The following is a 101,532-nucleotide window of genomic DNA, read 5'->3' as shown; positions in this document are numbered from 1 at the left end:
CACTTATTGTGTTGGTGGGGAAAAGCACAGGTGAGAATCAGCCCCACAGTGAGGAGAGCCCAGATGCAGAGTGCCTGCACTGGGATCTGGGCCTTCCTTCAGGACAAATCTGCCTCCTAGCCAGGCTGGGGCAGCAGGGGAATCCAGCTGGGGGGGCTCATCTAGGATTTAATGAAAAGGTTATCCCTGTTAATAAACCAGGATTCCGCGGAGGATGGAGATTTCCTGTCCAGATCAGGTAGTGTATCAGTTTGCATGGATTTTACCCATCTTCACTTTTCAATTTCATGAGTAAACAAACCCACAAAAGACACACTTGCTAAACAAGGTCATGGATTCCCAGCACTTCTTTCATCATCAGAACAACCAGGGGAAAAACACTATATAAAAAGCATTGAATTACATTTGTGACCTTGTCCTATGCCTATGCTTCAAAATTAGGTGTTTTTCATTTTTTTGACCAACACTGTAGGAATAATTTGAAACATAAAGGGAGTATCATTTTACAACATTCCAAAACAATATTTCATCTGGAAAATGAATGGTACCCGTAGATGCTGGAGTAAAGACAGGCAACACAGCTAGGAAAGTGCTCCTCATTTCCTATCCCAGACAGCTGAAACAAAACAGATGTCACACACACACACACAAAAAAGGGGAAAAAATTAATCAAAATCTAAAACATGTCACCAAAGAAAGAATTCAGGCAACAGTGATACAGGGTCACACACTCATATGAACTCCTTGTTAAAGACTCGTGTTTTTTCTACCTCTTGCAAAGATATGATGAAGGAAATGGAGATAGGCCAATTGTACCAGAAGCATGGGAACTTTGTTAAATATTGGGAGAACTCCAATAAATACAGGATTGCCTTTAGGCAGTTAATTGTGGTCCCTAAGACAAATCTGGTGGTGTTGCTGCTTTCAACTCCTTGCAATTTCTAGATGTGCATTATTTATGCTGTCCTAATCAGATCTTATATTAGCATCATTTAGACAAAGAGAAGGATGCAGGTTATTTAAAGAGAGAGAGATAAATGCTGAAGGGACAGAACTCAACTGTTTGGAAAAGGTCTACTTTGCAATATCTTAACATTTAGGCAAAATAATTAGAAAAAGAGTAGCCTGGGGAGGTAAAAACAATTCTGAACAATCTCATGTAGCATTGAAAAGGAAATTGAAAAAGCAATAATATTGCTACTGAACTACAAGTACATATATTCTCTTAGGTTCTGAATATAATTTCATCAATAATGTCATATATTAATTAATTAGCATTAATATTAAAATTAGGACAAAGGGAACCTTAGCTAAGATTGTGTTCCTCTGTTTTAAACATGGCATAAATACTACTAAAAAAACATGGTATCTTCAAAAGGCCTAAAGTACCTGAGGGATCTTAGAAAACAGGATGAGACCCTGTTCTTATTCACTTCTTGGTAGAAATAATAAGACCAATGACCAGAAGAGCTGTGGATGGTACAGGGTTACCCTGATTGTTCCCTCTCCTCCAAGTAGAACCAAGTATCTTTGCTTATACCTAACTCCTTTGAAAACCTTCATAATTTCACTGTAGAAATGAACGGTAAAAGCAAAATTATTACAAGCAATAGCTGTAGTGGTTTTGTTGAAATAAGCCTAAAATTAGGATTTTTAAAGTGAAGTCAGAAATTATTCTGCATGGGAAGATACCTCCCCTTGTGTTCTACCCCTTCAAATTCCCAAGATGTAAAGTAAACTACTGAAGAGAAGGATGTACCAGAGGAAATAACCAAAAGAACAACTCGTGTGGCCATTTTATCAAGTCTTTCTCACTATGTTGACGGTTCCAAGAATTAAAAATGTGAAAAAACTCCCACCAACTCTTGTGAGAAAGGCTCTAAGTGTTAAACATTTATATGTATTATATATTATAATATAGAAGTTTATGATATACAGTTTGACACATATTCTGAGAATTTTTCTTGACTCTGGATTTTTTTAGCAATGTTTTAATATTTATATTCTGAGATTTTCCCATAAAGCATAAGTGGAAGAACCAGGACTTTCTCCCCTATGTTTGCAGTTTTTACTAGTGAAAACTGCATGTCTAAAGCAATCACATAATGCTGGGAACCAGGTCTTTGGGGAAAAAACTGACATCATTTAGCAAGAAGTGTTAGCGTTGCCCACAGTAATCCCCATAATTTGCTATCAGAATGAAATTTTTAATGTTTTTAAAAGGTTTTAATGTGCACATTTTTTTTAATACCAGCCAGTCCAGGTCTAGGCCTGTGAATGATGATGCCACATTTTGTTAAACTCCTGAGCATGAAAGCCTAGATCAAGCTGACGTTGAAGCCAACAGCATCCCACAGGAGTTTCCATCAAAGATGGATTGTGCTTTATGAGGGCCATGCAACTGGCTCAAATCTCCAGCAAGAAATTGCCAGTAAGTTAAGAACAGATGTACCTAATTTTGTTCTTATGGGCAAAAAAATCCTGGCCATTACATTAACTAATGAGGTATTGCACATGTGCAGGTTATAGCTGTTTGTCCTCCAGTTCTTATGTTTTTAACAACAGACTTTTATGTAGGTTTCTTGTTATCTCTGGATGTGATATCACCCAAATTTCCCATTTGCCACAGCTGTTTCTAAAAAAATGGTAGCAGGGAAAGAGTACTACATAACCTTTACACAATATTACTTTTTATTTTATTCTCTTGGGAAAATATCTACCTATTTAGCTAGCTCTAAAAGTGCTTTGCAACCCTATCATCCTCAGAAGCTACCATTTTAGGGCTTGAATTTTATTATGTCCTACTTAATGGATGAGTTGCCGTCACCTCCACAACTGTCAGTCTCAGTGCAGGCTTGCCTTTACTACAGTGACTGCCACTAACTAAAGTGAAGAAAACCCCCTCTGTTAGCAAGTGCAAGCTTGTACTGTAACCATTGAAAGCTGAACTAAGCCACCAGAGTCTTGGGAAAAACACCTATAAAGAACTCTCAGTAATGGTGTTTCTGAAGATGTTTGATAATTATTTGTCAATATTATTTTCTCAGTGTTCCTTCTTTTGCTGTGATTTCACTCAGATTTGTAATCAAGGATTTAGCTGTCTTTTCTGAAGGAGAACTCTTATCATTTGATTGTGCATAAAAAAAAAACTTGTTAAAACCACTTATATTTGTCTTTAAATGTGAAGTTTAGCATCATTATAATTACACAGGTGAACTCTTTACAAACTGACAAATCAGAAGGCAAGAGAACATTCTGGTAAGTGGAATTTCTTCTTTGTTCATACATTCAGGGGCTCAGAGTTGTGCTGGTTGCACCATATTGTGGATGCAAAGGGTGTTGTGATGGTTGCTCCCAAAACACTACCAATTCACTTTAAAGGGAATATAGAAAGAAATTTTTTTTTTATTATATAGACACAATTGGATTGCAAGCTAGTGATTATGTATTTCAAAATGTGGTTGCTAGAGTTTTAACTGGAAAATGCTGTGTGTCATGATTTAGCTCATAGGGAAAGGATCAGAATACTTCTAATTTTCTAATCACTTTCCTGCTATAGAGTTAGAGCCTCTAATCTGTTATTGCTAGCTTGGCAGAGAGTAAAATTGACCATTTCAGTCCAGTGCCCAGGGCAAAGCTATTTAGTACTGTGTCTGATACTAGCTGATTGCCTTAATGAAGCATCAAGGACTGATTTGGTGGAATTATAAATGCTATCTTCTCTACTTCTAGAGCTAGTCCTTTCATAGAATATTTAGGCATGTGGCTATAGTGCCTTGTGAAGAAAAAAAAAAGGTGCTAGCAAATCAGGTTCTTCCTAGGAGAAATTGAAAGGGAAATTTGCATTCTAATTGTAGAGTAATTGTCTGCCATAAGTTTGAAATCAATTAAAAATGTCAATTTTATTGGTTCATTCTCAAAGGAAAAACATGTTGTTTCTGCATTTTGCTTTGGTTTTACAATGCATAGTGAAAAACCCCCAGAAAACAGAATAGAAGTGGTAGCTGTTGTTCAGCCCTTCATAATAAAATGCCATTCTCTTTTGGTTTAAACTTGTCCTTAAACTGCAAAACTAGAATGAAATGAACATGTTTGTTTATGGAAAAAAAAAAAGGTGATCATGTACTTAAAGCATTTTTTTTCATCATAGCTAAGGTATTTTATTTTTAATGCAGTAGACTTCAAATCCTGGATATGTAGGACTTCCATTCCCAGGACTGCCAGCACAAACAAAAGAAGAAAGTGGTGAGAGAAGCCAACATATGAAGAGCAGCCTTTTAAATGCTGGGGATCTGCAAAGGCCTGCTGTGTTGCATTATATTTGTGGATTTCAAACTGCAGCATGCAGATGTATGCACATGAATAATTTTGAGCAGAAGAGCTTTAATCCCCTTGTAGAAAATAGAGTCAGTCAAATGTGCAAAGTTACGACATGTATTCATGGTTTGGTGACTGAAGCTTAAGATCAAGTTCTGGGCCACTGACTTTGTTTTCAAATATCTTAAGTTTTTAGCATATGTGCATGAAAGAATAACTCTTCTGGGTTCATGCTCTTGCCGTCGTCTTCCACATGCCTCTGGGAAATCTGATTTTTTATACTCTGGATTACTTTAATGTTAGAGAGTAAGGTATGAATTATTATTTCTGAACTCCATGGATTTTTCTACTCCAATTATAAGATTGATAGTCTCTGTGATGATAGTGTGCAGGCTTGAAATGAAAGATAGAGTGAGAGGGTACACAGCTCAGAAGTAGTTGATTTCAATCCTCAATGCATTCACTAAATAATTCAGTATCCCTAATGGAAATCTGATCTGAGCACAGCAGTCGGGATGCAGGGCACTCAGTTGCCAGGGCTTGGCAGCTCAATAGCTTGGGAACAACAATGGAGCAAAAGGTGAAAAAACCTTTAAACTGTTGTGTGGTTCTCCTCTCTGCTTTCCTGGAATCATGTTACATTTTCCTGGTGCTGCTGTTGCTGATGGCTGGGGAGAGCGGGGAAAGAAATTGATATTTACAGTGGAGCTGAAACAAACAAGGCAAGCTCAGCTCCAGCTGACCTTCTAACCTGCTCAGCAGAGGGACCAAAAACAGGGAAGCTCTTCTTGAGAGAAAACTGCATAAAGCCTTGTCCTCTGACTTGCTCTCTGAACTTTAGAGTCAGAATTTTTAAGGCCATCTTTGGAAAAAAATGTGCAAACTGCTGTTAGAAGTTCCAACTGTCTCCCTCAGGTGGGTTGTGAAATGATTACCTAAGAGTAATAAAAAACCCAAGCTCCAAAGAGAAAATTTGGTGTTAATCCTTTTTTCAAAGGGAAAAACACACCTAATTAAAGGGAGCTTATTATGGGGTGCTATTTGTATTTTGGCAAAAACTGTATCTAAAGTTGGGAGCTTCTTTCCCCAATATTGTCATAAACTTTTACTGATTGGATTGGGATTCTAATGAGGATCTAATAGTCTTGGATTGCTTATGAGACCATTTGCCTATGGCATCAATCAAAGGTCCTTTTACAGCTTGTTTTGGCCCTAACCTTCAGTTTTCCTTTTTAAGAGATATTTCAGCTCTGTCTCACTCATTAGGTTGTACATTTTTGCTTCAGGTAGCAAACAGGATATGTGAAAATAGAAACTGGACTTCTACAACTGCCAGTCCATTTCTCACCACTGTTTTTTGAGTGGAACCAGCAGCTGTAAACTAATGTTAAGGATTTTAAAGAGAAGTATCCCTGACAATCTTTGTGAGCAAAGTCTCTTTTCTCAGTTATCTTTGTGTTCTGAGTAGAAAAGTAATAGTTGAAAAGTATATTTCAGTAGGGATTTTCCTACATGTCACAAGAAATGTTGACTAGTCTGCAGTTCCAGAGATCATGCAGCAATTATATCATTGTCTAAGAAAAAACTCAGGATAGACAAAACAGCAGAGATTTGGAGATAAGCTTCTCCAACCTTAATATCCTTTTATTAAAGCAAACATCTCTGTGAAAGTAAATGGTCATAGCTTATCTTCCATTCATCCCTTTTCTCCATGCTGTACTGCTGCTCTACACTGGGAACCAGTGCCACAGGCACATTTGAGGTTGTGAATAACATAGTTGGTGACCTTTTTCTTGGCAAAAGAAGTTACATTTGTCCTCTCAAGACTGCTGTATTCACTGTCTCATTGTCTTCTCTGTCTTAACAGGTTCTGTCTCAATAGCAAAAGTTCAGTCAAGAAATTCAAGGGTTATGCTCCATTAATATCAAATGTATCCAACAGAGTGAGCAATTTGGAGCAAAGAATATTTTTCCTGTATTTGTACAGTGCTTGTTGCAATGGAAACCTCAGTTAAGCCTCAAGGTTCCATTGAAACAAATAATATAAACATTAAAAACCTTTTGATTTTTTTGGCAATCAAAAAGTGAGACACTCCCTTTTTCAGTCATGGGTGCTTCGAACAATGATCTGTCCCCTGAGAAACTCTGCTAACCTTGCTAGCAGTTTCATTTTGGAGATTCTGAGTCAAATAACACACAAAACTAGTTTCCGTGCATGTAAACTCAGTTTCAGGAAAATAACATTGGAGCCATGAAAAGCTAGGTATGGAGAAAATCTGGGAGCAAATTTGGTCGAAGATTAACTCTTGACATTGCTTCCAAATTTGGAGGCCAAATGAGGCTTCTAACATCATGCACATCTTTGTGAAAAGCAGTTCCTTTCTGCAAAGTTTCCACTGTTTTATGAAAATGCTAAGCTTGCAGAGCTTTGGCTAACAGATTTCTGTGAAACCTCTTGGCCCATTCTGATGCAATCTGATGTTTTGGTTTCAATCAAGGTGAACTTAGAGCCATTGTTCCCTTGCCTACTTTGTTACTCAGAAAGGATTGATCATCTGAAACGTGTTACAGTGGTTGTATGGAGAATTTCTTGGGTCTGCAAAGTGTCAACCACTACCAGGTGTTTTTTGATGGAAAGTTTCTTTCTCGAGGTGCTTGCCGTGCTTCGCACCGTGCTGCCAGGATTTCACTGAGAAGACCTCAGGAAGGTGCAAGCTGGCTAGCAAGCATTCATTCAGCCTTGCCTGCTCTGAAACACAAATGCCATTGAGTGCTCCTTTCCACTCATCCAGCTGCTGGGAAGGATATTCTCTCCACCTCAAGCCATCACTTTACACTGCAAATCAAAATTGTTGTTTTAAATTACATCACTGTCATTAAACGTGCTGGCGGTGCAAATCCCGAACAGCCATGCCAGGACTGAGCACATAACTGTGTGATGAAAAGAAGATGTCAAGGTGTGGATGGAAAGGGTTAGTTTACTTTACTAAGAAGGACTCCAGGTGAGTGCAATTGCCCGCTCTGGGACTGGCTGTACAGTGCTTTTCATTGTCACAGATGGTAGGTGTTAGATGATGCAATGTGCACGGTGCCAGACAAATTACTTTTTTAGCTCATTCCTCTGGAAACAGGAGGGGAATCTGAACTGGATTTCTGTGCAAACCTGGAGCAGGAGCTGCAAGCTGCAAACCCAGCTGAGACCTAAGCAGTGAATGGGCCCAGTCTTTCAAGTGAAGGCAGAGACTTGCTCTGGGGAGAGGGCATTACACAGAAATTGCCTGGAGTTTGGAACAAGTCCATGTAGTTTTAAATTAAGCTGTGGATTGGGGAACACTCTTATTCAGTGGATGTAATGAACCTAAAAGTTGGAAAAGCCTGCTCCTAAATGAAAGCCCTGATACAGCTCCAGCAACCACTGCGACCCAAAGTGTTGAAATGGCATGGCAAAAGTTGTTCTCATCGTGCTTTTAGGCCAAGCTGAAATTAAAAGCTGGGGGTGGGGGGGGGGGGCTGGCAGAGAGAAGGGGTCGGCTGTGGGTTTTCATTTATTTATTTATTTATTTATTTATTTATTTTCTTTCTTTTTAAATTTATTTATTTTCTATTCATTTATTTATTTCCCGAGCAGTATTTCCAGCCTATCACTCCCGTGGTCAAAATGGCAAGCTGGAAGCCAGCGAGGCCGAAGTCAGAGCTCTCCAAACTCTGACAGCCAAAGGCGATCGGGGCAAAAAGCTGTGGGGGACGTTTGTACCTGCCAGAGCAGCTGAGGGCGGGCTGTAGGGCGAGGTGCCTCTCCCTCTCCCTGGGTGATGAAGAGGAGGGCAAGCCGCCCGGGCTAACAAGGGACCCTCGGGCGAGCCCCGCTGCAGCAGCTCCCGGGGGAGCCGCGGAGGAGCGGAGAGGAAGGGAAAGGAGCGGAGCTGAGCGGAGCTGAGCGGTTCGGTCCCGCCCCCGCTCCCGCCCAGCCCGGCCCGGCCCGGCCCGGCCCAGCCCCGGGCGGGGGCGAGGCTGCCCCGCGGGTGACCCGCCCGGCGGGCGCGGCCCCTGCGCATCACACGAGGGGGCAGCGCGGCCGCTCGCTCTGCCCCGGCGCCCGCGTGCCTCCCCTCCTCTCGCCGCCTCACCGCAGCCCGGGCTCCGCCGAGTCAAGGCGCGGATCAGGTTCCCTGCCTCCAGTATAAAAATCTCGGCGAGAAAGCTCCGGCGGGAGAGCGAGCGGAGCCGGGCGCGAGGCGGCGGAGCTCCGTGAGGAGCGCAGGGACGCGCGGCGGCAGAAGCGGCCGTTGCTCACCGGGGACGGTCGCGGCTCGCCCCTTTCCGCTGCGGGAGAAGAGCTTTTTGCCGCCCCAAGTAAGTCCGAGGCAGCGGCGGGGACTCCCGAGGGATGGTTCCTCCAGCGCTTGTTCCCCCGGGGCGCGGTGGGAAGCGCTTCCCTCGTCCCCGCCCCGGCTCCGGAACACTCCGGGGTGCACCTGAGGGGACACCTGAGCTGAGGTGGTGGGTGAGGTCTGGGAGTGCCCAGGAGCAGGGACGGGGCCGCGCTGTGCCGGGCGGGGAGCGCTCCCGCCGCGCTTCGCTCCCTGGGAGCGTTTAAATGGCAGCGCAGGGTGCGAGGGACAGCGGTGGCCGTGGGTGACGGGAGCCGGCGGGGAAGGGCGGCAGGGGGGTTCGGGCAGGTCCCTTTCGGGAGGACAAAAGGGCAGCGGAGCGCAAACCCCCTGCGGGTCCCAGTTACCCTGTGCCAGGAACGTCCCGGCTGCGACTCGGGAGTTTAAATTGTGCCGTCAGACCGAGCGCTTCGGCTGATATTTTTCTTGGGACTTTGCCTTCTTATCACTAATTTACTCCTGGTGAAACAACTAAATCTAGCAAGTGGTCATAGATCTATCTAAAAGTGCCGTCGTTAGTTTGTGTCTTCTCCTTCCTCGGGAGGGATAGGCTGGGGGAAAATCTGAGTTAACAATGGTGAAAACACAGTTTCCTCTTTGTTGAACGTTTATGTTATTCTGCAAGTGTTTCATGGTCTGCAGCCTCGGTGCTTCTAACTCCTTACCCTCTTTTCTTCTCTCCTTTTTAAAAAGTACAACTTTTCCTAGGGGAGAGGTAGTTTTCATCCTGCGGGAGCTTATCTGCTCCTTTCACCTCTTCCACTTGGCTCTCGCACCTCTCTTCCACGCTGCCAGTGGCTTTGCCGTGCTGGTCAATGGCCACCGCACTTTAACTTGGTGGCACCCTCGGGAGCTGGCTCCTCGGATGTACACCTGAGAGACTGGCTGGCTCTTGGGAGCCCTGGGGAAGCGTCTCTGACAGGAGTTAAATCTTTCTCTGCCTCATCACCCTGCCGCTATGGGAGGTGGTGTTTTAACTAGATCCTGTTTGCTTGCAGTGACTTGTATTGTAGCAGAGGAACATTTTACCTGTGGCTCATCAGCTCTTGAGTTGGTGTCCTTTCCTTGTTTTCCCTCTGGGCACTGATTTTCTTGAGCTTTTAGCAAAGCTCAACTTTTTGAACAAGAAATAAACGATGTGTGTAAGTGACTATATTAGGGAGAGGAGGGAAGGGATGGAGAGAGAGAAAGAGAGAAGGAAAGTAAAAGTTGTTACAGAGAAATACCTGGGGCTTTATGTGTTCTGAGCAGTGTTCTTGAGCTGATTACAAAACAAAGTTAATGCTTCTGTTTGTTTTGCTTTCTTTGTTTCAGTTTCCTCCCTGAAAAAGAAAAAGAATTAAGAAAAAAAAATCTAAACTTTTGATAATGAGACATAGTTTGAAGGGAAAAAAGAACCAGTGTATTTGTGACAAAATTGTTAATTTGCTGTAGGAAAGAAAATTTGGAAGTGCATGGAGAGGGTACTTCATCAAACTAAAAAAAAAACCCCAAACCCCCATAACTGACCCGTAAAAGCAGCAAAGCCAATTCCTGCTGCATAATTTAGCAACTTTTGCTAAAGAGAAGGAAAGTGGAGATTTAATAAACTCCTGTCTCCAGGCTGAGCTAAACTCTTCAGTGATTTTTTATGTATGAAGCTTTGGGTGAAACTGAAGGACAGAAACTCACTGACTTTACTCGAGTCAGCTCTTGGGTGGGGAAAAAGAGAAGCCAGCAACAAACCTTTCTTTTACAAATGGTAAATATTTGTTTATAGTGTAGAAGTGGCCGAAGAGAAACAGGTTTTTTGCAGTTATCCAGATGTCTATCCCCAGTTCTTTGAGATGCAGTCTGGCTGATGCATCCTTGCCAGCAGAAGGTTTGTCTCACTATAGGATTACAAAACATAGTGCTGCTATCCCGGTACCATATGCCTGACACTGGGGACACTTTGGAGGCTTATCTTCTTCCTGACACAGCTGTACTGGTGGATGTTTTGCGTAGATTAATCTTTCTGCCACGAATGTGAATATTACTACTTAGTGAACTTCCAGCGGTCATGGCTTTGGCAAGGTACTTCCTTGACATGTCCTCTATTTCTTCTTGATCATTCTGGGAATGCTTATTCCTGACTCCTTAGATAACAATTAGAAATAATTCTTTACAGGAGCTCTGCAAATGCACTCATTTAACTCATACTATTTTTTTTTTTTCTGTATGTGTGCTTGTGTGTGTTGGGTTTTTTTGTCAAGGAAAATACAATTTATCTAGTGTTATGGTATAACAAGTGTTTTAGTGTAAGACCAGGGCATTAGGGATGGAGCTGGCATGGCTCATTGCTTCTGCTCTGTTCAGGCCCCCTCATTACCTACATTCCCAACTGTGGCGTTTTCTGTGGGAATTGCTCTTTAACAATGTATGCTTTGCTTGGATATTTACAACCTCTTGCTGGTCAGTGTATCAAAAGCATTTTCATTTAGAGGATGCATTTCAGGACTTTAATTGAGGAAATCTCTTTGTTCCAGGGCTCCATAATAAACCATACAAAATGCTGTCTTTGAACGAAGTAGGTCACTGTAACGCGTGCACACACAGAGTGATTCTCATCTGCTTAGGGGAGCCACACTCGCTTGAGCCATATCCCTGGTGAGCTTGTCCCTGATTTATCCTTCTTGGACTGCCTTGTTCACAGGGAGCTTATGCTGAAAATTCACTGCTGGAGGTCATTCTCCATTCTTGGCATCTCTGGCAGCCTTAAGCTTAAATTGCAGCCTCGTTTTCTATCCAATCAATACCACTCTTATGTCACTGAGTTTCCATGGTGCCCTCAATCTTCTGTCTACATATTGATGTCTGACAGCAGGAATAGCATTCTGTGTCGCTATATATACTTACCAAACCTGTCAAAACTACTTAGGGTCTGTCGCACTAATTTATATCCATATCCTGATATTATTTGTATCTGTTGAGCTTTGACTGATGGAACTTGCTGCACTAAGGAATCGGCCCCAACAATGCACTCCAGGGATGGCTCAAGGGATGGATGTTTTGAGAAAGGGGAAAAAGACTCTCTTCTAGAGTAGCTGGGGTAGTCTAGAATCCTTTGAGCACAATAGAGTCGTTTTGAAAACATCCAAGCCTCAATGGCTCCAAGTTAATGCTTTGGAAATCATTCTTCATTGTGCTGCTCTGAATGCACAGAGGGTCCTCTCCAGTGGAGCCGTGGGGAGGAAAGTAGAAAAGTGGGCATTGTCAAGTGCTCAATGTGTGTTTGAGGGGAGTTCGGGGAAATTTGAGTTACTTGTCTGACATCAATTTCTTCAGCAGAAGCACTGTGGAAAAATGGAATTAGAGGAGCCAGCAATGTCTTCTGTAGTGTGGATGTTTTTGTTTTACTACAATAACCCACAGAGCAGAGTTGTTGCATAAGAAATGGTATGGCAGTGTCTCTGTGGACTGACAGAGCAGCAGGGAAACCAGATGAGAAAAGACACATCTTCTGTATATCACTAAATTTCAGAGTGCTGACTACTTGTTACTTGTGTCAGCAGTATTTAGGCTCTAAATAAAGACCGTATCAATTTTTTAAAAATTCAAATATGCTTTGCAAACTGTTGATTTTGGATTGAACAGAAGTGGTCATCAGCTGAAGATCTCTTTAATCCCACTGCCTTTAACATGAGCTTGATCCAACCCATTAAATAAGAGTTGGCAGTCAGTATGGAATCTGCTTCTTAATATTTTTCTTGTTCTGAGTTGCCAGAAAAACTGATCTTGTGATGCCAAGTTCATCAATACTTTTCAGACTCTCCTCAGGCTCCTACAGTTTTTGCAAGTGAAAAATAAGGACCTTGAAGATTTAAAAGGACCTGTTGCAGGTGGTGGTATTAAAGTAGTTCAGTTTGTTTTCAGCAATGGTTCACCTTACCATGGTAGAAAGGGTCTTCACCTAACTCTTGGCAAATATGTCTCACCTTCTTTTATTCCAAGGAACAGAACCACTGTGCCATTTCAAAATATCTGGCTCTACCTTCTGCAATGGCACTGTGATGATTTTCTTATTTTTTAACTTTATTTGCTTCCTTGTCTGTATGTGTGGGAGTGACTTTTGCAAAACTGCAGTCGTCTTGCAGGCTGCTTTTTCATGTCTTTCAGGCTGAAGATTGAGAGAACACAGCTGTAGGCAGTTTGGTGGGAGATGAAAAGGGGGAGTGGGAATGTAATAAAAGAGAGCTGTATTACTGATAAAGCCAGGGGATTTTCACCCTCACCATCCCTCCACTCCAAAGAGCCCTTCCTGGCCTTCCCAGAATGGCACATTCTGGTTTCAATGGGGATGACCTCTGGAGGTGAGGAGATGAGCTAACTATATCTGAGGCAAAATCCAGTTCCATTACATTAAGAAAAATGTATTAATGTGTTATTTTGGGCCTTAGGAGCACATTGCTTGGCAAGTGCCACTGATTGCATGGCAGCTGCAACAGAGGGGCAAAGACCTTTAGAGCAGAAGAGGGTTACAGGAGTTGGGTATTTTCAGATAAAAATAGTCTTTGAAAATAAATAGTGCTTGGGGCTCCTGCACACTGCCATTTAGTGAACTGCAAAGTTTTAAACTGGGCCTTTCTCCTTTGAGGCCTGCCAGCACTGTTTCAGAGCTCATTAAATGTTTCACAAGAGCATTATAAAAATCTTCCTTCCTCATTAGTTTCTACACAGTTTCAGCATAGCTTGGACCTTGTAAACATCCCCTATTTAGTTGTGGATGAAACCATCATCAAATGGCTGTGGGGAGGGAAGAGAAAGAGGAGGAATTCTCTAATACCCCAGTCTAAATCTGTATTTTGACACTGGTCGACAGGCAGCTAACCACATAAATGAAACACAATTTTTGCCATCTTCAAGCAATATTTTTGGAGGAATTCCCTATCTGTACAAAACCTCTCCTCTCAAGAGTAAAACCAGACAGAACAATTGGGAAGGAAGACAAAATTGGATGGGCTCTGCTGTCCTTCCAAAAGCCTCATCTGCACAGCTGGCCTGATGCTCAGATATTTTAGGGAGGCTGGTCCAGCTGAGTGGAGACGGGCACAGGACTATGAGGCGGAGCTAGGCTGTTTCTTGGGCTGGAGCTCAAAGTTGGTCTTCATCTTCTGAGCTCTTTAAGACACAGAGACAGCTCTGCTGTTGTCTTCATCATCTGACTTTGCTAATTGCATCTACCTGTTGCCTTTTCTGTCCCTAAGGATTAAAAAGGCAAAAAAACCCAGATAATTTGACTCCATGGGTACGTTGGAATTGAATTCCTTGGGCATTGACACAACCAGTAAATATATATGGATCTGTGGAAGCCAGAGTGTCCCTGCACAGAAATAACTGAATTAACTTCTCAGATTCAGTTCCAGTGGATATCAGGCACAGAACTTGTTTTGTTCTTGTTTTTTTTTTTTTCCCTCAGAGCCATGCAAACAGTGGCATTAGTTTCATAACCATTTAAAGATGATATGGCTCCTGCATTTAAGGCTTCCTTGTTTCTACTGGATCACTAGAACAACAGATTCATTTATGCATGTGTTTATTTTTTTAGCTCTACTCCTCACACATCATGTATCTCGAAGTGCAAAGGAGCCTTAGTAGTGCAATGCAAATGTATGCACCCATCTGTAGCCAACAACAGAAGGCTCACAGTCTGTAGCATCTTTTCTTCTGTGATAGGAGCATCCAAAATGTGCTTAATACATTGTGTAAAGGTATTTCTTGTATCAAAAACTTTAGTTTTAAAGATAACTATTTTAGGTGTTCTTTTTTTAGCAGGTTTACAGCATGTGAGCAGCAGTGGGAAGAGTGACATTGTCTCAAAATGCCCATTTTAACATTTCTGTAATGCTTATTTAGGCACTTTGTCAGATGGTAAGGGATAGATCTTGTAAGGAAGGTTTGTTGTCTTTCAAAGCATGATAGGAATTGATTTAGAAATAGCCTTGGTAGAAAAATGGCAGTTCTGATATGGTGGTGTCTGTGCAATGGTGCTACAAAGTCACATCTTGCTTTCAGACAACCAAACTTCTTTCATTTCAATATTTAGTTCTTTTTCAGCTCACTAGAAATCATATTCTTCCTGTCTAGAAGAGATTAATATTTAACCAGGCACACATACACATCCTCCAAACATAATTCAGGCAAAGTTGATGCTTCAGCAAGAGCTTCATCAGAATAAGGAATATATAATTCAGTCTAAGATTTAGAAAGAGTACCTCCTCCTTTGTTTTGGCAACAAATTCTTCAAAATAAGACACAAATGCACTATTATGCTGCTAAATGGTTGTGACTCTTCTTGTGCTTCTTGAAACAAAATCTCATTACTTTCATTGAAAGTACATTTGAAGTGAAGCATCTTTTAGTAAATTAGAGATAATAGATTGTTCTGGTATTTTGCCTTAAATCTGGTATAAAGACACTCTGTTTCTTTAGTTTGCACAATAAAAATTCCAAGTTTAAAAGTAGCCTCCCTCCACCCCCCCATCACATTGAACAGAATAATTTGAAGTTCTTTTCCTGCCTAGGATGGTTTCACCTGGAAAACCTGTAGGGTTTTTTTACTGTAGGGATTTAGCTTGCTTTTTGGTGCTGAAAAGCCCCTGAGATGCCGTGGTTGCTTCCCAACAGCCTGTGCCACCTGAGTGCCTGGTTGTTTGCTTGGATTGCTGCCTTCCCAGAGGCCAGAAAGATATTTTCCTTTGTGCAAGAGTCACTTGCTTTTATTAGCAGCCTGTCTGGCTGCAGCTGATACGCAGTAGGGACGGCTGGATGGAAAAAAAAATCTACTAGCCAACAGATAGGATTTTCAGCAGTCTTCCAAAAATGCTGCAAGCTTTGATTCAGGAACTTGATGTCATTTCACTTAGTAAATCCTCACTTTGCTAAGCTGTCCCTTCAGCCCGTGTTTCTTGTCCGATTTGCGCGTTGTCAGACGCTTTTGCTAATCTCTGTAGTTGATGTTTGCTGAAGTGATTATTTGGCAGGAGCGTGTGAGCAGGCGTGTGTGTGTGTGTGTGATTGCTGTTGGCATGGCAGTTGGCATTAGCATACTTGTTCTGTGCTCTGGGCCTCCTCCTCTTCTAGACTTTTTTATGCAGCAGAAGGGACAAAAAAAACCCCCACAAACCAAATCAGAAACCCATGTGGGAGCTGGTTATGGTACAATGATCCACTGGCCAGTTTGACCAGAGATCTGCAGAGTTCAGGGGAGCCTGAAGGTTGCTCTCATTTTCCTTCTAGAACTAATTCCAAATAGGCCATCCACCAGCAGAGGATTTGTAAAGAGCTGACAGGGATTATGGGCTGCCTAAGAAGGGGTATCTGCATTGAATTTGGTCCTTGCTGTGCTTGCAAATACCATGGGAAACTGTATTTATGGGGTGGTAAAGAAGAAAAGGCAAGCTCCTCTCCCTTTATATTTGTTTAGCTCAAGAGTCTGTCATTAAATGGGACGTGGGTTTTAGTTTGTATTTTGGGCTCATTAATATTGAGTGGTCATTGGGATTATAGGTGTATGTGTTTTAAGAGGTGCCATTGTCTTCTTTCCATCACTTCCAGTTTGAGCTGTAGTCTGTGTGTGTCTTGTGCATTGCTGGAGCATCTTTATGGCTCTGAGTTACCTCACTGAGAACAGTGGGATTTACTTAGACAAAGTAAGTGTAAAAGTGCATGTGAAATCTTTGTTTGATCGTGCAAACTTCATTTAAAAGTTTAACATAATTAGTGGAAATAAAACTCTTTGATGACACCGTATGTGTTCAGTCCATGGCCTTTGTGAGTGGGTGGGATGAAAGCTCTTGTGAAAAGTTTTCTAGCAATGCATTTACCGTGGGCCTTTGACAGCTTCACTTGGTATATTTCTGGAGACCTATTTAAGCATGAGCTGCTATTCTATTAATTTATTTTTTTTTTGGTAGAGCCAAGCGAATGATGATCTGGGTTTCTCCTCCACTTCCCAAGATAAACTGCTTCTATCAGTCTATCAGTCCATGCTGATAACCATACCCTTCCAAGGCAGGGTCTGGGCCATATGGGTGCATAACCCCTGGCCAGACCTGTCCCTGAAGGACAGCCTAGTGCTGTGAGGCTTCTGTGCTTGTCTTGATGAGAGATGGAGGCTTCCATCTTCCCATTGTGATCAGCCCTTGGGTTTGTCTCTGAAGGGAGAAATCTGCTGGGCTTAACATCTGAAATGTTTTGTAAAGTTGGCTGAGATCAGAAATTCAGGAGAGAGGGGAACATTTTCTCTCTCTGTTTGTAACTACCTGGAACATTTGCCACGCTTTCATGATAGGAAAAAAAAAAATCAGAAGTTCAAAAAGGGATAGGAAAGTGAACTTCCTGTTCTTACTCATAATATTGATCCAGAAAAGTTATTTTGAAGCTGCTTTCAAAACCATTTATAGGCACTTCCAGTATTTTGCAACAGAGTTAACATTTACAAGCACCCCTTCATTTGTGGTGGAACGTGTGGTGTCCTACATGTTCCTGGCCTTTCTTTGGCTGCTTCTCTGTGCCCAAATTCAGCATCTCTGTACCGGCTTTCCCAAAGGGTGAGAGCTTTAGAAAGCAGTGGTAGGTTGAATACTGCCACACAAGAAAAGGGCCTAAAAAATAAAGGTGTCATCTTACAGCATCTACTTTGTTCATTTAGTTGCTATGTACTATATTTTAGTTTGAATTATTTATGACTCTGTCTGCAAGTCCCTTAAATAAGAGCCCCTCTTTCCTGTGCTAACCACAACCGTAGGATGGGTGGGTATGGCAGGAGTGTGTTTTTATAGAGGAACACAGAGAGATGTGTAGAGACTTTGCCCTGACATCATGTTTTACACACACCCCAGAAGCAAGTCTCTGCTGGGAGAAACTTGAAAAAATGTAGGGATGCATAGCAAAAAATGTGTTAGATAACTTTAGAGTTACCAATTGTGCAACATGTACTGTAAATGACAAGTTCACATCTTTATGCATTGACACTTTCAGCATGTGCAGTAAGGCTCTGATTCCAGTTGGGATTTTACCAACTGAGATTTCTCAAGTAATTGTGGGTGGGAATTTCTTGTCTTATTTAAACTGCAACAAACAAAAAACTCAGAGCAGGAGAAATCTGTGAAGTGTAAATTATCTGTCTTGAGTCAAGAAAAATTGAGGTTGAAATATTTAATCTAAGGCTCATCGAAATGGAAATTTTTGTGTTACTGAATCTGTGATTTCAGGTCAGTGGAATTCCAGTTTGTAACTGAACACTTCCAGCACTTAAAGGGCATTGAGAGAATGGAACCAAGAACTTAGCCTACATATGAGACAGGCACATTAGCTACAGTAAGCTCTTCATGATGCCTTGTGATGTCCATGCTCATCATTAGGGCATTTTTATGGTCATGGTGTCTCAGAAATAAGTGCTGTAGAATACAGCAGTGGGCAACAAGGAGCATTTTCTCAAGTTTATCCTTTCCTGATCCATTTAAAATTTTCTTCAAAGCATACCTTTGAGAATTAGAATCTAAGTGTAGTATTTGTAAACATTTTAAACAGTTGCAATAATTATAAGTTATTATAAAATTGTCTATTTATAAAATAATTGGAAGTAGTTGAAATAATTTGTAATTGTTATTTGCAATTATTCCTACTATTATTGTAGAATGGAACAAAAATAGAAGTTTTATTTTATTTTCCCCCCAAAACTTGTCCATGTCCTTTTCAATTCCTTCACAGGACAGGGTGTTTTGATATTTTTTTCTTTTTTCTTTCTTTTTATTCTCTCTTTACAATCACAACTTCTGTTGCAAAAACATTTCAGCCTTTGATCAGTGCCCTTAGCGGAGAATAAGCTTGGTTTTCACTACCTGATGCAAAGTGTGATTGGTATGAAATGAAAGGGATATTTTTTTAATCTCGTTTATATCTGTCTTCTATTCCTTCACGTTTAAAAGATATATTCTAGGTCTAAATACTTTTTGGAGTAGCAGAACTTCCAAGCTGCAGCTGCTGATCCCAAGTGAACTCTGGTTTCCTTGCTGAGATTCCTGTGCAACACTCCCGGCTTTGCTGCCTTGCAGAGCTGAACCACTGAAGGCAGAAAGTGCTTCTGTGGCAGCAGCTGGGTCAGTCTGTGAGCTAGGCCTGGCTTTTCCCTGGGCATGGACCCCTCTCTTCAGTCCAATTGTAAAAGATGGGAAAGAGGAGGGGTTGAGTTCTGTAAAACCAGTCTTATGTGGATTTCTTAAAAACCAGATTGTGAATTTCTCAGAACTCTTTGCAAGTAGTGTTCATCTTCCTTGGCTTTAAATGTGGACGGATCTGGAAGGGGTTTTCCCCTAGGCAGATAAGCCACAAGCAATCTGTTTAGGTTTTGAAGATGAATTTTCATTCCTCTGAATAGCTGAGGTTTCCTGAATCTTAATTTTGAATTCATGTGTCTATAATGTCCTTATTTTCATAACCTCAACTTGTCTCTTCTTTAATCTCTCTTCTATTTAAATAGTGCAGTAGGTCACCTTTCATAAATATTACACATTCTCTCATGTTTCTCATTTTCAGTAGCCTTTTACAGCCCCATGCCTAGTTCTAAATCAACAGAATATTTCAGTTTCTTTATTTCTAAGCTCACAATTCATGCCCTTATTTTAGCAATCACACTTAGTTGAAATTTAACCCTGCATTCTATAATTTTAATTTCCACATTCAAACATTTTTTTCATTTTACAGCTTACAATTTTAGAAGTGCAATTCCAAAATTTTGTCAGCTCTGAAATGACTCTTTTGCTAAGCACAGGGATGTGACATCATCTGTCTTCAGAAGTTTTTCTTTTTGATGTCTAGAAGGTAGTTCAGTAGTGTATAGTGGAAGCAGATAAATAAATAACTACATATATATATATATATATATAGTTTGTTTGTAGGTTTTTTTTTTCCCCATTAGACTTCAATATGTCTGTGGTGAATTTTATCTGGTGTTTTGTTGTCCAGTTGCCTGGATTGTGAGAACAAGGACCTCCATACCGTTGGTTAACACCACATTACACTGGCAGTGTGTTTTGTGGCCTTGTTTTCCATTCTTTCTATCAGATACTTCACAAATGCCTTCTACAACACTGATCCTAGGCAGGACTTTAGGTGCTAAAACATCTCCCTTTTGTATGAAAAATTTATTATTGTTATCCTGGGAGTCTCTGTTCCTTGGCTAATATTGAAAATGTGACAGTTACCTCTTGTTCCAAGATGACAAAGTTCTCCTAACAGTTTCAAAGTCTTTGAAAATCGGAACAATTTACATCTGGTAAAAAATAGCCAGGATATGTTTTTGAAACCCTTTTTTTGGTTAGTGGGTTGTCATTTGTAGGTTATGATTTATCATTGTGGAAAATGTGCTTTTTTAGACTTCTCCAGTTTGTGGGGTTCCCACTTCAGGCTAGCTGGTTTACACTTGCCTTTTACTGACTTTTCTCAGCTCTGGAAATGCAGTTTAGTGGAATCAAATTTCTCCAGTAGTTTCTTTTTTCCATTTTCTTTATTTTATTTCCCCTAACTCTGTCTGGCAGTTCTGCACTTGTATAACCCTGGGGCATGCATCTCCCTTCCCTGCTCTGTAGTGAAAACAGGGGAAGCCGTTTAACTTCTGTGCAATCTCTCTTTCTGCCCTCTCTGACTTTGCATCAGGAGAGTCTGCAGGACCCACTGGCTCTTCTGGAGTTCCAGTCTCCCGTGTGCTTAAGGAATTCCTTATTACTTGTCACTACGCATTTGCTTCCTTGTTCTTCAGCCTTGCTCTCGGACCCGTTAATCTCCATTTTATATCTCACCTGCCAAAGTTGTTCTCTCCTATTAGTTTCACTTGGGCTGCATTTCCATTTTCTTTCTCTTAAAGATATTCTGTGAGTGAATAAATTCTTAAACTACATTTGCGAAGTAACTTTGTTTGCTTTTTCTTTTTTTATCTGACTGACCAGAAATATCCCCAGTGATTGCACTTTGGCATCATTTCAGAATATCTATGTCATTCTTGGCATGCTTTTTAAAAGGATGGCTCTCAGGGAACAGAGAGAAGCGACTCCCAGATTCTGTGATTTTTAAAACCTGGTTCTCTTAGCACTGATAATGACCTCCCAGTCATACACCAGAATCAGGCAGTAACTGTGGTGTGAAGATTTCAAATGACTGTGAGAGAATTCTATGTTTACATCCTATGCAAATGTATCTGAACTGTTGCTGTCCTCACTTTAGAAATAAGTCTAGAAACAGCCCTAATTCCTTAATCAATTCTTTTTTATTGCTTGGGGCTTATTCATTGTAGATTTTCCTTCTGCAGTCTTCAAACTAACTGCCATCATGTGAGTTGGTTACACTGACAAGAAATCATTTATAAAAATTATGGCACTTTCACCTTTATGGAAAATGGTGATGCCATCATTTGATCACCAACTATTTCACATTGATCAGCCCTGGTCTCAATTGGAAGCTTGTATATTATCACCCTCAAAACCGTAGCTCAACATTTCCAGTTGGAAACTCTCCCCTCCTGTACCACCCTGCCAGGAAAGCCTGAAAAGTCCTATTTGTCCTTCTGACTTCTTCCTCCTTAGCTGGTATGTGAGCAATATTGTATGTTTTTGCCTTTTCAGAAGAATTTCCTCTAAGCATTTTAACTAAAAGCCTGATCCGAAGTATCTGAAGGTCCACCAAAGTAACTAAATATATATGCAAAAGTAAATGTATATTTTTATATAGGCTCATTGTAATTTAGATTAGCTGTATAATCTAACAATTTTTGTGCTCCTGCCTTGTTGGGGGGGTGGAGGGGGGGGGTGTTTTTTGTTTTTTAAAATTAACAGCTAGGCAAACTGTGCTCCAGGAAGCCATTTGTGATATTAGAAATGTGAGCTAATTGCACCCATATACATCTAATTTGTTGCCCTGATGCTTTTCAGCTGTGGCAAATGGATAACTATTTGAAAACAAACATGTTGTCAGAAGTGAAATGTCCTGTGCAAACTACCCATTTTCCCTCGAGTCTGTGTTCAGTTTATCTGATGCTGACTTAGTCTCCATGCATCTCACAGAAAATTATTTTAATATTAACTTCTCATAGTAATGCTTATACTTCTAAAATGTCTTTCATTTAACTCCTGGAATTATTTATATTATTTTCAAAATTGATGTTTATTCTCTTCTCTTTTCCCCTTTCTCATTCCTATTATGGAAAATCAAATCTTAGTAAGTTGAGGTTGTGGTCACTTTAATGTTATTACCTTTTAACTGTGTAATCCCAAAGCAACTCTTTTTTGAAAGAGAGGAAGCTTTTGTTTTAGCCTTCATTTTGGAGCTATCCTGCATGCTCAGCAGTGGTGGGGAGGGCAGGGCTTGGACATCTGCCACTGTGCTTGCTCCTCAGCAGAAGGTCATGTGCAACCCTTTCCCCAGGTTGCATTCCTGTGCACAGATGGAATGAGAGATGGGACAGTAGTGTCTTATCACTAGCTGATGTCACAACAAGCAGTCTCAAAACATCTCTGTGCATTTTTTTTTTCTATTTTGATGCATGCCAGCATCTTTTTAGCAGAAGAAAATCAACTTATGCAAGCATATGCCAAGAGCAGGAAGAAAAAGGCTATTTGATCAGGAAGTGGGCTTGTCTTTAGCAGTTGTTTTTCTTTCTTTGTGCTACTGGAACAAGATTTACAACAGTGATTAGTAATCACAAAGATCACCCAAGCAATTTTAAATTCATATCTTTAGAGAAAAACATCTGCAAAGGAGTATATGAAGAGGAAAGAGGCAATTGTGAGCCTGAGCTGGGCAGCACCAACACGTTCTTCCTTTTTAGCAAACTGGGGTTTGCAAGTTGGGTGCACTGCCACTTGTCAGCCCTGTCTCTCAGCATTTCCATATAAGCCTGTTAACTGGATTGGGCTGGACTTAAGAAAGAGCTCCTTCCTAATCTTGATGAGCTCAAGTGGTTTTTATGGAGGGTGCTGTGCATGGGCACAAGGGCTTAGTGTTCCTTGTCATCATGTGAGTCACTAAATGCCTTACAGGTTTTGCTGTGACACACACAGCACCAGGAGTGACAGAAGCCAGCTGAGGTTGCAGATAACCTCCTGCTTCTAAAGGTGGAGCTTTTGTAACATTTGCCCGCTGTGCCTCTGAGCGTGGCAAATGAAGGAGTGACAACAAATAGCTTTTATTTAAAGTCAATCATTGTTTAGGTGGAACTTGAGGAAAAATGGTTTAAATGGTGCTCCACTGTGCAAAGGCTTTGGAAATGAAATAACTTGGCCTTTCTGAATAGCACACCTGTAAATAAAGCACACCTTTATTTGACATCCAGCTGCTGATACCACTGCACTGAACTGCATGGTTAGAGGATCTGTGGGGGAGGGAAGAATTTAGGTGTGCTGATGAGAGTTCAGTGGGAATGTTGTTGTCATATGACAGAGGAACAAGGACTGCCACCCTCCTGGGACTGGAGTGAGCCTTCACCTTGGTCTGGTGGGATTGGTCCATGGGATTTGGTGGCCCTGTTAGCACAGCAGTGCTGACTCTGGTGTTCACCACAGCTCATGCAGCATCCATGATGTTGTCTTATGGTGTGCTTTCCCATCTGTGTGCTTTGCAAGTTTCCAGCAGCTCTGTGAGGTCCCAGAGAAACGTACCAGTGATCCCATTCTCCTCTCTCCCTCTCAGTGTGGTGAAGCACACAGCATGTGTGTATAAGAGGCAAATCAGAGCAGCCGAGGTCAGGAGAAGTCAAAAGGGTCTGGACAACTCAGTTTCTCTGCAACTGAGAGAGTTTTTCACTGTTACATGGAACACACTGTCCTTTGGGGTAAATAAAATGTGCACATACAAAATTTGGAAATGTATGGTAGCAGGAGACTGTCTGAGAGCAGTTTCTATTTGCTGCCAAGAATGCTGAGTGTTCATCTTTTAACCCAGTCACTCCAGGACAGCTGAGCTCTAGCTGTGGTTTGTGTGAGTTGTTTGGTGCACAGGGACTGACCTAGTTCCTGTGTGCTTTCAGTTATGGCATGTTTTGGTGTGAGAATTTCCTAGTGGGAGCTGGGTGTAGTGGCTAAAATGTGCTTGACCCCATTTGGTGCAACTTCAGCATCTGCCTCTTTGGAGGCTGGCTTGGTTTGGAGCTGGGGAGGCTCCTGAAGAGGCAGAGACCTCTCAAAACATTTGGCTTTGTGATTCCTGGGACATCTACCATAGCTAGAAAGGCAGATGAAGATGGTGTCCAAGAAAGGACCAAAGAGGATTGATTGCAAGGTGCTCTGAACCTGAGGAGAGCACTTTGATGTGCTATGACAAACCTAGACAGGACATCCTGGGAAGCTCCCAGCCTAACATTGATTGGAAAACAAGCTGCATTGTCATGCTCTTAGACCCTTTTTTCCAGGGCCATTCTTGGACAGCTATTGGGATGGTGGAACTGGGAAAAATGGCTCTCCCTCTGTGGGGAGCAGTGGATGCTGCAGGTAGTGATTAAAAAATGGTGTGAGTGAAGGGGACACCAAGGACTGCAGTAACAATGCATCGTTTTTTTTTTTTAATCCTTGTGGCTAGAGCAGGACTGTGAATACAGAGGAAGTGCTGTAGGATTAGACATGTTTTGATGGAAGACCAGGGCAAGAGAAATGAAATGATGCCCTGTGAAAGGCTTTGGCAGAGTTGTGTGTAGGAAGATTACATTTTGCTTGTGTGCAGCAAACTTGATGTAGTTAATAGTATTTAATGCTATTATTTTGTTTTTTGAAGTTTTCCTTTCTTTTAAGCAATGTATTTACCACATAAAGGGAAACAAAATATTATTCATATGTGCAATACCTTCCAGGGAATTGGGAGGAGTGCAGTTTGCAGTTGACATAGATTTATTTATCCCTGGCTGAAAAATCAGTTCCTGGGATGCTGAGGGTCAACCCCCAAGCAGGCATGTGATTGGGCTTTAAAAAATTTCCAGCTTCTTGTGTCATACTGTCCATTCAAAACATTTCAGGACATTTTTAAAAGCTGGTCATGATTTGGGCCCATGTATGATTGTTCTCTCCCATTCTCTTTGCTATCCTAATTACTTTTACTGAGCCTTGAGGAGAAATCCCATCACAAATTGTGTGGAGTCTCTGGATCTTTTACTGGATATAGAGTTCAGGCTTTCTCTTGCTCTTCATTGGGAAAAAGGAGAAAAAAAATCTATTGCTGAAAACATATTGGGTTAAGAAGGCAAGAGATTAAATAATGACGCCTTATGGCCCCTGGAATGTAAGGATAAGTGGGTGTAGTATCAGATTGCAGGGGAAATCAGAGGCAGAGCTTCTTCAGAGACTTCCCTGGGCGTGAGCTGGCTAGTGTGATGGCAGAGGAGGTTGATGTTCTGGTCTCCTCAGAAGCCTGGGTGTTCAATAGCACCCCTTCCCCATTTCCCAGTGGCAGGGGCTGCATGAGATAAAAGCTCCGAGGAGCTCCGGGACCTTGGATCGGTCTGGCGAAACGCAGCCAGCCATTGTGAGTGTGGTTAATTCACACCGTGGCCACAGAGGACAAAATGGATCTTTGAAACAAATGTGGTGGTGGGGGTAAACCCATCAATCATGTGAATGCTGCCTTACAGTAATTCACAACTGCAGCTTTTCTCTGCAGCGAGGGCTGACCCAGGCCGATCAATCCCTTGGCTCCCAAATGGGTCTCAGCAGGCAGTAGCTTGCTCCTTGTGGGTTTGTATGTACATGAAAGCCCACTTTATATTAACTCTGTGGAATAGTATTTTTCCCTCTCTCTCTAAACCCCTTAGCACTAATTCAGTGTAATTATACTCACTGAATACAGTACTGACAGCCCCACTCCTCCCCCTTTCCTGTCGGGATATTTGCCTAAAAATCTCTAGATGAAGAAAATCCAAAACAACGATGGGATTCTTTGTTCTGGCCTTCTGCAGAGGTTTTTATTATTTTAATGTAACCCGATGGTCATGCTTTCAAGAATTTCCTTTAAAGCTGAAGACTGAAAACACGTTTTAATTTTTTTCTTTTAAAAATTAATGAAGAATTAGACTTTAGTCTATAAGGAAAATGTTAAATATTGCAAAAGTCATTACTAACTGAGCGTTGGAGTAATTATTAACAGTCTGAGGCTGCTGAGGACCTCTTTCTACCTTTCTGGAAACAGGGAAAGATGTCAGGAAAAGGCAGGGAGCCTCTTTCCACCTGTTCCTTTTTGTGTCTTAAGTCTGTGTCATAGGGTTGGGTGACATTTTCCCTGTCGTGTTTCAATGCTGAAAATAATGATGCAAGTGGCTTAGCACAGCATGTTCTAGTTCTTTCTATCTCTGTATGTATGAATGAAACCTATGTAGTGGAAATTTCTGGAAAGCAGTGATTAAAAAGGATTTTAGGGGGTCACAGGAAGCAGGAATTGGCAGATGAGCTCTGAATGTAGTACTGTGGAGAAAAGTCTAAAACCAAATATGCCTGAGAGGATCAGACCATGGTAATGATGGGGATACCAGGATAAGGCATCCTGTGTTGGTGTCAACGTTTTCTAAAGATGCAAAAAAAAAAAAAATGAAAGGAAAGAAAAAACTCTTCAGCAAACTGGTGCCTGGAGAAAGTTTGCTCTGCAGCTTAAAGAGCTTAGTCTGCCTGACAAACTCAAGAAGAACAGATAACCACATTATAAATATTTCCTAGGGAAGAAAAATTACAAGTACTGAAGGCCTCTCTTAACTTGCTGGGGAAAGCTATGATAAGAAAAATTCAATTACAAACTAATTTACTATATTACAGTGTTGATGGTGCAAGGCAGGGTGATAATTTCACAAAAGCTTTCCTTAGAAGGCAGTGGATCTCTCATCTTAAAAAGTGTAAATGGCAAATGTGGAGTTGTGGATAGCAGAAGATTGGTACAAGGAACTAACTTGGGGCTTTTGCATAAGGACATCCATTTTGTCTTGACAGAAGAGTTTTTCTCAGCTTCTCAGGGGTGAAATGTGGGCAGGTCAAGGAAGCAGAAGTTGTGTTTTGAAAGATAGCAAATGTGTCCTGCTTTAGCAAGTAATTGAGTTCTCTTTTTAACTGTAATATGCAAATACTGTAATTTAGGTGCCAATTTGCTTCCTACAAAGGCTGTGACATGTTGCAAGTCACACCTCTTGTGTTGCCCTTTATCATATCAATTTGTAGCTTGGCTCCTGCAAAGCTAGAGAAATAGAGTCAAACCTCATGTGAAAAGCAGAGAAACATGCATCATAGAAACTAAAAGGGCCATGATGGGAGGGCAGCAAAGGAGAGAGTTGCTTACTCTTTCCTTTCTAGACATATTTTGGTTGTTGGTAGTTTTTTCTGTTTTCTTTCTGTTTTTTCTCCTGCTTACCTTGTCTTTTTGGAGTGCTAGCTAAGTGCATGCTTTCCTTTCCAATCAAGAGATATTTTCTTGACAGCAGACAGGCAGGCCACAGCCCTCACTCCTGAAACCCAGGTCCCTGGGCACAGCAGGTCTCCATCCAAGCATTATCTTCCTCTCTTCAAATGTCACCCACATGAAGCCTCTTAGAAAGGTGAATCTGAATGAGGAAAAACATGCATTTTTGAGATAGGTGGATTGTGTTTTGTTGGGGTGGAGGAGGTGTCAGCTTCGTAGGCTTCCTTTGCTCATGGGAGCACCACATGCTTTTCTGGTCATGTGGATAAGCCAGTTCTGTTTCCAGAATCAAGGGAAATGCTGATTTTCCTCTCATTGAGAAGAACGAAGAAGCTTAGCAGCTTTGAACTCTAGTTCAATCTGAGCACTGGCTATAGCTATAATAAATTGCTGGCTTTATTTAAGAAGATTCTGAAACATCAAATACCAAGCAGGATTTTCCCAAATGGGAAAATTTGTTTGTTCCTCTCTCTGAGAATATGGAACTGTGCCAGTCCTTAAATTGTGTAGTACAGCTTGGGTGGGGAGGACAGGGGGCAAGAGAGCAGAAGTTGTCAGCATGTGATGTGGAAGGTGGTTATACATCAGTTCCACAGACCTCAGAGCAGCCCCTGTTCTCTTTGTTTTCCTTTGTTTTACACAAGGATCATTCTTCCCAGTGAACATTAAGACCCATTAGGATCCTTTTGTTTTCTCTATGTGATTAATTTTGCCTGTTTTGATGGTTGTGTTGATCTAGTGGAACTATATGGTGATTCAGCTCCAAGAGGCTGAAGCTTAAGGCTGAAAACTTTGGATAGAAGTGCCATTATTGGGCCAGCCTGGGTTCTGTGGGGGAAAGTAATTTGGATTTCTAGAGGTGGTGAGATATTTATTCTCCAGCTTTATGCAGGTAGCTCCTCCTGCTGCTACAGAAAGTGTTTTCAACAAATTGTGTTGTTTAGGCCAAGGGATCTTAATTTTGAACTTTCTTCTGTGAGCAGTTGCCTCGGTAGGGAACTTCCTAGCACAGGAGAGGACACTTGTTCAAACAACACACACAATAGTGTTACCTGAGCCAGATAACTACAGATAAACAGGCAGCTTGATGAGATTAGAAGGGCAGCAGTAGGTAGCCCAAACAGAGGCATAATACACTATGAGCTATTCAGATTAGCTCCTAAAATCCTTAAACAGACTTTACTGAGCTGTGCCTGGTTGAATTGTTCCCTCGTGGGGCACTGTGTTTTGATTTGTGCTGCTGACACAGAAGAACCATCCACGTTACCTTTTGAGTAATTGTGAGCTGCCAAGGCTGAGAGTTCAAAGCCTGGAGCGCACTGAACTGGGGAGAGGCAGCCAGGAGCTGGTGCTCTTGATGAACAGATGGTGACCCAGAAAGCTGTCTGCTCAGCAGTAAGCACTTAATGACATGCAGGTGTCCTTCATGTTTGGTGCACTCAAGTTTTTAAATTTACTGTAGGAAGTTTCTTTGAAGACCAAATGAGGCTTCCCACCTCTGTGGAGCCATTTGTGGCACAATTTGCTGCTTCCAAAATCTGTCTGTTTATGTTAAACAGATGTGCAGCACAGAGCTGACCTGAGCTGCCCTGCAGCAGGAATCAACCAGAGACATCTTCATTCAGGACAATTCAGAGCCTTAGCCTGAGGCCACCAGAGAGAAGAACCATTTAGAGGGTAACTCTAAAATATTACTGATATCTGTTCTTAACAGTAACACGAGTTTGTTATGCCAGAGCTGTGTGTTTGCTCTGTGTGGAATAGCATCATCCATCATCAACTTTTGCCATGCCCTGGATAAACAGTGATTTATGTTTTTTTTAGAACTAGCAAAAACCTTTCCTAAGTGATCTCTTTCTGCTTGCAAGCCAGCTTTGAATAGGCAAAGCTACATGGAGGTGGGGAGAGAGGAAGAGGTCTGCAGGTCAGGGGCCTGGGGAAGATGAGGCAAGGATTTGAGGAACTTCACTGTTGGGTTTCTTGGTCTCTTTCCTTTCCCCCTCAGCTGTGTTGCAGGGCTCTCTCCCTTCTGTCATCAGCCTATGGGTCTGTAGCATTGCTTGCAGCTTTTCCACCTTAGCAGAGCTGTTTCTCAAGAAGGACAAGGCACAGAGGGGTAGCAGCAATTCTGCATTGTGCCTTCAGTGCTGGCATCCCTCTGTAGTGGGATGTGCCTCACCAGCTTTAATGGACAATACCTGGTGTCTTAGCAAACCTTTGTGTGTTTGGAGGGATTGAATCTCCAATGACAGGGCATGAAAGTAAAAGCACACCTCAACAGTGGGCATTCTGCAGGTGAAAAGGAGTGGTACCTGTGCCTACTTCTGTTTTTGATAGATGTATTTTGATAGCTTTGGAAGAGAGATTTGGAAGCAATGGAGAATGCCAGCTTTAGTTGCAGTTAATTTGTATACAAGCTGCCAATTCTGTTTTTCTTTATTCAAAAAGCTTTGTGAAGATACTGGCTCCCTCTCACTGTGCTTCCCAGGCTGTATATTGTATATTCACTGAAGGGAGTGTTAATGCTTGTGTGCCTGAATTTCCCTGCCTGAGAAATCCTCAGGGTAGTTCAGGCTGGGGCAGGGTATGAGCCACCATGGAGGGTAATACAGATTAACCAAAAGCTGAAGCTTGAGTGTGAGCTCTGGGTCTGAGCTCTGTGGCCAGCAGAGGTGCTAACATCATTCCCAGGAAGCTTGGCTTGGCATCCAGTTCCCTGAATTAACACTGAATCAAGTTTAATGATTCCTGCCTCTTGGGTGATACCTTTTCACTCGAATGTTAAAAAAAAGGAATTAAATAGTGGCAAAAGGATTGGAGGAATGAAAGAGAATCATGCCTGATTAGCTTTAGGAAGGAGGAAAAAGAATCTCACGGTTTAGAATGGTAATCACTCTGCAAGGGGCAGCTATCTCCTGGAGTTATCACTTAATCTCTAGGTAGGCTCTCTTCTGAGTTGTGCTTAATGGGTAAGCTTTGGACTGGCCTTCACTGAAAGGGAGAACTGCATTATTATTTCTCTGATGGGATAAGGCTGGAAGGCAGTCTTAGGTAAGAATTTGCCTCTTTGAGACCTGCCCTTTACAGCTTTTCTCCCATAACCATCCCCGAGGACCTGCTGGCTTCTGCCTAAGTTTTGGTATGCTTGAGATGAATTTTGACTGGTTATTCTGGGAAGTCATCAATTATATAAATATCCTACTATAATCTATGGCACTCTTATCTAATACCTTTGCAAAAGATTCTGGGTTTAGGGAGTCACTTGTCACAGCTTGTTGCCTTCCTTCTGTCCTGCTTATCTCTTTTTCAAGTGGTGCAGGCAAATTAAGCTCTTTGGAGCTGCTGCATTTCAGACTTTCCTTTCTGTCCCTCTCCCTTTCTCTCTGTCACTGGCATCAGCAAACTCCCTTGGCTCTGTAAGCCAGCATGCAGTAGCACATTTTCCTTCATCTGACGTTGGGATACGTGGTGTCCTTTGGCTGTGCTTTTAATTATTATTGTTTCACTGTGCATCTGATTCAGGTGCTCTGAAAAGAAGGAGCTCTTTGCAGTTGTAGTGAGGTTGTAAGAAATGGGGAAGTTGGAGGAACGCGCTGGAAAATCGGTGCTGTGTCTGATTGAATTAAGCTATTGCCTCTAGAGTGCTTTACTCCCTAGTGCTACAAATGGCTTTGGAATTTGATTGATAGCACACATGAAGACAAATCAATGTGATATGTGATGCAGAGGTGATGGGGATGAAAGGCAGGTGTATGCATCAGGAGAATGATGACTTCTCTCTAAAGTAGAAGATTTGCTGGACTGAATTTAAACACAAAAACACAGCTTTGTTTGTAATTATACTTTTTCCTTTCCATGAGTGGTCCATCCTTCAGACTTTCAAAGAGATTTCTTTTCTGGAATTTCTCCCTTCTCCCCTCAAATTTCTATGTTTTCTTGGTAACCCTGTGTTAAGAAATTCTATCTTGGGAAGGGGCTGAGGAAAGCACCCCTGCTCCCCAAACCAGCATCTTTCTTGGTGGAATCTGTAGCTTTTGCAAGTGAACTATGTTCCCTCACACCTCCTGTGCTTTTCTTTTTCAAAGCACATAACTTCCTGCATGAGGTAACCTTTTCTATCTCAGGCTGTCTCTCTCCCTTGCCTGCTCTGCCTCTGGCTTGCTCTCTGGGTCCCTTGCTCAGTGATGAATGAGTTTCATTCATCTTTCTTTTGGGGGCTCTGTGAAAAGCTTTAGACTTTGCCTGCTCCCATTTTTTCGCTCAGCTATTCATTTCCATGGCAATGGAGAAAGGAGGGGGGTGGCAGAGTGGGTGGCAGTGGGGCCAGAGGTCAAGAGTGGCCACTTTCTGAATTAAAGCTTTGAATTCCATTAAAGGTGACACGTTGTAACCTGGAGTAACTCTCCAAGAACTTGGCTGTCAAAGTCATCAAAGCAAAGAGAGAGGGAGGCAGCAGAAAGAGAGAGATCAGAGGAGGAGGAGGAAACCAAGAGCTTGGAGCTGCTGTCAGGATTACATCTGGTGACTTAATATAGGGGTAGTTCATTTGTGTTGCCATACACTGTGCTTCAGTGAGGCCGTGCTCCAAAATCTGCATGTGGATGGGGTGTGTGAGCTGGGGAGGATTCCCCTCTTCCTTTGATCAACAAATGTAATCTGCTGATTAAGTAAACAGCCCTTCTCCTCTGAGAAATGGGAGGGGAAATTGAGTGGAGATAAGAATCCCAGCTACTTCGGCATTTCACTAGGTTGTTTTTTAATCTCTTTCAAAGATGTTCCAGGAGGACTTGGCCCACAAAGATGAGGGATGTTTTCTTGGCATTACACAAACAGTCCTTGAGTGAAAATCTGTGTCCCAGAAGACAGCATGTGAAACAGCAAAGTGTATCAAGATATTTCTGAACGTCCAAAGTTCAGGTGTTTTAAACACATTGATTTAGGAAACTCCTAAATGCCTATATTAAATAAAAGCCAGCATAAAACAACGAAAGAGCAAAACCAAAATGAAACCTGCTGAATTTTGACATTTGCGGATGTTTTTTCTGTGAAGGTTGGTTATGCAGGGGAGGAATTGGAAGGAGGCACCAGCACCTCATGCCGTGTGTGTTGCATTCTGAATTCACATCCCCTCTTTGATTGGTCTCATCATGGTGGTAATCAGGTCTGTGCTGAGATTTCCCTTTTCACACCTCTGTCTGATGAGCCAGTGGTTCAAAGCAGAATTCCCTGTTAGTTGCCAAGTGTTGTGGGATCTTGCTTCTGATACTATTGAGTTTCAGAACCTGTTATCCCTCCATCTCCAAGCTTTCCATTTCTTCCTGTATGATGACCTGAGGCTATGATGAACTAGCAGGAAAGCCTGCTGATTGTAGAGTGAAAAAAAAATTGACATGCTTGGTTTCTTGAGTTTTCTGTAATAAATGAAAATGCAGATGTTTGCTGCTAAACTCCTTGAGGAACCCGCTTGGAAACCTTGCCCCCCCAGCATTGTGTTTCTCAGCTTGCTAAACCTGCCTAGATCCCAGACTGAGCAATGCTGTTCTTTCCAGCCCTGAGTATGCTGCTGTTGAAAACTGTGCTGAGTGATCAGCAACAAAAGTTTATAAAAGTCTCTCTGTGCCCTGAATCATGCATGATAAGAAGCCTTCAGCATCCAGGTCAAGTTGGAATGTCTGGAAAGACTCAGTTCCTTCTCGTTCAGGGTACTTGACACTTTGTGGAAAGGTTTTCCTTGTAATTATGCTTTCTCTGCTTATTTTGCTGCTCACTAGCATCCCTGAGCTTCCCTGTGGGCTGTAATGAACAGCTTAACCTGTTAAAGGTAGAGGAGGATGCTGAGGTTTTTATTTTGCTAGCAAGGAGGATTTATTTTGCTGGAGGCTGTTAGGGTTCTTGGCTAAAAGTCAACTGTGGCAGACTCTTGCTGTTGTGTTTTTTTTATTATTATGCATTCCTTCCTATATAAAAATGAATTCTGGAATCCTGTAAAATAATAATCTTAATGATTCTTTTTTATTTTCCAAGCCTGTATTTTCATGGAGTTTTTCTACTGATGTGTGATACATAAGACAGTAGTAGCCAGTAATTGGTCTAGTAATACAGCATATTATTTTTTAACCTTAGGCATTTCTTCACTTGTTTAAAAAGCAATAATGAAGGACTTGTAGAAAAAGAAGCACAGGATTTTTCAGACTAATTTGCACAAACCCTGCATCTTTGCAATGGAGTAAAAGTAAGAATTGAGGCTTTATATAGTAACTACAGGAGGTAAAAATGAGGTGCTGGGAAAGTTATTAGAAAAGTGTGACATTCATGTGCATTTTTTGCTTGTTTGTTTTGGGGGCTAGGGAAGATAGGGAAGGAATAGCTTGATTTGGCAGAAATACTCTAAACTGACAAGCAAAGGCAGAATGGAGGCCTACATTACTGAATGAGTGAGAGTCCTACCAGTCAAAGGTAACTCTAGAAATGTTAAAACTCCTTTGATGAGGAAGAAAATCAGCTGTAATATTCATTATTCCCTACTAAAGGAAAGACTGCTGAGAGAAAGAGCTCTAACTTTGGAGAAATGCTGCAGCTAATAAAGGCAGCTAAACCAGGCAGGGAAAGAAAGGATCAAAACTTCAACAGCAGCCACTGGTTCAGAGGTATGCAAACTCAGGCCAGGGGGACCCCAGAAATAGGCCAGAGACAAAGTGAATGGAGAATAAAGGCATAGGAGGTCTTTTTACATGAGAGGTAGAAGGAGGGAGTGAGAGTGTAGAGTTTCTTTGTTAATAAGGAAGATATTGGCCTAGTTTAGCACACTCAGACTCTGTTTGGCAGCACATGAATAGGAGGGGAGCTGCTATTGTGTTTGTAATTGTGGCATTTGATGGGAGGTGTCCCTGCACCTGCAGGATGGTGAGTTTGGTGCAGCATCACCTCAGAGAAAGGCTGCTGTGAGCTGCCTCAGGTGCTCCACTTGTACCAAGTGTACCGGCCAGTGAAGCAGGGCTATTCTCTTTTTCCTCTTAAGAGATTTGTGTCCTATTTTAATCTGCTTTTGTTGGTGAGATGTTTGTTTGGAACAAATCTGCTCCAGCAGGGTTTTAGGTTCTGTTATTCCTCTATTCCACTCACCTGAAACAAACAAAAAACCAAGACAATGGACAAAAAGCATAGAAATTTGATTTGCTGCAGAGACTGGATTTATCTATTCTGCTATCTTTGATCCTCCTTTTCCAGGTACACTTTCCTTCATGTGACAGTCTCATAGTTTCACCCTCAAGGGTGTTGCCTTGCTCAGTCTTATTAAATTTCTTTGTATTTTTGTATCTGCCTGGAATATATTCTTCCCCTCTCTGTAGCAAACCCACTTGTTAATGTTGGCTCTGCCTTGAGAAGCTAGTGCTAAGAGGATGCTGACTTAATTGTGTGCTGTCTGAGGAGTGAGAGTACACTGCCTTGCAGAAGCTGTACTAGGACTGATTGGGTAAAGCACAAGCAGTTTTCTTTCCTGTCAAGCCATTTTGAGGATCAAAATGCAGGAATACAGCATTTGCAAGCTGTAGTAATCATGCCTTTATTTAGAGGTGTGTCTTGCTGAAGAGCAGACATGGCAGAACATGAAATCATAGGACTTTTGCCTCCCTACCTGGCTGGGTGCTGATTGTAAAACTTGTTAGCATGGATGAGATGAGGAGAAGGGCATGTACTGTGTGTTATCTTAAAAGAGAGAGGGACAAGTGGTACTGAAGCAGCTTTTTGTTTGTAGGAACTAAGAGTAGCGACGTCGCCACTTCAGCTGCTGTCTCAGTCATGTGCAGCCTCTGACATCCTGATAAAGTCCTGTGTCTGAAGGAACAATGTTCTTGCTCCTTCAAAGAGACCTAATTGCTGTGGAAGACAGCCTGGAACTGCAGGGAAATTGCTCCTCTGCTGGTGGTTTGTACCAAAGTAATACTTTAGACTGCAAAGATTTTTAGGCATCCTGTGTGTCTTCTTTGGTAATGGAGCCAGGAAGCCAAAGTAGGCTAAATTTGGTTGGAAGCCACCTAAATCAGAATTGTCTTTGCTTTGGAGGCAAGTCCAAACCTCCAGTAAATGCAGAGGAATGGTTCAATGATTTGTGCAGTCTGGATGGTGCGAAGAGGTCCTGATCACATGAACTGTTTAAATACAGCTTCCCTGATACCTGTGAGGATGAATTGCTCCCAGGAAAACTGGTAGGAGTGCCTTGGAATGGTCTGCTGCTGTCAACTGGCCTCTGAAATGGCTTGAACTCCTGGGATGGTTTTGTTCCTTCCTGCCTTCAGTCTCCAGGCTTTTTCACTAAGAGTCCTGCTTTTTATTTCTAAGGTTATTTCTGGGTCAGTGAAGATGAAGATATAATCCTTGAGCCTTGTGAGGTAGTTACCTTAATCATCCAACCTTCTTCTGGCAGAAAGCTGCTTACAACAAGCCTGTGCTGTGGCAGGGAGAGAGGTGGAGTGAGAGGAAAGAGGGTGGCCTGGGTCACAGATCTGGAAATAGATGCTGGAAATCCCACTCTTCTGACGTAGAACTCCCATGGTTAAATCCCCTGACAGCCTCTGGCTTATGTAAATGTTTATATGAGGGGAAATCAAATTACTCCAATCTTCCAGCGGTTGAAAGTCTGACATCTACGGGTAATTGCTTTTCACTTAAATTCTATAAGGTTTAGTAGTAACAGTTATTAAATTCTGTGTTTCCATCCTTTGAAATCTTACAGGGTGCTTTTTTTTAAAGCCTAAAACTTAGTAAGTTCCAGTATGATTAAGCTGTCATCATCTTGGCTTGAGAAGACAATCTTCGGGAGGATTTATTTTTTCTCCATTTTCTTTGTTGAGTTTCAGGGCACACAAACTAATTGCCTGCTCTCAGGTGAGCTACAACCTCAGTTCCAGTGTCCTCATCCTAGCTGGCTGGGCTGAGCTTCATATTCAGAGACTTTCTGTATCAGCCTTCCTCCCCAATTCACAGCCTGCTTGTCCCTGTGTCTCCTGGCCCATCCCATTCCTGGCTGTCATTTGCTTCCAAGTCCTTTCTTGTACCATCTGTTTTAGGCCTTTGCCATCTGTGTGACACAGTCCTCTACCCTGAAAGGGTTCAGAGTCTTTTCCTTGAGTGACAGAGTTGGGACTGATTCCTGTGCTCAGTGTATCTACCATACAGCTTTTGTGCCATCCCTGTCGGCTTTTGGGAACTTCTCATAAGGTTTCTGATAAGGTGGAATATGCAATATCTGTGTGCTAGGACTTGACTCTCTACCTTCAGGAATGAGTAAGACCTCAGGTCATGTGAAAATGCAGTGAAGTGGTATATTTGCTTTTTAAATATATATTTAGAAGAATTAGTAGACAAGGGATACAGACAAATGTAAGTCCAAGTCCTTGTCCACTTCTCACTGGATTTCTTGTGACAGAATGGTGACTTTTCTCTTTTTCTGGAAAACTGCAAAACAGGCAAATGTTGACTCTGAAAAGATGGAGCAAATGATTACTGCTCTTCTTTGGTTTGTGCTGTTGTAGTGGGGGGGGCAGATCAACGGGGTGAATCAGGAGCTGGCTATCTGCCCTGACCCATAAGGAAACATGGTCCTAGGGGTAGAGCAGGGCTGGGGGGTAGAAGAGGCACTGGCTGTATTCCATCCTTTCCAAGGGCAGGCTGCAGTTACAGCCAGTACAGTCCTGTCCGTGTGGTACTGAGGATGTATTGCAGGTTGCTGTGCATCAGAGCATCACAGTAACCAGCAGTGCTGCTCTGGGAATCTAGGAAGAGCATCAGACTAATTTTCTCATCACTTTTGGCTGATGTGATTAGCAGTCAGGGCTAATTACCTGCGGGAACGCTCCCTCTTGCCTCCCTGAATCCATACATGAGAAAGCTGGTGTTTTGATCCTTGGTAGTATAAACTGTTCTTCCTCCTTTCTGTCATAGATGAACATATAAATATTAATGAATTTAAAACAGGGTAATGCTTCATCCTCTTTCCTCAACTTGTCTTCTTTCTGTGTTCTGTGTCATTTTGTTTCTCCTATTGCTAGAACAAGGAAAGACTGGAATGTTCTCAGAAGCAATTTCATATGCATACATCCATTATGCAAACAGATACAGGTTCTCTTTTTGTAGCAAAATATAAAAGCAGAAAAGAGCCGGTAGGTCTCAGTGTCACAAACTACCCAGAAGGGAAAACCTGAGATGGCAGGGCTGGATTTTGGTGTTTGAACCCTTGCCTCCTGTGCTGGCACGCATCACTGAAGGTGCCTTCAGCCTTAGTGAGCTAATTGCTCAGGAGTGGGATTGAGAATCGAGATTGATGATGTCCAGGGAGAATGAAGGGTGTATGGCTGAGATCCTTAAAGGCCTGCTGACTGAGTGGTAGCTTGGCTGCTGAGGATTGTGTGGCTACAGTAATGCAAAAAGTTAATGAGACAAGTTAGCTCCGAATGAGCCCTGTGAAGCCAGAGATTTCCAATATTCCAGGTACTCAGGATGGAGCTGAGCTGCAGTGATGTTTAGCTGTATTTAAACTTCACTGCCATCTGAGAAGTTATCAGCCCTTGCTGAGCACTGAGCAGAGGTATAAAAGATGCACATTTTGTGAATCTAGGTGTCTCACACACCAGTCCCTTAGGACTGAATATGCAAGCACTTTCCTGGTTAACCCTATCAGCAGAGTAAATTGCCAGAAAAAAATAATGGATTTTGTGAGATCCACACATTCATTAAAGGCAGCAAGTTCACTTAATGTGGGTTTTTACTTTCTAAAGCATGCAGCCTTACAGAGTGATCTTGCAGTTTTAAATATGAGGAAAGATCCAGTGCAGGGTCTATTGAATGTTTTGGGCTTTGTTTTGGCATGATTTTTTGAAAGATTATTATTATTTTTATTTTTGTAGAAACTGAGGTGGGAAGGGATGATGAATGCATGAAATTTTCCAGTACTTTAAGCTTTGTCTGTAAATGAAACAGGTTTTGGCTCTGCTTTCTCTTGGCATGTGATGAACAGTAACAAATAGCATAATTTTCAGAAAGTTTTGACAGTGGAAGGTTGTTCCTTGCCCTTCTGTCAGCATTACTCTTTCATTTTCCGAATTTCATAAGGATTTATGGTGCCACGAGGTCTGAGTTGAATGTAAGTCTTTCTGTTTCTGCTTGGGCTGTGCTACCTTACTCATGCCTTATTGCAGTTGTAACTTGAACTCAATCCTCATAGGTATTTTCTCTGATAGGGACTAAAAGTCAGTCTCAGGAAAGCTTAAATATGCTGCTTCTTTCAGGCAAGATATTTTGAAAACTACACTTTTTCTACCTTCTTGTTGGCAATAATGTCCAAATGAAATCATTGGGTATAATTATAAAGAGAACAAACTATTTTTTCCCCCTTTTCCTATTGGCAACATTTAACTCAAAAGGAGGCTGCATGTTGCCAGAGTCCTCCCACTCCAGTCCTGTCCTGCAGGGACTCTGCATATTGCTTTGGAATGTGCCTAGACCTGTTGGGACACCCACACCCTGGGAGAGAAAGGAAGATCAGCCATTTGATAGTTTTCCTGCATTCATTTTCTGACATTGCTATGAAGAGTGTCAGGGATGTACTTTCACTATTATATTTGTGGCCGTCTAAAACCTTGAAAATTCTTTTTTTTCCTCCATGGTTGTTCAGGACAGGGCAGTGGTCACATGAAGTTTTTTTGCATTCTGATATATCATCACCACCAAGCATTTTCCAATATAAAGCATGAATGGCTACTGTTGTGGAAAAAAAGGCCAATTTAATCAGTTAATCAAAAATACAATCAGTCATGATCCCCAAGATCAACAACAGTCTTAAGTAAAGTTTGTCTTTGTAACTTATGTTTTAAGCAGCAATGTGTTTGGGTTTGTTTTTCAGTTGTTTGTTTTTTTCATTTGAATGGATGTGCTTTAGAATGTAAAGTAGGAAATGCACCTGAGTGTGACACTGAGAATTTTATATACATTGCCTTGCACCTTGTATCACTTTGCTGAAATACTTGCCTTGTGGTTTACTCCCTCAGTCTTAAACTGGAGCAATCATCTGCATCACTGGCAGTAGTGACCACTGAGTTCCAAAACAATTGGTAATGACTGGTACTGTTTTGGGATTGTTGCATGTTTAGGTGTCTCCCATCATTACAAGAATGATTTTATGGTTTGGCATGTTGCCCAGTCATTGGTTCAAGGTGAGTATAAAACATTAATGGATCATTTTCCTATTCATTTGAATGAGGATAGATAATTAAAAAAAAACCAAACACACAAAGCAGTGAAAAATTGGGCTGATGCTGTGAATTGTGTTCTTTAATGTCTTCCTGGTCCATAAAAGTCAGTTTTGGCATCTAGGTAGACTTTGTAGTTAAGAATTGATTTCTAGATAATGTGAACCTTATCACCTTTCTTTTTTACTGTGTATATAATTCTTATCTTCCATCTGTCACCCTTTCAGTACATTCTTAGCAACTTCACTTAATGCTTTGATGTGTACCAATGAAGACCTTTAATCAATGTTAAATTTTCTACTTTGCACAGTTTGTAAGCTGAAATCACCAGATAATCAAACCTTGACCTGTGTTGCTAACTTATTTCTAGAGATCAAACAATGTAGGCTTTGTTTTTTTTTATTTCATGTGGCTGGGGTTGAAAATTTTTAAATTAAACCCCAGCCATTGCTCTTGGCATGGCAGTACAGGGAGAAAAAAAGAAGCAGGAAAAGGCCAAAGTGCAGTTTGATACTTTGGAAATGCAGCACAATGAAAAGGTGAAATGTTATGGTGGCAAAATTTAATTAGCTGCAAGATAAGAGAAAACAAATCATGACATTTATTTTTGGGAAGAAGCCTCCCACAGAGAACTGTGAATACCTTGCAGGGAGAAACAGGCTGAAAGGGGCTGTTTAGAGTGCAGATATTCTCATTAAGCAATGAAGCAAGAAAGTATCTTTAGAAACTGAAGTTTTTATTGTTGTTGTTGTTATCACTATTAACTATACCACCCATGAAGAAAAGTGGGTTTCTACCGCAGCCACTAGTGACATAACAGAGTTGGAATCCTAAGAAAACTGGGGATATTAGGGAATCTTAAAAAAACAGTCAGCTGCTTTTGCAGACTAGGTATTCCAGAGAGAATAAACTGCCTGTATTTTTGGTGAAAGAGGAAAAATGAGTCAAATGGTAAATTGAGATTGAAATGAGAGAATAAGGTAGAGTGAAAAGGGGAAAGAATGGTGGGAAAAGCAAAGTAAGAAGAAACCAAATAAAGGACCACTTAAGAAGTGCAAGGGTAGACTCTGGAAATTAGTATAAATGGAAAAGAGCTTTCTTTTTGCACTTCCTTTTTATCTGAAACAGCATTTTGCTAACTCTTAGCTTCCTGTATATTAGTCTGAATTAGCAGATGTCCTGATTCTCTGGATGGGGTCCCATTCTGTACAGCATCAAGCTACAGGATGCAGAAGGCCCTGCTGTGTCTTTTAGATGATCAGCAAGAATAATAGCTGAGGAAATACAGAAATGGGATTTGTTGTCTTTATCTAGGTCATATGAGTACAATTAACCCATTGCAGGCAGCTGTGTTCAAATAAGTATTTTCATATACAAGTGTGCCTATATACTTGTATATGTGTGTGCATTTGGTTGGGTATACCAAAAAGTCAGTTAGACAGGGAATAGTCAGAAAACTATAGATGATGAAAAGCAGGAACTGACAAAAAAATTTGCTTTCTATCATTGTGTTGCATCCAGTTTGCTCTTTGTCATGGTTTAACCCCAGCTGGCAATTAAGTACCATGCAGCCAGCAGCTCACCTTTTTCTCTAGTTGGAAGGGGAGGATAATTGGGAAGAGGGTAAGACCCATGGGTTGAGATAAAAACAGTTTAAGAACTGAAACAGAATATAATACTTATAACAATAATAATAATTGTAATGAAAAGGGAGACAGCACAAAAGAGAGAAATAAAAAAAGAAATAAAACCCCAAGTCATGCACAAAGCAATAGTTCACCACCCACTGACTGATGCCCAGACAGTCCCTGAGCAGGGATGGGCTCCTCCTGGCCAATTTCTCCCAATTTTATATACTGGGCATGATATTCTGTGGTATGGGATAGCTCTTCAGTCAGCTGGGGTCAGCTGTCCTGGTTGTGTCCCCTCACAACTTCTTGTGCACCTCCAGCCTGCTGGCTGGCAGGGAAGGAGAAGCTGAGAAGTCCTTGACTTAGCATAAACACTACTTTGCAACAAGTAAGCATTAGTGTGTTATCAACATTACTTGCATACTAAACACAAAAAGCAGCACTGTACCAGCTACTAGGAAGAAAACTATCCCAGTCAAAAGCAGGAGATCCTTCCTCATTCTTGACAGACTCATCCTCCATCAGTCCATGGACTCTGTATTCGTAACTATGAAGAGACTGGAAATAGCCCTTGAATTTTTATCAGGAGATGCCCAGAAAAGTTGGTAGAAGTTGCATATAGCAGGAATGCTGTGTGTTGGGTAACACCCCGTTGGATGTGACAGTCACGTGTGACTGACCACTCTTGTAGGTACCAGAATTCAGCCAGAGTTCACCTACTATTCAGTTTTGGCTTGTTTAGATGTTGTGTATCTGTGTGCAAGTCACTCTGCAGTACTTGGGCTCTGGGGGATGCATAATAGTCTGTGACTGTTGCTGTGCTGGGGAAGGGCTGGATAAGCCAACACAGCCCCTTGTCTGAAGCACTGCTAGCCCAGTGGGGAAAAAGATGCTTAGGAGGAAGCATTCATTCACTATTTCATTCTTTATTTGGTGGCAGGATATTCCCCTATGGTAATTAGTACAGTGTTGGTTTAAAAATCATCCTCTCTGGCTCAGCCAGAGGCACCTTTTGCATGAGTAGACAGCTTAAAATCCAGCAGAGGGCAATGCTGTATTGCACCTATACAGCAGCTGCAGATGAATCTACCTCGAGGACCCTTGAGTTATCTTCTCTAATGAGAAATCATGCGTTTAATTTGTGGCAGATTATACCAGCCTTGTGGTTGGGATTTTGCAGTAAAGTCCTGAGGCATTTCTGGAAAAATCACTCCCATTGGAGGTAGGTGTGTTGGCAGTATAAGGATGGACTGATTACATTGCAGGTTTGAGCTGTGCAGAAATAAACTGGTAAAGACTTGTCATAACTTTTCACTAAAGCTATCAAGAGTTAACATCCCTCACCTTTTCTTCTTTCCCTCCTCAGTACCTGCCCATTAACTTCAGCTATTGCAGTTTTATTAGGGCCTTTTGCCTCCATTGGTATTTCTTGCAAATTCGCAAAAATGAAAAATGGCAAAACTCAGTAGTTAAAATAGACTGTGTTCTTGGGAGACTCATTGAAATGGAATTCCTTTTTTTACAGAAATTGTAAAAACCATGCATACCACAACACTTTTCTGCTTATTAAACCTCTGGGAAGAAATTAGAAACAAAAGATCAATGGAAAGTACCATTTAGAGTTACAAATATATTCAGCTCTCTAATCCCTCATGAAGAGTATAAAGAGCAGTGGAAAGCTTACAAGGTCTGGTGCATTTCTAGACAGCTTCAATTTCAGAGGTTTATATGACACTGATTTCATTTGAGGTGGATGGCACTGCTGTTGTTTCAGGATTCTTGTGTGTGTAATTCTGCTCTAGCTGAAGAATCCAGAGCCTTTGGGAGCTCTTTGCTCTGACAAGGGTCCCTGGGCCCAGAGAGGAGCCCATGAAATTGGTCCTTCAGTCACACACTAACTTGTCTTTATTGCCACTCTGGAGGCTCACAGTAGTAGCACAGTCCCTGGAAAGCTGCTTTTGCCATGCTAGTCTCCAAATTCCTCAGTCAGCAGTAGCAGTAAGGAGTTTCAGTTAAGTTTATGGGAACAGAAACAAAAAGCGTTCACAAGGGATTCTGTCTTGAGTAAAGCATCTCTTTGAGAAGCCTTGTGTACTTTTCCTATCCTCCCAGATAAGACAATTCTCTGGAGTAACCTGCAGAGAGGCTTGAAGCACCAATGGAGAAGGATTTCACTTTAGATGTCCAAAATGTGTATGTGTTTTTATCACACTTTGTATTTTTATCCTGTTGCTAACTCCAAAACAAGTCATCAGTGAATTCCATATCTTGCAAGCCAGTTTGTTCTAGGGCACTAGCCACGCTTATTAGGATGCAGGGCAGAGAATCCATTTTCTGTGGTTTGCATATTTGATTATAATTGCAGAGAGCAAAGGAGAGGAGAGGGTGGAGGGGATGAGGATTTGTTTTGCTGGTGCTTACCCTCTAGGGTGGTAAGGATGGTGTGATATTGAGGGAGGATATATTGGAAGGGAAGGAACACAGTAATGCCTTACTAATTTGAACTGTGGGTGATACACCTTTTTGCATTTAAATATTGGGTCTTGAAGGATCCAACTTGTACAAAGAGAACTTGCTGGAGAGGAGCAGACAGATACTCCCCTTGCTTTGTCTGAGGGATTCATGCTGCTTCTCCTGTCCTGGGCAGGCACCACACAGAGACATCCAGCCTGGGACCAGCAAAACACTGTGATTGATGGTTTATACACCATTATTGTAAAGAACAGAAAATCAAGAATAAATTAAATTTTAAGGGATTTAGGATAGTGGATTACATGAGGGAGGTAGTTGTGAGTTTTTCAGTGACAAACCTTACAGTCTGGGAGTAATAACTAATCTCCAGACAAACTGTTTTTCTTAATTGATCTGTGCAGAAATGAAGATGACCTAAAATTCAAAGTCTGGAGCCAATCCCCTCACAAATTCAGTGTGTGTGTGGTTCCCTGAGTGAGACAGACTGCCTGCTGCTTTCCAGGAGAGCTGGACTTCCTGGATCAGAGGTGTGAATCCCATGCTGTACAGATGAGTGTCTCGAGCTTCCTCCTCAGTAGGCACCAAACCCCTGGAGCAGCCAAGCTGTGTCCCAGGAGGAGGAGCTGTCTCAGGTGCTGTCCCCAGTCTGTTCCTACCCCAATGAGAGCTTCAAAGTGGTTTTAGGTCCTGTCTGTCCCCACCAAATCAAGCCCCAGGAACAGGTGTTAAAAATTGATGAGAAAAAGATCTTTATTTGTGTAGTAAACAACATAGATACAAAGGAGGATGAAGGTGAAAAGACTGCCATGGCATTTCTCTTCAGCGAGAACTAAAGCCTCCAAGTGTTGTTTATAAAACAAGCCTCAATATCCAGCTTTTCTCAAGTCTTTAGGAGTGCAAATATAGCTTGCAGCCAATGAAATTTCATTGTCTGTGCTCTGTGGCCGAGTAAGGGTTTTAATTATATATATTTTTTTAAGGACATTGGGACTGGGTCTCTGAATACCAAGTCCCGGCTGAGCATGAATTCAAATGACTGAGGCCTAAGCCCCTGATAATAAGGGTTTATTAAGGAAGCACTAACAGAGCTGAACTGGAGTGGACTGAATGGCTGAACTGAAATAATGGGATGCTTGTGGCAACCAGAAAATGATTGTTTATTGGCATAATCCCAGGACAAACTTCTGCCAAGAGCACAGGGTCTTTCCTTGCCAAGTTCTTCATATGGGGAAATACAGTACTGAATTTCTGCACGTATTAGCAGTGCAGAAGACTGGGAGGAGAAGTGGCAGTCTGCATGAGGAAGGGAGAAAATTGTACATCCCAAATGGTGTAAACACTGTGATCCCTAGAGCTCCACTCAGCAGCAGGCTCTAAAGAGACCACCTGGGTTTCAGCTTTAGGAACATGGTCTGAAAAACATGGGTTTGGCTATGGAGTTTTACCACTTCAATCTCTTAAGTATCCCCGCATGCATCATGCAGAGAGCAGAAAAATTTGGAACTTTTTCCTAAAAATCCTGCCTCTATGTTTGTTGAAGTGCTTACAAGCAGTTTCTTTCACTCATGACAAAGAGGACTGTTTTGCAACTCTGCTGGGAGATGCATTCTGAGGAAAATTCTGTTGAATAACACTTGGCAAATATTTTATTCACTGAGAAATGTGGTTACACAGTGTAGCTACACATGACTGCAGGTTAAGTTTAAAAGTTTATGGAATATCTGCTGTTCATGCAAGAAAGAAGAGAGGCTGCTGTATATCATACTGCCTTGCCCTTTTCTAGCAGTCTTTTGAATATGATATTTAGTGAGAGAGTCCTGATTCACATTATCTCTCTGTTGGGCTGGGAAATATTTTTCTTTTCAGCCCAAGACTGGCATATATGAATGCCATAAATATTGTCCTATGAGGCACTTTATAGTTGTAGCTTCCCATATCTCCTGTGCAAGCTGAACATGTGGTATAAAATACTTTAATATTCCCTAGGGCATAATAATCTCACCTTCCAGGAAAAAGCCTTGGAGGCCATCAGAAATACCTGTAGTAAAACAAGTTCTCTTTATGAGTGATTGAGGTGCCTGCCTGAAAAATCTTTGAGCTGTAGCTAGGGCTATTTTGAGGAGAAGGAAACAGTAATCAGAACTACAGCTATTAATTACAGAAGACAGATATTCCAAGCTTTAAAATTTTCTTTTTAAATTAAGCATAGCCATAAATGATTTTTCTTTCTTTTACTCTCTGCTCGCAAATTAGCACGAAGTTTGTGTGACTAACTGGTTGTTCAAAGTGCCAAAGGGATGGTTCTCAAAGAGCTTCATCAACAGCCTGGTTGCTGAAAACCAGTCTGGTTTGGAAAGATGTGGAAAATTATATTGTCTGGGGGAAAAAAATCAATCAGTAGATCATCGAGAAATCTGAGCTTTTCTCAGCCTGTAATTTTTTTTTACTTTTAGTTATTACTGCATTTGGATATGTAGCATAGATGCAACTTTAAAAAATTACATTATTTATGTGTTAATAAGAATTTGAATGAAACCTGCCTTTCAGCAGTATTTCAGCATCCTCCAGGCTGTAGCCTCCCTTTGGAGGTTAAAAATGCCAGCTTCTTCCTTCCTAAATGCAACCTTATCATTCTGGCATCTCCTGGCTGATTCTGTAGTACTGTGATGATACACATTAGTATGACTTGTATCACACAAGTCTGTGCAGAATCTGGACATCATTCAAAAAGAAAGATAAAAAGAAACAAAAATGAACTAAAATACCTCTTTGGCCATTGTGGTTTGGAATGACAACTCTGTAGAAAGCTTTTCACGTGTGACCTGTTGCATTTTCATTTATGTGAATTTTGAGCAAACTGAAAAGTAGTTCTCGGGTCATTTTGTTATTCTCAGCTTGCTATTAACTCCACCAAAGATGGTGGTCTTAAGTGTCACTGTTTAATACAGTTTTCTTTCTTTTTAAAGTATCTAGTTCTCCTGTTTGGACTCTCAGTGTAACAATGGGTCTGGTTCTCCCCCTCTTAGCTGCTAAAGTCTCCAGTTGTCTCCCTAAGATTTTCTGTCTCCTACTTGCACATTGAATACTGAGATCTGTGGCAGATGCAAAATGAAGACAATAGGAACAGTGTGAAATGTGTATTTGCCTGCCACATTTTAAGAAGAGTTTCACCTTTGTGCTGCAAATTTTGCATTAGCAAGAAATTTCACTTTTCTGATTATAGTTGTATGATCTTGCCATCAAAGATTTTGTTAAATACATAATAGCATAAATAACTCCTCAATTTTTTTCCCCTTGTGGTGTTCTATGTTCTCCCAATGCTAGAAATTATTCTTAGTATCAGAGACATAGATGGAATAGAATATGTGTCTGGTTTTGGAAGAACATAACTTCCCTTAGGAGCTCTCAACTTCCAGTGGTTTGGTAAATGCTACCTTCCAGTTTAGAGAGAGGACTTTTTATTTTATTTTATTTTATTTGTTTAAAAAGGGTTGTTTTAGTAGTCTTTAGAGAACTTAGCAACCTAAATCAGCCATGAGGTGCAGAATAAGTGATAAGGACATTCTCTTTAAAAATGTGTGTACAGGGGTAAAGGAACAGAGAGGAAGGGAGCATTTTCTGTGATTGGAAAAGATGAGACTTGGAAGGGTAATTTAAAGGACAGAGTGAAATGGTGTCCCTCAATTTAGAGCAGGGATGTCAGATGACAAGAATTTTTCATTTGAATGGAATTTCTTAATTTTTCCACAACCTTCTACCAGATAAGGTAGATAACAGAGAAGACAAATCAGCCATGAAGACGTGTCCCCACCCTGCTTGGGTAGATGAAAATAGACTTTTAAAGAATTGAATGTATTTTGACCTGTTGCATTGCTGGAATGTAGCTGAGGCATAGTGTCCTTTCAATATTAATACAGACTGCAGCTTTACTCTGTAGCTAGCAAAATTTTGCTGCAAGTATGCAGCTCTGTATTGACTTCCAAAATAGAAAGGTTTTTATAGAAAGTAACAAAAAACCTCAAATGTTCAAAAGCCAAAAAGGCTGCACTGAAGTCTCACCTCAGGTAAGTTGCATGCTGTACAACTTCATCCTCTATCATCTGAAATGATATAGCTACAGTTTCATTTGACATTTTTTACCTTGGATAGAAAAATGAAACTTATTCCAATAAGGTAAGAGACTGGACAGGGACAACTCTGTCTTCCTGGGCATATTTAAAAGTGGGATTTTTTGTCTAGGATGTTTCCCTCATTAAGGGAAAGACTATTTTCTCTGAAAAAAGTTCTCTCTGTCACACTCATCTTTTGGATAATTACAAGTAAGTTGATTTATGTTTATAAACTTCAGTTTCTGTTCTGCCAAGTGATGTTGATTGTACTTTCCTTCCACTGGCTTTCTTGTTTCTAGGACACAAGAAATCTCCCATGGATGGAGGCACTGCCTTGTGGTGCTGACACCATCAGTGAACATCCTGAAGCTGCTTCACTGCAGCTGTGAAAAGGTTGTTCCTTTCTAGCCCTGATAAGGTCACAGTGAGCTTTGGCCTGTCTCCAATAACTGAGAAGGAAATGGCAGTGCATCCCAACTCATTTTTGCTACTGTTAAATTATATGATGAATGCTATTGCATGAATTTGAGGGAGGGTCCAACTTAGTTGCTAAAATTGCACTGGGATAAGTGAGGCAGTTCCTGAAGTTCTAGCTAAGTGGGAAGGGCTGTGAGGAACCTGACAGGAGGTTGTGGCAAGGGCAGGGTCAGTCTCTTTTCCCAAGTAGCAGGTGATAGGATGAGCAGAAATGGCCTCAAGTTGCACCAGGGGAGGTTTAGATGGAATATTACAAAATATTTCTTCATTAAGGGGCTGTCAAGCACTGGAACAGACTGCCCAGGGTAGTGGTTGAGTCATCATCCCTGTCACGTGAAGATGTGGCACTGAGAGTCCTGGATTAGTGGTGGTCTTGGCAGTCTAGGTTGATGGTTGAACTTGATGATTTTAAAGGTATTTCCAACCTAAAATATTCAATATTTCTATGAGTCAATTGCAGAACATGAGGTCTGGGCTTTTGGCTCTATTTGCTGACTGGTGTCACACTGGAGGGCATTTGTGCCTAGGAGATGCTGTTTGCTGACTGCAGAGATGAGATAACATGCCACACAGCTGCTGCCCTCTGCTCACTGTTTCTGGAAGAGAAGGATTTAAATGCACATTCTAGCCCTGTGTCACAACAAGGCTGAGACATAGATTTCATTTCACATAGCCTTTGTTTCAGTTTATTTAATTTCCTCCTAATTCATTTTTGCATAGCTGTCCCAATGCCCTGGTGTTTGTCACATGAAGCAAAGAGACAATTTCTCTGAAAAAAAAAGTATAAATAGAGTCCTTTGGAAAGATTAATAGAGAGCATTGGTGAGAGGTTCTGTGCTTTCAGGTTAGATAGTTTTCTGTCTGTACTGCATATTTTGGAATGTCATCTGAAGGGACAAACAACAAAGAAGACAGAGTCGTATTGAATAAATGAAATAAAATGGGTTATTTTCTTTATGGGTATGGCCTATTTCCCAGAGCCTGATTTGAAGATTAAAAGAAACCAACCAAACAAACTCTAGTAAAAATTCTCCAACCTGACAGTCATCTCAGGCAAATCAAACTCAAATATTTGCCAAAATTTGTTTACTTTTGAGGAAAGGTAGTTATCAAAGATAAGGGGGTTCTGCTGAGTCTGGCAGCTTTCCTTTAGCAGCCTGCTGAGCCACTGGGAGTTTCACAGTGTTCCTGCTGCTCTCCTCTGCTTGAGGGAGTCTGGCTACCCTGCTCAAAACCTGGAACCATGGAGGCATGAGATGCAGGAAAGTAGAGCAAGCTGCAGCTGATGCTGGCTAATAAAATTATCCCCTCTTCACATAATCATTTTTATTATGGGTTTCTCAGTGTTCTTTTAAGGGAGGCAAGTGCTATTATCCCTGTTCCATAGATGCAGAAGTGAGGATAGTGACAGATGCTGTGATTTGCCTACTGCCATTGAGCTGAAAATGTCTTCATTGGGGCAGAGGGAGAAAATGAAAATAAAAATACAGTGGAGGCATCTGTTTGGCTTGTACAGTACAGCTGTTCATTATGCAAATCATGTCACAGCTTAAACAGCTCTCAAACCATGATTTATTCACAATGGTGGTGTGACCACTGGGACTGTGGTGATATCAAAGTACATTTGCACATGGTTTGTGTCCTCACAGTATCAGTAATAATCTTTGGTTCTGGACCCAGTTACAAATATTGCTCCTTGATTGCTCCTTTTTTTTTCCCTTCTTGACTGTGATACCCACAGGGCGTTGTTACAACTGCAATGGACAGGAAAATGGGGCTTCATAAGCTTGCTCTGTTCCAATAAATGAATTTATATGAGTAAAGAAAACTTTCTTTTGGATAGACAGGGAGAGTGAGAGAATCTTTTCTACCTTCTGTTCAGCAAGTTAATGGGAATATGCCCCTCCTTTTTCTAACATTTTTCAGAAGGTACCCAAATTAATCTCTGGTAAATGATAACACATTAGGTAGTCAAGGAGGTGTCAGCAATATTCTTTATATCTTTATTACAGAAGGCTCTCTGTAATAGTATTTATTTGCCCTTTTCTGGTCTTGTAGTGTCATGGTAGTGGAGTAGTTGATATCTGGTCACTTACCAGAGTTTGAAAACCCATGAAAAAATTCTTTGCATTTTAAGTCTCAGGCAACCAGAACATCATTAGGAAGAGCAAACCCACTGGTAGTCTGAGGTGTGGAAAGAGGCAGAAAGAATAACTACTAAGAGCCTGTTTTCCTTCTGCTATCATGAAGTAATTGCATCTTTTGCACCTTGGGAGAGCAGAGGTGAAAGGGAATAGAAAGAGAGGATTTACCAGTCACTGTGGTACTCCTGACCACAGCAAGAGGAGAGAAACGGTGATGCACAGCATGCACAGGAGAGTTCAGTCAGAAACTTGGCCTCTCTGTCACTGAAACAAAGACCTGTGGAGGGAATGGAAGTCCTGTGGTCTTCCTGGTGAGCAGATCCAGAAGTGTCTAATCTTTAGTCCTGGAGAAATGAAAGTCTAAGAAACCCACTGAGATTTTGTTGATACTGAGATGACAGCAGTGATTGTTGTGGAAAGAGCAGGGAGGGGAAAAATTACAGTAACAAGTGACTTAAAATGTCTTTTTCAGTTAAGATTTGGAAATATAGTAGAATGAAGTGAAATCTGAGTTGGTTTGGGTTTTTGTTTTGTTTCTCCAGCCTCACAGCTGGAGCAGTAGGAGTGGGAGGTCAACAGAAGAGGAAGTTGCAGAACTGTATTAGTTATCAATTCAGACTTGCTCAGACCCACAAAGAGCAAAAGAGGAAGAAAATGTGTGGGTTGTGGATGAGAACAAAATAAGAGCTCAGGGAATGAGAGGAAACTGATTTCAACAGCAATGTCCATTTCAGAAATCTATTTTCTAAGACAATTTTTGAAGTCCAGGGCTAAGAAAATGATCTCTGTACACTCACAGGGGACCAGCAGAAAAAATAGCAACCATCCCTTTTGCATTAAAGGAATGTAATGCTTTTTGTGAAAGCACAGCATGTTTTTTCATCCCTTTATAGACATGGCTGGTTTCTTAACATCAGTTTATGATACTGAATGGGTCTTTTTTTGTTGTTGCTAGGTTGTTAGTTGGGTATTTTCTCTATTATTACTGTTTGGAAGTATTAGATGTGTTCCCTAGGCTTTCTGAAAAATAAAAGCACTTTTTAAAAATCTGATGTTGGAGGTCTGGAAAGAGAGAAGCATAACATTTTTTAATCCCCTTGAAAGTTTTGACCATTTCCACTCCAGATTTTTAATTCTTTGGCCTTTTAATCAAGGTGCTGCCTGTTGTGTTTGTTTAGCACTGTGTTTCCACTTACTACACTTTTCCTTTGAGGAAGGAACTATTTGCTACCATTATATCTTGTTCACAACTGTACTGCATGAATGCTAAATTTTGACCCCTGAAAATGCCACCTTTTATAAGTGATTCATTATTCTTTGATCAGATAAAAGAGGGGTCCTCTGTATACCTTGTGTAAAATTATTTTCACATTTTTTATTTATTTTTTTAAATGGAAGGGAATGCAGTTGTATAGTAATGAGCTTATAAAAACACACATAAATTTGTTTTAATTAATAAGAATGCTTTCAAAGACTTACTGTCCTGTGGAAACTGATGCTCTCCCATGGAACATTTTGGAAAAATGAAAGAAATGTTCCATCTGTATTTGTTTGTACCGTCCATTTTCTTGAGTCTTGCACCAGTGTAAATTATGCTCAGCATTTAAAGGCAGAACTCATGTACCTACGGGTGTCTGTTATCAAGCTGAACTATTCATTTGTGTCTGGGGAATTAGAAATATAAAATATCCCCAGTATGTGTATTTGCCTTAGCCTGATGTGAGAGACAAATATGCAATCAGCTAAGCAAATATCAAAGACTAGGGGAACTGTTATCCACAAATGAACTAATTAGTTTATTTACTTGAACAAAACTAGATGGGATGTGTTAATAGGTCCTTGTTTTTTGCCTTTTTTTTTGTGTGTGTTTGCATGTTAGTAATTTTCTTCAGGCATGTAACTCTTGGTTCCCTACTTCTTTTTATGGCATTGCCATAATTCCCTGGCCTCATTGCTCATTTTTCTGGCCCTTAATAATGTCCATGTTGAAAAGAGAATATAGAATTGGTTACATGTTGAAAAATGTCATCCCCCACACTGCAATTTTTGAAATGAAGTGTTTGCCTTGGGCTTATCAGAAGGGTCATGCTATGATTTTTTTTTTTTCCTTTTTACCTAACTGTTTAATTCTTGCTTGTTCTTATGGCACTCTGTGCTGTAGCTGAGCATAAATGCTAGTTTAAAAAATACAGAAGGTTTTTCAAATATAATTTCAGCCTTCTAGAGCTTTCTCACATCTCCCTGGCTGATCTGGAGCCACAAACAGATAGTTACACTCAATTTTATGTTTTTCAAATTTGCCACTGTACTGCAAAATAAATTGCTGCTTACCCAACTCTTTCCAGCACTGGCTCACCTTGAAGCAATTGCCTCTTCCCTGCCAGCTGCTGCTTGGCAGCTTTTCCTCTCCTGTGTGGAGGGAGAGCATTGCTGGAGCTGCTTCCATGTGTGATGGTCCCTCTCTCTACCCCCAAGTGGAAGCAAGGTAGAGGAAGGAAAGAGGAAAAGCTGAAAAGTAGCTGCTAGTTGAATTTCTCTAATTAATTCTCTTATCATTTTCCCAGACAGGGTGACCCGTCAGCTGCACTGGGTTGTGTGTTTTGAAACGGGGACCTGAAGGCTGTTGTTGGGGTGCTGGCTCTGCTCCAGGGCTGAAGTGCAGGGAGCTTATTTTCAGTTTCCTGCATAGCTTTGAACTGTCTTGTTAGCACACAGGTTCACAGTACTGGCGTCCAGTGTTTGGAGTAAGCGATGGAGCTGCCAAAAATTCACTGCTATGGGCCAAGGGGATACCAAGCCCTCTCAGAAAAGTCACAGAAGTATGAGAAATGAGCACACAGGTTTTGCTTTGGGCAGAAATGCAGGGGCTGCAGGTCTCGGAATAAATATAGGGAAGTGTTTGATACACTGACCAACCCACTCACCCCTACCTACCCAAGTGCAAAATATAATTTCATTAATTACTTTGTCAAAAGAAGAAAACTCAGTGTTTCATCATTTTCCTAATAGGTTTTCTTTAAAAAAATCATTCTGAAAGATCACTGTTGTTATAAATGAGATTAAGACGTGTTTTTTAGCCAGAGGGAGACCATTTGGCTGAACAGTCAGTTATTATAATTAAAGAGTCTTTCTTTGAATCTTGGTTCAGTCTTGGACTTAGATCACTAAGGCTATAGTAATAGTTTTAAATGAACACAGGATTTCTCTGGTCTGTGAAGGTGTGATAAAATGATGGAGACTCAAGATTTTGAGCTCTGAGAAGAGCTTGGTGAGCTTTACCCTTAAAAATGTATACAGAGAAAGGTATGTGAATCTATGTCCGCTTTTCATACTCAGGAAAGGAAAAGTAAGGTAAATAAAGATTTTGCATTGGATAAAGGAATGACACTACAATGGCAGGGTAGACAAGGCAAAGAACTAAATTAGATTATAAACCACAGTAGAAAGCAGTTAAGGAGAAGTTGCAAACTGAAATACATTTGGGTGAGAACAGAGAGAAATATCAGGTGTGGGTGGCCTGGGAAGTTGGTTGGAGAAGCCGGAAAGAGGTGTAATAGTTGCAAGTGAAAATTATTGGGTTAGCCCCCACACACTCTGTAGTGGTAGTCATGACTGGTTAAGAGAACTCGAAGGTCCAGAAAAGGTTCCAAAAAGAGAGAAACCACAGCAAAGGAAATATAGCTGGAAATTAAAGATATACACTAAATAAATTAATAAAAGCAAGCTATTGGTGTACTTGTTTTGTTCAGCCTGGAGAAGAAACTGAGGGGAGACCTCAATGTGGTCTTCAATGAGGGGAAGTGGAGGGGCAGGCACCAAGACAAGATACTGCATGTATCTTCCCTCTCATGATCAGAGACAGGACTCAACAAAACAGCCTCAAGTTGGTTGGAAGAGGTTTAGGTTGGATAATCAGGACGAAGTTTTTCCCTCGGAGGCTGGTTGGGCACTGAACAGGTTCCCCAGGGAAGCGGTGTCAGCACCAAGCCTGACAGAGCTCAGGAAGTGTTTGGATGATTTTCCTGGGTGTCATTCTTGGGGTGTCCTGTGCAGGGCCAGGTGGACTCGATGGACTTTCCCAAGTCAGTGCACTCTGTGATTCTGTGATCCATAAGGCAGTCAGGTGAATCTTATCTTGGAGGAGGATGGAAAAACATCTGCTAGCTTTGTGTCTCCCAAAGTTGGATGTAGATAACTTGTGTGATTATGCACAGGTAAAATAGAACGAGATCTTTCATAACAGAAAGATTTATCGTTCACAACTTAAATTAGAAGGTAAAAAGTGCTAATAGTAATAGGTGCTAAAATGTATTGATGTGATTTCTTTACCACCTAATATAGAACTCTAAAAAGCTGAGCTATTTTAGAATTTGATTCAGTATGATCTTATATCTCATCTTAAAGTTTATCCCTAAAAATAACCATTTTCATCAAGTGTTAGCAAGCTGATTTGCTTTATGTTGCATAGGAGCATGAATATAGATCTGCTTAAAGTTTTAAATTTTAAAAGTTGGCTTTTGTGAAATTAGGTAAACTGGTGATGTGTGTTGGACTGATGCAAATTTTTTAATAAAGGACTGATTAAGATTTATTTCTATCAAGCTAGAAATAAAATTGATATTTGTTTCCTCAAGAAAAAGAGTGGGGGAGAAAGCTGTAGAGCAGAATTCCATACCTAACTGGGTATCAGCCCACTGAAGTGCTATTGTGAGCTTGCAGAAATTTAAAAAAATGGCAGTGATTATCCTATAAAGTAGTGTCTTAAGAGTCCATACACAGAAGATTGCTGAGACTCCCCAAAAACTAAGCTGGCTTAAATCTTGCAAGGGCAACGAAGAGCAAATCTAGCGTTTTAATTTTATTTCCCTACTAGTGTAAATAAAGACAACAAAGGAAATGTGTACGTGTGTGAAGGAAGAGGGAACATGCTACAGCTGGAAGATTATGGCTCATAAAGGTCTGGCTCCAGAAGCATGCTAGCTTTTGCCTCAGGTGGGAGATCAGGTGGGACATAGGGGCATGCAGCAGGTGGTGAATGAGATAAAGACCTGGAGAAGCAAAAGACTCTTCAAGTGAGATTCTTCAAGTGTTTCTGAGGTAAAACTCCCATGAGCCAACTGCTCTTAATGTCTCTTTTACAGAGAAAACTTGTGTTTCCATCTCTGACCACTGTAAAAAATGGCATGTGACATTTCAGATTCATTAAGACCATTAAACCATGGATCAAATTTTATTTCCTGCTGTTGTACAACTGCAGTTTAGCAAATAAAATATTTACAATTAAGAAGAGGGAAAGAAGTAGATCCAGGTAGCTGCAGACATCTGCCCTCAATGGACTGCAAAGTAGAGCACATTTTGAATAGGAGAATAATTTAAGAACTGGAATTAAATATTAAGTTTCATTAAACACAGCATGTGTTTACTGAAAGGAGATTGATGTCCCAAACTAGCTCATTTAAAAACTGATTTTGTAGATGTGACTAATCTGGCACTAATCAAACTGTAATTTATTAAAGTATTTGTTGTGGGACTTGATGAGAAATTATTCATTCAAGCAGGAAAAAAGAAGGATTAATGCAAAAGTTAGTTCTAAAGTGGACAGGGAGTTTAAAGAGGACTCAAATTGAACAGTGTTTTGAAGAAAAATAATGGGTTGCAGGAACTTCTTATCTGCACCTGGGATGCATTTTTATTCATGGTCATGGGATGAAAATAATAGTGTGTGAAGCTGGGAATCATAGCTCAAAATATTGTTTACTGCAGAAGAGGAGCCATACCTTTTTATATAGTTATATTAAGCCAAACATTTATTGCTAGTATAATTTAAATCTTAATGGTTTGATCCAAGGATTGTTATTAGTGCAGATGTAATTATTGCAGAAAAAGATTATATCTATGCAGGTGTTGTAATAATGTTAACAACGCCACCACCAGTTAAATTGTTAAAAATACACTTAGATTCAACTGCTTTTCCTGATGTTATGCTGACCCTTCCCCTGCTCTTCTTGGCCCTCAGGTTGGTGATTTCATGGTGTGGGTGGTAGAGATTGTTATGGTGACCTGCTATCCTCTGGAGTCCTTGTCCAGGAGGATGTTCATGTTGCTGTTTCCTTGCTCTAGGATCAACCTGGGGTTAAGGTTTTTTTAAGGTTTGCTAGCATGCTTTGATACCTTTCTCTCTCTTTATTGGTCTGCAGTCTTGTTATATCCAAACTTCCTAGAAATTACATCTTTTAGGTATATTGGAAACTATTTCTGCTTTCTCTTTCCTACCCCTATATCCAGTTTTGTCTAGATCCATGTCTGAATTTCTTTATCTGACCTTGGGACAGATGTTTATAGCAAGTGTTAGTGTCTCTGTTGATAAGCTGGTGCCCCATCTCATATCTTCCACGTCTCCATTCCTCTGCACGGTATCCTGTGTCTCCCCTTCTCAAGGCCTTTGCTAACATACCAGCCCTGCAATTCTTTATAAGATATTATCATAATAGAGTCAGAAAACCTGTGTGGCTCCATACAATGACAAAGAAAAGTAAATCAAATCAGCCACAGCTGGTTGGTCAATTAGAAGAAATGCTGTTGCAGCTAAAGCAAACATGACAAAGCTGTGGACAGGCCAAGGAATGCTCAGAAAGGGCAAATCCCATCAAGCCTTGGTCCAGAGCCCTGGGAAACTCACTCCAGAGCCCATGGCCCATCATTAGCAATGGCAATACCTTCAGTCTTGCTATAGATGCAGCTTAACAGTATCATCAACACAGCTGGTGTTTGGCACGTTATACTGGAAAAGCTGGAGGATATGGACAGGTTGTTATAATAATGTGAGAAGACCTGATTGTTCAGAGTGGTAGATTGCACTCATGTGGACTAATAATGAAATATTTGCTTATATAATCTGGGACCTTGCCAGTTGCTTTGTAAAGAACAGATGAAGGGAAGGGTTTGTGCATAAAAGTTATTAACAGCAAAAAAAGCCACCTATAAAAGGCATATATGATCCTGGGATGTGTTGCGTATGCCAGCTTCAGTCAGGCTAAGAAAAATAAACTCTTTCTTACCAATAGAGCTTCATCCAAAGTTTTCTGCTTTGTTCTGAATGCTTGTGTTCAGCAAAGACTTGTTCAGATTCAGGAGTACCTGGGTGTAAGCTAATTGTCTTAAGTGCAGATTGAGTCACTCTGGCAAGCTTGACTGGCTCTAGCAGAGATCCAGAGGTCTAAGAAGAACAGCATGGAAATGCCTGTGCTGCCTTGGGTTACCCACTTCAGTGGAATTGTAAAATCAGGCTGGGGCTATTGTGGCATTCAGATTGGGAGGCTTAAGCTTGGCTCAAAAAGTCCCTTAAACTGCAGCCATGAGTGATTTCTGCCCGATTCTCTTTCTGAGGCTCAACATGTAATTGAAACCTGGATGGATGGTTGATTAAGCCATTAATTCTCTGATTTCTTGCCATTTTAAAATTTTCCTTTCATTTTTTACTCCAAGCAGAGATTGACTATGAAATCAACTGTGAGCCTGAAGTAATTCTTATGCCTTATTGTTGCTGCCAGAAGCTGCTTGCTATGGTGTATGTCAACTGGTCTTCAATTCTCCCTTCATTTTACACTTCATGCTTTTTTAACACTCTCTGGTTTAGTGTTTAACTATCATTAACCACTTCTCTCTCCTCTCTTTCCTGTTTTGGTGCTCTTTATGTGATTGCTCACACTCTTTTCTTCATGTTGTTCCAACTTCCCATTTAAACTGTTCTAAATCTCTTTCTCTCTTCTGAAGTTTCCTGTAGCAGCCCACACCTCAAAAATCTCTTTTCTTTCTTTCACTTTTATCTTTGTCTTTCTGTGGCTGTAAATATCCCTGCTATTTGTTTACATGTTGCCACCTTGCTCTGTTTAGGGGCTGTCATACAGGATTTTAGAGATGCTTTCCTCTCATGGCACATGATTAACTTGTTACCCTTGGTGTAGCCAGAGGGCTCATTACAAAAATTAAAATATCCAGGAGGAGTCCATTTTGTATATAGTGTAACACTTTTTGTGTCATTGCTGTTACCAGTTCTGGCATTTCTTTAAATCAATGGTTGAACAAAAAATGTTATCAAAGAATCTAATAAGAAGGAAGAACTGTCACCTTTGAATTTTGAAAAAGTAAACCAAACAAGACACAGTTATTGTCAGTAGAATATATTGTTTGCAGAAACAAGTCTGGGCTGGTGAGTTTTTATCTTAATCTATCTTTTACCTGCCAACTAAAATATTTGCAAGAAAAACTGAGCATTGGACTCACATACTTGCTGGTAGATGGCATTTTCTAGCCTTTTGGAAAAAAACCCTACTATTTTGTGAGTACTACATATGGGCTGCTTGTAATTTTGTGAGAGCACCCACCTTTGCTGTTTACCATTGCAAAACAGTTAAATGGTTTTCTCTGGTTGTACTGGTTACATCATATTCGAGGTGTTGGTGTGGTGTGAGGCAGTCTCCATTTGTACAACATGGCTTTTCACTTGTGGGGAGAGGAAAGGCACTTCAGGAAGCAGCCTGGGTCTCTGCAGAGAGACAAAATATCTATATCTCTGCAGGTTTAGTGTTTGCATTAGACATTTGGCAAGTGTTTTGGCTGTAGGGGAGTCTTGAGTCTTAGGAAAACATGCTATATTAAGGCTCTGTGGGGTTTTGTTTATAGGGCTTCTGGAATGTTTCAGACTCCAAAACCAAACTATTCTCCCCATCTGTTTTGCTGAAAAGAATGTCAGTCTGATTTAAATTTGAGTCCCTTTCAACTTAATATGAGGCAGCTTCCCTAGTAACAATTATCCATGACTCCCAGTGACTGGGGAGCCTCTGGGGTATGTGTGACCACATCCCAGGTCCCTGGGGTGGGCAGCGCCAAAACTGTGACCATCTCTGGTATTTGGTGGCATCCTGCAGAGTGAAACCACTAGTGCTGCCTTTGCTTCAGCTTCTGACACCCAGCAGACAGTGACTTGAGATATGAGAGTGTTTGTATCTCCTGCTATACGTGCTTCCATGAAATTAACTCTCTCCTTCAACAAAGGATTCTGGGAAGCTGATCGGAAGAGATGAAGTGAGAAGACAAATTATAGTGAAAATGGGGTGCTAGGGGATGTGCAGTGCTACTGGTGGGGAAGCTCCCCCAAAGGAAAGCAACGGAGTGTGGAGTTTGATTTTTAAATAGTACGGCAACTGTGTTTGAATCATCTAATCGTTTGGATTGGAAGGGACCTTGAGGACCATTTAATTCCAACCCCCTTCCATGGGCTGGGACACCTTTTTGCTCAGCACTCCATCCAACTTAGCCTTGCACACTTCCAGGGGTAAGGCTTTCAAAACTTCCTTGGATAACCTGTTCAGTGCCTCACCACAGTCACAGTAAAGATTTTTTCCCTAATATCTAATCTAACCCTACTCTCAAGTTGAATTAATTCCTCTTTGTTCTGTCACTACATGCTCCTCTCTTCATCTTTCTCAGGAGCTCCCTTTAGGTCCTGGAAGTCTGCAATTAGGTCACCCAAGCCTTCTCTTTCTTAGGCTGCACAAACACAATTCTCTCAGTCTTTCCTTGTGAAAGAGGTGCTCATTTGATTATGGAAAGGCAATTTTAAGTAAGCTGAGCTAAAAGGCAGGTTGCATATTTAGTTTTTAATTGCTTTTTTTAATGTATTTTTTTATTTATCTATTTCATTTATTTTATTACTTTTCTGTGAAACATGAGAGGCTCTGAGTGGAAACATGCAGCAGAAGAAAAGGAAAAACAAACCCAAGCTCTCTGGCAACTCACGTGCTCTACTCTGGGCTCTGAGTTTGCTGGAAACAATGGTGGTGCTTTCTTCTTCTTCATGGGAAATGATACTTTCTTTTGAAGTAAATGAAACTGGTCCTAATGACAGCTCTTTCAGACATTTGAATGCCAGGCCTCTTGCAGTCTTCAAATGAACTTTATTTCAACACAGCTATTAAGTTGTCTCATCTGACTTCTAGAATGATATTAAAGCCAGATACTTTAAAGTCTCCATGTTTGGGATTCCTCTCCTGTTTTCCATGTCAGTTACAATTATGTTGCATTTGACCAAGAGGTTGCCAGCAGAGAATACTGAGGAGTGCCAAATTAAATTTCAAATACATTTTGTTCTTTGTTCATGTTGAGAAATATTTCTCCTCCACGGCTGCTGTGCTCAGCAGAATGAGATCAGGCTGCCATTAAACTCTCTGTAAATATCAGTCTAGTTAAAGACTGTCTTAGTGGCACTGTTACCCCTCCTCTGAAGGGTGGTGTAACATGAACATCATGGGTCCTGGTTTGAAGAAAAACAAAACAAAAAAATTGGAGAAACCTTCCTTTCATCCGAGCAATCTCTAGTCCACTATCTTGGTACCTGGCTGCCTACTGGAGAGATGTCTCTAGGAAAGGGGGAGCTTCCTTATTTTTAACATATGTATTGAAGGCCCTGTGTTCTGTTAAACAGTGCCAAAATGAGATAGTGCAAATTATAGAAACGGGAAAGGGAAAGCTCAGAATGACTTTTGGTGACTGATGCTTCAATCCCAAGCAAATGTATTTAATACCTTTTTGTATTTGAATATTTGCTTCCCAAATCCAGATTTGAGGTTTATTAGCATGCTGTGAATAGCCTCTAGCAGTATGTGCAAGTGCTATCTCTGTGCCTACTTTGTGTTTCAAACAATTAGCTTAATTTATATTATGAAGAGACACTAATTGAAGGGGAAGGAAGAAGTATGCAGCAACATGCCAATGACAATTAAGATAATGCATCACATATCACCTATATAAGTTTTTGTGAAAGAAGCTCTTTTCAGATGTCACCTAAGCCTAATAGGAACTTCAACCCTTGCAAGGTAGACAGTAGAGTGTTTCCTACCTCATATGAATTGATAAACTGAAAAATGAAGTGTATGTTTTGCTTATTATTACATAGCCAGAGGTCAGAAAAGAAGAGAGGGGTTCCAGACCTGTCAGGATCCTTGTTTCTCTAACAGGGTTTTAGAAGACAAGCAGTAGTTACAGAACCTCCTGTGGCAAAACTCCTCCAATAAGATCAGTGATGTAGATCAGGGATTTGGTACACAGGCTGGAAAATAGTTAAAAATCTCTGTATTTTCTCTGGAGTGGAGATAATTACCCATTCTGGCAATAGCTAATTATGTCTGACCTGCTTGTATCTTGTGGTCCTGAAGCAGAGCTTCCCAAAAATGCTTTAGTTGGAGTCCCAGTTTTTACAGTCTCACTGACCATTTTTCTTCCTCTCTGTCATTGATCTGCAGAATGAAACAGCAACAGCAGCAACGTCGAATGTTCACAGCTGCCCTCCTGGCACTCGTTTTCCTTCTGGCAGCCGTGAGTACCACTGAGGCTGGCAAGAAAGAGAAACCAGGTAAGGTCCAGTCTGATTCAGAGTTAATCCCCAAGATAGATTGCATGTGTGTGAGAATGTCAAATGCTTCTGGTTTTGTTATGAAATCAGGTTATTTGTTAGCCTTTTGACATCAGGGTAGGATTTTTGGCTGTGACATGCTGTTCTGTGTTAAATAGGGAAGCAGAAAGGAGTTTCCATGTCAAGTGGCAGCTTGACAGCCCCAGAGACTGGAGTCTGTGGTTTATCACACAGTGGATAGTGCAAAGCAGCTTAAAATGTGCTCTGTGAATGGTTTCATGCTTGACTTAGGGGGAACCAAACAGGAGTGATGAAAGAGCAGTTATGTCACTTGCTCAGTGTTATATATGTCAGTGCTACACTAATGCTGTGTGATGTGGAAATCCTCTGACAAAGAATTGTACTAACTCGCTGTTGCACAGACAGGCAGACATCCAGCAGTAGTTGCTTTCTGTCAGTGATGAACTCAGACCTCATTATAAGAGAAACTGGCCCAGGGTGGAAAATTCATATCTGTCAAACTCAGTTTTGACATTTTTTAAAGAACGTGTTTTTCTTAAGGTCTTATTATTTTCAGGCGACTTATATCGACCAGATAGTATGAACTGTGAGTCCATCAGAATTAGTGTTCCCAGTAAAAAAAAGGAGCTTTTTAACCATTTTGGCTTTGTGGAAATATGAGAAAATGATAGCATAAACATGCAAGACCTAAAAGAAAAGAAATTTTATATATTTACAGTTACTTGTGATAATTTAGGGTCCTAAGTAATTAGTTTTGTGAATCCTTGGGTTTGATAACATTGCTATCTTTCCTCATAAGACTTTGTTTAAGGATCTAAATAAAATCATGATCCTTACTTTTTTCCCTGAGCAACAAACCCACCTGAATTAAGAGCACTTCAAGTGTACTTCTCCATGTAGCTCCTTTGCCTATGAAGTATACTGTTATATAAAATGTGACATGGTACAGCAAATCAAAAGTTTGCATCCCACACCTGTTTCCTGGAGGTGTTCAAATCCTCTGATACACAATTTCAGCACATAGATTTCTCATTGTATAGTGTATAGTGCTTCAGCTGGAACTGAGGATATTTGCATGCCACTCTGGAGACAGAGCTGTCTGAGTGAGACCCATTCTACTGTTTTGGTCAGTGATCCCTGTGGGTTTTTAGATTTCTGAAGATGAGAATCCACTTGAGAATATCTGAATGGACTAGTAAACATGGCAGTGGGACTGAGTTTGAATGATCATCCTGCTTTGGACTCAAAGGGGCTGATCTGTCTCTGCAGAATTGTGAAGAGGATGTCAGACCTTTTGCTTTTAAGGCCATTGTGTTACAAATGTCTTCCTTACTCACCCTTCCAGGTGCTGTGACTTTGTTTAAGTTTAGGCAACTTCTCTGCATGCTTTGGGTACTGAGAACTTCTCTTGCTTGGTTTCTTGTCTTCATCCAGAGAAAAAGGCGAAGAAGTCTGACTGTGGGGAATGGCAGTGGAGTGTCTGCGTGCCCACCAGCGGTGACTGCGGCCTGGGGACACGCGAGGGCACCCGCACTGGAGCTGAGTGCAAACAAACCACCAAGACTCAGAAGTGTAAGATTCCCTGCAACTGGAAGAAGCAATTTGGAGGTCAGTATCCCTCTCTTAAGGGATTTACTTTGGTTTTTATTTTGAGTATCGAGCAGCAAGTCTGTTTTTTCTGCTTAGTTCTGCAGATGTCTTGGAGAAGGCGTTAGTCCTGAATTTCTGGTTCATCAGAGCTAGAACGTGCAGGGCATCAGAAGGCAGCTAACTCAGAGTTCCTCTGCAGAGAGTCCCTATAACTTACTTATTACAAACTCTGCCTTCCTGCATGCTGGGATCTGCTCTCTGTGGTGTTCAGCCCTGTTTGGGGCAGCAGTGCAAGTTCACAGCTGTGAACCTCTGCGATGGTTGTCACAGACTTTACAATGTGTGATGTGGAGCATGGGGGGCTGGCTACCCGTGTGGGCAGTGAAAGGAGGGAGTGAAGACCAGTGTATTTTTATCATTCCAAACCAGGGGATTTCATTTTTACCATTCAGTTCAGAAGGTTTTTATGTACCAGTTTTAGAAGATACGTCAGATCTGTCCTGGACAAGATGTCTGTCCAAAACTCAAATTTGATTACTCTTGCAAACTTGGCTTTTTTAACTAGTAAACAGCTTGCATGATTTTGAAATTATTGTGACCTTACCAACACAATCAGTGCTTCAGTTTTAGACTTGAGAAGTTTATGGGTGCACATACATTCTAGAAACTGTTCAAGCTTTATTTGGTAACCTCTGGTGTCACACAAATGGAGAAACAAACATATGGAATGTAAACGACATTTCAAACTGTTGTTCTGCTGTTTCTTTCTTTTTTGTTGTTGTTGTTCTGTTCATATTCATAGCTGAATCGATTTCTCTTTATATGCCAAAAAATGCAATATCCATGCAAAGGCAAGAGGATTAAATTTTAAAGCATTGGGGAGGGGGGGAGACTGCAATTACCACCGCAAATAATCTTTAAAGTTTTCTTGGGATTCTTTTCTTCAGTTACACATCTTTTTGTCTGCAAGCACCAGCTGCCTGTGATGTCCTATTAGACTCACAACATTTTTGTTTTCATGCTCAGTCATTGTGTTTTAAATTTTGCCCTTTTTTTCCCTTGCTGCAGCGGAGTGCAAGTACCAGTTCCAGGCCTGGGGAGAATGTGACTTGAACACGGCCCTGAAGACTCGGACCGGGAACCTAAAGAGAGCCCTTCATAACGCTGACTGCCAGAAGACTGTCACAATCTCAAAACCCTGTGGGAAGCTTACCAAACCCAAACCTCAAGGTAAACTCCATTTGCTGAAAGCTGCATGATAGTTCACTTAAATCACTGGGTTTGTGGTGTCCTGCATGCTTCAGTGGGAGCTCAGTTGTACAGGATATTGCACTCTCATGGCCTTTCCTCAGCTCTGCACTGCTCCTGTCTGTCGATGCTCAGGCAGGGAATGTTCCTGAGCTGCACAGTCAAGGCTGTCTCACACTTGAAAAGTAAACTGAAGATTAGAGCTTCCATTTTAAATTTAGACCACCTGTACTGTTACCAGTTTGCTTACACAATTAGACTTCCAGAGTAAAGATTCTTTTTGTCACTCACTCATCAATGGGAGCAGAATAATAATTATAACATGAAAAAATATCCCTTGATAAAGACATCTTTTATATAGTTTTTCTTTGGTAGTGAATAATGACTAGTTGAAAAAAGGACTGCTTTCCTCTGGACAAGTAACATTGAAAGCATATTCTTCTCAGTGCACACTGAAATATGAAAATATTGTGCACCCTTGGGGCTGTTTATTCTTTATTCAAACATAGCAGGAAGAACAGTACAGAATGTACATATCTTATTTAAATGTGACTGACAGTATAATTCCTGGTACACAGAAAGACATATGCCCTGCATTTGTGTTTCCAGGTGGCCCTTAGAAAAACTTATTTTCTTTCTAATCATTAAAGCCTTTTAATGTACTCTTTTGTTGGAAGAGCAGGTGTTAGGTGTATAGGATGATTTATAGGGGGAGCTAAAACTGTGAGATCTTGTTTGAGATACAAAAGTAATATGTTTTAAGTAGATTATAAAAGCTATGCTACCCTGACATTTGTTTACTTAAAACCAGCAGGGTTTGACACATTCCAGGCTCTGAATACTTGGATAGCAATACAAATAAATGTGATTAAGTGTGACAGGTGCACCTGGGACAAGCAATTTTCAAATTGTGGGCTGTGGTGCACCATGGATCAGAGGAGTACCTGCAGGTGGCCTGCTCTGCTTGAGAAACCAGAGAAGTTGCAGGCACTTTGTGTGTGTGTGTGTCTGTGTGTGTGTGTGCATCCATCCATCCATGTTGCTGGTTTTCCTTGCACACCATCCATGGCGTTATCAGACAAGTCCAGAACCTGTGCAGACAGTGGCTGGCTGTGGAGCAGCAAAGTTACAACTAGATTTTCAGAGACCACCTGAGCTGGTTGAGCTGGTGACAAAAAACATCATTTAGGGATTGAAGTGATTGGACGGGAATGCAGGAAGGGCCTTGAGATGTGTGATTTTATTGTTTAGCAGTTTGGGGGGCAGGATTTTTTTTTCATGTTTTTGCTGTTCTCTTTTTTTCACTAAGTTTCCATGCCTAAGTTGCCCTTGGGAGTTTACTGAATGAGGCTTCCTATTGTGCTGCCAGAAGGTCTCTGCCCCTGGAGCCTCTGCCTTGTCCTGCTGCCATGAGTCATATATCTATATCCTGTCAGTGGCAGTCAGAGCAGGGGGAGAGGGGGACAAAGCAGAGCACTGATGCAGCATTGTTTGGTGAGAGCAGTGCTCTTGGGTGGTACAGGCTCATTTTCAAGTTAGAGTTTTAAAGGCAGAGCTTGAGAAATTGCTGGATTGGAGTCAACTTTAACTGATTCTAGAGTCTAGGAGTGAGTTATAGCTGAGACTGAAAATTGGATTGGGGCTGACTGCAGCAACCAGTTATGGGGTTTGACTTAATTACGAAACCTGGCTTTATTTGATTTGAAGGAATGCAAAAACAAAAATAGGTACAAATGTGGGGTTTTAATCATAATAACTGTGGGCAGTTCTGCTCTCCTGATCTGCATTAGAAATCTTCTGCATGCCACCTGCTCACTCATCTGCTGTTGGCATTAGTAGGAGCAGCAGGCATGGGAGTCACACACACACAGCCTGCCTGGGCTCAGAGCTAAGTCCATATTGCAGATCTGTGGGTATAACTACAAGGGAGCTACACTGGGCAGTGTGTTGGCACCAGGAGAAGGAACTAGAGGAAGAAATTAGGTCAAGCAGATTAGTACTGTGTGAGGAGTTTTGCCCCACTGAACTTTATTTCTGAGTTAAAAATCAGAGTGCTGGCATGTTGGCTGAAATGAGAGCATTTGCTTTCTTCCTGAGGTGAAGGAAATGACAGGTTGGAGGTAAGTCCAAACCCACAACTAAGATAAAGGAAAATATTTAAACTGCATTCAATCTGTAGCTAGAATCCTAATGAATTTCCTTATTTGGAAATGGAAAGAACTGGATTATGGCCTGAGCACTTCAAATGGTCTAAAGTTACATGTTAGGCTCCTTTTTCACCCCTAACTTTGCATCACTGCCTCAAGAGTATAACAAAGAAAGCCCATGATGCATTATTTGGAAGCAGGAGGTCATTTTCTGAAGTGTGAAAGGTCTGTACAGATATCCAGCTAGATCTGTAGGTGCTGATCCAGGGCTGGCCATTCCTGCTGGGATTGCCTGGCCAAGCAGGGCAGGGGCTGCCTGGCATTTGGGTGCTCTGGCAGCAGAGCAGTCAGCAGGGGCTCAGCAGTTCAGGAATCTGGTTTACTGTGAATGATCACCTCTCTGACTGGTCTTTGCTTCCAGAGGTGCACCAATGAATGCCTCTCTGACAGCAACAGGCTGAGAGCACCAAAAGCAGACAGAAAACATTGCACTGAAAAATACCGGTATATTCAGAAAAAAGTGTTGTTTTCCTGATTTTCTTGAATAACTCCATTCCAGTGAGGTGAAATTTTTATTCTATGAGGTTGTATTTGTAACCTCTTCATTATATCCATTTTCCTTTTGGTTTCATACTGTAAATGAGGTCAGTAAAAGCCCCTGTTTAGCTTCTCCAATCAATGGTACTTTTATATATCTTCATTTAATTTTTTGTCACTTGCCGTCTTTTAAAGTGTCTGACTTAAGTATTTCTTGGTGTAAGAATTTATCCACTATAAGAATACTCATTATTGGACTTACCTAAATTCCCTCTATTATTGCAAAAGAGTTTTTGTTATGGAGAGACTGGAATGTAAACAGTATTCCAAGCATGTCCTCTACAGAGGACACCCACTTTATTGTTCATGTTGTTCTTCCACTTATTGTTCATTGTTCTTATTGTGCATTACACACACTAAATTAGCTAAATAGAATTTTAATTTTGATCATTGCTTGCATGGGGAGTATCTGAGACCTTCAAAATTCTCCCTAATTTAAAAACAAATTAATTAATGTGGTTATTTAAGAACTCCAGGAATTGTTTGGGTAAGACAGGTTATCTTGTCTAGGCCTGACCAAGAAAGCATTGTGCATCAAATTTCACCTGACACATTTCCTTCCTTCATGGGATGTGGTGTCTGAAGTTTCTCCTCATCTTCTCTGCTCTTTGAGAAAAATGCCATTTGATGGATCTTAAGTGTAGATGCTGCTCTGCTGTTACTTGTCCACCTTTCCAGCCCATCAACATATGGCAGCTGTGCTGATAGGATGAGCCTCCTTTCACTTAACAATTTCAAAAACTTCTGCTGTTCATAGGAGTTGGATCTATTCTTAACAGAAAGGAAAATCATACCTGCAAAAAAACCCCTCAGGGTTTATAGTTTTACAGATTTATTGATAAAATATAGTTTGGTTTTCTAGGACTTCTATGATCTCTGACAAAACTTGTGCTAAGTTGAAGCAGGAAATGCTTATAAACTTTGGGAATCAATTCCTTCTTCATAATGGCAACCTAAGTGTTTTTATGGATTTCTTTTATCTTTAGTAAGCATCCATAGAAAAGCTTAAAACTTTTTAAGCACTCTTCATTATTTTGGAAACTAAAAAAATAAATATTTTCTTCTTAGCAATTGCTCTATGTCAGTACTTTCTACTTCTTAGCAGCTGCTTTATGGATTACAACTTTTTTTAAGGATGAGAGTAGATGATGAACCAGGAATTTTAATCTTACTTGGTTTCCTGACAAGCTCTTTTCTCCATAGCTTTGCTCACATGTTCTCAGACTTCAAGACAGTGGCTTGGTCCTGGGCTGCTGGGTTAAAGTGTAGGTAAGACAGGATGAAGAACATCTTTCCTTCTTGAATACTGTGCATTTAGGCAGACAGATTGTCAGCAACGTGATAGTGATGTCCCAGGCACCACAGTTTGTGGTGTACTTAGTCCCCAAATGAGGTCATGAGAAAGCCTGTCACGAAGTCTAGAAAGGATGAAAGGATGATTTTCATCAAAAAATCCCAGTGGAGGCAGGCACCTCTTCTCTAGCACACACAATTGCACATTCTAATCAGTGTCTGCAAGGCTGGTGATGTTGAAGGTCTCCCTAAACTGTCCTGACAGATGTGACAGACTCAGGCACTTCTGTCGAGTGGCTGCTCTAATGGCCAACTTGTGCTGAGGAGCACAAAATGCTTCTGACATCCTCCATCTGGCCAGCTCCACACCCACCCAGACTTGACTGGCGCTTGTTCAGGTTCCAGCCAGCCAGAAAGCAGAAGAATGGAGGATTGTCAGGATTCAGGAAACGTTTGGCTTGGACTGCTAAGAGAGGAGGGATTTCTTTTCATTGAGCTGGGTTGCCTGATGGGTTTTATTTCTTCCTACGCTCTTTTGGTCACTCTCATTCTTTCTCTCTCTCTCCCCATAACTGTTGTACTTTCAGATATTTATTCTTCTGATTAAGATAAAATTAAATAGAATAAGTAGTTTGCCTGCCCTTTCTGCAATGTACCCTTCATTTTTTTTGAATTATGCTCCTTTCTAGTAACTTTTTCATCTGGCTGTATGTAGCTCTTTTTAATAAATCTCCCTTCCCAACTCTTTATCAATTTACAGTATATCACAACTTTGAGTTACTTTGTCATGGCTCAGCTCAGTCCTTGCCACACAGGAACAATATGTGCTAAGGTTGGCAAATATTAACACTGCTCACACCACTGTTGTCTTTAGTAATTGGGGTGCCAACCAAAGATAATATCCTCCAACATGCAGTGTTTGGAAAGATTTCCCACATTAAGGCAAGACCTAACTGAGCTGTTACTGGCTGTAATCTCTTCTGTATAATTCAGATCAGGTTTAGCATTTGAGAGCATAGCAAGGTGTCAGTACAGATCCCTGTGTTTGTCACAATGTGCATGCCACTGCATGGAGGAAATGACTGCACTCTGTATTTTTAATAATTTAATATCATTTGAAGAGTTTTACTTCAGAGTTGAGTGAAGTATAAATAATCTGCCCTACCTTGTTTCTTTTATCTGTATATCTTTACAGGCAGCAATTAGCTAATCCTGCTATCACTCCTTAGAGCTCAGGAAGTCTAATTAGAAGAAAAGTAGTAATTGAAAGTCAGAAAGGCTAAATGATTTCCCAGATTGACTAATTATCAATGGCTAGTCCAGGCATGTAGCTAGTAGCTGTTGCTCCCTTTTATCATGCAACTAAAATTATCAGGAGCTGCTGATCATTTTTATCATGTAAATAAAATTATCAGAATGTGACAATTGACTTCAAAATGAGTGTCTGAACTGCAGCCTTTAATCAGGGTCCTTGGTTTTATGTCAGTCATCTCAGTGGACTCCCATCAGTATTTAAACACCCTTTTACCCTGGGTCTTCTTACGAAGCTTCTTGTCAAACCATAGAGATGGACTTGTGTTAATGAGCAGGTGTCCCCCTGTCTTTACTTTGCTGGCAGGAGCAGAAAACAGCCTGTGGTTTCTGAGCACTCCAGTGGCAGATTCCTGCCTGTTGGGGGAACATCTTACTTGCAGTGTGCTGCCAGAACAGACTGACCAGCTTTGGCAGGATGGCTTGGCTGCTGGTTGTTGCAAGGAGCTGACAGTGGTGTATGAGGGACTTGCTCTCCTGAGCCATTTGTTCCTCAGACAAACTGGGGGGTGCACTGATGAAACTGCACCACTTCATTTTGCATGTTGGACAAGTTGCATTTTCTGGGGTGCCCTCCCTCAACTTTGCCTTTGTTCAACAGCACCAAGCAGCAGGAGGAGACGCAGACTTGTTGGGAGGAAATTACTTGTTAGGGCTGTGATTTTGTATTGTTTGAAAGATGCTGGTGTCTCCTGTTTTGGCTTCACAGTCATGCTTTATCTCCCTCTGTAGGTTTTAGAATTCCCCAGCTTTAATGTAACTCATTAGTCGTGCAGGCATGCAGCTAGTGTAATAATTAGTATTACAGGAGGCAGAATAATAGAATCTTCTCAAACTAATTAGTTATAAAAATGAGGGATTTTCTCTTATTAGGAAACAGCTGTCATAGTTAAAAAAAAACCCTGAAAGGTAAAATTGGGAGGTTTTTCTCTTGTTCTAAAGAGTGAGACAGGTTTACTGAAAAATGGCCCCTGGCACTGACCAGGAGCCTGTAGAGGAATACAGTGATCTGAGCTCTGTGGGACAGGACATTGGAGTGTGTGCCCAGTGGGAAAAGCATAGCTGGCTGTTATTATTGTTGCTATCATCATGATTATTTGTATTGCATGAGTGCCCAGAGGCCTCAGCCGAAAAAGGGTGCCATTGTACTAAGCACTGCATAAACATTGTGAGAAGCAGTTTTGCCATGAATAATTTATGCCTTATGGCTCTGGGAAATGTGAAAACCAAGAGAAGAAACAGTGGTCCAGAGGGGAGAGACTGGGCACTAAATGTTTGGTTGTGTTTCCCAGTGCTAGTCTGAGGACAAGGCTCGTGCTCCAAGGTGAACTAGAACTCACTGGAAACTTTAGGCTCTGAGACATGACTCTGTCATTTGACTCCTTGCTGCTGTGACAGGAGGAAATATGATGTTTCTCAATTTCAGTGGGAATGAGAATAAGCTATATGAGAAAAACAAAACACAATGGTGCTTACACTGTGGACCAGCCTCAAGCTGCTTATAAGCTGCCAGTGCAGCCCATGACTAATAAAGTTTGGATGTCTTTTCATGGTTGCTTTTCTGCTTCCATTTCCTTATGTTTCTTGGAGGCTTTGTGCTGTAGTTTCCCTTGAGATTGCTTTTGTACCTGTGAAAAATTTTACTGTTTGGATAAATAATTTGAATGCCTTGTCAGATCATAGCATAATATCAATCTGAATGACACAACCCTAATTCCAGGGAGAAGGAAATGCATGTAGGAGAGGGAGTGAAGAAATATTTTTTTTAAACTAAATATTTTTCAAGTTTTAGTTGTTCTGCAGCTTTCATAGGTGTTTTTGGAAAGAAAAACTCTGGAGTGTTTCATGGAAACCCTAATCTCCATGTTTGTCTGACCCCGTGGTTTGCATTTCAGATAATTTTTTTCTTTTTCTATGCTGCCCCAAAAGATGAAGAACTGAATTTGACAAATTCTCATTTAACACTATTGTACCTGCAGCAGTTCCTTCTAGGTTTTAATGCAGACCTCTGTGGGTGAAAGTTTAAATAGCCTTGTGTGTGTCAATTCTGTTATGTGCTCATTGCCTCGCTTTCTTGGCTTGTAAGAGCAGCCCAGCCTCCTTGGCATTAGGTAGTGCCCTTAAGCCATGAAAATGCCTTAAGCTATGGGATTTGCTGTGATAAAAGATATGCCATCAGCAAATGCTCACCCTCATTACTGTTCCCAGCAGTGACACAGAGAGGAAGTCCTGTTCCTTCCATTCTGTTCTTTTCCTTTTCTATTTCTTCACTTCCTTTCTTTTCAAGCTCTCTTCCCCCCCCATCTTTTTATCCCTCCGTCTCATTTTCCACATTGCCATCAGTCTATATTTCCTTATATCTGTGCTTACTGAAAAACTTTTGCAGGTGACTCTGCAGATTGGGGAGCACTGATCAAAGCCAACCTCGTGTCCTGTGCCCCAAGGGTAGAGCTCATCTGGGGCAGATACAGAAAGCACAGCTGAGAAGGCCGTGTGCCTGGTTTTCAAGAGCTAAATGAATAAAATAGGTTCTCTACTGAGATTCTACCACAAATCACTGTCTGTATAGGTATATAGTAAAGTCCAAATGGATTATTAAAGCTTTCTGTCTCCAGCAGTCTCCTGCAGACATGTGAATGCAGCGAGTAAACCCTTTATGTGTCAGCCTGTGCCTGCACCTGTCTTGCTGGCATTAAGAGGGATCTCGTGTGCAGCATAGACAGGGAGGGGGCTGAAGAGCCAGCTGGGACTGTGTCCCTCTCGTGCTGAGCTCAGAACATGATGAAGAGCACTGAGAAAGTCCCTGCCCTACAGAAGCAGCAGTGTGAATGTACCCGAGGCTGATGAGAAGCCAACTGGAAGAGCAAAGGGAGCTTCTGAAAGTGTTAGCCAGACCCCTGTAGCAGGCTCCAGTTGCAAAAACAGCCTTGGTTTGAAAAGTTTATCCATTGCAATCTTCTGAATACTTGCTCTTAAGATCTAACATCTTAAGGGCTAACATAGATGTAAAGAAAATGAGATGGAACTTTCATGTTCTTTGCCTTCAGGCTATTAGGCCATTGAACAAAGTCAGAAGTTGTGTGTGTCTTTGTGGTCTTTTGAGTGCCTCTGCATAGGCAGCTCTGAAACTTTTTCTCCCAAATCTTTGAAGAAAGAAAATCCTCAAAGCGAAACCTTTCTGATGAAAATCCTTGGTTTCAGCAAATTATCTCTTAAATAAAAGCCCCCTGTAATTCCTGACTAGTTTAAGTTGGGATGTTAAAGGAAAGAGTTTAAAGGTCTTACATCAGTATGTCAGATTCAAGAAGTGGCTTCTGACTGTCTAAGATCATTTCAGGGTTTTGTGGCTCATTTTAGAACAAATTGGATTATTTTTCCTCTACATTTATTTCTTCTTGCAATTCTAATGAGAAAAGAAAATAATTGACACATTTTCTTTGAGTGGTGACTTGGTTCCATTCCTTTGTTGGATACATTAGTTTTTGTTATAAGCATAAATCTGACCATTCCCCATTCCTAACACACTTTGCAGCATAGCCTTCTGACTTAAATGGGGCAGCTGCAGCCTTTAGGTCTAAATTAAGTAATTCTTGTGTTCAACTGGGAAAAAATGAAAGTCTATCCAAAACAAAACTTTAGCAAAGTGAGAAGCAGAACAAAACCTGATGGAGGCGAGTGAGCATAAGTGTGAAGAAATTGAGGAACACAGATAACTAGAGAAAGCTGGTAAGGAGCACAGGTTAAAATATAAGGGATGCAATCAATTTTAATCTATTAATGAAGTAAAAGTACATCAGGGTCATTGATTGGAGAGGTGCCTTCTGCTGCTGTTCAGCTGGTGGATTATTGCTTTTTTCCCTTATCCAGTAGAGCTTTGTTTCTCAAAGAGTCTTTTCAGAAGAATTCATTAGGGAGCAAAATTGCTATCATAATACAGTTTTTCTTTCTTAAACCATTTGGAATACATAAATGCAGTATATAGTACAGGAAAAAAGGAAGAAAAGGATTTAGATAGCCATGAAAAGTTCTCTTCCTTTAAAAGAAAAAGAAATACTATGTTTAAAGGGTTTTCAGAAATCCAGATACACTTATAGTCCTGGAAATCACAAAATATTACAGTTTATGTTCTTAGACAGGAGCGTGAATCTCTGTGAGTTTGTTTTTTTTTTTCCAAGGTATTAAATCCTGGATTATACCAAAGCTAAGACTTCTCCATTCCACAGAAACAGGTATTTCATCCCCAAAATTCAGAAGCTCCCTGGCACCCCATGGCACCATTGCCCTTTACCACCGTAGAAATCTGGTGCTTTGGAAAATTTCCTCCAACTGAGAGGTAGAGAGATCTTTCTAAAACATGCCTTCCTCTGAGTATGGTAAAACTGAGTGAGTGCTAGGCCCTGGGAAAATTGTATCCTGAAAATCTGATGTGGAACTTTTTTACTCTAACCTTCTATCAGCACAGCTTTTGCTATTTTGTATGATTTATATTACTTTTGGGGACACTGCTTGACTTTTATGCACAGAAGTTCAGCAGTGCCGTGAGTGAATTGTTACCTTCTTTTCAACAACTGAAAATTAAGACCTGCAAATCTTGGCTTACAAAGCTTGACTTCCATTAAAATGTAATTACCTCCCTTTTGTGCCTTATACATTAAGAGTGGCTTCAAATGGTGTGTGGCTCCTGCTCAACCGAATTACTTTCATTTGCTGCTTGCATAGTAAGAATGAGATTCTGGAATAAAGATGACTGTTTAAAGAGGAGTGCTGCAATTCGAAATTGCACAGATAAAGTTCTGCTAATCAAATTAACTTGTTTACTTGCTAAGAACCTGTCTGGAATTTTTGTTACTGATCATCTTGGGCCCACAGAAAGTGGGTCCAGTGCTAATCCATGACCAGTTTTTAATCTTGTGAATAATTCCATGTTTTGTGACTATTAGTAGGGTTATTCTGGTGATGAAGGATTAGATAATCCAGTGCTTGTGCATTGGCACAGTTTGCTCCTGCAGGGCTGTGTTTGGTTTTTGATCTTGCTGGAAGTGCCCTGGTTCCAGGGGGAGCAGAGTGGCTGTGCAATGCTTGGATGTTGCACACTGCAGGGACTACCAGGCATTTGGAATTTGCTCTCTGCATGCGCCCTGCTCCTTGGTATTTAGCCTGAATGAGCAGGTCCCTGAACTGACCAAAGTCTGCTCTTCTGAAATCCAGGATTTTCATCCTTCTTTTTGCTTTGCTTCTGCCTCTCTGGACCCTGAATTCTACCATAGATAGCTCCTAAAGATACCACCAACTGGTGTCTGGCACAAGTGGGCCACCTAACTTGAAAGCAAATAGGGCAGTGAGTAGATTTAGATTCAAATGCTGCGTGGGCTGGTGTGAACCTGAGTTTCATCTGGTTAAGTGTTTTTACCATAGCGTCTCTCTATATTTTTGGTAGTGCTTGTCTGCAGCAAACACATTCCCTGGAGGCAAAGGACAGCTGGTGCACAGCTCTGTGGCTCTGTCTGTGGAAATACTGCACTCAGTGGGGTGGGTGGGGAGAAGGAGGCTGCTGTAGGCCCAAAGCTCCTGAAAGTGGCAGGGTTGTGCTCAGAATAGCTCCTGCTTACTGGGCAGCTTTTCCTGCTCCCCTCTGGCTCAGTGCTGAGTGTTGCTGGGGTCCCACTGCTTTGCAGTGCCAGTGAGATGTGGAATCATCTTTGTGCTCCTCCATCACACAGGCTGTCTCAGTGGGCTCTGCTTAGGCACTGTAATTTCTGATGGACCATGTTAAGATGCCTGGTAGGAAATGGCTGAACTGAAGGTCTTAACATGCAGTCTGTGCTAACCTGAATTGAATTTTGATCATTTTCATGTGTGGAACAGGCAACTGAAGGGGACTGTTGGACAGTGTACCGAGAGGATCTTCCCCTAACTTAACTGGCAAATGCTGGAGTTTGGGACTGATGAGCTGGCAGATAACTCTCATTGTTTGAACTTGTCAGCCTTTTGAGCATGGTGATTTCAGTCATTCCTGGTTTCTCTGGGGAGGGTAGCACTGGCAGGGTGATCAGGGTGATGTGGTTCCCAGTGTGGCTGTGACCCAGCAGTTGTCATAAAAGTAGAAATCGTAGCATAGGGCGAACAGAGGTGAGGACAATAAAAACCTGAATGACACAAATGCAAAGAGTATGAAGAGAAATGAAAAAACATGAGCAAAGTGCATCTTAAACAACTTTATACATTGTTAGCCATGGGCATACCATAGCCTGATCATAATCAAAACAGGTACAGTGTGGCTGTAAACAGACTTGTGCATGAGCATATGAACATCAACATTTTAAGAGGTCAGCACATGGGTATTGGTATCTGTGGTGGGAATCATAAAAGAGCCTAAGGGCTGGGAAATATTTGGGCAGTTTCCTTTTCTCCTCTTTTTTTTTTTTTTTTGTTTTGTTTTAATACACCCACATTTGTGTGTAGATTTGTCATTTCATGGAGCAAATATGCTGTGCATCAATCCAGATTACCTGTCTGAAAGATGAAGCTGTGGTGGTTGTGAGTACTTTTAATGAGGGAGGAATTCCATCTGGCTCATGACAGTTTTACTCTGCTGAGGCCCAAAGCAGAGTCACTTGTCTTTGGAGGTAGGTGGGTTTGGAAGTTTGGAGGATGTGCAAATTACCACAGGGCAGACAAAGGGGAAGAATTGAGAAAGGAAGAGATGTGCACCATTAAGTGCAAATGGATAAACAGTGGGTTGTCTGGTACCTCAGGTCAAGTGAGGATGGTGCATTCATGTGACTCCAGACCAAAGTCTTCTCCTGGTGCTGACCTCATTCCTACCATGAGCTGCACAAACTCTTCTGCAGAGTCCTGTTAGCAGTCTGCCTGCATTTATGTGTCTCCTTTGCCCTTAGTAAATGTGGTTCAAGTCTGCATTGTGCCCTGCTGCTTCTGCTGGGTCTAAATAAACGTTGCAGATTCCAGTGCTGGTCTGATTGATAAAATGCCACTGTTCTTTCAGAGAAAGTGGTGTAGTGTGGGGAATAAAAAGTATGAAGAAGAGTGCAATCAATGCAGAATCCAGGAGGGGCAGTCTTATAGAGAGGCAAAATTAGAGGAACTGGAGGATGTGGGTAAAAGAGATTGAGGGAGGATATAGGAAGTTTGCAGGGTGGAGGCAAAGCTGTAGCTGAAAGCAAATTAGATACCAAGTCAATGAAAGATTACTTTTTCTAATGACAGGTTATGAAATAGTGTCAGATTCTGTGAATAGCTCCAGACTACAGACATTCAGATGCATATGCAAGCAGACACACACATGCAAAAGCAGTGGGAAAAAATTAGTTTTCAAATTAAAAAAAAATTCACTTCTTCTTTTAAATTATCTCTTTGAAATTATTATCCCTTTGAAATTTAAGCAAAGTTTTTAAGGGAAAGAGATTTTAGAGGAGGTTATATGACTAAACAAGTATTTTATTTTGCTTTGACTAAAGGATTATTGGAAGCAATTTTTGTTTTGTTATAACAGGTGAAGAAAAAAATGTTGGTTTGAAACACTAGGGAAAGGGAAAAACAACCATCAGAGAAATGTGGTAGCCTAAATTTACCTTCTACTGGAGGTACCTGGCCCTATCCATACCTGAAAGAAGTTGGTGTAGTTGCCTTGGCTTTAATGAAAACAAGCTGTTTTTACCACAGCTGGTGATTCCTAGACTATGTTATGTAGAGGGGAAAGAATCATATTTAAAAATAACAATTCCAGCTTAAGGGGCTAAGTGCTTTTCTTCTCATTCAAGGTGATAGCTGTTATTTAACCAGAGGTGGTGTTCATGGCAACAAGGTTGGCAGAGTTCAAGAAGTGCTCGGACAGCCCTCTCAGGCAACATGGTGTGATTTTTTTGTGTGGTCTTGTGCAGGGCCAGGAGTTTGACTCAGTGATCCTTCTGGATCCCTTCTAATTCAGGTTATTCTATGATTCTATAATAGTTTTGATTGGTTTGAGTAATGATGTCCAGGTTTAGGCAAACCTGGGTCTGCTTGCTTGATGATCTGGTTCCAGGAGAGATGCTTCACAGAAGCTTTGTTTCCATCCCTCTGTGCTACCTGTTGTGCTGTTTTGCGCTGGTATCAATAGGGATTCACTCATGGTCCCAGTGAGAGCTGTTACTTTCCCCATTACAAGGTGACATGTGACACAAGAGCACCTAATCCTCTTAATTTGTTTTAATTTCCAAGGTCCCTCTGTGAATTTCCTTTACCTGCCGAACACCACGCTACCCTAGAGTACAGAGAAAACTGCTGCAGGTGGTAGTACAACACACAAATTTTCACTTGTGCCTTCCCATCCTTCCCTTACATACCCCAAATTAATTAGAGAAGCAGATGCTCCTTGTTCCTTTGCTCATCCCATCAGTCTCATCTGGCTGGACAGGCCATGCTCCCAGGACCCCAGGCCTATGGTAAAAGGAGGGTAATCCTGATGATGGGGAGAAATGGGGAGAAAATGACAAGGAGGACTCTGTAATATCAGAAGGTTAATTAATTACTTTATTATATTATTTTATACTATATTATACTACATTTAAACTGAATCTGCACAAGCACTCCACTGCCCAGAACCTTGTGGCTGTCTGCTGACTGACAGTCTGCACACGTGCTTGGCCCTGACAGGCCAAGGAAACAAAACCCCATCACTCTGGGTAAACAGTCTCCATATTGCATTCTACTTTGGCACAACACGGGAGCAGCAAATGAGATAAGAATTGGTTTGATTATTCTTTTTTCTGCTTCTTCTACTGCTTCAGAGATTGTGAATCCCACACAGGCCGTGCTCCCGTTGCCTCCCGAGCGCACATAGGTGTCTGTCCCAGGGGAACGGGGAAGGGTTGGCAGTGGAGGAGCTGGAGAAACAAGAGAGCTTTCTCCTCCTGCTCTGGAGCTGCTCACACATTCAGAGAAAGCCAAAGGCTCACAATGAGACAGAAAGGAAGCAGGGGAAGGGTATATGTGTGGGTAGTGTGTGCAGTGCTTTCTTCCCGCTCTCCACTGAGCCGTGACCTGGTTTCTCCAGGAGATGCCTGCTGTTTTCTTATTTTCCAAGCAAGTTCCTGAGACAATGCTTTGCATGCCAAACAGGGTCAGCCCTCAGATAGGGAGGGTTCTGAACTGAACATGCAACTCCCTCTCTATCTTCTCTACTGCCTCGACCTTTCCTGTTATTTTTCTTCTTTTCCTTCTCTTCTCCCTTTCTTTGTTCAAAATGAGGAGACAATTCTTATGTGCTGGAGAGAAAAAAAAAAGAGGAACTTCCACGGGTGTTAAATGAAATTTATTGCAGTGCCTGCTAGACACTAATTTTTTATTGTTTTTGTTATATCTTGACAGAATCCAAGAAGAAGAAAAAGGAAGGCAAGAAACAAGAGAAGATGCTGGATTAATGGAGTCAACTCGGGCAATGTGAGAAAGGGACATCAGCAAACATGATCAGTTAACAGTTTCATTTATACCTAGGCATCTTATCCTAAAATTATTTATAGCTTAATGGTACCATAGAAGGAAAAAAGCAAACACAGAAAAAAATCCTTTTTTTTTATATTACTTTAGTATTTTTAATGTATAACCCTAACAACAATTTTTAGAGGCCTGTAATAAAGGACTCCAAACTCATTTAGAAAATTATGTCTATTGTATATTGAAAATGTAGAGCTTTTTAATTTTTTTTTTCTCAAGTCTTGCATAGGTCTCAGTCTGGTAATTAGTGCATGCAAGCAGAACCTGAGCCTGTGTGGGGCTCTGCTGAAGCCAGTGGTACCCTGTGTGAACATAGCACTCTGGCTGGATGCATTTATATTTAAGATTGGGACCTTATATCTGAAAAATTGAGGCCTGTTTCTTAATATCTGATTACATCTGCATAACTGTATGAAACTGTTTCTTTAAGGAAAGGATGGGGGCATTTTGTTGAGTATTTACAAGTATGGGATTTTCTTGGATGTGTGCTTAATGTTCATTCCAAAATGTCACCATCTACAGGTAAAAACCAGTAACACGCCTTTCCTTAACCATATTTTGAATGTTGGCAGTAAATCTAAAATCTTACAACAACTGGACATAAAAGAGTCCTAATTTTCCATGATTTTCTAGCAATGATTTTTCAAAGTGGAATGATGACAAAACTTTCCGCTTTTCAGCATATCAGTGTTGGTGGATGGTGTCCTCCATTTCACCTATCAAAACTGAAAAATGCTGTATATTATTTGTTAATTTTGACAAAAGGGGGAAAGTAATTTTCATAAAAGATCTAGTTGAAATTTTTGTGATTCTGCCTAACCCAGCTCTCTTTTGTATCAGTGGCAATATTCCTGTTAATCTTAATCATAGCTGGTTAAAAAATAGTATGTCTGGTGGGAAATAAAAGGAGAAATCTGTTTGAAAACCACCAGAGGTAGTTCATATATTTGACCAAAAAAGGGACAATTTTTGGGACCTGAAACCAATAGGAATGAAATAATTTTTGGTTTATCTTTCAGTAAAACAGAAGGGAAATACAAAACCAGTATCTTTTGCTTTCTTACATTTTTATATAAGCAAAAAACCTTGGGAAAAGCTCAGTCAACCTAAAATTAGTTGTGATTTTTTTTTTTTAATATAGTCTGCAGGGAAAAAAAAGAGAAAAATTACAACCAGCTGTTTTTCAGTTTGTTCAGTTTTACCTAATTTAAATTATTCTGAATCCTGAGGGAAGTCACAAAGTAGAAAAAAGATCTGACAAATGGCTGGTCTGTCTCAAAGTAAAGGGTTGTTTAATGAGCTGACAACAAGCCAACCAAAATTTTTAGAGGAAACATAAGGGATTTCAGTGCCCAGGTTAAGTTCAAAATCATTGCTTCGGAATTCTAAATCTTAAAATTCAGCAGAAAGAAATAATCTTTGCCATTTGTGTGGGCTGCAAGCTGGTCAAGAGGAACAGTCTCCCCCGTACTCCTGCATGGTACCCCCTGACTTCAGTGAAGCTGCAGCAGGCTGTGTTCACCTGAGTAAATCACATTTCTCTCTTGGGATTAGCTTGTAGACAAGCAGAGAGTCTTTTTCTTTCCATACTAACATCACTCCCCTTTATTTTGAGAAAGAATTGTAACAGTTGTAGAGCTTGCCCTCTTTTTTCTCACACGGAGGGTATGGCTGATCTGGACACACGGTGAGGCAACTCCTTCTGTTCCCAAACACTCCTGAAGCCTCCTAACCAAGGCTGCACATAGCTTAAGGTAGACTAGCCTCACAATTCTTTCCCAGACTCCTTGGGTGTGTTTTGCAGTCTGTGTTAATGTCCTCGTTATTTTGACCATGCTGTTAGACATACCTGAGTCTGTGGTATAGTTAAAAATGTCCCCCACACATGGTGGAGGTGCAATGACCAAATCTAAAATCATAAAGGCTCATATTTAGGTGGTTTTGGGTGCTATTTGATTTGTTCATGGTCTAATCAGGTCTACCTGTGCTTGTGCCTCAGACTTAAACTAATGGTTTGGTAGGTCTGGTTGAAAGCAAAGGGAGAAGGAAACTTTTTTTCACTCACCAAAGGTTTGTCTGTCTACATGCTGCATCAGTTCACTTGAAGTGGCTCAACTTTGAGTGCCAACACTGTTGCACCATTGTCTCACACTGGTTAATTTAGTCCATGTTTCATAGGGAGCTGGCAGGAATTGGGAATGATGTTGAGACCAACACTTTGATTGTCGTTTAACAAAACTTAGATGTGACTTCTTATATCCACCTCCATGAATATAAAGAAAATAAACTCCCCTGTGTTTCCTGTGATGCCTCATGGTCCTTTCGTTTAACTGCCCATCTGGCTTGTTAAAGGAACATTCCTAATAGATTTTGAAGCAAGCTAGTCAGGTTCCTGTGGTGGCATAGGGCCTTCATGGAGAGAGTTTACAGAAAACAAAGAAACAAAACAAAAAATATCATGTTAGGACCAGAAGAAAATTCAGCGAAGGGTGTGAAATAGGAGAACATTTCTTATGCACAATCCGCATATGTTTGGATCTATATTGGCATCTTATTGTTGACAGCAATTAGAGTAATAGTTCATAAATTTAGAATGAAGAAAATTTCCAATAAGCCAGAAGAAAACGTTAAGTGGAAAGTCTAGCTATGCAGGAGATGATAAAATAATTTATGGCAGAACAGAGAGGAAGATTGAATGGGTCAGTCAGGTCAGCTCTAAAAGGAGGCTCCCAGTACCTAGTAGGAGCCCTTGTTTCACTAGTGACATTATCAAGAAAGCAAAAGGCAAGATTCTGAACAAAACCTCTTCCCACTCATCCTGATCAGTTTCTACTTCAGTCATTCTGAAACTTCTCCATATTTGCTTTCGTATCTTCTACTCTCCCTGATTGGGAGGGCAAGCTGATCTGACTGCTGTGGGAGCAGCTACTTCAGATGAAAAACATGTTTACCCTCTTGGTGCTATCCTATTACAATGAAAAATGACTTAGCATAGATGTGTTGCTTACATAGTTTAACAGACAGAAATTTGTTTCATGAATGTCCCTCTCAAGGAATGGTTTACATCTTCATTTGCTACAGCTGTAATGGAGTATGGGGAGGTGATCAAAAACCCCAAATTACAGCCTTTTTCTGAGTGCTCAGATCTATTATAAAAGAGATGGGTGAGTTGCTGAACATCAGCTATGGATGAATCTGCATCCAGATTCTGGATTCCAGTGAGTCTAAACCTGAATATATTTGGGTATATTTGGGTATATCTCCCTTCTCTTTCTCTAAGTAAGCTGAGGCAATGCTGCTTTCAGTTAGGCCTGTCTATATCTTGATTTAAAGCAGTCTTTGAGGACTGGGACATTTTCTGACTTAGACATGTCTTCTGAAAGAAATGCCCAGGTCAGCCTGGCCTATTTAACAGTCTGCTAAGTGCAGAAAAACTTCTGGGCAAGGCTCCAGGAAGGGAAAATGTTTTTTGTACATGCAGGTAGACACTAACTTGTAATTTACTGATTTTCATCTTCTAATTCCATAATGACATTCTGGGCTGAACTGCTTTTCAAAGGAGAAAAGTTAGAAGAAATGAAAGAATAACAATTAGAAAATGAATAAACAGGCAGCTTTGGAGAGTCAGTTAAGAAGAGAAAGATAGGAAATCAGGAGCATTTTATACAAATTTCTATTGCATGCAAAAGGCAGAACAACTGTTTGGCACATTTGTTTTTATGCTTTCCCTGATTTGTGCCTTAATGAAAACGAATCAAATGTAAAGTGTTGCAGAGAAGTAAAGTCCCACTTCAGCCTCAAAAGCAAGTGTTCAAGTGCAGAAAAAGTCAAAAGGAGACAATAGTATACAGGCTAATGTCAATGCTGAGGGTGGGACAACAACCTAATTTTCCCTCAAGTCTAGGAACTGCAGCAACATTAACAATGTAAACTCACCACTTTTGTAAAGCAATATATTGGTGAGGTGCACACTATTTTGATATCCCACAGCAGTGGGATTTCATGTCTCCACATGAAAAATGTCTCCCAAATCATCCTAAGGGAAACAGTACGTCAGTGGGGGTAGGTGTCTTGTATTCAGTCCATTTTAATTCTCTAGGACAGCACTTCTCTGAAGTTGAGAATGAGTTCTCTCCTTTGCAGAGACAGATTCTATCTGTTGCCTGCCTTCCCACACTTATCCATAATTTTGATAGCATTTATTCTGTCAGTTCTGCTAAGGCACTTTACTTCTCAGTTCAACTTTTGTGGATGTTGACGATCTCTCCTCATCCTTGAGACTATATTCTCCATTTCTTCCCGGATTGTTGCAAAACAGCCCCAGGAAGCTCATACCACAGATTTCCTCCAACTGTGTCCTTCTGAAATTAAGACACAGTAGCAACTTTTTAATCTCTGTATGACAGTGAAGTATGATAATGAGCAGAGTCAGTCCCTGGATTTGCTGGGAGGATGGATTGCTGGTAAAACTTTCCTCATAACTTGATCTTGTCATGGCTTCCCAGGGGACAGAAATTATCAAATGATCATCTCAAAAGTTAGAGACATTGATGCAGGAGTGTCTGTCTTCAAACAAAAAAACACAGAAAACCACCTTAACTAGATAAATAGTGGCAAGCAGCTGTATCCTTTACCACTGTCCTCTTTTATCATCAAATTATTGTGGTGCATAGAGTTTCAGGGATAGTGAAAGACTTGCCTGAGCAGGTGTAGAGCATGGAGAGAGCCTCTTCCACCCAGGGGTGTTTGCATTTGGAGAAGATGTCGGTAGTCTCACTCATAGCAGCATCAAACTTTGCTTTTGGATCAAAACTAAACAATGCTGAAATCAAATAATTTTCCTAATGGCCTCTTTCTGCCACTCGTCACAAATGGCTGTCTGTCTTGTGGCCTCATCACTCTGAAGTGAGCAAGAATCTGGGAAAGCATGAGAATTCAGCTATATTCAACTATTATCATCTCATTGGTGGGGTTGTACTTTAGCCCTTTCTGCGGTTTACCATTTAAATTTGGATGTCATGGAGTCCCAAATGGCTAAAGAACTGTGTAAGTATCTCCTAGCCTTTAAATCACTTGGCTTTGAGTGAGTTGTATATGTAAAAACTGTACCTACGGATTTGACTCCTTTCTTAAAAAACCCATGATAACAAAAAAAAACAAAACAAAAACCCACAACAAAACTAAAAATATGTCCAGAGAGTGGATTTATTGATGAGCTAAAAACGGAGGTGCACAAGTATTCCCATTGCATTGAAAATTAAAGACTGTACAAAAGCTTTAACCCTGAATGCAGTGATGGAAAGCTAGGAAAATGGGTAGCCTCTGCAGGGCTGTTTTACCCACAGCCAATTTCATTCCTTAAATTTTGCTGTTTGAGCTCCCTCGCTCTATTCTATCTGGCAACAAGACATTATTTAGCTTTTCTTATTAGATCATTGATTGCACTCCCCATATTACAATCATGTAGTTCATCTAGACTTTTACAGCTGGAGGAAATGGCTGTGATAGTCCAGAGTGTGTTGTGGTTGCTGAGGTGGCCTAAAGCAGAAACAGGCTGCAGCTTGGAGCTAGAATCCACCTTAATGCAGGTGTCAGCATCAGACACAGCAGCTCTCTAAATACACACACATGCATACTGCATATATATATATATATGCACACACTATATATATATACATTCATACATGGGGAAAACTCTAGAAAGGTGCATGCATAACTCTAAATATGAATCACAACCGGTGCTGCCACGTTTTCAGGCTGTGGTTGAAATGAAAGAGCTTTTTGTCCTGTGCTGTTGTTCAAGTGAGGATACACAAGTAGGATGAAGAGCTAGATTTCTTCCCACTTGCCAGCACTTCAGTTTAAGGATAGCTGTGTCCAAGGGAAATGCAAAACACATGCCAATGTAATGGCCAAAAGGACTTAATGTCACAGTGATGTTCTCTTCTGTCACACCAAGTACACACAAGGGCTTTGTTCAAAGTGGACGAACTACTTCAGTTAAGTGTGAACATATAAACACAGACAGGAAAAGTCTTTTTCTCTGCCAATAAAAAGTGAGGAAAATGGGTAAAATAAGATGGAAAAATAAAAGTAAGAGAGAAATCATATTAATTCTTGTAGTTTGCGTGGTAAACTGAAAGGAGAAATGAAAGTCAAAGTAACAAAGCCTGAATATCATGTTCAATGGATTTCTAATTCTGTATATATCTATTAAACCAGTGCTATATGATATCTTCTTATGGGTTACTTTCTTTTCCTGTTCCTTTTCCTTTTTTTTTTCCAGTTTGTATATTGATTTTGTAAGCTAGCAGTGTGTTACCTTTTCAATTTTTTAAAACTTGTATGAAAGCCATATATCCATATTGTAGAATGAAAGCATTAATCCTGTAACATCCCTTGATGTTTCCCTTAGCTCTGTGGGATTTTGGGGGGCTCTAGTGAATGTATATGTTTACCAATTGTATCAGCGTAATTTACTTGCTCTTAGTGGCGATAAAGAATTAAATAAACTAATACACAGACACATGGTGTTCTCATTTGGCTGTGGAAACTGTTTCTGGAGCTTCTTAAAATATTTCTAAATATTTAATGGTATCTCTTTATTAGTTTTTGTTGGCTGTAGGTGGGCTTGTCACAGAAACGGATCTGTAAATTCAGAAAAAGTTTTAGTCTGTAAAAGAGGTCTGCCAGAAAGTGAATCTAGCAGGAAACATTTCTTTGGTTTGTGCCCACTAAAGCCTGTCTGCCCCAATTTCCTGGCACTTTTCAGTTCTTTTAAGCAGCTTGTTTCAGTATACAGTTATTTCAACCTGTGTGGTATTGACACAATGATGGATTACAGATGAAGAGTTTGATTTTTTAAAAAATTACGCCGTCAGGTAAGCAGTGGTAAACCCTCATGCCCAGATTTGTCATGCTCGGCTGTTTTACTTTAATAGCCACTTTAATATATGCATGTGTGTGTGTTTGGTGAGAGGTGATTAAGACTCAAGAGTAGAACAAAGAAGCCACATTCCAATTTCTCTGGGTGTTTTTTTCTGTGTCCAACTATTAGTTAAAATCTTAGAATAATTAATTAATTACTCCAGGAAACCCATTCCATCAGTCACTGCCAAAAGAAGAAGATGCTTCACGTTTTTTACAAGAAAAGGAGATTGATATAGACTTCTAAAATTGTTTGGAAGAAAATTAAGTATTGTAAGGTATAAAAACTGACAGTCCATTCTTCAAAGCACTAATGCACTCAGAAACCTAAATTCTATCCTTGGAAAGGAGACTGAGTACTCACTATTGTTTAATTACAAAAGAAAAATGTTAATTCCTTTTTAATATGCTGCTTGGCAGTTAGTTACATTTTTAGCTTACAGGGTAGTGAGAGAGTTTTAAGATGCTCTTGTACTTCCATGTGAGGTATCTGATCCTGGCAGGAAATGTGAGCTGCTTGAGGAGTGTGTCAAGTCACAGTTTGTTTCCCTAAGCTCCATCATGCTGGAGACACAGTTCTGGATTTCTCATGTCCTTCCCACCTCTGTCCTCAGATGCTGACTGAGCTGTAAACATGGAACAGAGCTTTTACACCCATTCTTTTTGGTTGGGTTGCTTTCCTGGAGCAGGGTCTTAGCACCTTTTTGGTTTGTTATGTATGGAGTGGATGAATAGAGAGGACTTCATGCAGAAGAGACCCAAGTTCTGCTCCACTTTGTGCTCCAAGCTTTTGGGAATGGTGCTTCATTAGGTGGGTCTGGATGGAAGGAGGACCACCAGAGGTGAGTGGGGTGAGATGTCTGCAGGCAAATATCTGCTAGCAGCACAAAGCCTCTTTGAGACCTTTTAATCTGGTGCACTACCACAGCTGAAGTTCAAAGCCTTTTTGCACTTCATCATCCCTCTGTCTTTGCACAGGATAGACTTGTAATTAAAACTCAAATGCCTGATAGTCACCCTCACACAGACACAGAGATGCACACACTTCATCCCTTGCCTTGAAAATCAGATGAAGCAGCAGCACCTGGCTTTCACTGAGAACAGGGAATTTGCAAAATGAACTCATGTTCAGGATGAAACCTTCTCACAAAGTAGTAATCCAGGTTTTTGTCCATTATTATCTTTTATGGTGATATGAGGATTTGCCTACATGAGATTCTCTCTGTTTTTCTTAGTTAGCTGGTGCTAATTGTCTCCAGTGAAACCCAAATGGAAGAAAAAAACCCCTATAATCTTGTAGTAAAATACAATTCTGATATAAAATCTTCACTGGGAGCATTTCTGAAGAAAGATTATTACATTTGTGGTCAAATGAGATTTGACATTAAATACAAATATACATACACACAGAGACTATCTTTTACAGAAAAATATATCCATCCTTACTGAGTACCCTGAGTTACTGTAACTCACAGTACTCAGTAAGGATGGAGATATTTTAGGCTTTGCTGCTACACAATTATCACCGAAGTTATTGTCTCCATTGGCAAAGAATGTTTTTTGTTTGTGTTTATTTAGTCTCTGCTTTCTTAGTTAACACTTTTCATTTGCTGCTTTACACCATTTCTACCACAGGAGCAAAAGATGAAATCTTGGATCTGAAGAGGTCAGTAACAATTTTTTTTGTTCTGTTCAGTACATAAAGCCTTGCAATACTAAAACACACCCAAAAAGTCTGTCTTAAAAATATTGTTTTCAGTTAATCAACAGCTATTTAAGAGTTTTTATTACTCGTGTTTACTACTGGAATTTCTGGAGGCAGAGTAAGAGAAAAGTGTTTTATGTTGGGAATGCAGGAAAAGTAAAGATCTTTCTGTAATGACAATTAACTTGCATCCCGTTGCATGTTGAGATACAGATTTTTTTTTTCCCCCGATATACAATTTTAAAACCCTACTGTTCTTAATAAAAGCATTCTGCACCTGTATAATTATGGGGTGTATGTATAATGTATAATGTATGTATAATTATATATATGGGGGCTTTCTAGCTGAAAGCTTTTTTGATTCCATTAATTTTTAAAATTTTTATGACTCATTACAATTCAGTAGAGATGCTCATGGGATCTAGATGTTCAACCTTGGTCAAGTGCAGTGGGTGCTGCTCCAGGGTGCACAATGGGGCTCAGTAGGATGAAGTGGCTGCCTGGGAATGTGCTTGACGCAGTGGGAATCTCCAGCTGGAAGGGTGAACCAGCTTCCAATTCCTCCTCAAAGCATTTATGGTGGAGATAGTAGCCAAAGAGATGTTCCCCCTTCCTTTCTCTTAGTTTCTTTCGTGCTTGTTTGCTTTCTTCCTTTCTTCCACTTTTTCCTTGGGCTTAGGACTCACGCCGCTGACCTGGAATTCAGGGTTGAAGTGATTACCTGAGAAGAAACATGTCTGTGATGTCTGCAATTACATGGAGTCACTGTTGTAAATAGTCTTAAAACTTCTGTGGGGCTAGAAGATATGGGAAGAAATTCTGGGGAGAAGTGGTTTTGAAAAGTGGGAATGGAATAAAGATCAACATAACAAAACTCTGGGTACATGTATTAGAAAAAGACACAAGAAAGGACACAGACTGGGGCACTGAAGAAACCTGTCCCAAATATAGGTTTGCCTGGGTGGTTGCTGGAACTGGCTGCAAGGTAAGCCAAGTATATCTGACATATAAAAATATATAGGTCATATATAAATATATATATATATACACAGATATATTTAGTATATCTGACAAGATATACTAAAAAGAATTTATGTTGAATTCAGAACCTGATTTTGGATATATTCCAAATGTAAACTGGCCCATTTTCAGCATGGAAAAATGTGTTGAGACTCATGATATAATATGCAAAGATCCTAAAATATGTAATATCTAAGTCCTGTAACAATTTACATGAGTGCTGTGCACGTAGCCCTACTGACTCAACAGGACATTCCCCAGTGCCAAAAGGGGTGGCAAGAGCAGGTCTCCATTTATCCTTAGCTGGGAATGAAGGGCCATGTTTGTTCTCTTTGCTGCTGTCCTCCTTTGCTGACAGGGGTCCATCACACCCCCTGTATAACTGAGTGTCTCAGAGACAAAACATGCACTCCCTCTGATAAACACTGTTTTGTAAGTAGCTGAATTTGAACTGGGCCTGGGTTATCACAATTGCTGCTTGCTGTCTTATCAGGAGAGCTCCCTAAATAAGCTACTGCTCTATCTGCTCACATGCAAAGGAAAAAGACCAGTCAATTTTCTTTCAGTGCAGGGTGCCCTGCAACCTTTCACATAAGGGTCACAATAAACTGGTACAACAGAGTAAGAAAAAGGCAATGGAAAAGGCAGCCACCTTCCTACTTTGCAATATTTGTGCTACAGGTCTCTAGAGACTTCATCAAGGGAGATGAAAAACAGTCTGACCTTAAATCCAGAAATTTACTTTACTTGCTGTTGTTATTAGCAGCAATTACAACAACGATGTAACAACCATTATTGTGATTTATGCTGCAGTTCAGTGATACAGTCTCAGTTAACACCTTTGATTCAGAGGCTTTCATGCAGTGCTCAGCACCCACCACCCCTGTGTGTGGGGTCAGAGGTTAATCTCAGAGGCTGTCCCTAAGCTCCCTCTGTAGTCAATGGAGCATGATAAGTCCATTCAGAAGGTGATTCACACTAGAGGGCTAGTTTAGCAAATCTGAAAGATGTCACAAAGGGCCTCTTTCCTTGCTAGATGCTGAGGGAGCTTAGGGAAATGAAGTGTATGAGGCTGACTGGAGTTTTGCTTGGTAGTTTGCCCTTCCAATAAGGTTGCTAAACTGGAAGGCAACACTTCAAAAGTGTTTAGGAATTTAAAAACTAAAGTGTCTTTTCAGATCTGAATACAGGGACCCAAATACTTATAAGACAAGTGGACTACAGCTGTGCATTACAGCAGTGAGTGAATTTATCTGTGCAAAACTGCCCTGCCAGATGGAAGGACTGCCTACTCAGCACAGTTGAGAGGGACCAGACCGTGGGACAGAGGTGACAGTGGAGAACTCACTGCCTCCTCCCTGGTGTTGGTATGGAGGAGAGGGGAGACAAAGTCCCTGCTTTTCTTCCCTTTGCCCCAGCTGGAGGAGGGAGGGAGGCTGAGCCGTGTCCCCAGCGAGCTCTGGGCACTCTGTGGCACACAGCAGGTGCCAGGGCAGCTCCTGTCCTGGTGAATGCGCGGCTGGACATGGATACCCTGCTCCTTTCATGGGAACCAGGGCAAAGCCGCATTTCTCAACAGCAGGCCAGGAATTCCTGGAAACAAGGAGCACAGGAAGGGGCCGTGGAGTGAGAATGGGTATGGTTTGGGAATAGCTCTGCAGGACCACTCCTTATCTGGCTTTTCCCACTGACAGATTTAGGGCTCCGTCCCACCAGGCAATCAGCACCTTCTGAGAGGCCTCAAACCAGTACCTTAACTGCTATTCTCTGTCAAAACCTCATGTGGACACCTTTTAAATTCTTCAGTTGCAAGGGGCTACATAAACTTAAGCACAATTATCCTGGCACCCCCAGGCCCCTCTTCTGCACAGCCCAGTTCCTCACTTGCTCTGTTTGAGGCGGGTGAGCTGTCGCCAGCCCGATGCTCTTCCCCCTGCTCCCATATCAGCAGCTGCACTGACAGGAGCCCTCAGCCAAGTGCCTGGCGTGTGGGAGCCTCTGCCAGCACAAAATCACATATTTAGCTCTCTGTGCCAGTGCCAGCTGGGAGGTGTGAACGCCAGAGAGAGCAGGCCTGGGGCTGCAGCTGGCTGGCCGTGCTATTGATGCGGAGGGTCAGCCGGTGTCAGAGAGCCTTGGAAAAACAGAATGAAGCACAGAGAGCCAGAGAATCATTCAGGCTAGAAAAGACCTTTTATATCATCAAATCCAAGTGTTTAATCTGGAAATGCCACATCTATGAGTTGGAGCAGAAGGCTTGGGGTGCTGAATTTTCCTTGTGCTTTTAATACTTAGAGTAGGTTTATAAAAAAGAGAGAGGGTGACTTTTTATGCAGGCAGATAGTGATAGGTCAAGTGGGAATGATTCTAAATTAAAAGAAGCTGCCTTTAGACATGCAAAGACACTTTGTACATATCCATGGAAAAAGAAACAACTGTATGTGTAAGAATCGGATTTTTTGTATTGCCAACCAGCATGTAATTTAGGAACTACTAAACTGACATTCCTACAAGCCACAACTTTCTATTCACAAGAAAGTCTTTGGCACTGAACCACAGCCATGCTGTGGGAACAGAGTTGGACAATTCATGGATGTGATTGGTCATTTTTCAGTCATTCCGCCCCAGTGACAAAAAAGGATAGCCACTATCTACACCAGAAAGCTTGAGCTATGTGAGGAAAGGACAAAATGAGAAATTATGAATAAATACAGGATAAGAAAGGTAGCAGGTTCACAGTGAAGTGTGCAAAGAATATGAGCCACACGTAAACTGAACTTTTAAGCTTTCTTTACAGTTTGGAGGAGGTTTTGCCTGGCAAGTTGGAGAGATGACAGGATAAGTTTTCTTCCTACGTGTATCTAGTGCTTGCAGCGCACACCCTGGCCTCTTGCCAGGAAAAGAGAAGTTTTTTTTTTTCCCTAGTCTGCCAGGTAGGCTTGCAAAACAGCACTCATGAAGTCAGGCAGACTGTGGCTCAAAGCAGTCAACAGCTCTGCATCGAGAGGTTCCAAAGGGCAGGAGAATGGATTGCAGGTACCTTTTGGCTTGGAATGAGAGGCTGAAATAAACTCTCTTGCTTAGCATCATTCATCACTGCAAACACCCAGCAAGATGTCACCATGCCATGCTCCTATCTTGCCAAGTGCTTAGGGACTTTAGCTCACCTCTGTGGTGAGAGACCTCTGCTTGGGCTCTCTGCTCTCTGTCAAAGCACATTATGCCTTTTCAAGCTACTTGCTTTCTAATCTTCACCTCATTAGAAGGGCTGGCTCCAAAACACATATTTAACAGTCAGGGGATGGAGCTAAAGGCTTTTCTCCATGCATTAGCTTTCTGTGTGTGAATTCTTTTAATTAGAACCTTCCATACTTCTTTTTTAATTGCCTGAATGCTGGAAATATTTAGAACAAAATCTTGACTTCTTTTCAATGCAACTGAAAGCAAACATAGTGAAGGAAGAGTTAGCACTAGCTGCTTTTTAAAAAAGCTTGTCTGGAAGAGCCCTGAGCCCTGTTTCACATAGATATCTTTCCTCTTGGCCCTCTGGGAAATGCCTGGGTTTGACCTAATCCTGAATGTTCTTTACCCAGCTGCAGCATCCCAGGGGCAGGATGCTCTGCAAGAGGCATCATGTTTACAAGCAGCATTTGGAACAACTTTTATCTTCATTTCCCCCCAAGAGTGGGCTTTAAAGAAATGAGATGGGATGGTGAAGAGAAACACAGTTGATGTTCTCAGCCTGCTTTATTTCTTTATCCACTCTTTGTGTTAATGATGCCCTGCAGAGTTCATTTTCTATCTGCCCCAGGTAGAGAATGCATTGGAGATGACTGTTTTACACTGTGTTTATGCCAGTCATACTCTTTTTAATATACATACATAGGTTTCAACATTTAGCCTGTATCTAAATATATTTTTACATGGCTTATATGTGAATTCTGTGGGTTGTCTGTTAAAAACCCAGTGTATGCTTAAGTTGTGGAACTGTTTCTATTCAGGTTACCATCATAGTTAAAAATCTAAACAGGTTCAAATAGTGATTGGACAAATTAATCGGAAAAGTACCCCAAAACTTTCTGAACTGATAAATACAGAGCTGTTGTCTGTAATTAAAGAAACCTCAAAGAGGTAGCTGTTAATTTGGCAGTACAAATTAATTAGGAGTTAAGAGGTTGCCTTCCTTGCCCTGAATGTGTTCTTTCCCCTGATGCCACTGGTCCCTGTCTGTATTGACAACTCATAAGGCTGGGATGATCTTGACCTCTAAAACTGCCTCACCGTACCAGTCCCAACAGGCAAAACAAGGCAAAAAACCAGCAGATAAACCTAAAGTGTTGTGGAACAATAACCAGAAAAAGAGAAAGGGATGAGACCACAAAACTTTCTGGCCATGTAGAGGCAGCACACAGAGATTGCTGGACTTCACCACCTACCTGGTTGTTTGCCCTCGTGGTTTCTGTAATGTTTCCAATGCTTAACTGTGATAATACCCATACTGCAGTCTCATGCTGCAACTTCTATTAAGCAACATTTCCTTCTGTTTCCCTGCCAGCAATCTGGTGTCAGTGAGCACAGTGGAACAGAGCTCAAGGAGAGCAAAGAGAGCAGGGAGCCCTGAGGGACTCAGCACTCAGAGACACTCCAGGGAGCCTGGCAGTGTGTCCTGCTGCTGCACACCATGAAGGTGAGTGTGGCATTCACATTCTCTGAAAAATCCCTTTGCCCAGGATTTTTCTCCTGGGAAGCTGAGAAGACTCAGAGAAAAAGGAAAACAAATTCTTTTCTCATTTGCTTCTCCTCTGTTTTGCTCATGTGGAATGTGTTTGGAGATTGTTTACCCACAGGTGATTGTTTAATTGGATTCTGGTGTGAGTTGTTTTCACTCATTGGCCAACTGGGGCCAAGCTGTGTCAGGACTCTGGAGAAAGAGTCACGAGTTTTTATTATTATTTTTTTTTAGCCCTCTGCAAGTATCCTTTCTGTATTCTTTAGTATAGCATAGTATAGTATTCTTTAATATAATACAGTATCATAAAATAATGAATTATCCTTCTGAGAACATGGAGTCAGATTCATCATTCCTTCCTCCAGCCACGGGGGTCCCAGCAAATACTGGGGGGTATTTGGAGGGCTGCTGCCATCCTTTCACATCTTCTGCCCTCCTCTACTCTGGAACCCTGTCACAGAATTGGGCAAAGCCTGGAATGTCATGTACCCGTCTTATATTAGTGCTTTTAAGCTGTCATATTTATCCTATACCATTAATATTTTTTAAATGAGCAAATAATTCTCACTTTTTTTTTTCCTTTTGGTCCTACTCTTCTGTAAGTCTGTTGTTCCTGAACAGTTGCTGCATGCTGTTCTACATGGGTGCTTTCATTACTGGAAATTAATTGCAAGCATTTTCCTGTAGGGATTTGTTGTGTGACTTCTTGGTGGCTTTTCAGTTACGCACTTGCAGTATGGCATGAACTAAGCCTCTGTCCCTAAGTGAGTCTGTGAAACTATTAGAATTGCCTTGCTGGCAGAAATTATAACATTTTCAGATTCAAAAATTGACATAGATGAGCTATTTATTCTGACATTTTTTTGTCAGCAAACCACACTGCTGGGTTCTTTCCAGAGAGCTAACAGAGAAAGGGCATGTGTGCATTCAGAGGGAACCCACTTAAATTCTGAATTACTATTAGTGGAAGACATTTTACACTTGATTTAATGAGAGTTTTTGGTTTTATCTGAGACTCCATGTCTTTTTGCTTTTGGCTAAATTTCCACTGAGCTACATGGAAGCCTGACAATCAGAGGAATTGAACCATCATGCCCTCATCTTCAACAGTTACAAAATTCTTTATTTGTAGCTGGGAAATTTCAGTAACAGGTGAACACCCCTGCACAGATAATTATTTTTCATACTCTGAAACATAAATGGGAAGGTTGTCTTTCTGCCAAGGGAATGTGCTTATCTATTTTTATTTTCCTGTAGTGTAGTTGCAATTTGTATTTGCAAACCTTACTGTTTGTAAGGTGCTGGTGTGTACTCTGAATGCAAACCAGCCATTGCTGATGGCTTGGTATGGGCTGTGACCCCATGAGCATATTGTATATGTATATAATAAAATTGTATTACTGTGTCCATACATTGCTGAAGAGAACAAAAGCTTTCCAGGAAAATGAAAAAATACAGGCAATCCAGGGGACTAGTAGTAACTTGAAGCTTTTCTCTTCAGTTATGGCTAAAAATGTATACAGTTGGCCAATGATGCAAGTGAACTCAACCAAATGACACATCACTAGCTTATAATGAAATGATTTGATCTTTACTTATTTCCATCTTGAATACATCATTACTGATTTTTTCATTATTCCCTTTCTTTACATGGTCATGCAATTTTCAAGACAGAGTGAACTCCATGGATTTATCCCCTCTTACTGCTGTAGCTGTGAGAACACATTTCCAGCTTTTAGCTGTCTCTGCTGTTGGAGATGCCTCCTTTTGCAAACACAGTGACACCAGGACAGTCTTCTGTGACTTCCCAGGCATCCAGCAGGAATCCCAAGGGCTGACTGGCTCTCCCAGCACAGCCATCTTCTCCTCCACAGAAGAAAAAGGCTAGAAAAGATCATTTACTAGAGATGTTTTGGTGCCAGACAGACTGTGCCTGCTGTGCAGGCACCTTTATTTTGATTTTCCAAAGGGTCCCTGCCACATGGTGCAGTGCTTTGCAGGGTAAACTTTTAGCTGGGACAACTTCATGGTTGCTTTTATCCTTTCTGGTCCTCCCTAATTTGGCAGCACCTGTGGCTGAGCTCTTCTGCTTGGCCACCCTCAGGAATTTCAGGAATTTCCTACTGTCCTTGCCATCAGGTGATGTGGTGACTTACATCCCATTTTTGCATCTGTCACAGTAATAGTCCTTGCCATCTTTACTGAAAAGTCAAGTGAAGATTGAGAGAGTGTGTTGGGGTAAAACCAGGGCTGCAAGTCATTGTGTTGAGCTGATAAAACCTTAGGCAAGTGAGGACAAATCTACCTTACTATCATCCTAGGCATTTTGCTTTATTCAGTGTCCTTTTTCCATCCCAATGTCATTTGATTTGTCATTTATACCAAGGGGATAACATAAAAGCTTTCTCTGTATATATTTCTCCCCAAGCCCCATCATCTGTGAGCAGTTAGGTTGGAGACCAGACAGATTGCCCTGGGACACCAATTAATGCAGAGCATTTACTGACATTACATCACATTAAAACCAATTACACTTCCATTACACTCATCTACTTTACCCCTTCCTGTATATGTGCCTGTTGAATCCAGTCCATATTTAATTTGGGAATGGATTACCTAATGAGGTGGTAGAATCAGTTACCAGCAGCAAGGCAGTGAAAGCCATACATAAAACACTTTCTGATTTGGAAGTTTTCTCCGAAGAGCAGCAAAGAAAAAAGAAGCTGGAGCAGGGCCTTTTCATTAATCCAATTTCCCCTAGGAATAGTCTGACCACAGTTCCCTCATGTGGTCAGTTCTATTTTTTTTTTTTTTTTTTTCTATTTCATGGTGGTGTGGGGTGACTGAAAGAACAGTTACTGAGAAAAAGCATTTGTGCAATAACTGTTCAAGGATAGAGGAAACATCTGCACAAAACTGACTCCAGGAAAACTTGCTTTAGTTAAATAGCAAATGTTTTAGGATCTAAGTGATGCTCCAGAAATATTCTGTCAGTGGAATTATTCTGGAATAATTCTAATTCTGTACCTAATGCCCTGTTCTTGTAATTTTAACATGGGGGCAGAAACACAGGCTGCAGCATCCACAGTCAAGCAAACATGCTGTGCATGAAGCAGGTCATAGCTGAGAAAGAGTGACAGTGACAACTAAAAGTCACTGGTGACTTTTAGTACAAAATCTAGAGGCTCAGAGATCTCAATAGGGAGAGGAACTGGGCATCTCTAGGGAGGAAGGGATTCTCAGTGCTACCAGGGAGGGGACAGGAATGAGCCCAGCTCCAGGTGAAACAAAGAAAAGAGGGAAGAAAAAGGGTGGTGTGGGTTACATCAGCAGTATTTTATTTGCTGCTGTACTCTTGTACACTTCTTTGGCCAGGCCGTTGCTGGTGCCTGGCTTTCTGAACAGTGACAACTGTTAGGTACAGCTGTATCTAAAATGCACAGTCAAGAGCATTTCTAAAATTGACAGCTGATTTTAATGGCTTGTAGCTTTCAATCATGAAGGGAAGAGCAAACAACTCCTTTTTGCTCATAATGTTTACACAAGTCTCAAAGCAGGCTATTTTATCTTTTCCTACAGTCAAGATAAAAAAACTCAAACCAGACTGTCCAAAGAAGCGAAGAATGAAAGAGCTTTTTTATCCAGGCTCTTCCCTCCTGCTCCCCACCCCCTATTCTCTGCAACAAAAAAATGGATTGAATCATGAAAGATGGGGAATCCAGCATCACAGATTACAGGGACATGCAAGCACATCCACTTGCTTTATCAGACACCAGAACTGCCTTCTAGTCCCAGCTGCAGGCAGCCCTTTCAGAGCCCTGTCAGCAGCAACCTGGCTGAGCATGGCAGCTGCACAGGGCTAGGCTGGTCCCCACTGTGTCCCCACTGCTTTTCATTCCCCTGCCTCACTCTGCTGCTGTGGGTGGCAGCAGGCAAGGGCTGTGCTTTTGAGCAGAGGTGAAGTTGTGTGCAGCCTCCCAGGTGAGGATTTAAAGAAGTGGTAGCCATAAAATGAAGAGATTGAAATTATAATCCTCACACCAGCCATGAATCCAGAATGCACCAGGAGATGGTGCAAAGAGGAAAATGAACCATTAGTACAGAGTTCAGTCTCGTGCACTTTTCAGCTCATGAAACCTTTATTTTTCTTTATAGATGGACACAGGTTGCCAAAGGATGAGTATCTTCTGTTTGTGATTTAGTATATTTAGCTTCTCAGCTCTAACATACTGAATTTTTGTTTTATTTCCAAACAAAATGGGAAGGAGGGAATACGTGTGAGTGGTGCTCCCTGGTAAATTAGGATTATATTTGTTTTGTACTTTGAAAATATCATATAGATATCTGAGATAATTTTAATCATAGTATCTTATAGACTGGCCAGAGAATCATGCTTCAACTACACTATTGTATGGATTATTTTACTCTGTTTATAACAGCAAGGCTGCTGCTGGTACCTGAACTACATGGCTTAGAGGTTACCTGAGAGATGTTATAGTCCATGCAGGTGTGAGCATGCTCTAAACAGTCACTGAATTACAGTGCAGTATCAGCCAAAAAAAGCAGTAATAAGAGGATTTGGCAGTAGGCATAGAAAGGAAAATGTGGGTTTTGGATGCTGCAAAGATTTCTAAGATGCTGAGGAACCAGCACCCACAGCCATTAGCAACAACCTAAATACAAGTCTGTGTGAGAGAAGACAGCACAGAAGCTTCTGCTCTTATTAATCATTGCAGAGGTGGAGCAGGGAGAGCAGGGAATTCAGGGTCTGGTTTGTCAGATTTGAATGCATGGAGGAACTTGGAGCTGTACCAGTTTGGGAGGGCACCCTGCCACAGTGTGCCTCACATTTTGCCCTTCCAAGGTCATATTTAAAACTGTACAATGTGAATGCACTTGCTAGGAAGCCAATGAGATTTAAAAGCAGTCCAAAAACATTCAAGCTGCCTTCAGCCCTGTCTCAGAATGTCCAGTGTGCCCAGCCCATCACCAGGCAACTCGGGGGTACACAGAGCTTTTAAATGTGAGGCATTTTAGCACAGTCCAAAGATGCTGTCATGACACATGCCAGCAGTGATTCACTGCCTCTCAGCTGCCATGTGATTATCTCCCCCCATACATTCTCTCTAATTATTGCTTCCTTTTTTTAAAAAAAAAAATCATTGTGTTCTTACCTTTCCCATATAAAACCATCAACCTGTCGAAAAAGAGAGTACCTGGTAAAATTTTCCCTTTTTTTAACCTCGTCTGGCTTCTTTCAAACTGAGGTATGCAAAGCTCTAGTGCAGCCTGACAAGTCCTTACTGCTGAGATTTCACAGGCACTGGGGGAATGATGGTGGGAGGGAGCAGGGGAATTGTTCCTGCAGGGGTTTTGCTGCATTCTGCAGGGGCTCTCACAGACACATTGCAACTGAGGCAGGGCAGGCAGCTAAAATGGAACAGAGGGAGTCACATTCAACAGGAAAGCAGTGTAGCCATAGAAAAATATGATGGTAAGTTGCATATTTCTGTGGAAAGGGCACAGGGAATATTTCTCTGTCTGCTCTGGGGTGCCCTGACCCCCAGGGGAGCACTGACTTTGACCCTCATTCATGGAGAAAGTTTCCCAGACTTCAAGATAGACTGGAATCCACAAAAGTGTGAAATAGATTCTAGAGAGTAGTGTAGGTGTATCACTTGGTGAGAAATTCAGGTTTTGGGATTTTTAGTATGCTGTGGATGGAAGCAAGATGGAGGGCACAGGGTGTTGTCCTGGGTTTCTTCTTCATGCTGCTTCTTCCTTCTTCTCCATGTGTTTGGGTGGCATTTTGCAATTGGGCAGAAAAGTCTGCATTGGGGTCTCTGTGGGATCAGTTATTGGGTTAAAAGGGAAAATAATCCAGGTGTCAGTTCTTAATTGAATAGTTTAGTCTGAAAAGTCCTTGTAACAAGAGATTGTTGGCCATTTTGAGCCATCTAATGAAAAGCTGCTAAACTCACATTAGTGAGACTGTTTTACTGATAAGAAATAATCAACACCTGAGTCTGAACATGAAATACCATCTCAAGTGCCTTCAACCCAGACCCAGAGAAACTGATATACTTCAATGTAAGAAAAGCTGCTGATTTAAACAGCCAGAAAAGTGAAAACTTATTTTTGTAATGAGACTTGCCCCTGGAAAGGAAGCAGGAGGTCCTTGAGTCATTCTTTAGAGTGTTTTATTTTCAGGCAGGAGACTTACTTTACTGACTGAAACCGGATTGGAGGATTACTGTGCTACAAGCAGGCCATCTGTCCATAACTGTATTAGACATGATAATGTTCTTTTCTCCACCACTATTAATACCATGGCTCCAGTTGGCCTGCTCCTCTGCATCGTCTGCCTGATCTGCCTGGTAAACAGGAGCTACCAGAGACTGCTCTGTTCTGAGATAAAAATATTTTAACAAGTCTAAAAACTCCCATTGCAGGGTGAGTGAAGGAAAGGGAGCTTCTCTCCTTTGCCATGCAAGATGCAAAGCCCTGATAGCTGGAAAGTTTTGTTGGTCAGTGCTCAGCAACAGAACCAGACCTCTCTACACCAGTGATGTCTTTGAGAGATTCAGTGCATCAGGATGGCACTAGATCAGGACAGTGCCTTCTGACTTTTACCTTTTCATGTAACTTAGGCAATTCCTAACTGAAGAGATTTGGAGAGGCATTCTGGATTTGTTACTTTCTTGTGCAGGTCTCCAGCTCCCTGCCAGGTGCAATTACAAATGTTGGCATATTTAGGATGGAAGACAGTGTTTTATGGGTTATGCAACCAAGGTGGGGAGCAGAGACATGATGAAAAGAGAGATCTGTAGAAAGCAATCTGCTTTTGTAACAGCAAAATTTCAGCTTATTTGCCTCTTTGGTTGTGACACCTTTTATTTTGTCAAAGGTAGCAAGTAATAAGTAGCATTTAATCATCAGAATACCTGGGGATACAAATGCACTGTGATTAAACTGGGACTTTCTTCTGCCACTATCTGGATCAGCAACTGAGTTTACAGCTGGGAAAATGTCTCTTCTTTTATCTTTTTTCTCAGTTGGTACCTTTCTTGATGGCAGATAGGAGCCAAGCTTATTTTCAGTAGCTGTCAAGCTCTGTTTCTTAAACAGCTGCTGTAGGAACTTCTCTTTCTCCTAAGTTAGAGCAGATTCACTCAGGAGCAGGAAATCACTCAGGAGCCATCTTGCTACAGAGATTTTTTTGCAATTTTCTGGCAAACATTTACCCAGCCTTCGTGTCACTGGATGAACAGCCACTAGGAGAATTTGTTATGGCTCCTCATCAGCTGCAGTTTCTTCTGCTCAATTAGTGTCCAGATGAGCACTGCCTTCCCTTTCTTCTACATTCTCTAAGCTTGTCCCCAGCTCCTGAGCTCTGGTTTTCTTTTGCCAGGAGCTCAGAGCTCCTGGAGCTGCTGGTGGCAGGGCAGACATTGTACAAGAACCAGTTCTTCCAGCAGCTTCTCAGAGCAAGGGACATTTCTCCCTTCTGCCTGGCCATTGTATTGAGACCCTCGCATCACTTTGGTTTTTAAACTGTGAGATGCCCTGCAGTGCAGGTTGTCTTAATCCAGAGGAAGTGAGGTTTCAAAATAACAGTGCATATAGTGCTATTATAGAAAAAAAAAATAAAAACAAGAACATTCCTTGGGCATGATGGTATCATTTTGCCAATATCCTCTAACTCAATAAACAAGCAACAGAGCATTGATTCATAGCTAGTTGAGAAAAGAACCACAATTCTCACTAATAACATTTCTGGTTTCTGATTTGACAGTAGCTGATGGCAGCTTTTATAGACCA

At 41.1% G+C, this 101,532-nt stretch overlaps 1 protein-coding gene across 2 annotated transcripts; it reads left to right on the top strand.

Annotated features, from left to right (window-relative positions):
* Positions 1–7,251: 7,251 nt before the first annotated feature.
* On the top strand, positions 7,252–85,854 carry PTN (pleiotrophin). 2 transcript variants are annotated; one of them, XM_077178323.1, is made up of 5 exons: positions 7,252–7,319; positions 61,519–61,628; positions 63,084–63,257; positions 64,308–64,469; positions 79,205–85,854. In XM_077178323.1, the coding sequence occupies exons 1-5, from the start codon at positions 7,267–7,269 to the stop codon at positions 79,255–79,257; spliced, it is 552 nt and encodes a 183-aa protein (XP_077034438.1). In that variant the 5' UTR covers positions 7,252–7,266; the 3' UTR covers positions 79,258–85,854. The 2 variants fall into 2 exon arrangements, with proteins under 2 accessions (XP_077034438.1, XP_054487928.1); XM_054631953.2 differs by lacking the exon at positions 7,252–7,319 and adding an exon at positions 8,325–8,670.
* The last annotated feature ends 15,678 nt before the right edge of the window (positions 85,855–101,532 follow it).

Source organism: Agelaius phoeniceus, chromosome 5, assembly GCF_051311805.1.
Source record: "Agelaius phoeniceus isolate bAgePho1 chromosome 5, bAgePho1.hap1, whole genome shotgun sequence".
Taxonomy (NCBI): Eukaryota; Metazoa; Chordata; class Aves; order Passeriformes; family Icteridae; genus Agelaius; species Agelaius phoeniceus.
The sequence above is the reverse complement of the archived record's forward strand: the minus strand, read 5'-3'. Positions and strand labels throughout refer to the sequence as shown.

Coding starts and splice junctions, on each gene's coding strand:
- PTN (XM_077178323.1), top strand. CDS start 7,267: ATGTCAAGGTGTGGATGGAAAGGGTTAGTTTACTTTACTAAGAAGGAC. Junction 61,629..63,083: donor TGGCAAGAAAGAGAAACCAG/GTAAGGTCCAGT, acceptor GTCTTCATCCAG/AGAAAAAGGCGAAGAAGTCT. Junction 64,470..79,204: donor TACCAAACCCAAACCTCAAG/GTAAACTCCATT, acceptor ATATCTTGACAG/AATCCAAGAAGAAGAAAAAG.